We start from the raw sequence: 144,179 nt of genomic DNA on the forward strand, positions 1-144,179 counted from the left end.
AAATCTCTAGTTCTTCACCACAAGTGCTTTTGTACATTAATTCCTACACACACCCAAGCCCGGGCAGCACAGAATTTTGTGTGCTGCAGCAGGGTGGGAATTTGCCAGGATGGGTCCTTGCAGTGCTGGGCTGGAAGGAGCATGACTGCAGAGCAGAGAACACACTTGAACGGTGAGCTCCAAGGAGATTGTAGAATGAGAGAATCTTGGAACTGTTTGAGTTGGAAGGGACCCTTAAAGGCCATCTGGTCCAACTCCCCTGCAGTGAATAGGGACACCTACAGACACATCAGGTTGCTCAGAGCACTGTCTGGCCTGGCCATGAGTGTCTCTAGGGGCAGAGCACCTACTGCCACTCTAGGCAACCTGTACCAGTGCCTCACATTCAGAGATGAGCCTCAATAATCTCCCAGAAAGGCTTCTGATATCATAGCTGACTCTTTGCAAATTATACCACTGAGTTTGTTTGAAAATAGTACCGAGTCATGCATTGCACCTGAAACGCCACATTGGTGTTCAGAGATGAGCAAAAGGGGCATCCCTGAGGCCTGACATGAATATTCATGATGATTCATTTGTCCTCTGTGTTTCCATAAGACAGTCCTTTGCAGTCCAGTTAAAACTGAGAGAACAATTAATTTGCTATCTTCGTGCTGCATTTATGTAAGGAGAGAGACTGCGTGCTGGGCAGGTAGGCCCTGATTGTTGCTGACACTCCTGCTAATACCTTCCTAAGCTGCACCTCACCCCACAGGTCAACATCCTGTAGAAATATTTTCCATTAAGATTGTTCAGTGCAGAACACGGTAAAGTTATTCAGGACTGAAATACAGCAGAAGTAATTGCAATAGTCTGGGTACGTCACATGCAGCTGCACGTATGAGGAACACTTCTAGGGGACTGTTAGGTGGCCCACGTGGCCCTCATCAGATGTCTGAGTGGGGCCACTGTGGAGGAATACAGCATGGCAGCAACTTTCTCAGTACATCGAGCAGAAGGAACATTGTGTGAGGAGTTCCACCACTTCTAGTTAGACCCAGAGGTCTTCTCCTTCCATGGCACAGGATGAGACTCTGACCTTGTAGTTGCTTCCTACTGTGGGACCAAGGCTGTGCCCACTTCACCTTTTCCAGCCATGTCCCAGGGGTCTGCAGTGGCCTCTTTTGGTGACCAGTTTCATTGCACACCATTCCAGTAAGATCCACGCGCTTGAATGGGTGAAGAAGCAGAAGGAAAACATTGCACAAGATCTGCAGTAAGGAAAAATAAAACATTCCCAAGTAGGGTAAAATATTAAGCTCTGACAGCGGGTGAAAACCTGCTTGCATCACTTACCATCAGTAATAAAATTCCCACTGACTTCAGTGAGATCAGAATTCTGTTTTCTCATGGTTTTCCCAGCACACAGCCATATTTTAATGTTTCCTCATGCCGCTGCAGGGAAAACCTGCAAGGTTTTTAACTTCTTCACCTCTTTTTCACTCTAGTGCATTTGGGAAAAAGAAGTCAACGCTGCAATATCATTAGAAAACAATAACAGCATTTTATATATATGTATATATATCATTTTATGGTTCTTGCCTGCTCCCTGCCTCCAGAATTCAGTACTGAAGCATATACTGACATTATGTTTAAGCTGATATCCTCCAAGACATGCAAGACATAAACAGAAAAAACAAGCTTTTGCCCAAACATAACACCATCATTTCCATGCATTCATACACCTCAGCTAAATTTGCGCTCCCAAGCCTTGTTTGCAGATCAACACTAATAAATAAGATGATGTTAATTTTCTCTCCCCTCAGCCCCCCAAAAGACCCCAACAAGATCTATAAGGAACAAAAGCCACATCCTCCCAAACTTCTTCATAAGTTAAGCCAAAGCACTCCTTTATCCCACTGCTAAAGCCACTCCAAAACGCTGCCAGTGTATTTTGAAATGCTGAGCGCTGAGAGTAGCAAAGCTTTTACAGTTCAGAATGGCAAGGCTAATTTCATAAAAGCATAATATACTTGAAAAGCAGGTCATTTATTAAAAGACCTTTTAAAAGCTTCATTTCTTACAAAGCAGAATCATCTGCCCACCCCCGCATCTCTTCATTAAGTATTTCATATATTTTAACTCCGCTGTTTCACAGTTTTCCCCCTTGCTCCTCATTTGGAAGATATCAATAAGAAGCGTTTCTTCACACCACGTCACCAGCTGCCTCTGCTTCCACGCACTGACGTGGCTGTGCCCACGAGGATGTGCCAATCCCCTTGTCCTGGATGTGGGGTTGAGGCATCAGAGCATCAGCCCAGGACTGCATTACACTGCAATATGCTGCTGCCCAAGGATTTTAGCTTGTAAGCCCTCTCTTACCATAAGTGGAATCGTCCTGGGCAAGGACAGACTTCTCTTCTGCATCCTCCACCCTCTTCTCTCTTTACAGCAGTCTTTTGAGGCAGCACTCTTCAGATGCAGCCTAGGAACAGAGTACAAGCGGTGTAGATTCCTCTGGTGTAACATGAAGATTCCATGTTACTAGATGGCAGGAGGTAAATTTATTGCAGGAGGTTGTGCCTCCTTTGAACACCACAATAGTTAAGCCAGCATTTTGTATGGAGCTAAAGAAGCAGTGAGAACCTATGGTGAGATACAGCAAGGAGAAATACAGCCGAATTGAGGCCAATAGGCTGGTATTGCAAGATATGTTCGGCATCTTGTTCTTCCTGAGTGCTTTCAGTCACTGTTCATTCATATGATATAACTACATGTGAGGATGTAACAGCTTGGAAATATGGGCTGTTGTGAATTTGGGGTCATTAAAAGACAGGAGATGTGGTGGAAAGGTTTCTGTGGGAGCTGGGAGTGTGAACTGAACAGAGAGATGATGAGGCTGGCTAACAAAGGATGCTAAGTGAGAAGGTGACCTTGGTCATGCACTTCAGGGAGCAGGAGAAAAGAGTGTGGCCAGCGGGTTGAGGGAGCTGGTCCTCCCTGTCTATTCTGCACTGGTGAAGCCATGAAGACTACTGTGTCTAGTTCTGGGCTCCCCAGTTCAAAAAAGACAGGTATCTCCTAGAAGGAGTCCACCATGGGGACACAAAGGTGATAAAGGGCCTGGAACATCTCCTGGATGAGGAAAGGCTGAGTAACCTGGGACTGTTCAGCCTGGGGAAAAGAGTGAGGGGAGATCTGATAGAAGCTTTATAAATACCTAAAGGGAGGTGGGAGGCAGATGGGTGAAGCCAGGCCATTCTTAGTGGTGAGCAGAGACAAAGAGTAATGGCTTAAAAGTTGAACACTGGAAGTTCTGTACTAACATGCAGAACACCTTCGCAGTAAGGGTGATGGAGCACTGGAACAGGCTGCCCAGAGAGGTTGTGGAGTCTCCTTCTGTGGAGATACCCAAGAGCCATGTGGACACCTACCTGTGCAACCTACTGTAGGGCTTTTGCTTTAGCAGGGGGGTGGACTCCATGATCTCTGGAGGTCCCTTCCAGCCCCTGTGATCCTGTGGCTCGGCAAAAAGCCAGGCAAGGCAATGAAGGAAGGTGCAGAAAGGGAGAATGGGAGCTGGGAATTCTGAAAAGGCGAAATGCCACGAAGGTGGAGAAGACTGGCAGTGTCAAAAGCAGGAAACAATAATAGCGCAGACACCAGCTCCCTCTTACTCTTCTCTTAAGACCATCATGAAAATTACTTTAAATTTAGAAGAACGACATTTAAGAGATTACGGTTTTTGTTACATAAATGATTGTTTTTCATGGAAAAGAAAAAAAAATAAAATACCAGCTCCCCACAGAACATGACTGAATTTCGACGGGCAGCCATATGCAAATTCTTAAATGATGAATACAAAGCGTGCTTGGAGGCTGCTTGTACGCAGCAGGGCGAGGCAGATGGCCCAGTGTAGGTGGCTCCACTTTGGGGTGTGCTGCCCTACAGATGGACCAAACACTTCAGCAGCCATCTATGACCGTAACAAACACCACGATGGAGATATTGATTGCCACTTGGGCTCACAGGGAATAAATAAAAGGTGCTCAAGGGTTAATACCCAAATTTGCTTCTTTAGAACTTCACTGAACAGATGCCATCATCGGGGGATAAAAAGTCCTTGTACCAAACAGACAGGTTAGATGCCTTTCCCCATTAAGCTATGGTATATATGGGTGATATATTTCCAAGGGCAGATTATTGGAGTTGTTCTGCTGACACCGATAAGCATCAGATGAACACAGAATATCGCTGAACATCTACACCTTGGTAAAAATAGAATAGATTTTAACTTGGAGTAATACTACAATTCAGGGCAAGACGCCTTGTTCAATTTATTCTCACAAAGGACCCCTGCAATATATCTGCATTTATGTTCATTGCCAAAATAGGCAATGGACCCTTACTATACAGGAGAACAAAGCTCCCAGATGCTCTTGCATTCTAAGCCTGATGTGCACAGCTACTGGTGTGGCACCATTAATCGTGGAGATTATGATCTATATAGCCTTGGAAAACTGTCACCTTCCACATTTATTCACATACTCTGTCTAATAAAAAGTTCTGCATGAACAAGTGAGCTGTGAATGTGACGTATTAAATGTTACCCCTCCCTATCAGTGGGTATCGGACGGGGTGTGTTTGGGTTTAGCTCCTCTCCTGCAGAAGGAAATCATTCAGCTCTTTACTGCAGAGCTCCATTAAGCACTTTGTTTTCACTGAATGACTCAAATCAAACGCGTATGGCCTCCACGGATGGATAAACTGCTGCAGAAAGAGAGAAGTCAGCAGCACTGATTGGCCCTGTTGTCTGAGCGTGTCTTTTGATTTTTGTCTTTCTGCCAAAGCATCCTCCTCCTGTGTTTACCCTTCAGAAGCCCTCCCTCATGCAGATGCTGCACGCGTTTGCAGCTCGGCCTTCTCTCCCGCAGAAACCAAACTCATCAGAAGGAAGAACTCAGATTTATGGAAGGTAATTTTGCAGCACGGATCCTGCATCTCCGATCTTTCACAGCCTTGTTACAACATGAAGTAATTAAAAGAGCAATTTTATGATGCTGCCTTTCCCTCAGATAAAAGGTTTATCTCCATGCGAAACCATAAAGATTCCAAAGTATACTTCGTCACAACGCCTTCCTCTTTCCCTCATTGCGAATTGAGATAACAGAACCACTCTAAGTCTCTGTGCTGCTGTGCTGTGCACACACATACGCATGGATTTACACTAAGCACTGGAAACACACAGTGCTTTTTCCCCACTTATGGGGCCAGGGCTGCCAGCACTGGGCCCAGTACCCACTTTCACAGGACACCACGTACCTGCACCTCCTTATGAGCTGCTCTTGCTGCAGGAGCTGCTGCGTAACCACTGCTGCTTGCTGTGCATTTTGCACCTGAGTGAATGCCTACTGAAGGCAATGGGAACATGACCAGAATGGGTCCCAGGTGAGGTGTTTGAGCTGGTTACAACCATCTGTAAACTCACTGTTTGGCACTTGGGAATCTCCCAAGGCGGACACAAAACAAGGGGCACTCTAGCAATATCTGAATTAGCAGCCTACGAAGTTGTTGTTCCCCTTTGAAACCAAGAACAGCTCAGACAGCACTGATGTGGCTTTTATACAAGCAAGTAAGACCGTAAGTAAACCCTCTCTGCATAAACTCTAAGAAAGCATCAAATGAAGGCAATTCTTATCAACTTCTTCAAAGCCTTGTGGACTTTTCACAGATGTCCTCTTGTGATTTCTAGCACTGCACCCTCACCAGTTGTAAGAACAGCTGACTCTGAAAGTCTTGGTCCCGTACAATCTTGCTCATTTTCTTAAGAGCAGGAACACTGGAGTTGGATCCCCACTGCGCTGTGTCAAAGGTTCTTCTTAAGCACCTGGGTGAGGAAATGCTCTTACTGACAGCTCACAAGCCTAAACCCCTCATGGTATTGAAAGGAAATGAATTTGGTTTCTCAGAGCCTGTGGCTTCAGAACAAACCCTGGGAAACAAGTTTAGAATATCAGCACATGCTTCAATCCATTTTCTAGTTACAAAGGCTTCTTTATTAATGCTTTTGGCTGACAACAGTTGAGATAAGTGTTTTAGGAATGATGATAAACACACTAAGAGAGAACAATGCGAGTTCACTTCTATTTCGGTTTTAACTTCTTTCATTGCTGTACAGCTGCATTACACTTGGCTTTAATCCTTTAAGCTTTATTTTCCCTGGCAAAGTAGCCACTGATCTGAGTAGAACTTACTACTGGAAAAATACGCTTGAAAAACCAGCATGATGCCAATGCCAACCAAAATCCATGGAGCTTAAACTGTCACAAATGTGCCCGCAGCTGTAATATGCATCTCCTCACTAGGAATGCTGCAGTCGTAGGTTGTGAAGCCAACTGCAGAAAGCATGGAGTAGCTTCCTGCAACTGAACGCGTGCCTTGTCCTCTCACTGAATAATCATTTGGAAAACAATTGTATAAAATGATGCAGGGTAATTCCTAGAATGGCTTATGTGGGAAGGGACCATACAGCTCACCCAGTTCCAACTCCTTGCCATGGGCAGGGCTGCCTCCCATCAGCTCCGGCTGCTCAGGGCCCCGTCCAATCTGGCCTTGGGATGGGTCACCCACAGCTTCTCCGGGCAGCCGTGCCAGGGCCTCACCACTGTACCATAGGCATTCAAATGACCACAGTGCTCTACTTTCAGTTTTACCTGCATTAACTACCTATGGCTATGGGTCAAGAAGCTGAGCTACGGGCTTCTTAAGGGAAATATAGATCCCAACTGTATAAAACAACTTTAATACTGAAATATATAAATAATCATTACTGAGGAATAACACAGAAGACCGTGGTGATTCATTACGAATAGATGCTATAAATGGGACCAGGCACACTGCTAGGTAAGGAGGAAGGAAGCTATTTTAGGAGTCCTGAAAATTTCTTCCGGTTCTGTGTAGGGATCATGCTGCTACAGTTTACTTTCCAGGAAACTGTGCTCTGAAAAGCACTTTTGGGAAGAAACCTTTCATGGGAACCATTATTTAATGCAGACCTCCAATGGACCTAAAACACAGTTCCTGATAGCTTAAGAATGGGAGGAGTTTAAAAACGAACAAAGCCCACCATACCTGCACCAGGAGCTATTTATTAGCATAACACTCTTCCTTTTAAAGATTTCGTAACAACTGAAGTATATACAAAGTCTTACAGCATTTACACAATAAAAAAAGTTTCCTATTAGCTGATGAAGTATAAGGTAGTGCTGCGGCTTATTTCAAAGCATGTATACAGGAATAATGAAGCAGACCACTGTACTTTTCAACTCCTCTGCTACCTCACCACAGCTGTCAGTTGAAATGACAGTTCATTACACCACTGGGAGGGTACAGATTGTTGTAGGATTTGCAACAGGTTCACCTGCAGCACTAACCATCAGAAGGAGGAAAGAAAATAAAGCTACATACTGTCATGTTTCTACACTTTCTAGAGCTGTAACAAACTTTCACAGCCTTAGATATAACATATGCAAGACAACATAATCACAATTTTTCAGATATAGTTCAGCTACTGAGTGTATTTACTTCTGAATAGGAGGCGTTATATTGATATGGCTGTGTGTTTCCATTTTTGTTCATTAACTGTTCAAATAGGTCTACAAAAAAATAAAATAAAATTAAAAGACAGCACGGACTTTGTAGTCATGATGTGTTTGACTAATAAAGGCATTCAATATCAGCTATAGGATCTAATCATTCCTGTCAAAAGTTTAAGACCAGGAATCTTAAGAGTAAAAAAAACCGAAACCCACAAAATCCCGCCCCTATGATGCTTTTGTGTGTCGACTCCAACCTTCTTTAAGCTTTTTCCAACAGGGTAATACAAAATCATTAAAATGCTTACACCAAACCAAATGCCATACTCATTTAGTTTACAAGTGGTCAAGCAGACTCATTACACCACCACAGCTGTGAGACTGAGGGTGCTTATCTAGAAACAGAAACCTAAACAGTCCCTTACTACAGGTAGGGATACATTATTTTAGCAAAGAATAGTGCATTCCTTGCCTTTCAAAACAGCTTTAGAGGTGCCAATAATCCACCTTCTACAAGAGTTAAGGTTGCTTTGTCTACTGTTGTATGTCTAAACCTCTTATAGTGGCCAATTTTCCTCCACACCTCCCCCTCCCGCTCTCCCCCCCAAACGGGATTCCATTTCAACTTAGAAACTAGAAACGTCAGTTGACGATATCCGTATTAAGACAAAAAGTGACATATAAAACCCACAAGGAACCACATAAATACCAAAGAAGTCATATAACCTTTCCATGTAAACACTTTGATTATACTAAAGCCCTAATTAGATTCTTGTCTTAAACTTTTGGCAGATGTGTATGCTTAGCCAGGCTTTGCAGTTGGTTATTGTTCAAGTGGAAGCCAGGTCAGTTCACATGTTGACAGGCATGCAACTTGGAAACATTGCACAACAAGCAACACAAAGAGATTTGAGAAGTGTACAAGACTTCAAGTAGACTTCACAACCCTTCACAACTGAATATTCACAGACAAAGATACAGTCCTTGCTTTTCCTACTGTGGATTTTCTCACACGTGGGACACTTTCTGTGACTCTCTAGCTTGCTTGATGCTATATAACCACTTGATGATTCTGGCATTCCTTTCAATAGCAGAAATGCCGTATGGCACACGGTCATTGGCACTGTCATCGTTTCTAAGGTCACTGTTGCTGTCCTGAGACTGTTCACAGTCTGAGCTAATCATGCTTGCACTGCGAAAGTTGAGGGATATAATATCAGAGTTAGCCCTTGCAAAATTTTCCATCCCAAGGTTTTCAAGCTCTTCAGGATCCAGTCCACAGTAGTTAAAGAATCGTTCAACATCTGCGTCGACACGAAAGTATCTGTCACTTAAGTCAGATTTCGATCGCTGTAGGGAGGGTCTTCTACTAACTCCGCATCCAGACTCAACTGCCTCAATCTCTGGGGACTTCAGGGTGGCAATGGCAGCAATTTTGGGTTTTGGAGGCAGAGGTGGGGCTGAACTACTGCAAGGTATTGCTTTTAAGGGCTTTGCGCTAGTTACTTTCCTAATGTCTGAGGAGCTGTGAGAGACATGCAAGAAAGTCTCTGCCGACTGGTCTAGGAGCCTTCTACTGACATTGGAGCTGCTCTCCTGGGGGCTGCTACGGCCCTGTGTGGGGTAAACCTTCAAGGACTCAGCAAACGAATGTCGGTTCAGTTCCGTCGAATCGGCTCTGTGGGGTGGCCAGTTTCGGGGACCGTGCTTGTGCCCTGAACCCGAGCTGGAGCCTTCAGAGCTATTGATGATGTTCTTCAGAATCTCTAGCTTCAGATTTTCTCTCTGGACACCACTCTCGGTCTTTGCATTGTTGCTGAAGACCTTCAAGGTGGGGCTGCCCAGTGCCCGCTTGGCCGCAGGACAGACCGGAGGCTTCGCCAGCACTGCTGGCTTCACGGGCTCCTGCTTGGCATTGATGACCTCCTGGCTTTTGACGTATTTCGCCTTGTCGGCTTCCAGCCTCTCCACCGCGCTCAGTCTTTTTGGGTTAGGCTCCGCCTGCCTGCGAAAATAGTCAGGTCCTTTGTTCAGGATGCGGAGAGGGACGGCAGATGTGAAAGTCACGGCAGGGCTGACCGGCTTCACCATGCTACCTGTCGGTAGTGTTTCTGTAGGCATGTTTGGTGGTCTTTCCCCCGCAGCCGTTTTGGATTCTTCTCTGGGATCTCCTAAACGCACGGTGTAGAAACATGTACATTAAGCACAATGAATAGCCGATGAATCCAGGGATCTGAGCGTTAGCAGCAGCGCCTCATCTCACAGCTCATTAAATAACGCTGCGCTTCTCTTTTAAAGGCAGCCTTTGTACTGCAAGGCCACCAGACACAAGTCCGTATTAGTCTGCTCCACTGCCTCCTTTCTTCTCGCTGAAAGATGTGGGAGTCTCGTCGCTTCCTTTGTGCAATCTGAAAGGCAGAAGAGCCAACCACATGTTAGCGGCAGCGCCTGACATCAGAGCGATAGCAACAGCAGCCCAGCCCTCCTCTCCTCTCCTGTGGCGGCGCTGGGTGCCCCTCGGCAGTGCCCGGCCCCAGCACCACCCAGCAGGATTATGCCAAAAGGAAAGGGGAAGGACACGGGGCCCCCCGCTGGGATGCAGCCCCTCGTGTCTGGGGGCAGGTAGGGGACAGGGATACCGAATGGGATGGGTCATTGGGTTAGACCCACATGCCTCCAGACGATGAATGAAAGCGCACTTTCAAACACTGCCTGTGACTTTGTCTGGTTGATTTCTCAACATACTTTATCTCTCAACCCCCAAAGTTTTTCTCCTTACTGGCAACGTATAATTCTAACAAACTCAAGAGTATTTTCCTATTTTACCAAATGCTCCGGAAAATAAGCCAGTCTAAAAATCAGGAAGAAAACAGAGATAATGTAGTGTTTTAAACTGCAAGGCATACACTTCATCGTTAAGCTAATAGAAAAACAAGCAACCAAATAGAGATACTGCTGAAACCCCATACTGCGGCTTCAAGGCTGTTTGAACACGAGTCCCCACAGCATGGGTGCTCCAGCAGCAAAACAAGGATTTCCAAGTTCATAAGGGAGGGCAAATTAACTGTAACAAGAAAACCCTAAACCTAATGAGAATAAACAAACATTCTTTTAATGGTGGATTCTGGAAGCACGTAAAACATTCTGACTTGGAATGAAAAAAGAGAACTTGTCTTTGCATTTAGATACAATTCTTCAAGCTTTCTAGAAAGCACAATGTCCAAAACAACATTTACCTTTATCTGAATTGCTTTACGATTCCTTCACTTCTGGCTGCCACAACACCACACACAACCTAAAATGCAACACTGCAGATAACACGGCAAGTGCTGTAGCCATTTCTCCCACATGAGGCACTGAAGAGCGCTTACCAAAGAATCTAGTTTTAAAGCAGTGATTGTAGCTAATGGGTCTCATTTGTTTTATTACCGCCCCCATTAATCTACACTGTCCTCTTTAATATCCCATTTCTGCTATCATCATGTTCTTCAGGGAGAGCAGGAATAGCTGCTGCTGCTTCTTCACTCATCCAAATGTGCTCAAAGCAGCATCTTTCCCAGTGCTGACCTGTTTTTGCCTGCACTGCCATGTCCATCTATCCAAACTACTAACCATTGGGTATTTAACCATCAGTATGTTGTATGGACCCACAAAAAAACCTCCTCTAAATCCCACAGAAAAACCTGTAATTCCAGCTAAATATACCTTAAGAGACAAAGAAAGCAGCCTCAACACACGATACATACACTGAATATTTTCTGTAAACCACTCAAGGTCAAAGCAAGGAAACCAAATGTATAAATGCTATAATGAGATTATAGGAAAAAGCTGAGCTTTCTCCTGAAGGCTCACTGTCACAAGCATTCTTCAAATACAAACTAACATATTTAGGTGGGTGATAAACCAGACATGCATTCAGTGCAATTGAAAGGGTAGTGAAATGTTAATTAAGCTTTCCTTTCAGTGTTGTTTTATAAATCCTGGTGACTTCCTGAATTTTAACTAAGTCTTCCTGAAAGAGAAAAAGCTCTTTTTCCTCATTTGAATCAACATATTTATTGGGACTATTTTAAAATTAAGCACTGCGTTCAGCATATTTGGAAAGTCAAGTTTAGCAGGCATCTGCACATACACATTTCTGTTCCATCTACACAAATCAAACCCGTCCACACTGCCAGCACAGAGCTTGTAGGAATACCTGATTGCTGTGTGCATTTAGCGCTTACATGCAGAAACTGAATGTAGGCAAGGACAGGAGACTTGTCAGGAGAAAACAAAAATGAAGAAGAAGAAGAAGAAGAAGAAAAAAAAACCACACTCCAAAAAACCAACCCTTCAATTCTATGTACTAAACCAACCCTGTCACCCAACTGAGTTAATACCACTTGAATAAGCAAGAGCACAGCTCTGTGCTTCTCCTCAGCCATTGTCAATGAAGGCCGTGGTTCTGCCCAGAGGAACTCCTGCCAGCTCTGCTCCCAGAGAGCTGCTCTGAGCACACTGCAGATTACTGGGGCTGTGGGAACCAAGGCTTTTGGAAGTCCTTCCCCAGCATTTAGTAACTTCCTTACTCAGGACAGCCCTGCTTGATGCCAGCAAGCACTGCTTAGGAGGTTTGCTTCAAAGGAAGAAAGAAGAAAAAAAATCCCCACTGTGCATGCATGTTCACCCAACGGAACAAGAGCTCTTGTTTGCAAGCACACATGGGGCCAAATGCCCTGAAGTCAATGGAAATACGCTGTGACTGGCAATGAGCTCCAGGCATGCCTTCAAAGAAAAGCAAAGGGCTGGGGGGAGCCACAGCAGAGATGCTGTCTGGAGCTAGCATGGGCCAGGTGGTTATGTGGCCAGACTGGGAGCTCTGTCCTTGTGTTGCTGGTAAAAACTGAGGTAGACAATAGAACTTTCTACAACAGAAAGTGTGCTGTGTTCCTGAGGTACTGTATTTAAATACCATGGGGAAGTTTATTCAGTACTCTCACCTCAGAGAGCTAGAAATTGCTAATCAGACTGCGCTAGAACAGTAATTGGGGTGGAAGACCGGTGGATGCAGGTACTACTGAAACAACCTCTCCTGCCTGTGCTCTGATGGCTGCAGCCTAATTCTGCTGCTAGCTGGGACACCTAGTGCAATTCTTATCAGTGCTTCTGTTGTCCTCAGGCACCTGAAACATGACTGTGATGCTACAGAGTTACTTACTAATTTCAGCACTAATGAAAAAGGCTGAGCAGCAGCAGCACAGCGTAGTCACAGGAAGACAAAACTGTGCCACTTTGTTTCCAGTTGTGCAAACTATAATTGCAGCAACAAGGGTGGAAATGGCTTTCTGGTGGACTAAGTGGTGAAGAAAGTCATAGCTTAGCCATTGAACTGCCTGTTGTGGATGGCTCCAGTACTGGCTTTGCACTGTAGAAATTCAAAGGCAACATTTCCACTCCCAGGAAATGAATGGAATATACTCAGAGACCTGGAATATACTCAGGGACCTAAGAAACATTTTACTCTTGTTCACATCCAGATGTCAATTCTGTAAATGTAATTCTTCCCAGGGACTGGAATTATATTTTTCAGACTCCCGTTATTTCACTCCATTAGAAGAAGATCACTAGGCTTAAGAGATCATTTAGAGAGAGACAAAACTGTAAACTTATGCACACATTCAAGCATGCTTCACTTTAATAACACGCATACACCAATAAAAGCTTTCCTGAAGTTTGTACCACTGAACTCTTCTAACATCAGTGACTGTTGCAGAACTGTCTAAACATCTGAACTGTTGCAGAATGCAAAACATACAAAGGAGTGAAGGGGCTTAAGGTTTTTAAAGCTCTATTTTCAACCAGGCACTTTGATTCAAGATTCCTTTGTGGCAGAGGGAGAGATCCAAAGCACTTACTCATTCTAGGCATCTCTCATCACCCCGAGACTGCAATGCATTTGTTAGATATTCACATTTAGGTAACAGGCTCAGCAGCTGTATGATCTGGGACAGCATGGTGCAGCCGACAGCAGCAATAGCTATACAACTAACAGTAACTAGAAACAAATTCTCTATGAAATATTATTCTGTGTTGCCTTGTAGCTCCTATACCTTGATCAAGTTTAATTCAGCCTTTGCCTGAATGTCTACTCTGAAACCACTACATATTTTAGCAATAATCAAGTTGCAGCACAGCAGCAAAAGCCAACAGTGAAAATATGGCTTAAATGATAACATAGGAATTTTTACTGTAGATTTCAGTGAGGATGCAGCTTCATCCAGCAACACTGTGCTGAAGCTGATGCTCTTACTTCATCCTTCTGGGACAGAGGACAAGTGATGGACAGGAGGAGGAACAGAGGGCTGGAGAATGAAGCACAGTGGGTAAACATAACGAAGGCTGACAGCCTTTCCTCTGCTTTCCTTGGTATTTAAAGGCCTGTGTCAATATAATTTTCCTGTTGGTAAAGTATGACTACACAGCTTCAAGATGCACCACAAACATCATCAATCTAAATATAAATGATCTCAACAGGGCTCAGAGAAATCTCAAAACAAATTTAGCACAGGACCACAGCACACAGATGAAAAATCACAGGCTCAGCTAATGGGTAGGTGCACGTTAGAGCTGATGGTCCCACTGTGAAGCTGCTGCTTTGTTAAGAGTCTCTATAAAACCAATGAATGAGGACTTCAGCGAGAATAACGTGCTACAAGGCTATGTGCTAGGATATAGTATCGTGTACGCCTCAGATCCATACAGGTTCTTAGGACAACCATCAGCATAAACCTTATATGTACTTCGTGTTAATAAGTTTTAAAATGCGAACAAAAAAACAAATTAGGATTACATTGGCACTGAATAATCCACATCCAGAATGGCAGCAAGATGACATTTTGGAAATCAACTACAGATAAACACATACACGGGTGCAGGCTTGGCTTCATATTACATTCATATTACATTACACTACAATATTACATTGAGATAGAAAGCATGAGGAGATGGAACACCTTTCAGATCTACCATGAACCAGAATACAAATCAAAGTGCTTCCCTTTGGGGATATGAAACAGTGACCAATAAATGAAGGGCAGTATCTGCTCAGGGAGGAGGTTGAGCCTCCAGAAGGTCACAGAACATAATATATAGTGACCTAAAGCCAGGAGTGGCACAGGGATGTAGAGGTGGAAAATTTCCACCAGCTGGGAAAGTTGGTGATCAAGGCAGTTGCTTTGAACTGCTTGTGTATTATGTATTTAGGCCGATTCTGATTTGCTCTGGCTTTACACTCAACAACATCCACTGATGTTAAATATCAGTCTGAGGTACAGTAAGGTAACAAGTTTGCACAACAAAACCTTCTAAGATAAAACTTTATCAAGAGTGTCATTGTCACTTGACAGTTCCTATTTCACTTTGCAGTTAAAACTGAGGTTAAACCAGGATGCTGACGTAACTAGAAACGCTCGCACTGTTATGAGGAAATAGCTTTTGGAGAATCCATGGTGGTGCAAATGTTGGGGATGCACAACCATGGCTGCACTTGCATTCTGCCTCCATATTGCAAGCTGAGTCGCTTACAACATACCACAGTCTTTGGAATAATTTCAGCCTCTCATTTAAAAATACATAAAAAGAGAGGACCTAAAAAGTATAAAGGAATGTGATGTAACCTCTTGTTACATTTGTAGCTCTGGCTTTTTGTGAATACTTCTATTTTAATGTGTATTTTGCCTGAATATTTCTTCAAAACACTTTGCAAAACTTTATTTAACACTTTTTAGGCAAACCTTGGGCTGCAATCCAGCCACTCGCTCTTCAGCCAGTCTCAATGGTCTTAAGTTCAAAGCTCATCCGTTCTTCTTATTCTGCCTCTCTCCATAGGCACCACACTTAAACATATGCTCCACAAGCTCCACACAACCCTTCATTCTGGTCTCTTGGGCCTACAGTTTCCCTAGGATTTCCTGCACTTTCAGAAATCAAATCAAATGTCTTCATCAGAAGATGCTTGGCCCCACTGCTCCATAACAACACTTGAGTGCTCATCAGAATCACAGAACTTTTAGGGCTGGAACAGACCTCTAGAGATCATCTATCTATTGCTATCTATTGCTCTTCTTCTCTCTTCTCCCCTGCCAGTAGGAAAAGCCAGCATCTTGGGTCTCCTTGCCCCCATCTGCTGACCTTCCCAGCCCTGCTTGCATTTGGCATCCTGGTAAACTATTTTCCAAGAGGCCACATTTTCAGTGCGTAGTAACATTAATTAATTGGCCAGCCTTGCCTGTCATCACTGCTTACTGGGAGGAAACAGAGGGAGGCTGAACAACAAAACATTTTTAATTAAGATGCTGAAAAGAAAACATTGTAAACAGAACACTTCAGATTAATTTGCACCTCAGATCCATGGAAATTCCTGACAAGTCCATTTTAAGAGCAAGCTGTATATGAAGCTACTCAAACTATAGTAGTTTCCATACATAACTGGTTCAGTACAAATCACATGTGTTAGTAAAGAAGAAAATCAACATCTTATATCTGCAAAAATACTTAAGATACACCCAGAGCACCCTCAGTCCAATGTTCACACAGGGACATGTCTCACAGGCAACAGTCACCCAACCAGCAATCAGGCAGCTCAGAAACAGCTCGGGAACTTAAGTATCCCTTCTCCCAGAACCGATCCTCATTAATGGAGCACTGCTCCTTTGACAGCAATTTCTGCTTAAAGCAAAACTGAGAATCACTTTGGAACTCTCCTGGCTCCGGCTACACCCTAAACACCAAACACATTAAAATCTAGACATTGTCCCCACCTCCCACAGCTAACTCCCATGGAAAGGAGCTGGGAGAAGTGACAAGAAACACGCAGGAGCAGAGGGATGCTCAAGGCATGCCCCGCACACAGCTGCTGCTCAGCATGGGAGCAGCCCTGTTACTGACATTAATGGGCACGCACATGGCTAACTAAGCCTGATGGCTAATTCCCAAGCTCTAGACAAACCGTGGATTTTCCTGCCTGTCCTTGCCCATTAACACTACTTAACCCAGCATGTGCCCTCTGAGCATGCTGCAGGCCCCCGAAATGCAGCCGGGGCTAACAAGGATATCACAGAATACACTTCTGCCTCTGCTTCATTTGGAATGCCAACTGCAAGACAACCTCCACAGCAAATGCTGAAACTCCTATAAAGTGCATGTAAGGACTGACTCTTCTCCAGCACTTTTAAAAGACTCCCACTAAAACCAAATATTTTTAAGTTACAGAAAGAGTAAGTGATCCCATGTAGGGTTCTTGGAGTGAAAAGTAGCGCGTAATCAATTGCTAGGAGGTAGGATGGCTTCCAGATGAAACAGGAAGAGCCGCCCAAGAATACCACCCAATAATCTTCCCTGGGAGCTGGGGAACTTGCCCCAGTCTGGAGGCTGAGTAATTGGTGCAGCTTCCCATTTCTCAGTAGATGAAGTACCTCTGATCTCATGTACTCAAATGGACAGCAGCCGCTACTGCCAACTCATTTCTGTGGGGCGGAAAAAGTTCACCAGACTCTGTCATATGAGGTCAAACCCTCTGAAATCTCAAGTTGCCATGTTTAGACTATGTTTATTGAGAATGTTTTCTGAAACTGTTTGCAATGCAAAATATATCGACGGAACATCATATCAGAGCTATAAACGGCTTTTATTTAAAAAGCCATAAACCCACAATGAAAATAGCTGCAGTTAGACATTCCCTTGCACTCTGTAAGCCTGCAAAGCTCCAGCACATGAAGATCCAGAGTCAACAAAATACAGCCTGGAAGAGAAACAAAACCCCAACAATTCATGCTGTGAAAAAACAAGATACCACGAAAAGCTACTATAAATGGGGAAGATATTTCAGATTTAAAACTTCTTTTCCTTTAGGAATCAGAGCTTTAATTGGTAAGGAAAACTTTTAAACCACTTACTCTCAGAGTTTCAGAACTGGCATCTTTCCGATGTTTCTCACACTTTATGAAGATACATTTGAAAGGAATGGTGTATAAGTATGGAGTAGTTCTTGTAATACACATTTTTACAAATAAGGACACAAAGTTGCATTGAATATACTGATTTTTAGCCTTTAACAGCTTGTTGGCATCTTATTATATGGAGATTTTTTTTATTATTTATTTATTTTAAATAAACTACATTCACAAACAAAAAACTGCTTCACCCTAATATTAAAACACAACAAATGAATATATTTTACCGATACTACAAAGGCAATAAGGCAGGCACAATTACAAACTGGTTATGGCTGAACGCAATAAGATGAGACAAATGGCAACGTTCACCTTGTGGAATACAACAGAGTGGCCCCATTCTGACAACAGGGGACTTTCAGTCACTCTTCTGATTAGCTGTGGGGTGTTGTTTGTCAAGTCTCTGCACTAAATATCCTTTTCTATAACATGACATAATGCTGCAGTAAGGTCAGCATGGCTACTTAATTTCAGCCCCAGAATTGTTCTGGGCTAACCATTTATAAACAGTAAAACTTCAAATACATGAAATAGTGAACATTACTTTTTTTCTAAAATAAGCTAGAGAATTAAAATGTTTTGATGATGTATAAACAAATCAACTGGTTCCACTCCCCCTTTCTCCCCCCCTTTCTTTTTAATCATATCTTTTATTTTAGACTGGTACAGCTATGTTTTTCTCTAGATAAGAAAACATTTTCCCATATCACAGAATATTCCATTCCTCTTTCCTCCAGCCTCAGTTCTAAAGATACACACTGCTGGAAGTCAAGACAGAAAGTCAGAGGAATGCATACCACTGCATCTGTATATTTAAGACTTCTTTAAGTACATGGTCAGAAATACCGGTCTTGTTGCAATCAGAGTACAATAAAGCTGAATAACCCAAATTCTATATTGCACATTCATGGTGTGATTGCACACTTGTGTGGATGTATTTACTACGGTTGTTGAAATGTTAGCTGTTAGAATATATTAAGTCTGTTTCCTATTAGTGACATTTAACGTAATGACACTTCACTAGAAGTGTCTTTAATAAGCAGCACTTGCAAAGTCAGAATTGCCCAGGCTCTTCTTACTAAATGGTTTTCTGTGTATCTGAGGACCCTAATGAAGTTATGACAGAAATTCTTGACGGCCACATCTTCTGCAACATCATAACAGTCTCAGCGCCTTAAAGAAAAGCTGTGTTGAGTCATGACCACTGCACTGGTGTGTTTAATCAAGTGGAGATGGAAGCAGCAGATGGAGGGCTGAGGAATCACAGCTCCAACAAAAACCAGCAAACAAACAACCCCCAGTAACTGGGACTATGGGGACAGGCACAAGAAGTAGAAAACTGTAAGACATAGAAGGTTAGAGGAGCAATGCAGTTACTTGGAAAAAAGCAGAGAAGAAGTGAGGGGAATAGAGATGGTGGCAGCAAACAGTGGGCTGGGAAGCAGAAAAAGATTACAAGGATAGAGAAGGATTAAAGGAAAAAGGAATACACCTCAAGTGCTTTTCCTCCTAGTCTCTATCACAACTCTTATACCCCACACGCCTCTCCCCGTTTCTGAAGCCTCCATGCCTAGGACAGCTTGCCCACAGAGCCTGGTGGGCTGGCAAGGAGGAACTAGCCCCAGGGGCCTGGCAAGAGAAGTCTGAAGAAGGAAATCAGCCTTCGAAGCTGTCATGGTTGTAATTTTGCTATTGGTATTCCACATCATAACATCATGTGGAGCACAGAGAACTACCCGTCCCAGAGGACCTCACGGTAGGAGAGGGAAACCCGTCACGGAAGTGATGCTGGCTTGCTCTCTCTCTCACCGCCCGGCAGTGGGTGTGGGTGTGCTTCCAAGCCGCGCGCCTTCAGTTTCAAAGCAGGCTTCTCTGTCTTCGAAAAACTCTCTCTTATTTTATTTGATTTATTAGCCTCAATTTCAATCAGATTGTATGATATTGTGTTATCTTGCATTCCAACTTCATAGTTTCCTCCTTAGATCACTGCCGCTGCTCTGTTTGTTTCCTTGAGCCCAGTTCCCATCTCCCTACCCTTTCCCCTTTTCCCTTCCCATTTTTGGGGACAGGGGGCCCACAGGCCTACTGCCCCCGTCACAGACATAGATTGATCTAGGTAACTCCGTGACAGAAGCTCTCATATTTTCAAGAAGACTACAAACAGTGGAGGAAACCCAGTCAATCAGAAGCACTTGCCAGTCAGCCAACAAAATGCAGAGGTTTGATGCAGATTCTCCAAAGCCAGTTCTTCCTTTTAGCATTACTTCAGCTACCCTTAATGTGCCAGCAGCTGCTGCAGTACCGACACCTGCAACAGGCTTGACCTGGGAGAGTTCTGAAGCTAAGATCACCACTGACCCTCTCCTAAGAAATGCCTTGGACTGTTTAGATAGACTGGTTTATTTCTCTGCACATATCTCCCCCACGTTACTTTACCATTATCCATCTTCCTCTCATATATAATACACAGCAAGGTTAGTAGCTCACCTCTCTCTGGTAAATAAAATAAATTTGATTCCAGCCTAGAAATCAGACATAAGTCTCCTGAACTCAAAGCCATGGCTTGACCCTCATGAATTCCTATGTATTTAGAAAGGAGTATCAGAGCAAGCAGGTGAATATGAAGAAATTTCATAATCACAAAACCAAGTTCTCTAAGACAGAAAAATCATAAGATGCTGTAAACAAGGAAATGAACCTCAGGAGAGGAGATGTGGTGTCAGTTCTTTCATGTGCCCATGCTTCGCATGCAAAGGTAACCTCTTCTGGTCAGCCTACCACCCCCATCACTGTCAGGGAGCCAAGCCCCTATAAGTGACAAGCAACACCCCTCACTTGCTAGTGCCAGCCTGTCACTGATCTGGGGAACCAGAAAGTGCATTCCACCTCAGTCATCCTATGATTCTGATCTGCTCTGGTCTCCATGCATCCTCTAAAAAGACAACATTCAGGAGTGCTGGCTGTGTCACCACATCCAGGGCTGAATGCTGTCAATATCATAAATCATGGGCTCCATCTTTCATACTTGTGGAATACACAGTATATCCCCCAGACAACTACAGACCTCCTGGAGCATCTTGATGAACATCAAACATCAAGTTCATTCACTAAGATGGAAACAAATCCCATACGAAGCATCACTAGCACTAGGTAAAACACATGAAATGTGGTTGTGGTATTAGAGTAGGTCGACTTCCGACTACAAAAACTGAATGATTACAAAGCTTTGAACGTTCCCAGTGTGAGCCCTTGAAGCACAGCTTTGATGACCTTCAATTTTGGACCACAGCATACATGGAACTTTACATTCTGAATCTCCTCAACTGACAAATTGGTTTTGAGGTTATTTCAACATTTTACCCCTAAATTTGCCACGCGTACTCTTAAGACTTAGAGTTTTTGTTTCAAATAAACACAGCAGTGATAATCATTAAGTTAAGACCCCACGCGATGCATATTTACATTCTGGAGCTGAATCTGTTGATAAGAAACAGATGAATACAAAATGCCTTACACAGAGAGAAATTAAAAACAAGTATTAGTGAAGCGTGACGTTCATTTGACAGATGATGCATCAGATATTGATTATTGATTTTTACTTTGCCTCAAATAAATGCTGCAAGTGCTCTAGTAACTTTTAGAGAATTTTATGATCACTGGTACAAACTGCCATACTCATACAACTCCTGACTGCCTGGGTTTCAAATGATTTCCTTGTACAAACTGAGAACAAAGCTACTGAATATAAGACATGCACTATATTCTTCCTGATACTGGATTTCCCCCCTTTTGCTTAGAAGCTTTAAAGACAAGTAAAAGATTCTAAGCTTTAATGTTCACCTCCTCCTCCAACTTTGAAATCAGGCTTAGAGCACTGTGAATGGACTTAGAGATGTTTAAGCTTTCCTCTGCTTTTGAGCGCATTGGTAATAGTAACCATTAATAGCAGAAATCTCTTGAGCACTAGGGTTAGAACTGTGCACTTGTGCTGCAAGTCAGAAAATATTGGAATCTACTGAATTGAAAGACTGTAACCAAAGTGTACGCTGGGAATAAAAAAGGAAAGAACACCAGGAACTACTCGAATTATTTTGCCATGTTGACATGCCCACTGCAGTGTGACTGAGGGCAGCAAAAGGAAGCCTCAGTCTTTCTTAAACTGTACAAATGAATCCCCCAACCCAATCAATTAGTAAAGACCAAGAAAAAAGGTTCACTATGAGAACAAACCACAAGGACAGAAGAAGAGAACAAGGAAAAGATCCTCTGGAGATGCCCTCTTTCTATTAACCCTTGGATGAGAAAGTGTATTTAAATCAGGATACCTGAAAATGCGCAGTGCCGAACTCTTGTCTAGGCTCTGAACGGTGGACTGCAAAGCTCCAGTGGAGGCTGAAAGAAAGGAAAAAAATACATACATATGAAAAAGCAATTCAAAAAAAGAGGGGGAAAAAAAGGCAGAAATATGACAGCCCTGTATAAATTATTTGGAGGATGTGGAAACCAAACACCAAGGCTTGGTCCACAGCACTAGAAGGGAAGACAGCTACACATCACCAGAGCAACTACAATTCAAGACCAAAGACGTGATGAAATCAACATTGTTGCACACTGGAAAAGCTACTAGCTGTGTAATAAAAACTAATTAAAAAGACATTTGGGATGTCTCAGATCATAAGCTCTCATTTGCCACAGTGTTCTGAGGTCCAAGACTGAGACTCAGCCATGCTGTGAATAAAATGCAAAATAGTCCAAATTTCAAAGTGACATTTGTAATGTAAATTAAGGCTAACATATAATGTCGTATTTTAGGTTCCTATTATAGATAAACAAAGACTTCTGGTTTGCTTTTCCTCATTTTGAAATGAAGAAGAGAGAATATAACGTTATAAAGAGCAGAAAACAGAAAATAGCACTTCCGTGCAATAGCTTTAGCAGGGTGTAGAATCAGTGTCAGCTACCCTGGGGATATTTGTTTGAGGGAAAATATCAGTATGTAAATGCTAATGCTACTTCGTGGAATCTGCTTGCTGATTTAGACTTAAAAACGTGAAATTCTGGAAATACGAAATCCACGGTAAAGACTTATTTTTAGGTGACCTCCTGTATTCACAGCTAAGCTCAAAGAATAAAACTTTGTATGCTTCAGAACACCCACGCATCCTCCCTGCTGGGAAGCAGAGATAGCTGACAGGATATTTTCCAAATCACCAACTCCAATTAAAAACCACTAAGTTTTTATACAGCTATTAGAAACTGGTCATTTCTTTCCAACATCTACATGAAGTGATTATTCATGGGACAACCATGACTTTCAAGTGGCGATACAAGCCCATGGAAAAGTAGAAATTTCTGTTAATGCAAGAGAGGACTATTCTATTTTTTAATTAAAACAAATTAATATATTACCATTTTTGTTATTTTGTGAGGATTTGGGGCAGTAGTGTTTTTGCAAAACATTCCTCCTGGTCTATCTAATCCTCTAGCTCTTTCTCTTCCTACCGAGTATCTTTGTTTTCTCTCCGACATTGATACGTACTATTTTGAATTTATCTCAGTCACTAAAAAATTCAAACCTTTCTATTTTGCAACACTCACTAAACATCTGTAAATATCTGTAATATACGTGGCAGATGTAAGATGCCATAATTAAACATTTTGAGATTGTATTTCTGTGATTACTTTTATAAACAACCATTCAGAGAGAAATAAATCTGTGTATTACTTATGGCAGGGAAGCAGCTCTGCAGCACAACACAGCCCTTCTCCTCAGCAGAAAGATGCTGGTTTGTGTTTAGCTGGGTTTGCAGTAACTTGCCAGCCCTAGTTTCCTGCTTCCTATATCAACACATAAGCACTCTTCTTTCTTTCTTTCTTTTATTAAGTTATTGACACAAATATACGGACATAAGCATTCACAAATACATGCCTTACTATAACGCCGGCAGTACAAACTGACTTGAGAACTATTTGAGAGATAATAGCTACATACAAGAATAAAGCCCTTCAAAATATTGGCAAGACTAGAACGCGCTCTATCATTTCCTTAGAAAATATAACACTTATTTGAGATTGTTATTTCAAACAGCAACAAGGATCAACACATTTATGATGGGACTGACAGTGTGAGCTATGCAGTGGGATATATTTAGTGAACGCTAGTGTATACAGTATATACAATTTCAAAAACGCGTGGCTTATTGCGTTTCCTAAGCGCTAGAAAGAGGTCATGATAATAAAAAGTGTCAGTATTAATACTGGAGAAGCTCTTGTACAGAGGATTGTCACAATTCCCCGCTTCCACAATAAACATCCTCCTCCACGTCTCAAGGGTTTTCTCGAGAGGACATACATTAAACTGTGAAATTACCCGGAAGGGACACACCACACAAGCTTCAATGAACTTGGATTTGGACCCAGGATAACAATGAAAGAGATAGATGTACAAACAGAAACAAACAGATTCACATTCTGTGGGGTTTTTAGGCACGTCACTGGTATCAATGTGTATCAACTGATATCAGCTGGTATGGAACAAAACACCAACTAACTCAGTTCAACAGTCACAAAAAAAAACCAACAACCAAAAACAGTGAAAAAAAATTTAATAGGTAGAAAAAGAATAAGTCAGACTAGTTTACAAAGCAGACAAAAGGCATAAAAATCAAGTAAGTGGTTTATACAAAGCACATTTCTAGTGGCTTATACACACACATTACGTACATTATCAGTATTAAACCACGCAAAAAATAGCACTGCATTGCCACAAAGGCTCTTTTTGCCATTCCCAGTCAGAAGGTGTATTTCCACATACAAACCTAAATATTATGCAAGTTCTTTAAACACCAGGACATCAAAATACTTCTCAGTCTACACGTGCCACCCACAAATGGGACCAACCACGAAGCTCTATAATGCACAAACATCTGGTGAAGCCTGGGGGCATCTACCTCTGTCTGCTTCCTTACCTGGTAGGAGAACAAATCACAGGCAGGAAAGTGCCAGGGGATTTTGTAGGTGTAAGAATGAACAGCCCACGGCGAAACTATACCTTGAATTTGCTGCTTTAAGCGGATGGTAACTGATATCCTCCAGCACTCTCAATCCAACACAGTGCAATGTAATTCTGATGTCTTTAGAAAATCTCATCCCTTCCTGTACGCACTGTTAGATTCTTCTGGCAAACTTTTTGTTCCCCTGCCTAGCTGCACAGCCCAGCCACAGTGCAGAACAACTCAGAAAGATCACTGAATAACCAATGCCTGCCTTCCCTGCGAGGTGGAAGGAAGGCCAAGAAGACGTTCCACACCTGCTGAAAACTAGCAGTACAATATGCAGCTGACCTTGGCTCTGAAGAAATCACGTACTTGTGACTAAAGCATTACCAAATGACTGGCCTCTAAGAAGGAACAGAGCTTATTACTGCTGACAACTAACATCACTGATTCTTTCATTCCCTTTAATTCTTGCTTGGATTTATTCTTGGACCTGGAGGTGCAGGATTTCATTTCCCTTACAGATGTATGATTCAGATAAAGATATAGCCAGGCAAGCTGAAATACAGTTTTTACACTGGACAGACAATACAGTGTTAAAATATTTGCTAGCATATACAAATATTGAGAGTTCAGTGCTTCTTTTTGGTGGTGCACAAGTCTGCTCTTTGCAGACAGGGTGCATCAGGGCACCTGCCTCAGCAAGTCTGCAATAGCATGCAATGCCAGTTTTGCAAGTTTACCACTCCACATATTGCTCATTTTGATTTTTTTTCCTCATTAAGTAATCTAACACCATCAATGATAGAAGATTCATATCATCTCTGCAGAAAACACTGGTGTCCACAATACTTACTTGGTCTGTGCAAAGAACCAACTGAGAGCTACTAGATGCGTGCATGGAATATAGCTTAACTCTGGCCCCAAGGTAAATCATTAAAGCAACAATCCTCATCTTTCCAAATCTCAAGTTTTAGAGAATGAAAAAGAGAAAGAATGAGAAAAATGAAAATAAAGACAAGTCAGATCAAAATCACACAGGGAAAGTGACGTCAAGACTTAGGAAAACACAAAAGTTAACTGGAAGGTTTGACATTATTTATAAGGGCAGAAAACACACCTAGGCAGGAAGTACAAAAAACTGAACTGGAATCATAGTAGGAAATGTTAACCTCTAATGTATTTTTCAAGTCGACAACTTATACAGGTTTGAACTATCATTTCCCTCTGAACTCACGTTTATCTATTGCTCTGCTTGCTGTAGAATCCCACAGCCTCATTCATATTTCTCTCAAAGAATATTCTTTTGGAATGCCTATAAAAACACTCCACATCAGCCAGGCAGCCGGCATAATGCAACTGCTTGTTTTCCTAATTTTAAAAGCTCCTCACATCTACTGGTAAAATCAAGGTCAAGTGAAAAACATTAAAAACAACTATCTGGAGATTTTATAAGTTTATTTATAGCTAAATAAATTCTGGACGTTTCTACTGTTTTCACATTTCTATTTAAGTCGTTTAACAAATGAAATAATACAATAATTGTTAAGGAAGGAACATGAAGAAACAAAAATAAATCCTTCGATTTCCAGCTTGCATCCCTGATGTCCATACAACTACCCCAAAACCAAACCCTATGTCTGAGAGCATTATCTAGACACTCCCTGAACTCCAGCAGCTCGGGGCCATGCCCACATGCCCTGGGCAGCTTGTTCCATGTCCTCTGGTGCAGACCCTGTCCCTGACCCCCAGCTGCCCCTCCCCTGACACAGCTTCATGCTGTTCCCTCAGGCCCTGTTACTGTCCCCAGAGAGCAGAGCTCAGCACTGCCCCTCTGCTCCCTGTGAGGAGCTGCAGCTGCCATCAACTTCATGAGGTTGGTGACTGCCCTGTCCTCCAATTCATCAAGACCTCTCAGGAAAGCCTTAGTATCCTCAAGGGATTCAGCAGCTCCCCCCAGTCGAGTATTGTCACAAACTCAGTATACCATTAAGTACAGAAAAACTCTACACTATATGCAAAAAATACAGAGGGTCCCAGATTAGCGATCATTGTGATGGATATTGTATACTTGAAATGTCAAGATCTGAAAGAATGGTCAGCTGTCTGCCATAAAAGCAAGATCCCAGTGTGGACTTTAAAAAGAGTAAAGAAAAAATCTGGATTTCCTATTTGACACGCAACTGAAGAATGAAAAAACATCTGGCCACACATATCACAAACAGAGGGACACAGGTCATAACCAGTTCTCAAAGACACTGGCAAGGATACATTTTCTTCAGTAGTTCTTCAAGAGCACGGTTAGCCCCACTCCTGGAGTAAATATACAAATCATCACTAATAAGATTCACGTTCAAATAAGATTCAAACTCTTCCTATTTATACTTGATGAAATCAGAATGTACGGTGAGTGAGAACCTTGCTTTTTCTTCAGACATCTACACTCTTTTTTGTTCCCTTTTATTGAAGAAAAATGAAGCAAAAGAAAAGACGTAAACTTGCAATAAAACAAATTTCAAGTATTTTCTTAGGCAACATCACGCCAGCTTACTGTTTATAGTCACCTATCTTTATGCAGTGCTAAAATATTTATACCTTAAATATACTTGCCATAGCTGTTCTGCTCCTTGACTTCCAGGTTTAGCATCCCTGAACAGTAAAGCCACTGAACTGATACAATAGGAGAAGTTAAAACCATACATACATCTTTATTTCAATGACCTGGAGAGCAACAAATCTTAACTGGAGCACCAATGAGCAACAGAGAGCAAGCTCTGGGCACTGAGTGCACAAGTTGGGCATGATGTAAATGAACAGAGAAGATACTCAAATCTGCAGCCCATGCTCTACAGAGGAGCACACCACACTTTTAGTTTGGCAGGTGGTTGGAAAGCACAGGCACAAGTTAGATGACATATAACAACTTACAACGTAACTTTCCTATGATTGAAAGCAAAAATTGGAAATTGTGCAAAAGAATGCTGTAACAGAGGAAAATAAACAGGCAAACAAACGGAGCCACGAAAGCTGAACGAAAAATGTTAAAAGAATGAACTTTAACTAAGTGACCTTTTTGCCTGCACAAATCATGGCGTAATTTTGGCTGACTTGGCCACTACTGGCAACGGAAGACTTAAAATACACGATGGTTTATGTGAAATATTCACATCTGGATGTGTCACATTCCTATCTCACTCCAAAGGCATGCTTGGTGTGTTCCCATGATCGAATCCCCTGCTCGTCTATACTCATCATTAAAAAATAAAAGTCTTGCAATGACTACGATCAACAAACAACTGTAGGTAGCCTTTTGTTCTGAGTGTTAACAATGAACAGGTGTAATTGTACTCTGCTTTGCTTAATGCACCACAGAAGAAAATGAATTTTTGAAACGAATAAGCACAGCTGGAACAGTGTGTTTGGAGTCCATTTTAAGTATATATTACCTTTCCCAATAGTTACTTCATATAATAGATATAAAATATTTTTAGAAACTGTCATGCATATTTTTTTGTTTTTGTTAAAAAAAATGTAAACTCAGTTACTGTAAAGCTGGACCTGCATTTTTCATGTAAATGGTTAATTAAGCCTTAAATCAGAGAATTCTTCCATGAGGTACTTAACATCTGCAAGTTGAGGTGCGATTGCAGAGAATTTGGAGCTTGGTGTCTCAAAGTCAGGTGCAGCAGTTCAAACTAGAGTGTACCAATTTAAAGGCTACCTTTAAGAAAAGGTGACCTCATGTACCACTGCAACGCAAAGTAAGGATCTTGCAAAATGTTAAGAAACACATTCTTCCCAATCCCTGCTCCAACATCATTCCTGACAGCAGATCATACGCATCTGTTACTAACACCTAATAATGAAGAGGTGGAGATTAAAACAGGACTCAGCTGCATGTGTGCTGTAGTACCAAAAGGGGATTCTTCCTTCCTCTCTGACACACACAAAAAAAAAGAAAACCAAGAACACACCTCTTGATTTTTATGCAGTTACATAGTTAAATTTCCCCATGTGTTTTTAAACTTTCCAATGTCTTGTTTAGTCCAAAATCCTAACAGCACACACCCCTTTCATTAAGGGACACCAGACCAAATCTTAAGACAAGGTTTGCCATATGTAAAACATACACAGCTCCCCTTTAGTTATTTCTGCTGCTCAACAAGGGAGAAAAGATCACACACAAAACTCCTGACTAGGTCACAAACACCACCTTTCTAATGGTTTATTCATAATGCGTAGCTCTGAGCTCATGATATGAGCCACAACTCTTCAGGAATCGATCAATACTGTATATTATCGTGTTTCAGAGCAAGAGAGACTCATCCAGTGATTTCAATTGTCGCTCTGTTGATGTATTACTTGTTTTAGCCCACGGTAGACAGTTTCTTGATAAGTCTGTGAATTATTCCAGATGAATTCTCAAGAATATCTATAAGAAGAAAATGTATTGTCCACAGTCCAAAATTCTTCCTATAGAATTCATACATGCATTAGGCAACAACACAATCCGCATACCAAAAAAAAACTTGCAAGATACCGCTTCAAATGATGTACTTTGAAAACAATAATACTTCTGGAATTATATACACAGAATAACCGCATGTGAATTTTTGGCTGGAAGACGATGGTTAACTTACAGAATCAAATTTGAATTAATCAGGTATCCCAGCTCTTGGGTCATCTAGCTGGATGTTTACAATACACCTGATCCTGTTTCTTAGAGTCTTTTCTAACTGATAACTTACTTCAGATCGGTACTCATATAAAGATTTCACTGAGATTCAAGATCCTATCTTAAATTTCTTTCCATTTCCCACCTCCTCTCTCAAATTGAAAATGTTGGCTATTCCCCCACCTACACCACACTCAAAACTGCTGAGAAAGAGAAGGACCTTTGCAGAGGTTAAAAGCAGACTCTGGGCGCTAAGCCAGTCTCCTACTGCGCTGTGCCCTGTTAAACCATGTTTGGATTTGCTGCAAGAGCATACAAAATCTGCATAAAAGCTCTTGAAATGCCAGAGGCAATCTAATCTGAACAAAATCTGGAAGCAGCAGACACTGTTTAAGACCCTTTTTTCCTCTTAAGTCATTAAGGGCATAAGATTTACACCCAAACTGTGGATCTGCAGTAGCACGCACTTGTCTTTTTCTCCTGGCTGTTTGCTTTGGCAGATGCAGTGTTTTTGATTTAATATTAGCCAGCACGTGTTAAGCTCTTCAAGAAAAGAAATCGGGATCAAGGCTCTCTGAATAAGGATAGTTGTAAGAACGGACTCTGTCAAGGAAACAATGAACTGAGCTAAGAAATAATGAATGTTTTTTCTATTATTGTAAGTAACATTTGGTGCCTCGGCATATTACATGTAATTGTCTGATAAAAGCTTTCAGTTCTTTTTATACCTTTTACTTTAATCGGAGATGCTGCACAGAAAGTTAGAAAAAAGAAAAAGATTAGGACCAAATGAAAAAGGGAACTATTCTCTGGAATACATCATGCACACAACAAAAGGAAAAGATCCTGTCCTTTGGACATGCTGCTTGGAATGATGCTGGCTGCCCAGTGTCAGCCCAACACCTGGAGAGTTAGGGGGTTGGAGCACATACCATCGGAGGGGAGGCAGAGAGCACTGTGGTTCTTCAGTCCTGTTAAGAAAGGTCTACAGGGGGACCTAACTGTGGTCTGTGGGTACCTAACATGACAGGGGCAAAGGTGTGTGGGAAATTCTGGCTTTGAACAAAGAAAAAAATCTCTTTATCCCAAAGGAAGTCAGACACTGGAACGAGAGATCAGAGAGGCTGTGGGACCTCCATCCTTGGAGATCCTTAGAACTGTCCTTGGTACCTCCCTGAGCAACGTGATCCTGAGCAACCTGCCTTGGCCAGCAGGTGCCCTCCAGCAGCACCTTCCAACCTGCGCAGTCCCTCTCACCTTATTATCTCTTTCAGTCATGACAATCAGTGACACTATGTGTCATCCTATCCTCAACAGCAAGTGACCCAAACGTGAGTGACATGGTAAGAAATATTACACTGTACACGATGAAATTCATCACCATAAATAATCATTTCAATCTACTGCTCCTCTTTCCATTTTCAAAAAAATTCTGCTTCTCAATATGCATGGAGTGTTTCCTCTGCACTTCTGCTTTTTGCATCTCTCAACGACTCAGTTGTCAACTGCACACAAAACAGGATGACTTGAGGAAATCAAGGAAACACAAAGAGATAAAACAAGGCCTACCTAGACAAAAACGTACAATCTCTCCTTTTCAATAGAAGGCATTCATAACACTCACCGAGGCAGACAGCTAACAGGCACTGCTATGCAGCATTTGGGAATGAGCTCAGGAGAGGACTGAGTGGGACATGAAGCTGCTGAGGTTGGTGTTACAGCAGAGTCTAAATAAATGGCTAATGTGTTGTGTCATTCTGCACAAGCTGTGGTCACGGTGTAATATTCAATATGGCACAATTACCCCAAATACTGGTGATACAGATGTGCAGGATATGTTGGGAAAAACCTAAGTGGTGGGCATCAAAATCTTGCTATTTAGAAATGGTCTAATCAAAGGAGATTCTTTTGATGCCAGGAAACAAGCGCCAGGTAGGGAAATTACTGAGGATCCCATGAAAAGTTCTACAGTATGTGTCACATCTACTGAACTAGCCAATCTAACGGTAGCAATGTGATCTGCTCCTCTGCTCATGGCAGATCATATTTAGGCAGAAACGTGCAACAATTCTGCCAGAAGAAGACAGCAGATACACAGACAACCTTTATTAATCTGACTGTTCAGTTCTCCCCCAACGTTTCTGCCCACAGCGCAGTTAGGAACATACAAATATTTACAGCAATACAATTCTGAGGCAGTACCCCTAGCAGACTTTGAGCAACAAAATCACCAAACTAATTTTTTTCTATGTAGTGGAAATAAATAATAGCCCTATAAGAAACTGACAGAGAACAAACAAAAGCAACTAAGCAAACCCACACAGAAATCTGCTAATTAAATAAAGTCCATTTTTCACAGCACGGATGTCTGGAATCTCAAGACTGCAAAACATGCAGCTCTCTTCCCTCATTCTATTTGCCTTAAGTCAGCTCTTTTTCTGTAGCATTCCAATCAAAAGCAAGCTACATTTTAAAAACATCCATCTTAAGAAGTGAGCACTGCTTAATAATGAAGCTGCTGAAATCAAAGCAGGAGCCTCGTTACTCTGTCGGGCAGCTCCTACTGAACACTGCAGGAAAGAGGCAGTCATTACAGAAACAGGACCCTCTGAGCAGCAAGGTGTCTTGAAGATGTTCAGTGCAAAGTTCTGGAGTCTGGACTCACAGTTATACTCCCTGCTAATTACTAATGGATATGAAACAAAGTTTGCAATGCTCATTAATGACCCTCCAAATAGCTTTATGCTGGGATTACTTTTTGCACTGCATGCTATTACAGGAACGGTTTAAGGCTGGTGAGGTTTCTAAACAGCGTCTCTGCGCTAACAATTTCTTATTCAGTTTTATCTTCCCTATTCCAGAATAACCCAATGTGGTTATTAAAACAGCATATGAGGAATCCGCTGGAAAGGAATATTTTTGAGCGTGAAACTGTTCTACATTAGTACTTCCTAAGAAAGAATAAATGTATGTGGTTCACATCACTGCACCTTTGTCGGCAGGTTCCAAGTCTTTTGATAAGGAAGTTATTATTTATGTTTGCACAACAAGAGCTGATGCTAAGAATTAATAACATCTGTGCAATGTTTATTAATTTTGTACTGACAACTTATTTGCATTTGTAGGTTATACTTCAGCTGCAAAGACAGCACAGCTACCCTCTATTAGCCACCGCTGCAGGCAATCCCCCACCAAATCTTACTGCACAAACAAAGCCATGCAAAACCTTTTGTTTCTGGACCTCTGCTTTGAAAGTTACAGGAACGGTACAGCATCCACAACAGGAGAATAGCAAACCACTAACTACTGAGGTCTCTTCCAGCAACTTGCCCTTTTGGTGTGCCCAAACAGCACCACAGCAATGGTAAAGGTTGGCCTTAAGCACTGTGTATGCTCCCAGAGGTTTTGCTCCCCCCTAAACAGGGCAGCAGTCACACAGTGCTGACAGGACAGGACAACGTTACCACAGCTCTCAGCACAGCTGAGCACTGGCTTTGCAAATGTGTTCACCCCACACTGAAAGCTAGTTGAGCTGCAGGAGCAGAAGCAGGCCAAGGGGCCAGCTCCTGCTCCCAGTACTGACAATGGCACATTTCTTAGTCACTTCCCAGTTCTGGGCACTGAGAATTGCTATGTGAAATTATAATGTTGTTTTAATGCTACCATTATCAGCATTGTCTTCAGACAATAAAATGTTCCGCTGTAGTCACTGCAGGATGACAGCAGTGAATACACACTGAGTCACTCCACATTTTAAATAGCACAACTGTGTGAACACATGTTCTTCAGTTAAGTCCACACACACAAGTAAAAGTAATCAAATCTCCAAGGAAGAACTCACTTTCTACACAATGCAACACCAATCCTCCTCGTTGTACTGCTATTACGTGAATAAATATGAGCCAGAACGCTTACTGAACCACTACTGTTCTCTGATCCAGTAGAAGGCACACAAAGCCACCCTCAGAAAGTTACATCAGTAAAAACGTATGTGCTTAAACCTGCCTTTATTTGGTGACCTCCACAACAGATGCAGAAACGGTGCCTGCAGGCTGAGCATCGTGACAGTGACACGGTGTATTTTCGGGTTGCCCTCCTCCCCCTTAAATGTGAATCTTGTTCCTCAAGGGAAAAACAAACCAAAATGGCACTCGAATGTTTTCTCACCCTACATAGCGGCATACCCCAGTTAGTGCATCACATTCAGAGTGGGAGACATTCAGAAGATTTGCAGCTGAGGCACAGAGGATGCCTACTGCCCCAATGCTTGTTCTTATCACAGGACTTGCTGTGCAGCCAGCTCATCACACAGTGCTGATACCAAAGAAGCCAACGACCGCTTTGCATTCAGACTTCTTTGTGTTTGTGGTCCATAATGAAACCACCACCAGGAATAGGAATCAGCCAAAGCACTCCATAAATGAAAACACAGAACAATTGAAGTGAGCACATGCTTCTTATTACTAATGCCCATCAACAGCTGTCGTCACACCAGAGCTTCACAGCTGCCTAAAGGGATGTTATTTCATGCTTCCTAAATCAAAACTTCCTACATCTAACATGCAACTGCATTTATTCATATCAGGTGCTGTCATTATAGAAGGTTCTTGGCATACTCTCCACACTGGGCATTTGAAGACCTGCCCTGTCTGATAAGGGATGATAGTAGTTCAAAGAGGGGTCATAACATGTAGCTGAGGCCAAGAGAGCACTCATACCACCAGATATTCCTCTAGAAGGAGCTCAGGTACGTTCACCTTGAGCACAGGTACCTGTCTGGCTTCCTGTGGAAACTTCTGTTTCTCTTCAGTACCTCTTCACACTCTTAAGCTGGGGAAACAAGTTACTTGGCTGCTCAGTAGTTTTAAGCTCACACTACACAAGTGAACAACATGGCATGAAAAAGAGGCAGCAGTTATCCACCTTACCAGGGATCAAGGCAAGAGGAAATATCTTTGTTACTGCTTAGGAGCAATCTATGTACCACTGTGCTGCTGCCCAAGATGCTGCATGTTCTTCAGGCTTTGGAAGTGCTGGTGCTCCCTGTGGCATGGCATGGGCAATGGAAAGAGGTAACAGCTTGACTGCCTCTCTCCTCTGCCCCACAGCAACCCTGCAGTGCACCCTCCCAAGCTGCACACCAAAATACCCAGGACCAGAAACAGAGATGCTCAGGAATCAAGCCTGGTAACGAAGGCCAGCATGCAACGTCATGAAAACTAGTTGATTTCATATTATCCATGACTAGGGAAAGTGACACTATCTACAAAGCCTGCATGGGAAGGAATATTGTGGAGAGAAAGTTGTAGGTTCTCAGCTTTGAGGTCCATCCTAACCTTATGTTTACCATTCTTAAGCTTCTTTCTTCCCTCATTCATGCCCTGACTCCAAGTCACAGGCAGGTTGGCTGGCAGCTTGATGTGGCATCCTGGGACTCTCAGATTAGACAGCTGAGCCAGAAAGTGCTCTTCTAACAAGGATCAAAACCAGTGTAAATTACAAAAGAAAGCAATATGGGAACAGAGATGATTGTAATATTGTGTTTTGGAGCTCAAGTTTTTAATTGGTCCTGCATCACTACCACAAATTGCAGGGTACAGAGTTTCTGAGCAGCCTAGTTATGACAGCCCTTCATATTCTTGCATCAAAATCAATTAAATGACACAGCACCACACACTGACTAATGGTTATCACACAGAGTTACTCACAGCCGCTTACACGTAATCAAAATGTGTCTAATCATACTCTGTAGCTGTTAGCATTTGCAGTTCATGCCCTCAAGGGGATGAATGCTTCAAATGATACCTAAGCAATATAGAAACAATGTAAAAACTCAACATTTCAGGTCAGACAATGAAGCCTTTCCTGTCCTGCTCCACAGAAGACTGTTTAAGACTGGCAGCCTTCAGAAAAGTTAACTTTTGGTGACTTTACAGTTTATCCTCTATAGCTCATGGAGAGGCTTGTGCTTCAACTTGGCAACAAGGAAAGTTATTCAGCATCTGAGATTTACATCCTTTTCTCCAGCACCGTAACTCCTGTTGAAGCATTATATTTTACTGCACAGACACAAGCCTTGCATTTCTGGCTTGTCCCCCGCAAACAACAAGGTAAGCTTTGAGATGTATTCCAAAAGAGAAGAACAATCAAACGTTGGTAAAACAAAACAAAACCCAACAAACTAAAACCAACCACAATCTAAGATGGCAAAATGCCTAGAGCATTACAATATACTAAAAATACCGCTTTTTTATTTCACACATTCAGTCCTGGAATGATTTGCAGTAGCTTTCAGAACATTCAAGCCTTGTAAAGTCAGATTGACATCAGAAAATGAAACAGCCCCAGCTATAGCCTGTGAAATACTGTTATAACACAAACTTTAAGTGTCAAACTTCAGCGAATTATGAAATTTAGTACGTCCTCTATTTTCTACCTGTAATCCCTTATATGGAAAACAGTTATCACAAGAACTATCTGCCCTTGTGCTGTAAAGACCGACTCAGTTATTTACAGCGATTCCTATGAAATCAGAAGTGAAAACCAACCATTAAATCACTGACTTTGTGAAACTTTCAAGGAGCTGGACTGTCATTCCAATACTTGTAGAGTGTGTATAAACAGGAGGGGGGATGACTGTTTATGAGAGTGGATAGTGACAGGACAAGGGGGAATGGCTTTAAACTGAGACAGGGGAGGTTCAGGTTAGATATTAGGAGGAAGTTTTTCACTCAGAGGGTGGTGACGCACTGGAACAGGTTGCCCAAGGAGGTTGTGGATGCCCCATCCCTGGAGGCATTCAAGGCCAGGCTGGATGTGGCTCTGGGCAGCCTGGTCTGGTGGCTGGCAACCCTGCACATAGCAGGGGGGTTGAAACCAGATGATCATTGTGGTCCTTTTCAACCCAGGCCACTCTATGATTCTGTATGATCATTACGAATTCTGGACTACAATTTGTAGATAAAAGCAGGAGGGATGAGATAAAACAGGTACAAATACATTAAAAAAATAAATCATGTTTTAAAATTCCACATTTTGAAACACATAGGAGGCAAAAGGAGAACTATGTCAATAACACATATTTAGACAGCAATGATATGAAATGTGAAAGTTTCCTTTACACTTTTTACATAACTGTTTACTTATTTTGTTTTTTATTCCTTCTTCCTGGTACTCTTAGATCTCTGTATTCACTAGAGGATTTCAGCACAAACACATTGTATTCTTGTTTTGGGGCATCACTTTTGAGTAAACCTATTCATTTTCTTCTCAGCAGATAAAAATAATATCTATCAGGTCTGAATTTCTACCTGTTTTCCACGGCGCATGAAGACAAAACAGCTACAGGTAATTTTTTTTCCCCCATTTTAATGTTACTTACACATAGATATATAACGTGTTTATGGTACTTATGTACATACTTTACACTGAACTCCAGAAAAATGGCTTCTTTTCTTTCCAGCATACCTCCCACTTCCTGCAAAGGAGATCCTAAGTCATTGTTTATGATGCAGTAGATTGTATGGAGAATATGCACAATTCACCATATGGGCAGAGGAAGATGAGAATAAATGAGAAGTGCCAGAAATACTGCAAGGGATGGAGACTGAATCCAGGTCATTAATGAACACAGTTATTTAGTTCCTTGGTTAAGATACCAAAGAATGAAACTAATAAAGGATTGACAACCCCACCGGTGGCTAGGGCTTGGAGGATTCAGAACCAAACAATTCTAGACTGCCTCAAATTTGAGGATACTGAATTTAACCAAATTTGATACAACTTTGCAACATTTATTTCCAAGAAGTCAATTTTTCCCCTCCAACTACCTTCTCTTCTTTTCTTTTAAGGGCATTTCTGGACACACTCCAGTGGAATGCAGAAGCAGAGATGAGCTAAACCAAGAAACTGAACTTAATAAATCCACTGCAAGACTGGATGCCTATGGAAATAAGCTCTCCTATTCCTAAGCAGACAGACTGGATTCATCAGAATGTTTCCCCATCTCTGCTACAAAAACCCTGGGTCAGCAAAACCCTGTGTAAGTTCTTATAAGCCCTTGTGAGAATGCTTTTTATTTACTCATTGTTCAACCAGTCCAATCACCAAGTAACTTCTGATAACTAAGGACAAAAATAAGTACCCACTCCAAATCCTCACTTCTTTAGTGCTAAACTTAACCAGAAAGACCAAAACGTTTTTTCTTATTGGTAAAACAGAACTTGCAAAAAACATTCCTGAACCAACACCACTAACCCCAGGTTTGTCTCTTGTTCAACAGATGATTGCAGCATCCATTTTGTGGGACGTCAGTGATATCAATGGGGCAGAAAAAGAGGAAGCAGGGAGCATTTCATGGCCTGGAAGTGAATCAAAACAAAGAAGCCTGCTTATCTGTTGAATCTGCTTTTATCAGCAAAAGTAAAATAACACACTCTTCTATGAGCTGCATCTTACAGTGCCTTAAGAAAACCTGCTTGGCACTTTCTGCTGTGTTTTTCTGCTAGCAGGCAGCACGACCGGCATGTGCGGGGGCTGCTGTCAAGTGCTCCCAAACCTCACCCTCCTACACCTTGCACGTGTTTGCCTGTGTTCATGCATGCATAAAAAATCAGTGGCAAACTGTGGCAATCGCAACGCAGAGAAGGGCTTAGCACCACCAATCTCAGGCTGAATTGATAGAATGCAGATGGCTGAAGTGCCCTCCTGCAGCAGTGTGCAACAGCAAAATACAACAAAAAAGCAGCTCTTTCTATCAACAGAAAAAAATAGTTTTGCTTTCAGACAGGTCCTTGTTGCTCCTCCCATCTGGAAAAGCTTACGTGTTGTTTCTGTAACCTATCATCCACATACACAAGTATAGCAATTTCATGCTTGTTCTAGGAGTGAACAATGTGAACTGCTGAAACAGACTCTGTTGTACAATCAAAATGCAAGCTATTGTGTTTTGATCAGGCTTCTCAAGTATTACTTTTTTCTACATTTCTTTCCCTGGCTTTCTTCATCTCCCTCCATTTTGTTCCCGAGTTACAAACATCAGTTACATTAATCTGACACAGAACTTCTCCTGCATAGACACATTTCGCACTCTGCAGCTGCACAGCCAGGCAGCAGCCCAGGGATGCCAGGTCAACCACAGTGCACAGAATGTGGCAAATTTAGGTCACCTCTTTCAGTGTCACTCCAGTCACCGGCAACCACACTTGGCTGTTTTCCTGCCAACCTGCCTATCAAATGAGATCACTGAAGAGCAAAATCAGCACAGAAAATGCTTATTGCTGAAGATTTTGGGAGTGGGCCAAGACAACCATAAAGGATTAACTCTCCCCAACTTTTCTATTGCTGATGGAACTGAGAGCTGCATTTGCCAGAGGCCAAGCAAACATTAAAACTACAGTAATGTGCATCCTTTGACTAAGGTGTTGCCTGTATGGTTGGGACATAAAGACTGATCTGAAGATAAGCAGACATCATCACCACTTGAGGATGAGAAGAGCTGTGCCAGCAACACATATTATAGAGACTCCTTGGTGGCCTGACAGGGACCACAGTTCAGCCTGACAAATGCACAGGCTGCCAAGCAGATGCCAGGTCCAACTAGAAATATACAGTGGTGCTCAAATGGGCTGCAACAGCAGCCAGCTGCACTTCAAAGCAGGGAAACCAACACTCAGAGTGGGCTGGCACTGCCCAAGGCCTGCTCCAGTCAGCACCCAGCCTCACCAAGCTGGTGAAGCCACTCCAGAGCAATGCAGCAGCATGAGCTCTGGCAGCAACTCCGTGTCTATACCTACTCCAACCACTTCCAGTTGTTGGAATTGACCTTTGGATCTCCTCTTCCATTATGGTTCTTTTAAAAAAAAAAAACAAAATAAGGTAATCCACCCTCAGCAACACATCAACTAATATATTTTTACAGAAGAACAGTTCCTACACACCTGAGCTGTTCAACTGCACAGGAACTGAGAAGGAAAATCTTTAATAGGGAATAACACAAGGCATTATAGATTGCTTCTTAATTCTTGACTGCAAAAGATGAACGGAGGGATCAGCATAGAAGGTGCACCTACTGAATGTTCACTGCAAGAACAGCAACCTAACTGGTCATAGGGCACTACAAATGAATCACAAAGGAGAATAACAGTGTAGATGGGTCATGGCATTACTAGAAACTTTGTTTTAAAGAGTTTTAGATAAATCCACAGGTGAGTAAATAACTTTACCCAGAGGACGAATTTCAGTTTTAGAAAAGGAAGGAAGGAGATGCAGCAAAATAAATCCAACTTCAGAGGGGAAATAAAAAGTGAAGGAAAACAACTTTATATAAATGAAGATAGGTTACATGAGATCAGAATGAAGTTGAGAACAGAAGAAAACTCAGTATCACCACTGTATCAGGACAACAGAAAACAGATCCATCATAATAGTAACTGAACAGTTTTTGAAAGAAACAAAGTTCATTTATGGGATGGCTTTTTTTTTTCCTCTGATGAGAGACTTGCAGGATCAGTAAGACAGGGAGTTAACTTCCAGACATACAAAAGGCTAAGCAATTAGGAATTACAGATGTGAACAGTTGATCCCTTTTCCGGCTCATTACCTCACCAACTGAAGATTATTTTTTACTGTCTCTTAGCTAATGACTTAGACAAGTGCTAAAGCCTTTTTCCTATTTCTCTTAGAGGTCATTTCCTGGGTTCATACACCTGCAAGGTGAGTATTAAGGAATCTGTGCTTTTCTCTGTTAATGCTTGACTCTTGTTTTATCACCTGTACTGACAGCTCCTTTTGTCTTTCTACTTTGCCCTCAATTCTGTTTCTTGTATTTGTGCTTCTCTATCCTGACATCCATCCACTGTTGTCAATCTCTTCCCAGGAACAGGACGTCTACAACTGACTGCACGTTCAAAGTATCAAGACAAGCTTGCTGCAAAGCCAACTAACATCAGTAGGGATCCATCAACACCTTCAGTGGGGTCAAGACCAAACCTCCAGATTCACTCCCACCCCCTTGTACTACGCTCTGCTGGACATCTTTATACAGACAGTAGCTGCACTGCTCCCCTACATTATGTATTTCAGACCCTTACTAGTATTATTCCCCTTTTTCCCCCTAGCATTATCCTTTTTATAGTCTCTCTGCTGCATGCAACGGTTTCTAGGGGGGATTATCTTTTGTAAAGCTAAACTGTAAAGTTTAAACTATAGTTAGTTTTGTATTTCCTCTTTATGAGCTTATCAGTTTAGATGCTTTTGAATTTTAAGTATTTGTCTAGATTCATATTTTCAGTTTCTTCCTTATTTGAAACTGGGTAGTACAGCAATTGAATCCTCCTTATATCACCAGATAAGGTTAGAGAGCACAGAGTTAAAATCTTTCAGAGAGGCTAAGCAGAACAAAACTCTGGAAGAGATGCAAGAATGAAATCTTGTTCTGTATCATTCCCCATTAGACTACTTATGTTGAAGCAATTTTGTCTTAAAATACTAAAATACTGCCACAAATGAAATAAAACATTTTGCAGAAGAAAAAGAAAGAAATTATATAAGTTTAGACTGATCTCTTTAGTAAAGCAATGGGAAATGGCAAACTGAGGAGAAACAAGAGAAAACATAAAAAGCATATCCATGGATCATGCACTATTTTCTCTATATTCAAGAAAAACAATCTACTGGTAACACTCAGTTACATTGCTGCTTTAAAATGTGAGAAGTAGCAAAAAACGATGAATCTACAGAAAGAGCTGCAGTTAGATCAGCTTTAGAACCTGAAGAATTAGGTCTTTTTTTATTTGCCAGCTTAAGAACAAGACTGCTCCTGTACATACACAGGAGAAACCTGAAGAAGCAAACAAAAACTACTTGCGCTTAAGATCTGAGTTTGAAAATAAAGGACTGTTTCTGATGATTTTTCCCAAGTAAATGATTCTACGAGACAAAGGTGATGTAGACAGCATATGGTATGTTAATTCTAGCCCTGACAACAGCTCTGCTTTCCGTCTATTCCTTCGCTAGACTGTGAGAAAACAAGCAACTTGTGTCACCACCACGAAAGCAAAACTCACAGGACTCAAGTCTTCTGCTCAGTCTCACCAGGCATAATGAGTATTAACACGCTGGTATATAGAAGCACGTGATGCAAAGAATGAAATTTCCGACTGAGAATCTCTCCTAATGAGAATGGCTGGTATCACAATAACTTATATGGTGGAGGAGAAATCAGACAGAAAAATACTCTAGCACAGGGGATGCACACTGCCTTTGCAGAACAAAACACAAGTAAAAAAATAGCCAAATAACTTGATTTTCAAAGAAGCCTGGTCCATTCTGATTAAAAGCCCAACCACTCTGGCCAGTACCAGTGCTCAGTATTAAACCTTCAACGCTCATTTGGACAGCACCATAGGGCCTTGGGTAAAGGCCTGTCTGCTCTGTGGGAAGGAATGGTCCCAGCACCTCAGTGTTGCTGCTGCAGGAAGGCAACTCTGTGCTGCAGCAATAAATGACTTGACTCTTCCTTCTGAATTGTTTGCAGTACAGCCGTGAAGTGGCCTGGCTAGGTACCAACAACTAGTAGGGTAAAAATCAACATCAGCTTGCTGGAAAAAAGGAAGACTTTCCTGGAGGGACAGAGGGAGGGAGGGAGCTGTTTGAGGGAGAGGGGCTGTCTGTTCAGTCAGATGTGATGCTTCATATACCCCATTGTACCTTTGATAAAGGGACGGAGAAGGTGGTAGGGAACAATCACAACTGAAGAGCACTGAACTAAGCATCAAAGTCTTTCTGGAAGGCAATGGGATGGGGATAGGTGAGGGCAGACCCTCTCCTGCCTGCACTCCACAGCCTGTCCAGAAGCAGACAGAGGCAGAAGAGGGCTGCAATTGGCCACAGCCTGGCTTATGGTAGGAAAGAACAAAACCGGCCTCAGTATTTGTATGCTGCATGACACTTCAGAGGCAGACCTTGATGTTTTCTTTATGCCTTTATATCACAATGCATTTTATGCTGGTCAAAGTAGATTGTTACATTTTATTTTTTTTAAACCTCTAAATAACATTAGAATGCCTATCTTGCTGTTACTGTGAGGACCGCGTTATGTGGAAAGACAGAATTGTTCTTGCTAAATAAAGTAATTCAAGTTCTAAATATTCCTTACTTTTCAGGGGGAAGGAAGTGGTAGGTGGCAGGAGGGATCCACTGAAGCTCAGCTGGGATAACTCAGCAGCGTGTCATGAACGCAGTTCCCCTGCACCATTTGTAGCCTACTCAATCCTGGGTGTGTTTTACTGCGTGAAACTTGGATTCTTTTCTTGTAGGCTTGGTCAACTTAGCAAAGATTTATTTATATGAACTGTTTTATTCAACACAGCTATCTGCCTCCTGCACGTGTTGCTTACAGTGCTGCTTATACCTAACAACCTTCAGACATGGGCCGCAGCCATCCTGCTTCAAAGGGTATGCTCCCTGCAATACCAACATCCTTTAGTTCTGTGGCAACTCCAGCAGGTTTCACAGCCATTCTTACAAACAGAAGAACCAGAAATGCCTTTTTTCCTTCATTAAAAGCTCAGAATCTAGAATCTCAGTTTTGCCCAAGCTGCTGTTGACAAAGTTAAATTCTAAACCCAGTTCCACAAGCCACGGTTCTCACTGACTTCAGCAAGAATCCAGGGCTTGCAGCAGCCTCACAGGATGTTACAAGAACAGGTACAAGTAGTTCAGGTACTGTAAAGGAAGTTACCCACAGCAGGGAGCCTAACAGCTCATCTTTTTCAGTAAAATAATGGAAATGATAGATGAAGTGATGCAGACAGACCTCATAAAGCATGCATTGGTGCTCTCAGTGAATATCAGCATTTCCCCCTGTCTACTGAAGGGGATTCTAACTCTCAACTAATATAATAAAGCAAAAAGAAAAAGTAGATTACTAGCTGCACAGCATTTGAATAGTAAATATCAATCACTAGCTTTTGTGGTTGTTGTTTTTTCCCAAATATGCAGAAAAGAATTGGTAGTAGGACTCCCCCCACTATAAGCACAGCTGGGAAAAAATCAGTACCATTAGAAAGAATTTGCAATCACATGCTAATAAAAAATGAGGCAGAATTTGTTCATATCCAGAACTTGGAAAATGATATACAGTCACTGACAAACAAAATATGTACTATTTCCATCGAAGTCCCAGAATGAGTCAAACTGCCCTCGAAACACATTCCGTTTATTGGGAGCATAAAGCATGTATCTGTTATAGCAGCTTCACAAGAGAGGCCCAAAGGTCTGACTCCAAGAAGGAAACAAATTAATAAGAAAAATGTGTCAGCCAGTATGGTAAATGAATAATAACTTTTCTGGTCTTTTTAAATAATGAAATGATTCCTTGACATACTGATAGAAAATGAGAGGGAAAAAATCCACAATTATCTGCAGGGTTCATCTTAAACATTTAGCAGCTACCTCAACAGTAAGTCCTTTCATGTTTTGGTACACAAGTGCAATGTTAGTGTTCTCCAAACTAGCCCGAAGGGTTTCTAAATTAGTAAGTCTATGTTACCATGGTAACATAATGCACTACTAAAATGGACCGCTTTTTACATCCACTATAATCAAGTTAGTGACCAAGTAAGTTATAAAAATTCTTGCCTTTTTTGTTGAGTTTGTTCTTTTTTTTTTTTTTTTTGAACAACTCCTACAGCTTTAAAAAGTATCTATTTTTAAAACCACAGAGAAATCACTTTGTTTGTCAGGCAAGAAGAGATCCAGGAAAAGAAAGAAATCACCACCACCTGCAACAAAAAACAAGATTTGCTCTTAAGTTTCCTGGCTTCCACTTAGCAGACACAGAAAGCTTTAATGCCCCACGTCTGGTTTAATTTTTTTGTCACAAGCAGATGACTCCCTTTCCTTGCAAAACACACTGAGGCCTCAGTCGAGTTGCTTCTTACACTCCTTCCTGTCATGCTGCCTCATGTACCCTGGGGCATGTTAAATGGCACTAATGCCCTAAAAGTCAACCTGCCATCCTTGATCAGACGATATTCAAGCTGAGAATATTCAAGTTAAAAACAGTCTCATATAAAGTTCAGTGCTCAAAAGACATCATCTTCACAGCCACACAGACCAGAAAATCTGTCCTACATTCACACAGATTAGATAAAAATGTGAATTTCTTTCTATCAGAGAAAAAAAGTAATAAAAAAATCATTGACCTGATGAGAAACATCCTTGCTACACCCAACCCTCCTCAGCCAGTCTCACCATGCAGCACCTTCATACAAAGGGCTGCTGCAAGATCCTATGAGGACAAGGAGCCTTGTCTGACCCAGAAGCTTTTTTCCACAATTGGCTTTATTCAAATAGCATCAAGTATTTGCAGTCAAAATCTTGAAGACTTATATTTGGATATTTTCTTTTAAGAGATAGTATCTCATTGTATATAAATATTTTTTTGTCATAAGCCTGCTGTAACCTCCTCGGGGTATTGCTGTGGACTCACTGTTCATAAAAATCTCTTAATATTATTGAGACTATAAACATGAACTTTTTCTGACTCATGCTGCATTGAAATTTAAGGGGAAAATGTCACCAGTTTACAGTTGTGTCAACAAGAGCTAGATGTATTGGCTTGTAATATTGCTTGCCAGTAGTGTTAGCATACTAAGCCTGGTGCTGAATTCAATGCTTTGTGAAATTAGAGATATTTTTTAAAAAGGAAGTTACTGTGATATTTTATTCATTTTTATTGCTGGGAGATTATATCAAATAACCCAGCTTCTTCAATTTTGACCTAACTGGATTTTATCATTTTTGATGACGATTATTTTAGATGACTTATAGTTGGGAGTTAATGCCAAAGCATTTTTGATTAATTTGGTGAAATAATTCACTATAATTTATACTCCTTTCAGAAAGCTGGAGGGAAAAGAAGAAACAAGAGTCCAAAAACACTATGCAAACCCCTCCCAAATGACTTACATAAGCACAAGATTGTTTGATGCCTTCCTTTACAACATCAAGTTGTAGCAATTGAGCCAAAACTGGGATTCTCTCCACCTCCCGCTTTCCAGAAAAAAAAACACATCCAGAGAATATAAAGGAATGGTTATGCAACTATAACTCCCAATCTGAATGCACTTATTCAGGTATTAGTGACCTTTCGCTGCGCTGTTTTTGTCATCATGTTGGGGGTGAGAAAAAAGTTCTTTATAATCTCAAACAAACATATTCATGAATGGGATACCATAGTGAAATTACATGTAAAACTCAAATCTAGCGTTGACCACCTACAGAATGAATGACCTCCTGCCTTTAAGTGGCTGTTTTAGCAATGATTTTCATCTGTGGCTGTCACTCCATCTTCTTGCTGTTTCTAGGTTATAACAAAAGAACAATTGGTGGCTCAGGGATTTTCACATGCAGCAGTGATCATCTAACTGAGCAAGGAGTTTAAAACTGGACAAACTTACCCTTCCAATAACAAGAAAGAAGTCTTGTGACACTCAACAAGTCACAGGGAAACTAAGTTCAAAGGCATTATCCAACACGTATCCTCTTAAGTACGTTACAAAATACGTACTGTGGAGAAGTCCTTTATCGTAACCTTCCCTGAATTGTTAGCTCTATGCAATTTACAAAACAAAACCAAACCACCAGATCGTTTTATGTATACTGTGAGAAAAAACACGTTCTGATGTAACTCCAACTAAACCTTGGGCTATCAGTCTGCCTGTTTTGAAGGACACATCCTTATTTCTGGATTATCCTAATCATATCGTAAGGTAAAAAAAAAAAAACACCCAATCTTCTGGAAATCTGAACATCCGTGTATTAACTAGCAGGAAAAACATAAGAAAACCAACAGTTGTTGATGAAAGTTAATGGCTCTGGATCACACAGCCCCACATAGCTGCATTTCTATACACAAGTTGCAAAACAAAAGTGCTGGAAAATAAATCAAATACTAAATTACTGCCAACAAGAGCATTGCAATTCAATGATAAAAATTCATGTGACACCAACCGATTTTAAGCTGCAACCATTTGAACGTAACCCTTACATGTAAATCGTTATTTATGGGAAATAATTTGAAATACTGACAGTAGAATTGATATCTTAATAGTCAGCATACTGACAGCTAAAATGGTTCACACATCTGGCTGGTTTTATACTATGCAAACTGCTGGGACGGTACAGAAAATGGTTATGCTTGTTTGATGATCCTCAGGAACACGCTCCTCCTCCAAGGGAAGGGAACTGGGCAGTGGTAGTGAAGTTCTCATTTTGAGTCCCTTTGCTACATGTTGGATCGCTTGTCCTAGGATAGAAAAGTTTTTACTGGAGAATTCCACTATACGTCAGAGGAGTGCTTAAAAGAGCATCCTCTTGTTCAAGGATAACACTTATATACATTAGAAAAATAAAGCAAAAATGGAACTGCTGTGACAGTCTAAGTGAGTTTTGGATTAATGAGGGTAGCTCACTGACAAAGTCAAGACACCACTCCATCGCCTTGGAAATGACACTTGGAAAAATGGCTGATGCCTGGCTGACAGGCAGCCCCAGCTCCTCCTGCTCCAAGGACAGACCCAGGGTAAGACGGAGAATATAATTTTGAAGTGTTTTACTGTGAATCTGACACATACATCTCTAAAACCATAGACACAAGAGGCGTAATCACCCTTTTGGATGTCTCAACCTGGATCCTCCAGACACCAATGCCTGTGTGCATCTCCTCACCCTCCCAACTTGCCACTTGATCTCCTACCCCGAAACGCCAAGATCCAAAGTTAGGCAGAACAACGCACCTGCTTCTAATGAAATTAATCTTAATTGTAACCTGGCTGGCTCCACCCTTCCCTCAGTTACCAAAGCACCACTGCCTGATGTAGTGTTTGAAGAAGCAATCAAGACTGAGAAGCTGCCCCCAGACCTTCTGTGGTAGATACTGGTTTCTAAAGGCATGCAAAGCTGCCTGCTTTTCTGAGCCACGCAGTGCACAGCAGTGACCATCACATGCAATTCTCATGCCTGTTATCAGTATCAGTGGGAAGTGATGGCAAAATTGCACAATGACCACATACCATGTGGCTGCTGTTTCCAGACTTTCAAAACTTGGTACCCACATGTATGTGTAAAAATTTGCATTTAAAAAGAACAAACACTATCCTACAGCTCTTCTATAAGTGTCTGGTATCCATAATTTATTTAAACTCCAAGAGATGATACAAGGAAGCTATATTTTAAAATGAGTCTTTTCTGCTATAGATGTTTAACCCTACAGAAGAGTCCATACAGAAAGCACACCCAGGCTATGATAGTGCAACAAGCTCTGAACCACATACTCCTATTGAAGTGGAAGGACACAGCCAGAGCTGGGAATCAGCCCAGCCCTTATGCACTTTCTGAGTCTGTTCCGTTTGTGTTTCTCTCACATGCTACCTTTACACTGTACTTGTTTCCTATGCTTAATTCCACCTTTAAAACAGAAAGCCCCTTCATTTCATTCTTCCTCCCTCGCCATGAGTTAGCACCCAGTACCTTTTCAGAACAAGCTTTCTGCTCCAAGCCATCACCACAGAGCGTTGTTATTTGTGACAGTACTATGGAAGCAGGCAGAGCTCTGTAAGTATCTAAGAAACATCTCCATCTCAGGATCTCCATAGGCCCTGCTGCACTCCTTATTTACTGAGAAGAAATAACCCTCTTAAGTAGGTAATCCACTGTTTGCAGTCCTCTTCTAAATAAGGAATGGCATTTAACATTCAGCAATTTTTTTAATTAGTTTTAAAAATAATTGGGAAATTGCTAACAGCTATGCAATCTAACATGTTTTTGTGTGAACGCTGAAAATACAGGTAGAAGTCTCAGTATGGAAGATGATTATTTTACTGATTACTTTTAAATGCCGTGACCACACAGTCGCATTGACAACTGCCTTCTCCGGGAGCTCGCGAATGTTAGCACAGTTTTGAATAATCTGGCAAACAAAACCAGACTTGAGACTTTCAGGCATCTATTAAAATCAACACAAAAACACCAAGGACAACAACAAAAAACCTTGGCTTTCCAGAACAGCACTGAAGAGAGTTAATTAATGCTTGGAGCCACTCTGTGGGTTGGACCAGTCATTCCCATTTTGTACATGAAGAAAAGCACTTGGTCAGTAGAACAGAAGTGCCATTATTATTGCAATTTCTGGTCCCTGAAGCAAGGCATCTTCGTCTCTTATTAGGCCACAAAGCAGTGCTTCAAGTCTGCCAAAATGACACTGTTACCTCTGCTCCCACAGTCTAAATATAGGTACCTGCACAAATTATTTTAGAAAGCACTAGAAAATACATACTGGTTTTCAGACTTTCATTTCCAAACAGAACCATTAAAAGTTGTATGTTATTTCATCATTCTTCATGCTTTTATCTATGGACTTTACTCTTCCTTTTTCCTCACAGGACAATTTGCTTTTCTAACTGATGATAGTTCTCATGGCATGCAAACGCACTCATCTAGAAATACCACTAGACCAGACCTGTTCTCTCTAATCAGTGAAGACACTTCAAGTTTCTGTTGTGTTATGAGCTTTTGCCTAACATCTGCACAGAAGAGCCTTCCCGGCAGACAGGATTCTTGAAATATGTTGCTACAAGTGCAAGAAAACCTTTTTCTACTTCTTAATTGAAAAGTTGATACTCATTTTGTGAGACTGTTTGGTGATATAAGGTAAATTAAAAGACCATCATCCTGGAGCACATTGACTTGATTTAACAACATTAGCTCTTCCCAGGTTGAAAGGATGCGAAACAAAGCAAAAATGCAACTTAGAAAGCATAACAGCAAGGCAACTAAAGATGGAACTATGGAGACGGAAAAACAGCATTCGGATAACAGATGAGAGATGATAGATAATGCTAGGGTATCATATTGAGAGTTTTAGTACTGGCTACAACAAAGAATGAACCAGCAAGAAGATGTAAAGAGAAACGATATGATCAAAGTGCACAGGCTTCAGAAATGCTCCCTTCATGCAATATTCAGAATTGATGTAAATGGGACAAGACTGCTTTCATCCAGGCTATAAGAGTGACTGTGAGCTACTTCTGTAGTAAGATGAGACATATGGATGGGCAAATGGGAAGACTGCATCTTGGGCATGCAGTACCAGGAGAACTTCAAGATACCGACTGCACCTGGCTGCAAGATCCTCGAGAGAAATAAAGCAGGGGTAAGACATACCAACCAGGTTTTGCTCCACTAATAACAACTGCTTTTTTTAATACAGTCATTTTTCATTACTGTGCTAAAAGATTAACAGGTATAAAGCAGAAAGAGAAATATACTTTCTGATTCATGCGGACTGCAGGACTTTGACCTCAGAGAGAAATTTAGGAAGCCAATTTAAGAGCTCACTTTGTCTGAAAAGTTCATCACAAGGGCTCCTTAAGACATACGGCCCTCAGTAGATTAACTTAATAGCAACTGCATTTGCTACCTAAGGAAGTGACCTTTATTGATAAGAAATACTAGGACACTTCAGGGGTTTAAAAGAACCTACAAAGAAATTAGAGATATCAGCTGAGCAGAGGATAACTTAGAAGAGATTATTTTATATTAACTCTGCTTATATATACTTACAATATGTACAGAAAAAAATTACAACTACACAGTAATAAAGATTGTAATCAAACCATATTAAAGGTAATTCAACCATTCAGAACTAATGCAAATTATTTATGGACTCCATGCTTTCAAAGAAATGCAAACCACTTCAGATGACAGCTCATGTGAAATGGGGATATTAAAGAAATCTCCCTGGACTTGAAAACTATGCTGAAATCATGCTAGATACAACAGGGACTAAAAGAGAATTAAACCTAGCATGGTTTTGCTCTTTGCAAGGAAAAAAAATCAGTTATTTCTTAAAGGATGTATGAGTTCTGCATTTGTAACTGGGCCATCTGATTTCTCTCACAAGTAAGAAAAACTGTATCAAACAATAGTAAAAATAAGCCCCAGCTTGTTTTTCAGCATTAACAGCTTATTTTCTTAATACAACACGTGCAATTCTGTTTTGAAGCGAAATGCAAATGAGGATCCCCTAAGACTCACTGTCCCTGGATTTCCGTCCTCTGAAAAATACCCTGAACTTCATAAGTTGTCCATGGCAAAATAAAGGCCCTGATGGCACAGAACAAGGTGAGAAGCTGCGCTTTCACTGGTATTTCTGACCCAAAGAATCCAAACACTGCAATAATCTCAAGCTATGGTAATAATCTCTATAGATCAGTTCTCTATACAAGAGTCCTTCCCAAGAGGATCTGATGAGGACCTGCTTTCGTACAACTTGTGATTATCTTTACTGTTTTAAACGCACTTGTGCTTGGCATTTTGGGGTTCCTAACAGGCAGGTTTCATTAAGAAAAAAAAAAAAAAAAGTCTGATACAGCATCCTTGTGCTTAATGGTAACTCCTTTCCAGCTGTGAGGAAAAGAAAGCAGTTCTCACCCTGTTGCACATCACTCTCAGAGGTAGCAAACTGCTACAATCACAGTGAAGAGCTGAGAATCAAACCCCCGGCTCTAACAAATACTTCCTTGCCTTATTTACACAGAACTCCCCAAGTAACTGAACCCTTTCTGCCATGGCTGTCACCTCTGCCCTGCAGAGCTGGGAAGGGCAGAACCAGGCTTGAATGCAGCGGTCACAGTTGTAATAACCCTGTTCTTGCTGCCAACATCAGGCGGGCCGTTACTGACTTGCACAATAGCCTTATTTAAGGGCAGATCCCAATTTATTGAGGGATTTCACATCAAATATTTGTGACTTCTTTAGTTGCATCATATACGGGGAATGAGAAGCAAGTTTTATAGTTTACAAAATTGAACAAGACTTTTTCTTCTAGCTCCAGACAGCCAAACAGTCTTTGAAATGGAAGAGGCTGGTAGGCAGAGAGGAAGGCATGGCTCTAAAATGTATGCATGGGAAGAAGAAATAAGAGCAGGGAAAGGAGACTCAACCTGCCAGGACGAACTCATCCCTTTTTCATGCATGTTTGTGACGCCCACAGGATACATCCTCCTCCCTATTTCAGATTACCCCAAAGGATTTTCAAAGGACAGTTGTAAGGACCAAGGAAAATAATCTCATCGTGTGTAAAAGGCCTAAAAACTAAACTGAAATGAAACAAATGGAAAAAAAAACACAACAAACCCACAAACAAGCAACCTGTACAGTTCATAAAGATTAAGAGGATTTATCTGATTAGGTTTTGAAAATTCAACAAAAAATGAAATTTAAAATTCCCTACTGGCTGTGATTGAAGCTGATGTGTTAAGCAAGGAGCTGAGGAAGCTCTCATAAATAGAGATTGGTTTCTTTCATCTTCAAAACAGAATGATTTTTTTTTTCTAAGTGCTTCCACTGCAAGAAATGTCTAAGTACAACTTCTAAGATGTTATGTCAGAACCTGTAAATAAGCAGGAAAAAATAAATCCCACAATGTATTTTAACGCAGAACATCAAAACAGAAAAGGTGGCATTGTGATGTACTGAAACAGTAAAAATCCAAACATATGTCAGAACAAAGATAATGTTTCTACTACTTCAAATATAAAACCTCAGATCTGCACTCATTGCCACTTGTCTTGGCCAAGATGTAAACAACCTCTCAACCCCAATGTTAATACTAACAATGGTGACCAACTAAACAAGGAGAAAACTGCTGTAGTGGGGGCTGAAAAGGAGATAGGAACATTATTAATATCATAAGGCAAACGTCCTGGCTTTGAAGGATGAAGAGCTTTGCCAGTATCCCTTTTCCTCCTCCGGTTACCCAAACTCATGCAGCCACGCTAGAAAGGATGCCCTGACACCTGTCAGCTTCCTCCAGCACCGCCTCGAGGGTCATCTGCTACTTTACTCATACACTCCCAAGGAGTGAATACAATTTCAGTAGTCAGTTTTTGTCCAACCTTCTAGTTCTCAGCAGTGATGTCAGGCCCACAGACTGACTGCAGAAACCAGGCTGAGTACGAGCAGAGCCCTAATTACCTGCACTTAGGACTCCAGAAAGTATTTGCATAACAACAAAGTGTCTGTGGTGTGTTCTCAAAGCAGGCCAGTTTCCCCACGTTTGCTGTTTAATTCAGAGCTGCATTACGCTGGAGGGGAGACCAGCTGAGGGGCCACCTCCTTCTGGCCCACAGCCTTTTATTCTCCTTTCTCTCATGCAGATTTCCTTCTGTGCACTTTCTGCCCACTTAAGTTTAACGTGGTCCTTAACAAAGACGTAATTCTGTATAAGTGGTGCCCAACAGAAACCATCTAAGAAAGTTAAGGCCTTCTCTGAGGCAATTTTAAATAATGTTTTTGAATACAGTGACAACATATCACTGTGGAAGGGAAATTATTTAAGATTTACAACGTCTGCATAAAGCACAGTAAGTACGGCCTGCATGAAACAGATTTTTAAAAAAATATTATTACTTCCTTAATATTATTACTTCCTTATTATTACTTCCTTCCTTTTCCATTTATTTTTTCCATTTTGTCCTGGTCTCCAGTTATGTTAATATACCAGCTAGCAATAGGTAGATGTACACAGATCTCTATGCATGCACACACTCGTACATAAGGATAGATGGAAACACAACGTAATTTTGGATACCATAATTAATATAGAAAAAGTAATTTCCCTAGAACTGAGTGGCCTTGCTTGGTCAGTTGTGTGGGGATATCCAAAGCCAGAACTGAGAAACAGATGAGCCTGAAAGCACCTCTGGATCCACTGGGCCCAATCACTGCCCAAGCAGGGAAAACCAGGCCCACATCCAGGCAGCTGTTGAAGGTCTCCAGGATTGGAGACTCCATGACATCTCTGGGAAACTCATGCCAACATTTGATCATTTTCACAGTTAAAAATAAATCATTATGCTTGCACCAGATGTGTTTCAGTTTGTGCCCATTGATTGCCTCTTGTGCTGTCATGGGATATCAAATGAAAGGAGCCTGGCTCCATCTTCCTTTATTCCTCACCAAGAGTTATTTATATACTTTGATGATTTCCTGCATGATTTTTGGCAAGCAAAAGAAGAAAGGCTCTGTGTACAATCCTATTGCCTCAACAGGTTGTTCCGCAAAGCTAGAACTGCAGATATATCTATTTCTTGGACATGAGGGAAGTATCAGTCAAGTTTTATCAAGTCTGCAGGAAAAAAAAAAAGTAATCAATACTAACTAAACACCAAATGGATTCAGTATTTGTACAGCTCTTCTATGAATGAATTTAAGACTTAGTTGCAGACATGCTTTTGATGCATGTCTTCAGTCATGCTAAAGTTAAATAAGAAAGCATAAATTGCTTTGTAGGAGGAAAGAAAATACTTGCAGAAACTGCTCTTTAGGAGCTGATAGTAACATCCCAGCTTTTCAAAATGTAGTGCAGGAAGAATTCCTTATCAAGACGAAGAACCAAAACCCTATGTACTTCAGTATGAGTGGCTGGTGACCCTGCACATAGAAGGGGGTTTGAAACCAGATGATGACTATGGTCCTTTTCAACCCAGGCCATTCTGTGATTCTATGAGATGGTTGCACCATCTGCTCGGCTGTCACTCAGTGAAGATTTAACTAAGGTAACCATGAAAGTGCCAGACCCTTTAGGCAGCCAGTGCAGTAAATTCACCAAGCAGTCAGCACTAAAAAGCAAAATCAACACAACTCTAAGCCAGCAAGCACCCACACAGTTCGCAGTCCTGTAGGCAGCAGCAAAGCTGTCATGATTTGGGTCAGCATCATGCCACTGTTGCCTGACACCTGCAAAGAGCAGAGGGTTGGTAAGGGCAGCCCCTCAGGTTGCCACCCTACAGCGCAGCGGATGTGGGGCACTTGTGTGCAGACACAATTGAGAGGGGCCTTGTTTTCAAAATGCAGCAAGCAAAGCTCATGAATCACTTTGGAAAGCCCTGAGGTAGAGATGACAAGAGGATGACAGGAAGATGAAGAGGGACGCTCGCTTTCAGTAAAGAGGTAAGAGAAGAAAAGCAGATATGTCAGACTTGGAAAGGTCAGGGGTAAGATTTGTGTTTATCAAAACGAGCTTTCTGTGCACAAAACCAAGGACAACTTCCATCAGTAAAAAAAGAAAAAGTTAAAACAACAAAAAAGAAAACCCTCTTTGGTAAGAGAACTTAAATTCTTCTCCTGCAAGCCAAACCTGGCCACCTCTACTTGCAAGTTATTTTTGGACATTCCTCACTGAAAATGGAGTGGTGGCTGCAAAGATGCCACAGCATATAGGGCTGGATGGCAGGTAGAAGTTGAAAGGCACAGAAGGCTTGACTGAAGAAAGTGAGTAACAGAAAGAAGATAGGTCTGAATGGGAAAATGGGACAGACAAATTTAGAACTGAGGTGGCAGCAAGAGAAGAACAACTGTGAGGAAAAGAGAAATGATACACCAAAACACTGACAGACAAGGAGGCCATCTATTACTTCACAGCCCTGTTCTGTTCCAGCCACCATGCTCTGCCTTCCACTACAACTAATAGCAAGTGCTCTGTATGTGCTGGGCTTCACCCAGCCCTGGGGCACAAGGGCCAAAGCAGCAACGTGCATTCCACAGGACATCAAAGAGACATGAGGTGGGGAAAGCCTGGGTTGCAATAGGTTTGACAGAGCAGTGATGGAAGAGAACGGGATACAAATTTTCAATATCTCATACATCTATCTTCTGGTTAGACTGTTGTTGGAATGTCACAGTGAGAGACAAAGCTGCACACTCAGTTCTGGATGACTGCAATGCCCAAAATACCCAGGGCCAATTACGACACTGAAGAAAACTGTCCCTACCCTGGGAGGTTTGTACTGTTAGTGCTAACATAGGCAGGAGCAGTTACACTGATTCTTTTTTTGCCCTCTTTAAAGACATTTGCAATGATGGTTTATGACCATAAAATATGGACTGTTCAGCTTACCTTAAAAGCTCACAGCCTGTGGTCACATAAAAGATGCTTCAATCTTTGATATTTTTCCCCCCTTTCCCTCTAGCCTTTTTCTGCCCAGATAACACAGGCAGGCAATGCTTTAGGACAGAGGCTGATTCATACTGTTGTCCGATAATGCAAACACATGCCTCCCCATATCAATAACTCTCCTTTGTTATCACTATTTCATTATCGCTACCTACTAAAACAGGACCCAGAGCTCGTTATAACCATGGATCCTAAACAGAAGTGTCAAATATTCCCACACTTCTAAAAAGGTCTGTACCCACACAGACCTGCATGTTCAAATTTCTCTCAGTTTAAGTGGCCCTACAAACCCGTACAAGTTGTACCACAAGCAGCATGATGTGAATGTGTTTGTACAGACTTCCTAACCAGAGAGCAGATCAGCCTGATCTTTGGGCTAGTCTAGCAGCTTCCAAAATGTTAAGCACATTAAATTATTACCTTTCCTTTAGATATCATTCTTTTTTAGTACTAGAGATTTTGTAGTATACACATCAATACTAGGAACAGATACAGTAAAACCATTCTATAGAGCCCAACAGATAAACAGTCAATAAAATAGATAGCCATACAAGCAGCAGCAGCACAAATAACGTTCAGTTAATAAACCCATATGCCTCAGAAGTATCGGGCACAACAAGAAATGTCTGTTATGGATAGGAATGGATGATTCATGTTTAACAAAACAAAACACATTTATTTACAAAGTGAGAATTTGGGTTGAAAACTTCAACTGCTCTGTGGACAGACTGCAGCAAGCAGCGGTACCCACAGGTGGCTGAAGCACATCCATGAGAGACAATGAGAAACAGAGATGGGAATCCTGTTACTAGGACAAGTCAGACAACAGCATCCAGGATAATGATTTGTCGGTTGCATCCTGCACTAAATCCATCAATTCACCTGGCTTAATACCTCAGGTAATAGATTTAAGAATGATTAAAATTAATTGTAACAAAGGATTAAATGTGAAAAAATAAAAACTATCTCCATTTTTACTTTCAACCTCCATTCCCAAGTACACAGCTGGAGGAAAATACTGCAGTTGCAAGACCCAAAAGGGGAAGATATTGCTGCTTCTGTTACCCTGCTCAATAAAACATGTTCTTCCTCAGTGTACTGCATCTGACAGATAGGTGCCTAGAGCTACGCGTACTTCATCCTCTTTTCAAGACTCCCACTCCACACAGTTAGCCCACTGAACAAATCATGGCAGATGAGTGAAAGTCATGGGACAGGAAGAGCAGACCCACAGGAAACACTGCCCCAGCCTATCAGCCACTTAACAATGAAGGGAGCCTTCTTCCCAGTGCCCATCCTGCCCAGCCATCTCCACATGGAGAAGGACATCATGGTTCTGATCTCACTTTGCTACTGCTGCTAAGGCAATGAGACCTTCCTTATTTTCAGAGTGTCCCTCACTTCCTCAGCCAGGCTCATCTCACTCAGCCCAGTTTCAAAGTTTGGAGATTTGAAGGATGTAAAAGACTTTTACTCCCAAAGAAAATCAAAGGGAACAGGCTAGTGATCTCCCATGAACAATGTGCAGTGAGCAGCAACTACAGATACCGTATTGAACTTCTTGTCCATTTAAAAAAGACTAATGTTCCATCAAGGTAATAACTAGAGGTGGTTCCAAAAACAAACGAAATGGTAAAAGGTACTTTAGAGCACAAAGTCACTTTCCTCATTTTAATGCAAACCTGTACAAATATATCACTTACTTCTACTCAACTTCAGAAACAGCAAGGCCTGTAAGTACAAATCCTGCAAAATAAGCTCTTTGGTAATACCTTATATCCCTGTGACTATTTTCCGAAGTCTCTCATTGCTAATAGACTAACTTCAAGCATCGTTTTTCTCTTTCAGATTTGGTATGGTTTTACCTAATGTGAAATGCACTAACACATCAAATGATAAAAAAGACCCAATACCTTAATAAAGCAGAGCTGGTCTAACACTGTTTATTATTGGCACTCAGGTTACTGCATATATCCATCTCCAGCTAGCAGTCAAAGCCTGCGCTTCTGAAAGCACTACTCTTCAAGGAATATAAATATTTCCATAGGGCTATAATGAGATTATGGGTACCACACTGACAGCATTAACAACATATTCATTTCTACACAAACATACCTTAGGCATACACGATCAAAATCACTATTTTCCAGTTATATACATATGAAACATTCCAGCAGATGAGGCACTGATTTTTCTAACATATTCTGCTCTTACCATCCCATAGACCCACTGCACTCTAGAATCACAAAACAGCTTTGATTGGAAGGGACCTTAAAGCCCACCCAGTTCCAACCCTCTGCCGAGTGCAGCACTGTCTCCCACCAGCTCAGGCTGCCCAGGGCCACATCCAATCTGACCTTGAAGACCTCCATGGATGAGGCACCCACAGCTTTTCTGGGCATCTGTCCTCTTAACATCTAATCTGGATCACCCCTTCTTAGTTTTGACCCATTCTCCCTTGCTCTATCACTATCAGAACACAATTCTTGGTTGGAAAAGAAAAGTTTCTCTTTCACTTAATGAATGATGTAGAGATTTAATTACGGAGCAACAGAGCAGAGATGAGGACAGCTCAGAGGCACGGAGCAGATGCACAATGCAGGCATCTCCTTTCAAACAGCAACTATAAACTTTTTAAGTCAAGAAACTTTCTGGCAAATATGAACGTAAAATCTCAAGAACAATCCGAAGTGTGCTGGATTTCCTGCAGCAATTGGCTTGTTAAGGTTAAAATGTTTATAGCAGGAAAGATGACAATTGTTTTTAGACAGCGCTCCATAAATGTTGCTTCAATTTGTTGTCTTTGTTTACCAAGAAAAAAAAAGAAAAAAAAAAAAGAAAAAAAAAAAAAAAAAAAAGAGATGGTTTGGAAAGAAAGGAAAGGAAAAAAGACAAAGTAGCTTATTCCTTTTTGTTAAAGGATTTTAAGTTTAAATTATCACCAGTTCTAGCTTCATGAGTGTCTTTTTTTTTCTGGAGATGCTTGTATAGACCATCACAGCTCTTTTAGAAGGTAAGAAGATGCACACGTTAATAGCTATGGGGTGCAGTATCTCAGTTTCTCTGGGAGCAGGTGATATATTCACCACCAAAGACATGCTGTCACAACATTTCTTTCTTGTTATGTCTTACATTGTTTACAAATAATGACAAATAAACACCTGAAGCAGAAAGTAAGTATATCAGTCCCTTGAAGCTGAGCTGCCTGCCTATAGCAAGCACGTTATTCGGCTAGGGAATTTCTACATTTCTTTAGCTATAACTAACCATTACTCACTCCCTCATGTCACAGAGGTCATGAAGATAGAGATAATTACTTCACGAAAGCCTCTTTAAGAAGGCAGAAGGCATAAATTAACTGAACACCTCTTTAAGAGGCTTCTGGTTGGTCTTCTGAAGCAAAGAGAAATACACGGCACCCTGAGCAACCAGCCTCCACAGCCAGGTCCTCCTGGTCCAAACTGAACTGCTGGGAAACAGCTTTTTTGCATCACAGCTCTACATCAGGAGAAGCAGCTTCAGAAACAAAATCCTGGTGAATGTTTACAAAGCGTTATTCCAGTCAGTAGCAAACATTCAAAGAAACCGGTGCCTGCCAGCTGTGATTTAAACATCCCAAATACTTTTCCTTTTGAATACACTGTTACAAATAACAAAGCATGCATACCTGCTGTGCCATATAAAGTTTGTTAATACATAAATACCCTGGTTTTAAAGAGTATCTACTCCGGAAGTTAATGAGCCAGACAGTTAGAGAACAAACAACTTGATTTTGCATTGGTCTGGGCAGTCAGGAAGGCATCCTCATAGGGAGATGCAGAGAAAAGAGTGAAAAGCTGACACCAAAATAGCTCCTGTTCTCAACACCTTCCTGACACTGCTGAGACAACCTCATCCCTCCGACGCATGGTGGCAGCCAGCCAGAGGGCTGGTGACTTCATGCACAAGTTTATCTGGGCTCCGGAGTCTGACACAGACAAGGGCACCAACTTTAAACTCTCAACAGTCAGCTTCAGTATTCCAATGTCATCACATGAAGAGCTACGTTAAGAGTTTTTTTTGTGTGTTTCTGTTTCTAAATACTTTATGCTTGCTTCCCCATCTTCCAAACAGCTTTAACTGTAAAATGTGCTCATTTAATATGCATGCCTTTTATAGGAAAAGTTGTCATCAATGGATGTGCAGGTCAAGAATGATGAGAACTTAAACGAGTGCGGTGGTAAATACAGTGAAAGTCTCAGAACCACAGGGGAAAAACTGGCATGCCCATCTTGTTTCATTCTACTGCTGAAGGCAGTTCTGACGATAAACAAGGCTCTGGGCCAAAATTTAGCCTTTGATAACAATACAAACATATATATCTATATGTGTGTGTGTGTGTGTGTGTGCAAGGAAAGGATATACTGCAGTCTACAAGGCAGGGTGGCTTTAGTTTCATTTTGAAAGCCACTGAAAATAAAACCCGTGATTGAAACAAAGAATCCACCCAGACATGAAGGCTACAGCATCTCTGCCGTAAGAACAATAGCATATACTCCTCATCTCTTTCCCTTTCCATGAGAGAAGCACCAGGATAGTCATTACTCTGATCAAATTAAAGAACGCTTGGCAAAATTATCCTTTAAACTAATCACCGTTAGGAGATTTCCCTTCGTGTACCAATAGGCATAAATGCTCTAATTCAATTGCTAGCAGAACGCATTCCAATAAAAGAAATATCTACCAGCATTACAAAAGGCTACAGGAAAATTACTCACATGCACAGGCTCGAGATTTCAAACGAAAGAAATATTTCTGCATAAACACACCCTATCTTTCTACTAAATCCACTCTAACGATGTGTTCGATACTCTGACGGCTCTCCCACCCACAGGACACACGATATTAATGAAAGTAAGATCAAATTAAACAGATGACATGATTAACAGTATTCATTTCATGCACGACTGTGTTTTACCGGAGAGATAAAGACTTGAAAGTAATTACCACGAAGTCAAACTCCTCCACCGACCCTCTCTGCTGGCGGCTAGCAGTCCTCAAGTACTGATGTTTGGTAACAAAGAGCAATGCCTTTCATCTGCGGGCTCTCACGCTACGAGCTGAGCACCTCCAGCGCTCCGTGAGCGCAGTACCTCTGTATCTATGTCTGTAATGCAGCACGCAGATTACTGGGGAAACCTATCAAACCGGCAGGCAGCAGTTCAGCCTGCCAATAAGAGCCGGGCACATGCAGGATCCGGCACATGCTCGCTGCGGCTCCCACCCTGTCACCGCTGCTTAGCGGCTGCTCAGCTAATTATAGCTGCCTGCCGGAGCGCCCAGCCACCGCGGGCACGTCACACCTCCCAGCCAAAGGATCGGCACCTGGGGCTGGGAACGGGCTGGATGCGGGAAGGAAAAATGCCTGTTTTTGTTGCTTTGGCTCCAGGAAAATGATCAGCCTATGAGGAGTGGGGGGTCTCAGCCTCTGAAAAAAGGATGCTTTTAGGAGAGCGCTTGCAGAGCTGACCACCTGCCGGCTGCTGGGTCTATCAGGGTGAGACAACATAACCTAGCAGTTTACTTTGTCAGTGAGAATTCTTGTTTTGAACGTACACACTTGCAGTGCAATTACTGCTAGCCCACGGATTTATTTACAGTAGTTCACAACTCACAACGCAGACCTCTGAGGCACTCAGTGCACGCGTTCAGCACACAGCAGCCCCACAGACATTAACAGGACCACCTCTCTCCTGCACATCTTCATTCATGCAAACACTCAGCTACCCTGAGGGCTTCTGTGTGCACTAGCACATGACATCCTAAGCTTTCACAAGGTGGTGGTGGAAATGCCAATGACATTTTTACCATTAGACAAAACAAATGGACTCATTTGGAAAATGCTTTCCACGAGCAAACACTCCTTAGAAATATGGGGAACTTAAGGAGATGTTTATAAGATGAAAGTAAGGTCTAAATGCACAAAACTAAGGGACACTGCGATCTAAGAGACCACAGTATACTAGAAAGATGCTGACAGGTCCTATAGAGTAACAGCTAAATAATAACAAACAAACAAGCATTGTAATGTGTTGCTCCTGAACAGCGTATAGTTCAATGAATCTCCCCTCCAACTAACACAAAACAAAATTCTGAAGCCTCCTATTGCCATACGGTTCCCATACTCATGTATTCCACAGCAGCCATACGGTTGCCAAAAGTGACTGGCAAGATGGACAGTCCAAAACAAGGTGTATGTAACCTTACAATATGCTGTTAAGATGTTACACATACCCATAAACATAGTTTCTATGTGTTCATGCTAGCATTTCTTCCACTTCTTTACTCTTATCACCAGAACCACACAGCATCGGGCACTAAGTACATGATATTAAATGTTGTTCATGAACACTTATCTATCATATTTACTTCAGTACTAAAATTATGTTTGCTACTACATAAAACGTTACCAACTGAATAAGGCTCCCATGTGTTAGCAGCACAAGGCCACATTTATTGATAATATGCAAATAGCTTTCTTAATCTGCCAGTGGAAATTGCTCATAAAAAGTCACTCCGTGCTAGAAGCAGACTTCATTTCTATAAGAAAAGCATTCTCAAAGCTCTATATGGATAGAAATAAAAATGAAATGCAGGAAGAGTGACATTTCGCCCCTTGAGTCAACTTTCAGTCAACATTAAGTTTCGTACTGCAATAAACTAAGGGGGTTATTTTATTAAGTCTTCCTTTTCAGATTACATTATCTAAGGAGCTCATCAATTTTTACACACCACTTCTTTAAAACTCAGTAGAATATTCCAAGTTTCTCAGCAGTGTGATTTGAATCTAGACAACTGTGTATTTCATAAATAAGAGCGAGGATGCTTACAGACAGGTTAAAAACAGAAAGAGAACTGAAGAGAGAGAATCCTGGTGAAGAAGATTCTCATTTCTTTGATGATCAGATACTTTTAACCAACATTTTGCCAAAGGCTGGAGCAGGAATAAAGCCAATAGACTTGACCCTGGTGCTCTGATCCAGCTGTTGGAAATACTCATGTTTGGTAAGCACAGAGGGACAGACACAAAGACTAAGACCTTCTTTTCATCTAATCCACATTCACAGACCCCCAAGACACCAATAGCAAGTGACAAAGAGATCTCCTTAATTTTAGATAGTCTGCAGGGAAAAGAAGCTGTGGATAAGAGCACCGTGGGTCTGACGTTTGGGAGCTGGTGGCAGCTTGCAAGGCATCCTGCTAAAATCCCAGCTGGGCACAAGGCAGAGCTTTGCCAGCCTCCTCTCTGCCTGTGATGACCACACACAAGAGTCTGGATCAGGCACAGGACCTGGGAAAGGGTTTGGCTGCATCTACACATGCCAACAACAGAGACTGGGAAAGGTTTCCTGAGGATAGAGGAGCTTCTCAGCCCAAGCACATCTCTGCTGGAAGTGAACAAGTTGTGAAAGGTAGGCGAGTTGGCCAATATTCGGCAGACTTTCATAGAAAGCATAAGCCTGTCCCTGGCACAGGGGATCCATCTGGGCTGAACTTCGAGTTCCTGTTCCTTCACATGAAAACAGAAGGGCTCCACAACGTTTTTAGAAATGAAAAGTAAGGTAGGCTTTTCTTCTAGCCATGATCTTGACAGAACTGTTTCAATCAACATTTTCCACAACCATATGGTTCGAGGCAGATGCCCATCACAGAGGGGAAGAAAAACAGAAAACCTATGGCTATGATGACTTCATGTGAAACTGAAAACAAATCCTATTCTGAAAATTGCCTAGCTATCGTGTTAATACATCTTACACTTCATTTAAGCACATCTAAATGAGTTAACAAACAGATGGCTATTGGAGGAACAAATAACTTTTTCCTATATTACTTTTATAAGTACTTACATATCCTATGGTTTTAATTCAAAAATATTAAAAAATCAATAGACTTCTGATATGTCTTACAACTAAACAGGTTTCACACTGGCTAGCAGTTGATGTTTGACTTGAAAAAACATCAAATATTGTTTAGAAACTGCTACAGCATTTACTTAAATAGGTTTTGCAAAAATATAGCAAACATATGGAAAGAAAAATGAGTTGAATAAAAGGGCTGTTGAAGCAGCATGCTGCATTTCTAAAGGCAATAGCACATACATTTCCAAGCTGTAGTCTTAAGAGGTTGAACTGAACCAATTACTCTAATGAATATTTTACTTGGCTCAATGCATTCATTTGACTTTCAGAAGAAAGCAAGATAAACTATCCCATGGCTTTGTATACAAAACAGGAAAAGAAGAAAAAAAAACAAACCGTTGAGATTGATGTAGGTTTGGTACTTTTCCCATTTACTCAGATTAAATATGAAGGGGCAATTTTTCACAATTTTTTCTATATTTCAATTTTGCTTCCCCTGAAGATTTATCTAGTGCTATTTTCATTTCCTTGTGAAAACTGCCTTTAACTTCCCAGCAGTTATTGGGTGTGCTCTCTCCCTGCCCAGCAAGTGCTTGGTGAACTCCTGGAAGTCTGTAAATTGGTGGTCAATGTAACACAAGCCCATCATCATTCATGGAGGGAAATAAAACACACTCCTTAGCGTTTACCAAGCCAACCTTCTCAGGAAGTCACAACTGCCAGGCTTCAAGGTTGGCACTCAGCACAGTAAAAGAAACAACAGAACTTCTATCCATTTTATAGAGCACGGGCATTTCTCGAAGTGATGCTAGTTTGAGTATGCCAAGAAAACAGTTACCTGTACATGCATGTACACATGAATGTTACTGATCGCATTTCAAAATGAGTAAGTTAACATCCAAATTTAGGATTCATTTCAAATATACTAATTACAAGCATATATGTTCCAGACACTGCTCCTCCTGGTACTTAACAGGCAGAGAAGTCTCAATATTAAAGCCAGAGAATCTCTGCAGGACATCACTAAGACAGTTCTAAGCCCAAATTTTATTATTAAATACCATTCATATTTTATTTTCTTTCCCTGTGTTTTAAGAAAAATTGAACAAGAAATCCCCACACTCCATTGTCATTACTTGTTCCTGCAGGCATACACATCGGCAGACTTTTCACTGAGAAGCCAAGTGACCAAAAGAAAGACATCAATCTGCCATTACCACCTTCAAGAACCAGGAGAGTAGCAGTCAAGCTGCCAGTAAGATGTGTTTAATTCCACCCACAATGGATCCTTCAAGTAAACACAGCAAAGAAGGATCCAAAGCCTGTTGGAGATTCACTACTCTGAGTACTTATACTTTGCTCACAAAGAAAGATATTGCACAGCTGTTAGCATCATTCTGGTTGCATCCTAAAAGAGCACAGCCATGTCAAATTTAAATGACGGGTTACTTTGAAGACTTCATATCACCCCAAAATATGTTCTCTGTCACATACACCATTCTGACATCTCCATCCCAATAGCAAAACTTTCACTTCTACCCAAGTTCTCACTCTTCCTTCACTGCAATGTTTTCTTGTATGATGATACAAGATATCATGTATGATGACGATACACAGAAAAGGACCACACTGCTCAACAGTAACATGGTAAGCAAGAAAACAGCCCTAAGCATTGGATCCAGGTTCTGAGCAACCTACAATATGCACATGACTTACATAAACCATTGATTGTGACCCCAGTGATCAAGACCTCAGTGAGTCAAAGCTGGTAAAAATATATTAGTGAAAGCAGAGGTTGCTTCTCTTAACAGTCAGGTGAGGGGAGATACATTTGCATACCATAACAAACAGGTTTAAAAAAATAGATAAATTTGATGGACGGAAGATTCTCAGGCCATAACATGAGGAATAAGGGTAGCAAAAGTCAACTGCTCACAAGGACATGGGAAGTTAAATATACATTGGAACAGGCCACAAGGGGGCTTCGTAAGTGGAGATGCATTTTTTGTACTTAATGTAGTGGAAAATAGGGATCCCAAGAGCATCGCTAAAGTCAGAAAGCTGACAGACAAGTACAGGCCTGTTCCTGAATTTTCCTCAGTGGAACAGCAGATAAAGAAAAAGAGAGGAAAAAAAAAAAAGCTTGCACTATGGCAAGTACACTTCCAGTACCTCCACATCATTAATCTTCATCACCACTGCTGGCACTTCCTTCCCCTTTTCTATTTACGTCTTTTTCCCTAGGACCACCTTACTGCAATCTGTGATAAAACCTTATGCTGCTTATATCTAACCAAGACATCTATATTGGCCCAGGACAACTCTAAATGCAAGCTTCCCATTAGAGGACAGGTGTAATTTTTCAAAAATGCTCTGCTGCAAACAGTGCAATAGCTGAAGAACGAGACGTAGCATTCCTTGCTTTGAAGGAAAAACTGTCAGACTTGCTCACTTCTGTAATTAAGAACGTTGTTTCCAATTCTGGTTAGAAAGTGCAGCTCTGTGGCTTTCTTTGATCTTCTCTGATGACAATGAAGACCTAGTAGGCTCTCCAAAGCCCTTTTCATTAAATTTGTTTCATTCTTCAAAGAATGTTTTCCACTCTCTCACATCTCTTTACACGAGAAGGTGTTTATGTCGAGCTGCAAGACACAACTAGAAAGCAAGTCAAGGTGCAACTGTCAGAACACGAAATGGTTCTTTGCAGATGCTAACGCATGCAGGCTTGAAAACCGCCCAGAAATGGCAAAGCTTGGAGACTTCAAGTCTCCAGCCCACACCCATAATCGCAAGCCTCAGAGCAACTCTCTGATCTCATTACTGTACGCAAGGGCTGAAGACATTCAGCACAATTAATCCCAGAAGAAAACTTGCTTTGCATGCAATGACTTCGGTTATCATTTCAAAGGTAACAAGTTTGAAGACGGGTTACTAAACTTCAAGACTTTTTACCTAAGTGTAAAATAAATTTAGATTTTAATCTTAGAAATAGTGTTAAATTAATGACTAGAAATTGTATGCACATACAGCCAGCAACTATGACTCGCTGTACCAGAACCCAGTCTCACAATCTTCTTACAAGAAACCAGAAGCATTTTGCTGGCATGGATGAAATGCTTCTCCAGGAAGAGAGGCTTAATTATTTAATGGAGCAAGCCAAAAGCCCTTGAATGAATAACTCTTCAGGACTTATTCCTTAACAAGAGTGTACTTAACACCTTGGGCAGCTTGTAGACCTGGCAGCTGACATTTGTGGGGCAGATAAGATACCAGACCCTGCTTCCAGGACTGCTTGTGGCTTTTAGCCAATGCTCCAATGTAAAACAAGCAATGAACTCACATAGCCAGGGTCATGTAAAATCAGTATAAATGCAGATTAGTTCTCAACCCTTAAGTCCAGAGACTCACACCCCTTGTTCTCTCCCTGATCACTTGAAGCATGGTGCTTCCCCTAAAACAAGAGGGAAGTGAAGACCCTACTACAACTAACAGGGAAGCCAGGGAGTAGCAAATGCACATCAGAGGACCCGTGCCACATCCCAAGGACAAATCACTTACTGGCCTTCTTTCTCCAATGCTTCCTGGCCAGAACAGCAGGCCTTTTCTTTACCTTCCCCTCCTAGGCCTTAGGAGCAAAAAACTGTTGCTCAGTTTCCCTGTAGTATATGTCAATATGGAATAAAGTGACCAGCTGTAATATTACTGCTGTCAATAACCAGGAAAACAAAACAAAAACACCATGACAGTACACAATCCTTGTGTCAGTGGCACTGCAACTTATCAGTGATGACTTCACATTGTTTTAGTGGGCACTGAATTTCTGTCAACATACGACCAGGAATAATGCAGTTTAACACTCACAGGTCTGAACCTAGTTTTCATGAAACAAGTATGTTGCATCTTTTCCAATACTATACGTTGTGAAGGATTACACTGGTTTAACTTGATGGTTCTTTTTCCTGCATCCTCAAGCAGATGATATCTCAGGGTTGAATTTAAGGGTCCCAAATATGCCAGAGGTGGAAAGGGAAGTCCCTCAATAACAAGAAATACTGGTGATAGGTGGATGGTTAGACTGGGTGATTTTGGAGGTCTTTTCCAACTTTGGTGATTTTAAGATTCCGTGTTACTAATTGATGACTTTTTTATTTTATTTTTTGTAACTACACATAATCCCTGTAGAAATTTGGTACAAAACCTTCAGAAAGTAAGGCCAAAAGGTAAGCAGTTAAAATTAAGTGAAGTGAGAACCAGAGCTTTCAGTCATTCTCAAACATGCATCTCCTACTACAGCCAGTCTTCTGCTATACAAACAAGAAAGTCTCTCCTTGCTCTCCAAACATCCCTTTTAATCAGGGTGTAAGAAAGAAACTGCTTCAAAGCTAATCAGCAAATTAAACAGACATTGATATTTTCAAAACAAATTCCAGCTGTATGTAGTCAAAACATAAGCAACATAACCACAGTAAAAGGGCTGCCAGAGAAGGAAAACATTAGGAAATTTCAAAGTTGCATAAGTGTTTAACATTTACTTCACTGTACACGATGTTCACACTTTATAACAGAAACTGATGTATGACACAAAAAGAAACCCCTAATTTCTAAACTCAGCTGCATTGCCACATGCACTCCCCCCATACACCATACACTAGCATAAATATTCATGGTCAGCAGGACCAAAAGGAAGCAATGTAAATAACCCTGTGCACAGGACTGAATTTTCACACTGATCAGCCCAGCACATGTCATAGTGCAAAATCTTAACCATTTGTCTCATTTAAAGTGTTCAAGTTATTCTGAGTACTTACAACCACACCATTTATATAATTCGTTTTTAATGAAGCAGATACGGAATTGAAATAGCTCTGAAATATTGATGCAGAGAAGAATTTAGATGGCTCATTTTCTCTTTGGGTACTTAGAATATAGTCATCTTGAGGTAAATTAGTGTAGTACTTCAGCAAACAGTAGCTTCTACTACTATTGCTTTGTATCTCATCAGTACAGTGTGATGAAACAACCACATCAGATCTATGAATATATATATATTTCTAAATCTATTTTGCAATTTAGGGCTGAAAAGCACCTGGATTCAGATGCCTCTCTTCTCATTCAGACTGTGTGATTTAAATTAACTTTTACAGATCTGAGCATGCATGAAGGGGAGGCCTTAAGATTATCTTTCACTTCTAGCAGTAATGAGATTTTTTTGGCTCTGTATACACACTTCAGCACCTAAGACTATCAGAAGAGAACTCTTGGAATAAGATCAGAGACACCTTCAAGTCTTCCCAATGATATCATATATTAGGGTATCTCTTGTCAAATAAATAAAATACAAGAGCAGAAAGTATCAAACCATGCTATGTGGGGACACATAAGATGAACTGGTGTTTAAAAAATAAATAAATAAAAAAGCCTAAGATCTGTAGAAACTGCTGGTGGTGATGCATGGATGCACTTGAGAAGTTTGTTGTGTCTGAAAAGCCCAGAACAACAAAACAAAAGGAAAATGATAAAAGCATACGCCTAGAAGAAGAGAGCAACTAAATCCACACCTAAGAGGTATCAGGAGACAGAACTATAGAAAACAAAGCATGCCTTCTAGCTGGCAGTGCCTCTTTACTCACTTCATCAGCTTGTAAAGCCTGTGGAAGCAGATCTGCAGAGCTTGTGAGGAAAAACAAAATACATTATTTGCACGTTGCTACTACAGCTCTCAGGAGAACTTACCCACGACTACTTTACCAACACAATTATCCATACAAGATCCTTCCCAGAAGCAGCAAAAGCACCAGCTCATATTTAATCTGCAAGCCAGCACTTCCATCTGTTAAGTTAAAAAGGCAGGCACCCCAACCCATAGTTAAGGACTGCGACTGCTGTCTGTGACATACAACGCTTCCACAGCAAAGGAGGAAAGTAATTTGGATGTTTTTGATCTCTGCTTTACAGACTAAAACCATGTTAATAAATTAACTGGTCCCCATTTTCTCTGGGAGCTTCACGCCATTGTGCATTTCTTAAGGCTTACAGAGTGCAATTCAAACACGGGACCAACATCTCATGCCTCAGCAATGGCCTACCAGCAGAATGAAGGTACTCCTGGAGCTGGTCCATATCAGGGACACTGCTAGCAGGACAGAAACCTTAGCAGAGGAAAGATACCACTCTCTAATGAAGATATTACGTCTAACTTAACCTCATCTTTCATCAGGTAACACTAAGTATTTTATGTTTGAAGGTACTGCGAAAGAAGTTTAAGAACCCATTCTCTACATCCCTTGACTATCAGCAGAAATGGGAGGAGCCTTTGAAGAGCCTGCAGTGGCTATACTCATGAGAACACTTAGGAATGCTTCCCAGGTTGTTTGGGGTTTTTGTTTTTCTAAACATTAACGAAACTTACTGTAGCTTCCAACTGAGAAAACAAAGATAGAAACAAGGATAAGAAGCTAGAACAAAGCTAAATATAGGTATAGTTACCTGATGCTTCAGATAACTGGTGAGTCATTCGATTACTTGCACTGGAATTAAAGCATTTGAAAATTAAAAGGTGCACTATCTATCTATGAGTGGAAGACTACATCACATGCACATCCAGCCTTCACCTTACAGATCATAATGCTTCCCAAGATTACCCATATTTTATGTTACAAGATGAATTCATTTTGTACTTTATACGAAGTTCTTTAACACTAGGAATACATCAAAACATTAAGCTAAAGAGATGTGAAGCAATCACCATTCAGGCCACTCCATAAACACTTTTTTCTGCTTCCCTTAACACTGAAATTTAAAACCCTGCCTATGACTACAATAGGTGAGTAAGAGCACTAACTTGGCAAGGACCACAAGCAATCATTCAAGAAAAATGTGATCTAATACTTGTAATTTTAAACTATCTTGTAATCTGTCTTACAAAATAAAGAAAGAATTTATTTACATGAGTTGATATTCTCATTACAGGCTGCCTATCACAGCAAAAACTCAAGTGAATGAGCATTGCAGAAGAATGTGCTGTTATAGAAGCGCTATCAAGATGTAACTGAAAGAGTCACAAAGAGTGGTATATATACATTTATTTGGACTTATCTATTCTTACTAATATAGCACACAAAGAAGGAAGAGACAATTCAGATATCAAAAAGCTCTACAGAGGACTAAATCCTACCAGAGTACTCCACAGGTAACGAAGCTTCATCTAGAATTGATGCAAAGACACGGAGCTTAGCTATCAGAATAACCAAGTTTCAGTGCCAAGCAATTCTGGGTAGAGATAACTTAAATCACACTGATGTGACTGAATAGTTTTTGGCTGAGGTCACATACCTAAGGCTTGCTGTCTGCTTGAACAGTTCACCACAGAGCCTTTCTTATCACATACTGTTTGTGTGACACATGAGAAAATACTTTCACTCCTCTGAAAGCTTACAGCTCCTAATCTAATTTAGAAATTGTGGCTGCAGCAGGCAGCAGCATTAAGAGCCATTTTGTATTTTTAAACACTATTAAACAGATCTATGTATAAATTTGTCTCTTCTGTGGAAATACTTTATAGATCAGAAAATTATTTTCAAGATGTTGGCATGTACAAATCAGGAAAGGCTGATTTAGGCAGCAGATTATGAATTTATTTAGCATAAGCATTTATGCTTATTAAATCCATTAAGAACCCTGTTATTAAGGAGTTTATTAACTGCTGCGATAACAAGCTCTTTTAACTCAGGGACGATGGTGTAAAATAAAGTCAACCACCAATGAATTCAATGAAAAAATGATTTTCTATTCTTTGTACACCTCAGAATTCATATAAATCGGAGAGCCCAGCACTACTATCTTGGGAAAATAATTAATTCTTTTCATTCAATGCTCTGCATGCAACTCAAAAAACTTCCAAATAAACAAACTGAGATGAAGCAAACTATTTCAACAGGCACGAGTGGAAATATTTTTATCATGCAGCAGGTAATTCTGGATGACTTACCATAATAACCACCATGACATCAGCAACCCTATGGAAGGATCAAGCCAATCTCAAGAAGCCTGTTTGGTGGAACAACAGTACTTCTGGCTAACTGGGTGTTCAGGCTCACAGGACACATAAAAGGAACTTCCTTTCATCACAGGGAGCTCTTTTCAGGCCAGAGAGCAAGAAACCACAGTTCTCTGAATGACTCAACACCCCACACTGCTACAAGTCAGCACTGACCAGGGCTAAGTGTAAAATCCATGGCAGGCATTTAATGCTTGAGATTAGCAGTCAATCAATAAACGTGATCTACTGGCCCCATTGTTACTTCATTATTTATTTTTACATCATGTCCTTCATGCAACTGAATCTTTGTTCACAATTTTAAGTTGAAATTTTTTAAGTTTTAAAAATTTCAGAGTTCAGAATTTCATTTCTTTTATGGCTCTTTCAGGGAAGTAATAAAATGATACTCCTAGTAATTTAATAGTGTATTTCTGCAATTAGTGTACCTGACAAGTTCAGCATCTCTGAAAATGTGTCCACTAAAGAAACAGAAGGAACTTCTTGTTTGTTCATTTATTAGGGAAATGCAGAAAATCAGTGCCTCTCCTGGAACAATAAATTTTACAACACTAAGGCTGAGGAAGGGGAATAACAATAAAAAAGCAGTTGTAGTTCATCCTGAGTCATCTCCACATATTGACACTGACTAGCAGCTGGGTGTCCATCCAACTACTGATTTTGTACTAGTTTTTATGAAGAGTTCAACTTATGAAAACCAACAAAGAAGAGGCAACCCACACACCCCAGAGGACTAGTGAAGGGTGGGACATGACTTTTTTTTTTCTCCTACTTTTTATCTCCTTCCCTAACAAGGTCAGGGCTCTAACATACCCAGCTAGAAAAGGCTAAGAACACAAAGTGATTCTCCTAGCACTGCCAGACACCTTAAGGTTTAAAGGCCATGTACAACACAGGCAAAACACTGCTAGAAAACTAAGGTCATTTTTCTTTTTGCACTTGATGATCTTCACATCAGAACTTCTCTGAGTAAATAAGAAGCACTGAATATGGGAACTCCAGCAAGAACCTAACCAAAGCCCAAAAATATCTTAAAGAAGTGAGAAATAATGGATTGATGTTATGCAATATGAACAGACTTAGGCTGTACAGAGTTCCCTGATTATAACTTAATAGCACTTCTCGTAGTTTTAGAACTTTGATGATATAACAGATATATAGCCATACTATGTCTTCCTGCTATTTGCTGATCTTCCTCAGTATGCCCTGTTGCTGAAGGTGTTTAAGGCCATGCTGGATGGGGCCCATGGCAACCTGGTCTAGTATTAGATATGGAGGTTGGTGGCCCTGTCTGTAGCAGGGGGTCTGGAGCTTGGTGATCCTTGAGGTCCCTTCCAACCCAAGCAATTCTATGATTCTATGATCACAGTGAGCTTTATACTCTTTCCATTTTAAGTCTTGGGCCATCTTAGAGTTGACCCATATCACCATAATACGTCTGGGTCTGAAATCCTCCAAGGGTAAATAGGCAGACAACAAACAAACAAAAAGCTGAACAACATCATTCTAGCTGTAAAAGAAAGATTAATCTCATAACATTCCTCCCTTCTCTCTGTTTCTTGTGTCCTTCCATGTCTTTGTATGCTGGCCCACATACTGCCAGAAAGGTCAGCCAATTTTGCCTCATTCTTTACCTACCAGGAATGCCCAGCCAGGCTCCAATTCTTCTCACAAGCCCTTCATGGCCTTATTTCCCTCCTTTGTTCAATACTAACCATACAGCAGAGTCTCAGCCCAACTGAGTAAATCCTCTCTTTCAAATGTTCAACTTCTACATGTTGTCCAAGCTGGCCCTTCTCTAGTTATGTCTCCCCACCACTCTCCCCAGTGCTTTCTCGAGCATGCTCTGGCATCCCTCCTTCCTTCCCATGACACCACTTACTCATGTTGCCCTCTGCTCACTCCCCCTCCTGCCCATGCCTCTTTCTCCTCTACCAATGCTCTCCTTGCCCTGAGGCACCAAATGACCGACATGCCCCAGACTCCCACTCATTTGAATGCCTTTATACCAAGACAGTTTTCAAACATGGTTCAGCAACCTCAACCTCAGAACAAAGATAAAAAAAGATTCATCAAAACTGCAAAGATGGACTGCAACATATGCCTGCAAAAAGCGCATTGTGCTTGACTCGTTTATAGTCATTCCTAAGCACTGTTTTTTGTGGGCAATGGCAGTGCAGTATGTTTACCTCTATACTAGTACGACATTTCATTGGATGCCACATGGGAAATTATCACTTCAGCTAGAGATGATGCCTACAGAAGTAGGAGAAAGAGCAGAGAAGCAATTCATAAATGCAACCAAAAATAATGCTAGACAGGAGACGTCGAGAAATTATTTTAAAAGTCTTGCATCAGGAGAATTATGCTGCTTTGAGTCCTTTTTTCTATTTCTATAGGAGGCCTTGCTGTAAGCTAGGAGAGTGAACAGGTGTGACTTTCTGATGGCACCAAGCTCCAAGAAATCAAGAAGGTGGAGGAGAACTGAAGTGTCACACAAGAAGAATCAGGTGAATTTCTGAGTTATAGAAGCAGAATGCAAGCAATCGCAGCAGCATGAAGTGCAATGTCAGGCACTCGCTTTCACAACAGTCATCAAAAACTCTGCTAAAAATGGTATTCACCAGCTGGAAACATGAAAGGAATAAAAAGCATGCACATGACAGTCTCAGATGACTGTAAAGCCACAGTTACTACAATACCATCTGTGATGGAGGTCTTGGGCAAAGGCTATTCCAGGAGAAAAAGAATATAAGCCATCAACTTTTGTTAAGCTAGAAATATGCAGTCCTTCCCCTTCCCTTTCCCCCCCCAACTCAGAAACAGAGTTAAAAGAACAGCAAAGGCACTTAAACCGGGAATAGCTGAAAATAGAAAACATCACAATTTTTTAAGCTAACTACTCCAATATCACCCACAGAGATATTTCAGCAGAGAACCAATATGACAGCTTGCACCTTTCAGAAGTGCACCCTGAATGAACATCATCAAAGAAAATGTGGTTTATTCACCAGCAGCTCCCCTTTCAACTATCAGTGATACAACCATTCAAAACACGGACTGCAGCAAGCAAACGCCCATTCTATAGAACAGGATTTTTTCTGCTCACAGAAAACAGACATCCAGCCAGACTTGATCACGCAGCATTACTGGTTATACTGCAGGTAGCAGGTTAAGGTGAGCGCATACCAATAAAGCAATGCCTCAATATTCTTCTGCATAGAAGAACTCTCATTATTTGTATCATGTAGCACAGCTCCAGCACAGCGCAAGAAAAGCTTGTGCCAGTAGAGGGAGGCAGCTGTTCTCCAGGACAGGCGTCCTCACATTCCCCAGAGCACAGTAGGAAGCCAACGAGTTTGTCTTTATGGAAGTGAACTCACCCCTCAGCCATTGTTTAAACGCGGCTTTAAATCAGGCTGTAATTAGATTTTGCCGCATCTCTTTTGTCGCTCCCCTTTTCCAACATTAGACAGGAAATAAATGCATTCGTGAAGGAAAAAAAGGGAAAGAGTTTATGGCTCGTCCCTGAGTACAGTCTGGCACACATGAAAAACTAAGAGAACGCACAACAGTAAACTTAACGGGACACTCAGTCTTCACATTACACACAGACACACAAAGACCCCTCACAGTGGTCCGCTCTTAAATGTTAAGCCTCCTTTTATCATTATTCTCCTTCATCACGTTAACCTCCTAAAAAAAAATACCAGCAGTCCAACATTTGGAGCCTAGCTTTTCTTCGTGAATTTCATTTACTTGGCAGAAAACATAAGTGCTAAAACTCAGGCACAATAAGACTGCCACGTATTCATTTTCGGATGGAACTTTGCTTCCCTTTTTATTTTTTAACTATTTTGGTCACAGTACTCCTGTTCTTAACCAGTTTTATTTCCATCAGTCTTCCTAGAGACCGATACCTCTAAAATTTAACTACTTTAAATCAAATCCATATTACTGCAATGCACATTGCACAAGCTAATTTTATTCCGTTGGTTGGAGTTCTTTATAGTCTCAATTGCATATTTCCACTGCAGTTTAAGTAACTGCATAGCAAATGAAATAAGAGTTTGCTCTGAATAACGAACGGTTTTGACAACCATCTCCAAAGCTCGCGAAGGAGTTTACGGTGGTGGCAGCAGTGGATACAATGGGGAACTGGTGTGAGGAAGCCAAGAGGACATGCCCAAGGCCATGGAGCAAGTTAGTTGCTGATCTAAGAACAAAACGTTTCTCCTCTTAATCTAGACTTGAAGTACCCAGGAATACTTCTTTTCCAACTGAGTCAAAACCTTCAGATAACTATATGGTCTTCCCAAGGTTTCAGATTCCTCAGTAGAAAAGAAAATAGACCAAATAGTAGTCACTTAATTCTATGCGTACAACCATTGCTTAAGATTTACTTACAGAAGTTAATCAATTTTAGGAGAGATACAAAAGTGTGTTTGTAATACCCTAATTCTCTACAAATCTTCTATTATGCTGCACGTTTTAAGAAAGCTAAGGCTGGCTCAGAGAAATCAAATAACTTCATTCTGAAGTCAGAAATTCTCCCCTTGCATCTTACTCTGAAAAACACTGTGGGCAGAGCATCACAATAGTTTTCCTGTCTAAATAAAATGAGGCTTGGAGAAAGCACTTAAAATGATTAAGGGTACGGAGATAACATGACAAGAGTATAAAAATACAAGGGACAAGGGAAAAAAAAACTGTATTTGATTATTAAACGTACACATTTGCATTTAAATCTGCATGAATATGCTTCAAAGCAACCTACAAACTAATCGTGGAATCCTATGTTGGTAAAGCCAAGATCTTGGCACGACTCAAAAAAGTAGGTTTTCATACAGCAGTTACAATACTGAATGCAAAAGATTATAGAACAAATTAAACTGAAGTGTAATCTCAAAATGGAAAAGACTGAGGTAAATATTAGAAGTAGATTATCTTCCCACACCTGAAGGAAAACTCTTACATTTGTTTCCAAAATACTTGACAATAGCTCTTTTAGAAGGCAAGATTATAAAGTTTGATTCAGTCTCCATCCAAACTTACAATTCAAACAAAGTCTATTCAATGCACAGTAATTCTTCTGAAGCTTCAAATGAGCTGAGCAAAATACCACAAGTACTTAAGATACTAATCCTTGATTTATTTCTACTTATATAAAGCATTTCAAAATGAAACATGCCACATTAATGAAACTAAGTTTGCCATTACCAAAAGACTAGGTAGACACATTTTCCACCTTCTCTGACCCATAAAAACCAAAGAGTCTTTTTTTCCCCTGGAAGTCTGAAAATTGGCACAATAGGGCAATAATCCACAACTGCATGAAACATTACTAATATTAATGTCTACCAAGCCAACAGTTCAGAAAAAAAAAACCTGGGGAGAAATCCAATAAGGCACCTAGCCAGTAGTATGGGGCCATAACAAGGAAAGGCAAGTTTCCATACTAACTCCTAAAGTGGAAGCATTCAATAGGATTAGTCTTATCTTATTTAAGTTTCCTAACAAGTCTGCATCCTCCAGACAGTGTTCTGTTTCCAGTAGGACTCAAAACTCCACTCTTTAAGTGAAGCAGTAATAGCTATGCTTGGCAGAGTTAGAAGCATGAGAACATCAACAGGCATAATGGTTGAATCAGGTTTGACTTAAAGAAAAATAAAATTTCAGGCTAGATAAAAATAAGACAATATACTCAAAGCAGCTTAAAGACTACCATTTTTTGGTCATGCCTTGTACGTTTGCCTGCTTTTCAATTCATATGTAGGAAGGTAAGATTATAAAGCGACTTCCAACATGGCATTTCAATTCAGATTATTCTCCACATAATAATTACTGTCTTTCTTCTCTATGCTTACATACTGTTTTGCTAGTCTGAGAATGTTTTTTGTGTTTATCCATTTCTGAGAAGGTTTTTTAATCCCTTCCAAGTACAAAAGTCCTAAATAGAGCTAATCTCATGCTCCGTGAACTTTAGTGCAAATGCTGCAAGCATTTCTGTTTTTCTTAACAACTTCATTTTAGTGTTTATATGGGAATCCAGCGCTACTACTGTAACCAAGCAAAGCAAATATGCTGCAGTAAATGTAAACTTTATTCAAAGTGCAGCTTTAAGAGCACTGTGGCATATTTCAGCCTAGACTGCCAGTGACAGACCTTTCACGTCAACAAGAATTTTAGAACAGTCAGACCAGAACCCACTGGCAGTACGTTTTGTCCATAAAGTGTCAACCTGTTTGCTGAAGCCAACTGAGTTTCAGTTCCAGATAGAAACCATCTGAGTAGAAATAGGAATATACTGGGAAAATCAAACCCTACCCAAACAAAGAGGCAGGATGGCTTATTGGAATTAATCCTCACCCTTCTAAAGATTCATGTATTGCTCCTTATAGCTCTACCTTTTAGAGAGGAGCAGTAGGTAGCACCTCTGATGATTTGGTATTCTTTAACATGAGACAAAACACGCAAAAAGATGTCAAGGAGAACTTCATGACTGTACAAACATCAAAGACCCAACCTCATCACTGAGCACAAATGAAGCTCATATTGAAACATTTTGTTTACCTAATGAAAGCATTTCAGAAAACAACTTAGGCTGTTCAAAATTTTTTAGTAATACTTGATATCCAAAAAGCTCTTTATTATGTCTACATAAGTAGATAGTAGATGTAAACTGTCCTTACGTTTATTCAAAACATAATAGCCACACTGTCTCAGCACACTCATCCACACTACTACCAAAGAAGCACTGTCATAGCAAAAGATACATTTAACATATCTTAAAAATTCAGTATTTACATCAGAATTACTTTTATCCCCCCCAAAAGATGTAGATTTTTTAAAATAGTACTTCAAATTGTACTCAAATTCAGGACTGTAGATCTGATACATTCATCTTGATAAGTAAAATCATCAGAAATTATTTGGATTCATGTACTTCTATATCAAATCTCAAATGGTCGCCTTTGCAAAGAAAAAAAAACCAACAATCAGCAACATTACTGCCCATCTTAATTGCATTCATCATCATCTCCTCTCATCTTCTCCTTCATCTCAATTAAAACTCTCAACTCCAACCTAAGACTCTCAAAGAACTCACAACTCCATCTTCCTCTTTGCTAGCATGCACGCAGCAAGAAGGACCTCAAGCCTACCTGTCATCTTTGACTGCTCTAGGGAAGGTCTACATGAGAACCAGGTTTGAGTCCTCTGCAACATCTTCTCATGCCATTTACTCATGATGAAATTGTTAGGTATATGGGAGCAAAAAATGGTTAGAGATGAAAAACCTGGATCAGTTATTACAGAAATGTGATTAGAAATAAGAAAAAAAAAAGGTTAGAAAACAAGTATCTAGTTCTGATTTTCCTTCTGGCAATCAACGTGACTACATGGACCACCACTAAAGGACTCCATAGGTAATACAGACAACACTTGGAGAAAGCAGCATCAGAAACCCTGTTATAAGTGCTATTTTAGAAGAGAACTGCTTAAGGAAGGAATGCTTAAGGAAGACTGAAACTCCATTATGGAGGAAAATAAGAGGCTGCTGATGTTTCTTCCCTTTTTACAGTACAGGGTTTCAGTAGCAAAAGCAGACTTACTGAGGGCAGAGAGGAACAGGAAAGGAAACAAACGCATGAAAGTTAACTACTATGAAACTCTGCGCTGTTTGTTTCACTTCTTTAGGAAAAAAAAATAATTCTATTGTAAGAACATTTTTAGACTGAGCAAAAGCAACACTCTCATTTTGTCTCTTCTAACAGTAAGAAGTAAATACAAACAAAAAAAAAAAAAGGAAGGGCATTCAATGAGCTTCATCTGTAGAACGCAGAAAATTATGCAAGCCCTTAACCCTCAGTTTGAATGGACAGCTGTGCTGTGCTTCTGGGGAGAAAGATCCCACTAAAAGTCATGCATAGCATGTACACAGAGATGTACTTTAACTCAGGAAATGCAAAAAACCAAACCAACCCTAAACAATTTGAAAAAAAAATCATAAGCAGATTGCTATTTTGAAACTCCAATCTAGTATTAATGGCAGTAGAGAAAAAGCTATGAATAAAACCCAATGCCATAATATCTCAGATATAGCTATGCCTGGATAAATCAAAATCATCAGCTTGGGTTTGTGGTGCAGAAGTTTATAGTTGAACACAGCTGGATCACAGTCAGCTTGCCAGCTCCCAGAACAGCACCTCCAAGCTGTATTGATTTCTGCAGGAGAAAAGGCCCCATAAATCTGCTTGAACAGCATTGCGTCATCCTTCTGGTTGGCTTCAAGAAGCAAATTAAATGTTTTCCATTAGTACAGTAAAGAAGCTATACAATTTTGTTTTTATTTCGAATACAGGCTCAAGTTACGGAACACTTGAGCTAACTCTGTGGCCAGGACTACATGTTTTGCATTTGTAAAGCCAACAATTCATGCTTATGGGAAACCAGATGTGTACACTGAACAGTTCCCAGGACCACGGATTATTTTGAAACATGTTGTTGTTGATTAAAAAAGAAGAGCCCACTTCTCACTAAGCCACGGAATACAGGAAGAAGGAAAAACAACATGCTCCAACAGGAGAGGTGGAGAACAAAGGGGTGGGAACAAAAAACCAAGGAAAAACTAGCTGTGCTGTAGTGTAACGAACAGTAATGGTTCTAAGAAGCAATAAGCAGAGTATTACTTGAGGCAACAAGAACTCCTTGATCAATTATTCATATCATTGACACCAATTGTTACAGCTGCATCAACAACAACAAAAAAAAATCTGGGGCAAATAGAAAACCTTCACAGCTAGAAAGTGCCCTTGATTTTCACCAGAGCATTTGGCTGCCTCCTGTCATATGTTTCTGGTTAGCAACACAGCCCTCCAACAAAGGGAAAAAAGAGGCAGAAAGATGCAGAACAAACTGATTTGCTGGAAGTAGTAACAGCGTTCAAGGCTACATTTCAATCCATGCACTGTGCACCACCAAAAGCTTAGGGCACCTTGCACTTCTGTACATGAATCACCACCACCACCACCCCATTTAAAGGCATCAGATACCTCCTGTGAAGTCCTTACACTCTCACTGTGTACAACTGCACTTCTTATGCAACATTCAAAAGAAATACTGCATTATTTTTCTCATGGCTATCTCAGTTTGTGTTGTTTTATGCAGTCCTAAGGTAACTGTAACAAAGGGAAACATTAAAGAGATAAGTACTACAGGATTTTCGCTCTCCCATTCAGAATCACTGCACAGTTGTCAGTTTTGTCTGCTCTGCCAAGGTTTCAATACAGTATCCTCAGTTGTTCAAGATGACCTTGTTGGCTCACAGAAGAAATTCAGTGAAATTGAATTTAACGATGTGAGAAGCAGAGAGAAAGGGAATGGCATACAGAAGGGGCTCTGTAGGCCTCCCGTGCTCGGTGGTCTAACTTCCAAGCACATACAGCAGATCTTGGGAGGGAAGGTTATGGGGTGAAATGCTGATTGAACAGATGGGAAAACTCAAACTGATTTTGATTTTACTCCACTAATGTTAGGACGATGAACTTTGGTCTAGTTCAGAGCCCTGCTTTCAAAGAAAGATCAATGAAGGACTAACAAGAAAAATCTTCTATTCTTCTTGGACAAATTAAGGAATACTTATTTACAGAACCTTCACTCTTTAAAGTTAACACCTTGCAAAAGCTGTTTTAAAATTGCCTAAGTTAGAAGACCTTCAGAAGGACCTAAGTGTAATCTTAAATTGTAGAAAATACTGTTTCCATTACTAGATTTTTTTTTTTCCCCCCAAACCAGCCATCTACACAAAGTTCAATTAATCTCCTTGGTATAAAGAACAGAGGGCATACACCATCACTACATTCAAATCATCATATACCAAAATTCCAAACTAACACTGACAAGTTTAACAAAGTTCTTGGGGTCATAGTTTGTCTTCATTTACCAGTACACTGATGAACACAGTGAAAACTTTACTACTGGTAAAGAAAAATTCAGCATACACAAACTTCACTCTCCTCTTGTTGCTGCAGACATCCAAGAGTGTCTCCATAACTTGGGGCCAGTCTAAATTTTTCAAGGCAGAAATTAAAAGGGAGCTTATTTCTGAAAACACAACACACTGTTGAGCTCTCAAAGTGTGTTTCCTTGTCAACACAGAATCACAAACATCTTCCTACCAATATTATAAGGAATAACTTCTGGCTGTAACCTACAGTGCACTATGTTGCTGTTTCTGCAATTCACATATGAATGAAAACTCTCAGACAATCATTGGGTGGGGGGAAGAGGATGGTAATTCTTATCTTGCAAACTGCATCAGTCACTTCAGTTTGCTAGAAAAATAATCTCTTTACCTTGATGTAAAACTTCTGAGCTCCTGCTGAGTCTGCTTGACTTGCTTGAAGGTCTTCAGCAGTAGCAAAGATCTCCAAAGGGGGGGCAGGTCTCCTCTCCCTGGAACTCCCAGAGGCTCCTTGCAGCACTGCCTGGAGACAAAGCAACAGGGAAGGCATTTAGCTTTGTGATCATGTGTTATGACATATGTCATCAAAGTCAGTTTGCAGGGCCTGAGAAGAGGTGACTAGTGCTAGTGGATGAGCATTCAGTCGGCTGTAGTTATCCTGTATCACTTATGAGTCCCAAGAGTAGTGTCTTGAAGCTCTGCAATTTAACAGGAAACCTATGGTTATAAATCCTTGGTTTCTCAAGCCATCATTTTTCTGCACTGAAAATGCTCAGCAACATGCTTTAGGAATGCTTCACAGCAACAGACCCAAGCTGAAAGACATCTTCAAGGCAGTCACTGAGTGCTGTATCACAGCAGGCAAAGAATCCAGCCCAGCCCTTATCTTCTTGACCAGGGCCTCCTCCCAGCTAACAGAACAGCCCTTATTAAATATATGCTACACAGCACTGTTTCACACAGAAAAAAATAAAAATGACGAAGTCCTTCAACTTCACCATTAGAAGGTAAGAGTAACAAAAAGACCGGCTTCTTCAAATGAAGATCTACTAAAAGCTTTTTCTTATGTGCAAAACAGCCATACACAATTTACAGAGATATGGTCTAAATCTCTGTTAAAGCTGATGTATATTTTCCTCAACATGTCACTTGAGGTGAGATCAACTCTAACCATAATGTAGTAAAAGAGGAGTCCTAAAACATCTGAGTTTCCTGGGGTTTGGTTGTACTTCAGTTATGTGCACAAGGCCTTCTTTTAATCAAGCATTTCAGAACAACTTGAAACGATATTAATTTTCCCATCATTGTTACTAATTCAAGAAACAGGCTACAGACACGGTGAAACACAGAATTCCCTCCCTAAAAGTCTCAAAACTACTGAAGCACAAGTTGAAGGAAACAGCCGCCTAACATAGTCAATACACAGGAAAAACAACAATACTTGCAAGATATCAAAGGTTTCCAAAGGCCAACTTTAGGGAAATCTGCCTGAGTCTGGATCTCAATGTTCTTAAACCTAAGATGAGAAGTTCATTTGCATATTCATATGATACATATGTGTTGGGCAGGTGGACCAAAACCAGCTTGCCCTGAATATCTGCTGCCATTGAAACAGCGATACAACAGAATCCAGTAGAAACAGAGGAGATTGAGGGACAGATGGGCACCTTCCTGCAAGTCTGTTCCAGTCACATTCCTTGACCGACAGCTCACGCAAGCTCCTATACACGTTTTTGTCTCCAAGTTGAGTGGCAATTATTAGACTTATCAATTGGTCTTGGCAGGATGTAAGACACCTCCAAAATCCCTAGAAATCACTGCTTAAAAAAGAACAGTGACAAAATCCTAAAGGAAAAAAGTCTGCCTTACTTTGAAAACACTCAGCTTCACAGATGAATTCCCCCGTTTCTGCTCTGCTGGAATCGGGGCTCCTTGCTTTCTGCTTCTCTGGCAAGTCACTGTGTTACAAACCCGCAAGAAACACGGGTTTTAGCTCCCAGATGTACATCTAAAGCTAGCAATGCTACAGCCTCCTACAGGACATACATGTCTGAGCTCAATACATTCATTCTTAAAGAAAGCATGGTATGAGTGCACACATGCATAAACAAACACATATAAAGTATCTGCGCAGTTATCAGTCAGCAGCCTCTGAGATGCTCAGAATTTCACTCAGGGATATTTTTATGAATATTTATGTGTTTTATATATAGACTACATCTCAAGTTTCAGCCTTTAGCCAACAAGCTGGAGCCTTTCATGACACATGCTGTTTCCTGCTTCACTGTCCAATGTAAACAAGTCATTGGACTTCCTTTTCAAAAAGAGTTTTTGTCCTCATTTGCTATGTTCTTCTCTTCTTTCATTCTCTTCTAAGCGTGTGGAAATCAAAGTTTCAGTGCTTACAAAAATACACGTCTCAAGGAAGGGAAGCCAAACCTAAATCAGAAGGATTCGTGAACGAATGAATGGACCTCTTATTTTAACAATCCCAAAGGCACCTACTTAAACCTTCAAACCTCACTTGAGTCTACCCTGAGGTTTCTATAATCCAAAGTAAAGTCTTTAAAAATGTAGGTTTTCTTGACAAAAAAAGCAAGCTGATCTGGGAACTCAGCAGCAGGTGATTAAGCATTTGATAACTCAACGCTTTGATTAGGTGTTACCTTAATCGCTGTCACTAGGGAGAAACTGAAGTCAGAAAACCAAATCTAGATGGCTGGAAGGATCTTGCTACTCACATGAATAGGATTCACTTTATACAGCAGAAGAGATAAGAGCGCTTTCTGCACCCAAACAGAACACAGATCCTTGAGAGAATAACATTACTCAACAATGTAGACAAGGTAAAGGAAACCTCATCTGCACATGTAGCGAGAAAGAAGGAAATATTTGCCAGTAGGCATTATGCCAAGAAGATTTAGTCTGTTTAAAATATACCCTAAATTTTCGCAGGCAGGAGAGCTGAGTCACCATTCTTCTTATCTCTAGAGATTTAGGGAAAAAAAGCTCAGTTCAGACATAATTTAGGAGTTGTAGCCAATTTAGAGAACATAATTTTCAGAAGCATTCGTTAGTGGAGTCTAGTTAGGAAATGGCCATATCCGCTAATTCTAGTTTTTTTCTACAAATGTGTGCTTTTATTTATTTATTTATTTTAAATGAAAATGCAATAAAACAAATTTAATTCACTCACCTACTTGGCACTAAACTATTGAGAAGATGGAGAAATCTAACTAAAGAAACCCCAAACAATCAGAAGCCATCTTTCCCACAAGCAATGTTAACACGTTCTTATTTCACATAGCACTATAGTATTACTTTAGACTAACTATGCTGAACACACAGAGAACTGACTTAAACATAGAAGCTTTTGCTTCTGAGCTGGGGACCTTGACTTTTATATTTTCTGACGTCATACACAGCTAGAAACAATTTACCTCAAATGACACCCATGAACACTGAGCTTCATCCCAAAGAAAGACAGCAGCAAGAAGCAAAGAGCTTTACTGTCCATATGAAGTCTGATGAAATTACTCCTAATGCTCTGAAGCAAGAGTTGCATCAACTGGAAGACAGCAACTACTTCACAAGCCTAAAGAGCTTCACCATCAATACGCTGGTAGCTGCAAGCACTTCATCACAAGGCTACAAACGAGTGCAGCTATACAGCCACACCATAGTGTCAGGGAAAGTCACAGTACAGATGATTTGTATTTATATATATATATAATTATCACATATAAGCACAGAAGAGGCAAAAAACAGAGTTTAGTTTAAACCGTGTTAATTTCCTACCCACGTTCTCAGATACTCTATTTCCTAGTCTCCAAGAGGGTTTCATTTAGGACCTGAAGTTACAGATTAAGCATTCTTTGTCCACGGAAATACATCAGGTGCAGACAAGCTGTCATTTTATGAGATGCACCATTTATCACGGAAGGGATCAGAACAGAGTCCTTAATACAATCATACAGCTGCTTATAAAATTACAGCTTCTGACCTTCCAGACTTCCTCTCTGGACTTCTTTTAACATTAACTTCTTATAAAGGATAAAAGACACATTTATTCTAAGAACCTTTTAATGAAAGTCTAGCATTTTCCTGGAGTGAACGACAAACAGTCATGAAAATCTAATAGAAGAGAAAAGCATACAGAAAAACAGGTTTGCTGACCAATGCATTAGCCAGCTCCACAGGGTGGGGGTTTTTCCCCCACCTGGAATTAAAAATGAATGAAAGTAAGTACACACATTATAAAAGAAGTAATTAGGGTTCTTAATTATCAGTGGGCAGCCCAGTAAAACAGCCCTACCCTCCCAAAAAATGTGTAGAAAGAGATGTGGTATCCTTTGTGAAAGAAATTGCTTTGGACAGAAATGGAAGAAGATGGCAGAGAACATTACTCACAGGAGGATACAACACTGGAGCCAAGCATCCACACAGAGGACTGGGCTGCAGGGCTCTTTTCAATTTGAATATTCACCTCTAGTCAAGAGGCTCACAAGAAGAAAGTGTGTGTATTTGTAAATGCATCTGGGTTTGATGACAGTAGGCGAGCTGGAAGCACAATAGAACAGTGTGAAGTAGTAAGGAAACATAAGTGCATATTAAATGCACTTTTAATATGTAAATATATATATATATATATATATATATATATAATTAAACATATAATTATATATATATATATATAAAATTAAATGAGGAACAAGTATATTGGCAATTTAAGTCACAACAGAAGATAGGCTTAAGTAGTGGACTCGTATACCAAATACCAGGAAATTCATTCAGAGCAATTGATTTCTTACTTCTTCCTTGTGAAAGGAAACAAGAACATCACACTGCCTTATTACTATAAATGTTACTGAAAACCATAAAATGCAAAAAAACAGAAGTTGAAATTAAGGCAAAAGAAGACTCTCGAGTTTCTACTGATTTCTCCATAGTTTTAGTTATAGGCTCCCAAAAAGGGTAAGACAGATGCAGCAAAGTAATTAAGAGTGACTCATTCACGGATCCTAACATGCACACCAATGAGATTCCTGATTTGAGGAGTCTTGAAAATAGCTTGAGACTTGGACACGGCCACCACAGTTGCTGTTTTTAAGAAACAGTGCACTCTCTGAATCTACTGAGGGCTCTGGGGATCACACATCACCTTAAAAGAGTTAGGTCCAAAATAGAGAAGTTTCCAAATTACAGTTTGTGTATAATATCTGAAATAAACCTGATTTTGAATGATTTTAAATTTTATCCAAGTAGAAAAATGGGAAGGGTGAGCTGTATTTCACTGACTTTGCTGGATGCTTAGCAGAGCATGGCACACATTTTTTTGTGTGAAGTATTTTTTTTTTCTCCTTTTCTTTTTTAGGCTTGCAATTTAGCTTAATTCATTTTTGATAGTCCTTATGAAAGCAAAACCAATGTACAGCTCATGAGATGCAAGCAAAGTAATTGGTTTGACTTTAGGACAAACATTAGAGGCAGCCATATGCCATTACCATCTTTGCCTCTTACTTGGGAGAAATCTTAAGACAAGACATTCATGAAAATATACATGAGAGTAATTACATGCAGCGGAAGAGGGAATCAGGTTCATTACACTACTCTGTCTGCATTCTCACAAGAAACTTTTCAACAATTTGTAGCACTTACAAGTAAAGCTGGAACTCTACTATGCAAAAAAGAAGCATACAACTAAAATCATGATCTGAGCATGAGAAGGTTTTTAGATGTTACACCATAACACTTCTTTTCAAGCTTTCAGTAGCATCATCACTACGACGTTAAAGCAAATACTCTGGAATGGATGGACACTTTCAGAAGTCTTTGCTACAACCAAGTCCAGTAAACGTCAAGCACCTTCAACACATTTGGACTCATGACATTGCTTACTGCAAACCCAACCATACTTGGGGTAGTGGGAATTTCAAGCAAATCCAGAACAAATCAGCTCTTCCCCACTTTGCTATGCCCACATAAAATAAACCGTGCACTGAGGGGAAAAAAAATAACAACCCAAAACAGTTGTGTATTTTGGAAGAAATAAGAAAACTGACAAGAGAGTTGGTCATCAATTTATTTCTTCGTTAAGCATGACTGAAATTTAGATAGATGTCATAGCCAATAAAGGCAAATTTTCTTCTGGCCTGACAGACACTCATGCTTCCAGTTAAAGAATTTTCATCAACATGCTATGAAAACCCAAGGGAAGGCAAGAATATAGTTTGATACATACGCCCTTGAGGACAGCCACTTACTTAACCTGCATTACACCAAAACTACCCATCTTCCTTGCAGAACATCACAACCCAGTAAAGCCCACATAAGCTTTAAACCTGGTTAATCAACTGCAGTTTTTCTTGGTAGGATGTTTTACAGTTGCAGAAGAAGAGGATATAGACAGATGAATTCTGGTTTGGACATCATGTAAGCTAACTTACAAAATGTTAGTATATTAGAAGACATGAAGCAGTTCTACTGACCATGATAGAAACACTGACCCTACAGATGGGCTTCAAAAAAATCCACATTCCACCTTGTCAGAAACAAGAACATGCAAAGTTTTGACTTTGGGTCAGGCCACAGGACCAAGCAATCCCCATACCATGCCCAGCAACCCATTTTCTTGGGACATCTTACCAAAAGCCTTTCTCACTGGGCCTCAGGGGCAGAGACCAGCCTCAGGCTACGTGCCCCATCCTAAGGAAGATCTAGTAGATGTTCATGCAGGCAGGACTTAAGCAGAAGCTGTCAGCTCTGCAGTCAAACTTCTTCAGAAGCATTTAATAGCAATCTTTTCATACTGTACATCACAGTTTTCAAAAGCAGAGTAGGAAAAAACTTGATATACAGATATAATCCTAGCTTCAAAATGAGCCATTTGAGTCAATGCTGTTTCTACAAGAAAAAAAATATGTTGGATCTCATGATTGCTTTCTTTAAAATTAGTTATCAAAACCTGATTGCTGGTTAAAAGGTATTTCAATTAAAATACAAGTTGTTGCTACCCAAAAATTTAGTGCAGTAGTACAGTACTTCCACACGTGAGAGGAAATGGATCCAAGCAACTGCTCTGCTCTAAGCAACGGGAAGTTGGCAAATATGGGCCAGGGGCAAGCAGCCAAACCAACCACTAACGCTCAGAGCAGTATAAATCAACATTCTGAATCAGGTTTTACACTTCCTTTCTAAAGTCTTAAGCTCTAACTGCTTCTTTTATAAAGATTTATCAGCCTTCCATCAGATCACTAGAGAAAGACACGGAGGAGGCAATAATAGCACAATACTTCCACTTGACCTTGGCTTTGCGCCACTTTTTTTGTCAAGTGTCAAATCAAGAATGAAGCTTAAGAGACTTCTATTGTCACATAATTTGTTAACTCATTAGCATAAGCTTCCGACATTTTATACCTTACATATGAAAGTATCGACCTTTATTTTCCTCCACTGTCCCGTCATACCACCAGATGCAGTGTGAAAAAGCCACAGATGGCCAATAGGGCTTTCCTATGGGGTGCCACATGCATCGTTTCCCACTGACAACTCTTAATAACATTTAACAGCACGTGGGTTATGGACAAATGAAGGAACATGCAATATTTTTTACAAGTGTTTAAAACAGAACCAAATTCATCAATCACTAAGAAGTAGGACCAGTACAGATGCAATAGTTCACAAGACCTCTGCTCAGAGATTTCACAGCAGTGGACGCAAAGGAGGAAGAAGGATGTATGGGAAGATGCTGCGCAACAGCCCATAAGGTGAGGTCTCTCTTGCCATGAAGAGAAAGGGCAACGGAGAGCCCATTTCACACTGTCACACACTCGACAATTACCCAGTTACTCCTTTCTAAATAATAAAGATAGACTACGAAGGTTCACTCCAATCACTGCACTGGTTAGTCTTATTTCAGATGATTATATGACTGAGAAAATAATGCTGATCATTTGGGCTATAAAAAAATCTCCAAAAATACACAACATTTTTGTACAGTAAAATATGTATTTTTTGACAAAGACAACAATTCCTAACAATGGGAACAGCTGTAGATTGATGACTTCAAGCTGACAATACATGTTTTGATGATTCCACCAGACTAACAAAACGTCAGGATGGCACTCGCCCCATAAAGCTCAATAACAGTTACTGTAATAGATATACAGATAGTACTGCAGAAAACTCTCCATAACTTAAATACAAAGACAGGCAAGCAAGCATTCAACCCTAAACGCTGGATCTGAACATTCTGAATTACAAACTCAAAGATACAAAGCTTCTAAGAAGGAGTTTACACAAAATACAGGATTAGTACCAAAAGCACTAAGGACAAAAGGAACAGCCATTTGTTTTTTTTTTTAACAAACAAAATAAACCCAACAAAATATCATCCGAGTTCTGCCTTGACCATTTACTGCAATGTTATCATTTCTACTGCTACATTTCCATGTTGCTAAAATGATGCATTTAAAAATCCAGTTATGTTTGTATTTATGTGCTGGGAATAAAAGGGGGTAAGTTTTCAGATGTGTGCCTCCTCAGATCTTACAGAAGGATTCTGCATGTAATTCAAGAGAGAGCTTTTCAATAAATAGGGAGTGAATATTTTTTCTTTTAAAGCTTCTAAAATAGTAGTATGCAGAAAGTAACCAATCACTAACTATAAAAGTTACAGTAAAATATACAACATATGAGCAGAATTTGATAAATACTTAAAATACATTTGAGATTTTTCTCTCCTGTGTTTCCAGTTTTTAACAGCCTTGAAGTTTGCTCATTCTACATCAAGGAAATGCTACGCAAAATTAACATTTTAATGCAAGAAGTTTCAAGCAATGTTCAACATATGAAGAGTTGTTGGGAACAAGCTTTCCTTGCACTGACGCTACTTCAGCACTTAAACTGCATAGCAATTTATTTGGGATGTTATAATTTAGCCCTGCATGGGTGTCAATCAACTTGCTTCAAAGTTTGCTTCACATCTACAGCAGTTAATCAAGACGAGGCAATTTTATTAGTTATATGGGCTGTCTAGTATCTAAGGCTTTTACACATCTCATGTTGGGAAGTATGGACCTGCATTTGAAGATTTGAAAATCCCCTGAAAGTGATGGATGTGCTTCTTGTCTTCTGTCCGCACAAAACCAAGTATTATGGGGCACAAACACATCACTGACATCTCCTGAGGAAGCAGATGGACAGACTCCGTGACCTCCTCCCACATCCACACCGCCTTGGGAAAAAACAAAAAGGAGAGCAGTACAGTGCAACAAGAATTTTGTGCACCAACTTTCTAACTTAAAACGGGATTTCCTCTCTTAAAATTGTGCTCCTTGATACCATACCACAAATAGACACACTGGTCGTCTCCAGCCCTGCCATCTTTACTGACGGGTGCCAAAACAGGCCAATAATGGAGGAAACCCATCTACCTTCAGCTCTGGAGCATTAGGGAAAAAGCATACACCTGGTGAGCTCTCACAGTGATTATCAAAAATGCATCACAGGGAGGTAAACATTTTAGAACAGCAATGGATATGAAAGGCTCCCCGCCGGTCTTTTTGGGCAGCAGATCCTCCCCCACTATTGCTTCTCACGTCAGGAAGCTTCCTAGCCACAGAGGATGATTTTTGTTGAACAGAGCCTTAACTTATTAATAAGAATGAAATCTCTTGACCTAGATTTTCTCCTAGCTTAAATAAATAAATAAATAAAATCTGTGTATATACACACAGCCTTCCCCTACAAACACCAACATATTATACTCATCTTATGCCAAAGCACTTCAAAACAGATATTTCACAATGAAAACAAAAAAGGCTTTTCTCTCTCTCTCTCACACACACACACAAACCCTTAACTCAGCTTTGCATACGAACATGAATACAGATATGATATTTGATTAAAACAGAAACTCGAACCCCAGGTTGAATGTATTTACTCTTCAAAAGCGTTTTACAATTTGATTTCTTCTTGCCTGCTGTGATAATTGATGAAAACTACACAGGGATTAAAATGAGCACAGGTGCGTGTCTCTGTGGTTCAAAGAGATCTGATCTCAAATGAAAATAATAAAAACAGAAAAGCTCCACTATTTTTAATAATGGGTCTAACGTGCCTAACCAAATAAGTCTAGATTCAAAGTAAGATTTTACAGTCCAGGCTTTACATAACCAAAATTCAAAACTCGTTTCATATAGTGTATCAGAAACTTTTGTGAGCATTATCTGATTGAAGTATTAACAGCCCTCAGTACTGTGAGGGACTGAAGCTGGAGTGTGTGTGTGGGGGGGGGGGGGGAGGGGAGGGAGAGAAGAGGAAAGAACTAAACAACAAAATAAACCTCTAAAAGCAATAAAGAGCACTAAAACACAACCCAGCAGGTACAACAACAGATACTTGGTGCTAAATCAACATTGTTTTTAAATTTGAGAAGTGAAAGGAAAGCCGGGGGAGCTTAGGATATTTTACTGCCAATATTAAAGATCTGCACAAAACCCATGATTATTTACTCTGCCAAATTGATACTGCTACAGCTGGATCACAACTTCCTCATAACCATGAGGTCAGGAACTGTTTAAAATGAAATATATGATACAGCTGAAGCTTCGTGCCAACTAATCATACCTAATGCAAAAACAAAAAGGTGAATTCCCCCTATTTTCTGTACCAGCCTCCTTCAGCAAAGCTAACTAGTATGTCGCTAATCCCAAATTTGCTGCACTACTTTGTTAAACAGATTTAAAAGCCAAATACACACAAATCGCACAGGATAAAGCATTGATTCTGTGTTCAAGGCTTATCACTGAGCTTCTGTGAGAATTGAAAGAGGGAAAAAAAAAAAAAAAAAGCAGTATTCACTTGTGTGGAAAACAAATTAATTTGTCTTCAGTGCATGCCAATGAACAACTCATCACTAATGTAGGGACTTTTATACAACAACTACTTTCTTGAATATGCTGGCTCTGACACAGCTCGTGCAATAACGTACATTCGATCTCCTTTTTGAAGCAGAATCCAGTATACTTTCAGGCCTTCAAATAATAACAGTAGGAGACTACACACCGGTGGAACAGAGACTCTTTTCCCTCCTCCTCCAAGCAGGAGCAGCCCATGGCTCCCTCAATGTGAGACACAGAAGCTAATTAGCACTGCTTCCAAACCAGCTCCATTTTAACTTGAATATTGACAGCACAAAACCATGACAGCATCTCTTCTTTCAGTGGTGAGAATGAGGCAAACAGTGGCCATGGCTTTGAGAAGTACATCAGTGAAGCTGCCAACATCCAAATTTTTCCAAGCAACATTTTAACTTCAAGTTACAATGGATACGTATCTCTGTAGCGTCCACCACGGTGCTTTTAAACACAGGTATCATTATCTTAATAAAGGAACCACATATATTTACCCGGGAATTAAAAATGCAACAAGAAGTGACTAATCAAGCATTTATTGAAGAAAAAGAGATTTCAGATAGTTAGAAACAACCTAAATCCAAAACTGCTATCATTTTGTTTAAATTAAAATATATGAATGTTCACAGAGCATGTCTAGTTATTAGTCAGTGAGGAGTGTGTGTGCATGTGTGGGGAAGGAGACATAAGACTTAAAATAGCTCATCAATACAATAAACATCAAGCTACCATTTAAACTTCACACAGTCCCATTCAAATTTACTGAGTTTATTTGTTTTTTTGAGAGGAAGTATACATAAAAGCATGTTCTTTCACACACAGGCAGCTGAACTGGAGTAAGACTAAACCAAATCTGCACAGGAAACCCAGGATTAGGGCTGAAACTCTGCTCTAATCCTCCTGTCCACAGAGGGAGCGATCAGCAGCCAGCACGTGGTACGGGCTCTGCACCTGCAATACCCAGGCAGGATTCAAAATGCTTACAAAAAGATCAAGCTTCATCTGACAAGTTTCCTTTAGGCTTAAGAAGTGCAGTATCTGCCTTCCTCAAAAACAAACCAAAACCACATGCTCCAAGCCTTGTCCGCAATTTTGTTAGAAGGATACCTGCACTGGATAGATGTATGCTCAACCCCATGACTTCTGGGAATGGTTCTGATGGTGAGAAAACAAGGCATGATAAATCAGAAACACTGCGGTTGGGTACCCACGAAACAACACAAGTTGGCACTGTCATATCACATCAGTATATCATCTTTACATCACTTTTCTGCAAATTCCTTACTTAACTGATGAAGTCTTAGCAGCTGTTAAACCACTTCGCAATGGAACAACAGAATTCCCATAACAATAAAATAACATTGAAATATAGTTCTATTTATCTGACGTTGCAAAACGCCTAGCAAAAGAGGAAGAAAGAAAAAGGTTTATCTTTAAATACCACCTCCTACTGCCACATGCAATCATTTCTGGTATTTTTATACCATAATAAGAAGTGAAGGTGCAGGAAATAGCCAGCCAGGTTTTTGGACTTTAGAAATGACTGCAGTCCCCAAACAGGGGCTTTTCTGTCACACCTTTACCAAATGAACACAGACTGCCTGTCTTACAGAACTAGTCTGGGGTCACTGCCATGAAGCGTGTGGAGACAGGACAAGGGGACATGGACAGAAACTGGAACATAGGAAGTTCTGCACAAATGTGCGCAAGAACTTCTTTACAGTGAGGGTGACAGAGCACTGGAACAGGCTGCCCAGGGGGGTTGTGGAGTCACCTTCTCTGGAGATATTCAAGACCCGCCTGGACACCTACCTGTGCGACCTGGTGTAGGGAACCTGCTTTGGCAGGGGGGTTGGACTCGATCTCAAGAGGTCCCTTCCAACCCCTACGATTCTGTGATTCTGTGAAGCGCACTGGGTAAATTAGGGGTAAATCTAAACCCTGCGACTACTGCTTGACTATAGACCACAATTAAAAGCAAACAAAAAACCACAGAAAACAAAATCTTTTGCAGCACAGCAGCTTCGAGAAGCCACCATTTTCTATTGGGACAAAATAGAATTTAAGTTCTATGCCATGCTGCCATGAAAGTTTCCAATACTGAAGCACCAAAAGGTCTTCTGCTTACTTTTGGTATTGCTTCTTTTAACAGACTGTAAAACTTCAGTTTGCAAGACTTACCCACACACTGAGTTCAAATGCAGCCAACGCTGACAATAAAACCACAATTAAGCACCAGGAATTGGAAAAATGTGCCAGCTATTTTCTCACCCATCTTTTCAAATGGGCAATGCAAGCTGATTGTCATTTGGACTGCTTTAATACCTCTTCATGTTTTACCAGTAAGCACGTTTCTTGCCTGGAGGGTCAACTACAGTCCACAAGCAGGTACTGAGAATCAAGGAGTTACTTTCTTATTTGTGAATACATGCATTTGTGTGTGTTTGTTATGAAGCTACAACAGCATCTGTATGCCCAAGTTACTAAGTATATAAACAACTTTATGGCGTTCATTACTATTTTAAAGCAAACATCAGCTGCCATATTTGAGCAATGAACAAGGTAAGTTAACAAGTCCCTAAACCTGGTCCCCACTACATGGGTGCTAGAAGACTGGAGAAATACAATAGCACATCAGCTTCCAAACTGAAGACTCATACATTCTTAAGATACGCTTTTCTGATTCCTCTTAATTGCAAAAGCTCATTATGGAATAACTAGAAATCCTTAACAGCGCAGCTACAAACTTCATCCGCAACTGTTTTCCTATTTATAAAGCCACATTTTCAGCTCAGTAGGAGGAAAGGCTCAGACTTATTTGTATCAGCTAACTTTTCAATATTATAGCGTGTTGTTGCTGACAACCAGGTATTAATGCTAATGCTTATCTGAAAGTTCATAATTATATAACTTATCCTTTTTAAACAATTTACTGCGTTAAACGCTTAACAGTTTTATCCTGAATAAAAATCCTGCCAAAAACGCAATGAGCATCTTCAGTACAATTCTCAGCCTTTTCTTTGAAAGGCAAACAAACTCATTATGTTCCATAAGGAGAATAAAGTCTCTACAAGAAGACTAAAATCTTCTCAAAGGCAGGATTACATTAAAAAAGATTTTATTCTTGGCTCAAATATGAACATTTGGGAGTCACCACTTTCAAGCAAGCACTCACCCACTTAAAGGCTGAAGCATTTATTTTGAAAAGCAGTGTGAAATTTCAGAGGAAAAGAAAAAAAAAAAGAAAAAAAAAAAAACTATTTTGCACTTCCCTGCTTTTGGTAATTCTCCAGATATGACAAAAAATAATCTCGAAATAGCCTCTTCCCTATATAACCATTTTCTCATAGACACTGCCAAGTTATCTTACACCACCAGTGAGAATTTCTACAAGACGTAATGACTTCCAGGCAAAGCAACACTGAGTACAGAAATCAAGTGAAAATTAAAAGCATTTGAGGTATTTTCGAAGACACCTGAGAAAAAGGCCTGGGGAATTCATCCCACTGGATGTCTACCATATACTGCCCTGCCACCAGCCTGCTCAATACCACTAGAAAGGATGGAAGGCAACAGCAGAGGGCTAAGTGCCATATCCTCAATGCCCAGGGCAGATGAGTTTCAGTCAGCCCCACCACGAAGGACTACATTCCTACTGCAGCTAACAGTCCTCAGAAGAGCAACGCTTCACTGTTGGATGCAAACCAGGTACCGTAAATGTTTTCCCAGATCCAGCCCAAATCAGCTGCAGAAAGGAAAAGCTCATCTAGAAAACTGGATCAGGTCCATATAGGGCTTTTGAACGAAGAGTATTACTTGTCTGTGTATGCATATGGACAACATTGTGTTATGGCAGAAATACCAAAGGATAGAAAGGAGGATTCAGTCTCCTTTCTCCAGGATGACATAAGCCTACCTGGAGACATCCACACACATAATGTGCATTGGGACTTTGAACGTGATCTAGGGGGAAATGTCCATGCCTATAGCAGGGGGGATGGAATAAGATAGTCTTATGGGTTCCTTCCAACCCAAATCGATCTGTGATTCTGTGGATACTGACGTGTGCTCCTGGTGCCAGAAGTGGAGCCATCAGTTTTCTGGTTGACGCTTTTTCCCTACCTCATGCATGCACATATTTGTGGGAATGTTGTTTTGGCCATTCTCCTCGTGTTTTACATGAAAGCACTGCTACTTTCTCTTATCTGCAAAGCAAGATCTTGTCTGTGACCTGAAAAAGCTCTGTAAGCTGCATTTACTGCAGTAATGGAAAACTAGGCCCAAGAAGCTGAATATTTTGTGACTACATTCATTTCATGCATGCCAGTCTCCAACTAAAATTACAGCATCAAGCAGCAGCTCACCTTTCTTTCTTTTCATTTAAATACCTACACCCAGAAATGTACATAGGAGTAAATTAAGGCATTTTACTATATAGGCCAAGTCCTGACCTGTACATCTACATAAGTTAGCATAAAGGTAGAAGTACTAAAGACATCAAAAACAAAACATTAATGACTCATTTAAATACTCATTGTAGAGATTACTAGGAGAAAATATATATCTATGTCTAAGAAAAAAAAAAACACCAAAAAAACTGAAAAGTAATAAACAAAACCAGAGACTGTATATAATTATATATATAGATGTATAAAGAAGATTTTTCCTTGTGTGAAATTTCTTGTATTTTACAAGAAGACAACACACTAAACTAAGCATCTTCATTTTCCGTCACTTTGCATTTTGTATGTATTTAGGTTGAAGACTAACTACATAACTCAAGATAATTCAAATCTGTTCTGAAACATGCTTTTAATTACCTGAAAAAAAAGCTGTAGAGTTCTCTGTGCAGAACACATCTTTTTTTTCCCCAGGAAGAACACATCTGTCTTCTTCCCAAGTCAGAACAGAATTGGTTAAAACAAAAACTATCACGCAATGGAAAACAATTAGATATTTGCGTTCTGTAATTTCTCAACAGGGGAAAGCAGTTCTTCTATAATTCAAGCTGCCAAAGGCTGCGAAGCTGTGATCAAAGACATTATAATGTCAAAAAGAAAAGAGACAGACACTGGACAGCAACCCAAGGGCACGCTCCCTGCTTTCTCAGGAGCTTTCAGAGCTACAAAGCCCAGCAGCCAGAAGGAATCCAGCCATATTCCAGCACCATAACCGCCTCCTCCATGTACTTACCAACCCACTCCTGCAGAACACTCACTGCAAATCCCAGTGAATTTTGTAAGGTTGTGACCACAAAGTTCCTTACGTTCTCATTTATACTTTTATTTTACTTTACCCACCCAAAATTAAGTGTTCTGTATACTGCCTAATAAAAGAAGGGTGTTATGAAAATGGTGATGAACCCACCATTACAACACCAAAATTGTAATGTAAAAAGAACTATTTACAACAAAGGATAAAACTATCTTATTACTTCCTCCAGCTCAATATACTATGGTACCAAGTTGCATTTAATTGAAGGAAGACTTCACTGGGCATCACTCTGGTTCAACACTGAAAACAGCAGGCTTTATTTTCAAATAGTAGGCAGCTTTCACAATTTGCACCAAGCTGAATGAAGTACTCCACAAAAGCAAGTCACACCAATTAAGGAACAGGTTTTGTTTCCCATTAGAAATTCAACTTTAAATTAGTAGAAGTTTGAAGCATGGGAAAGAGGTAGCAGAAAGTCTGGAGCCTCACATCAGCTACTGTTGCATTATGACAGGATCTCTATCACTACTGCCACAACACTAGTGTTCCTCACTTAAGAATGCCCTTCTATAATTACTACACTTGCTAAATAGCTCTGAAATTAATAGAATGGTGTATTTATACACTTCAATCATGTGACTAACAATAGAAAACACCAGACAGACAATTCAAAACAGACAGAATTCACGTCAACATGCAGTTTTGTCTCCCTGCCTTCCTGTTTCACCTGGACAGTGGCTCCTTTGTTCAGAGCACAGCAGTGGGCACCACACAGCTGTCTCACAGCTCTGCAATGCCACTCCAGAATGACACTGTGATATCTGGCTGCAAAGTAAGCTTACTGCCATTAGTAGCACTTGGTTAGTAAGGATCACAGTAATATATAGGATGCAATGAAGTGTACACTGGAGGTGGACCACATGCATCTGATTTCAAGCAGAGACTGGGCACCTTATACCAAGCGCTTTCAGTAACAGTGATGCAGAAGTAATATGGAAAACATCCGAGTTGATTCCAACACTTGGAAAAGCATCATTTAATACCTTCATAGCATTTACAGATAATGAAAGCTCAGAGAAAAAACCTCTTCTTAAGCCCAGAGTTGATGGGGAACAAGGCTTTTCCTGGTGCATCCAGCCTCTTGCATTTTAGGCCAAGCACTGATACTGCTGCTTAGCCAGCTAAGCAGGAGTTAATTCAGTTTTTACATCCCTAGAGCCTCTCATTCTCTAGTCTAATCTTTAGGAAGATCACTTAGAAATGGATCAAACACTAGATGAGCATTCGCTGCATATATTTCTTCCCAAGTGGCATGGATACTACTCCAAAACGCCCCAGGGCCACACAGTTCCCTTGCTGGGAACCAGAAAGATGAGCAGAGGTACCTGCAGGGTCAGGACATGAAAATAAGCCTGGGAAGCAGGACGTGCCTTCGCCATCATGCTACAGACAAGCCAACTGTCAACTGCCTGAGATGCAAGGAGATGCTAGGTGAGGTACGTTTCAGAAGCCACCACACTCCACATTCTCTATACACTTACAATGGTGCCCCCTGGGCCATGGGGCTCAGTCCAGTGTCTAATTTCCTACTTTATAGAAAACAGACCATTACCTCCTCACCTCAAGCGAGAGCTCCTTAATTTTTCATGCGCATTCATAACCTAGTCACACTACTTCCCCTTATCTTGGATCCCTTCAGATCCCTGCAACAAGACAGGTGGTTGAGAAGAGTAAGCCACTGGCAGAATTTTGCATTTTTATTACATTTGGGGGAAGGCATGCTGCAATAATCTTGTTCCATCTCATCAGCATTCCTGTTCTTTAGCATATTTTCTGAATAAAGCCTATGCAGGCAAATTAGCACGGTGATATTTCACATAGTTCTTGGTCTTTATGGTTCATTCTCTCACTTGCTAATGCTTCCTGTCAGTTGCCAGGCTCCTAGATCAGTAAAGGGTAATTTGCACATCTGCCTACTGTAGCAGCTGTCTTTTGAAAATTAGGATGGATGGCTTCACAACCTCAGCCACAGCATCAGAACAGCCTGAAGATGTCAAACCAAGAGGATTTTAGGACAAAGTGGCTTCCAAACATTCAAAAGTCCAAAAGAGTACTTTTATCTTGTGGAGCTTTGAAATATCACTTTTAAAGTCGTCGTCCCTCAGCCATCCCCCTCCCCCCACTAGTGACAGACGAAAGAAGCTCCAAGAAAGGCCTGCAGCATATTTTCACCCCAAGTCCTCCTAATTTTACAATTGCTGAGTGAAAGATGCGTTGTCTGTATATGTGCATTTCTGCAATTGCACTTATTCAATCATTTTATGATGAAAAATAAATTACTGTATACAATCTGTTACTACTCAGATAGCAAAACACTTATGTCTGGTAGCAGGCTTGCTGTTTTTGGCTTTAGGAGGTTCCCCCCCCACCCCCCTCTTCCTGTGAGAGGAAAGATTTTCCCAAAGGATTTAAGTGATTTCATAAAACAAATGTAAAAACAAAGACACTTTTGTCTAAAGACTGCAAGTTTTGTTTTAAAGGGAAGGGACAGAGAGGGAAGGAAGAGAGAAATGACACTGATCATCTTCCAATTAAAGAGGAAAAAAAAGCAGACCTCATTCCAAAAATAGAAACTTTTTGATAGCACAAGCTTTCTATAGTAAGGAGGTTATTAAAATAAATAAATAAATACATCAAATTAAGATTTGTTTCTAAATATACACATCTTGCTTAACACAGTCACCAGTGAACACCTCAAACCATTATAGCAAAGATCAGAGGAAAACATTTTCTCTCCAAATTCAACTGCTTACACTGTGCATTCCCATTTGCTCTGCTTCATTAGAGTTAGTTTCTTTCCCCTACAGTCTACCAAACAGAAGGAGGAAGAAAAAAAGATGGAGATGCGTGGTTTTAAATATACAAAGATTTGTGGGATTCACTTCAGCTACAACTGCTGAAGCTTAACCGAATATGTGCAATTTCATTTACACAATTAGGACTCAATACTACAGTGGAAATAACCCCCTGAACTTGAGCAGCAAACATGTCAAGACCAAAACAATAGTAGCAATAAATAAAGGAAGAACTAATTAAACCATCAGCGAAGCCTTCAGCAAAGCTTGTGTTATGGTCTTGCAAGAAAAATCTAAGTGTGCAGACCTTCACATCTACAGATGTTCCCCATGCATTTACACAAACACACTGCAGAAATATCACGTCTTACAGAACTGGGACTCCAGTTTCTCACTAGTGGATATTAGTTAAAAATAATACGTGTGCATATTGAATGAAAGCATTCCATAAATTCCCATTCACGCTGCCCACCACTTGAATTAATTCAGTATAGTCACTCACTGCAGTTGTCGCTCAACACATAGAAGTAACTCACTGGAGCTCAGCAGCAATACACTTCAGCACTATCACAGCTCAGAATGGCAAAACAACATAGATAATAGGGATCTTGCAATTAAGTTGAACATAGAAGTGAAATCCAGCGCATTTTAACTACTCACATCTATATGACTGACTTAGGAATGCTGGTATTAAACTTGACTTTTTTTCTAAACGTAGTTTCACAGAGGTATATGTGTACCTAAAAAGTAGCAAGGTGCTCTTCTTTGAGAGAGGAAAACAGGTCCAAACTACTGAGGGTGGACAGAAAAAATAACAGTGGCAAATGGATCACAAAATGGATCACAAAAGCATTATACATGTATGCATGTGCATATATATATATATATATATATATATATGCAGATATACACTTACAAAATGCATGTTATCATCCCAAGGCCTGCTCACCCAACCATTACTCCAAACAATTCTACAGCATAGTTTAAGCTGCACATACATACATGCGCCAGCACGCACAAGAGACACAGCTTCACTTCCAATAGCCCACTGACCTCCCTGGGTAGTACACACTGATTAAGCTGTCAAGTAGAAAAGGACAACAACATACAAAGGTCATTCTGAATCCAAAGGTCTGAGTCCATTCATGAATTTGATAGCTATTTACGACAGACTTGCCTAATGCTGTGTAGAGGTACTGGAGAAAGAACAATGCTGCTACCGGTGGCCCTTTCACAAGGAAAGGATGCTTCTTCAGCTCCTGTTTGCACAAGGAAAAAAGAAAGATAAACACCAGGTCAAAATCAGAAAGAAAGGTGCCAGTGAGAACTGGAAGGCTGTGGAACAGCCTTTCTTTCCCCTTTCTTCCTCCTACAGCTCTCCTTTCCTTTGCTTGTTTGTGAACTACACAAAATGCCGTGTAAAGGGCAGATGCTCACACCTAAAAGGTTCTCCTGCAGTTTGCTGCAAGGCTCTGCTTTGTTCCTTCCCCACTGAACCCTCTCTTCATTCAGAGGAGTTCTAAATAGCGCAACCCCAACCAGCTAATAGCTATCCCACAGTTACATCACAGTGATGAATAAAACATGAGCTTTCCAATTTAATTCGAACACGCATTAATACGCATACTGAGTTCAAGTGCATCACAAGCAATTCTGTCATTTCCCTTTTCACCGGTTTGCTCATTCAGTCTTTCCCTAACTTTCGGATTGTCAATCACATCTCTCTTGTATTCTTCCACTTGTGCATGCTCCAGGTTTTACCTCCATCTCCTTAAACTGTTCCCCTCTTGCTCCAGTCCACTTCCCTGTGTCCCAGTCTGATCATGCTTGCCATGAACACAGAAAGGAACAAGGATGTTCCTTTCCACTTGCTCGAGCTGCAGACAATACTGGATGTGGCTGTTATCTTCCCTGACCAATAAAGTCTTCAAACATTTCCTCCCATTTCTTAATGCAGACTTTTCCAAGAGCTCAAATTTGTAACAGGAAATTATTGGAGCGATTGTGTTTTAAAGAACTCAACAAAGCATCAGGAGATGTGTGCTCAGCTCTGATTTGCTGGAGGCCGTTCAAATTTAGGCCGACTCTCTCCTTTATAAACCTGGAATAATAACTCATCCACCTCATCCATTAGCATTTGTAACTTCAAAGCTGTCAAACAAAAGACGCTACACAAACACGAAGCATAGCTCTGGTCTCATCTTTTTTAATCGCTCGCATAGAAGAGCAACAGGAGCAAGTGGAAAAAAAAAGAATTCACAATAAGTGAATAGCATAATACATGCTAAAAGCTACCAAGACAATAAATTCAATTTTCCCTGGGATTGTTAAATTATTCTTTTGATGGCTCAACACAATCTTTTCACGTTTATTTCCTATGGGGGATGCTAACACACCGAGTTCATTACACAGCTCCACTTGAGAAGGGGGAATGGAAAGAAAAAAGGAAAAAACACATGTATTTAAAGCAAACATTAAAAACTTGAACTATTAAATCTTAAGTCAACTACAGTGGAAAGGAGTTTGCAGCTGGATTATTTCTAAGGAAGTCAGACACCTGCCTTATAAATTCAAAACAAACAGACATAAAACAGTATCAAGACACTGATCTTGCTTTGATGTACAAACGTTCTCAAAGCATCTTACTTTTTTAAAATGATTCTTCTAAAGATGCATCCGCACCAATGACATACATTCTTCCTCCTTTTGAAAGAGTACTCTTGAAGCTTCCAGAAGACAGATTGTGTCTACAAAGCCCAGCCACAGGAGAGCTTACAAATGGGCAGGCCCCAATGCTCTAGAGGAGATCAAAGTCAACACGGTGGGGCCCTCAAATCACATACACCATCATTAAGCTTTCTGCACGGCACACGCCTTCTGTTCATACCAGACAAGCCTTCAGCTGAAGGGGAACCCGGAACAAAGTGTCTGAGCTGCCATGCCTTATGCTTCAGGGCATTCCAGTTGACTTGGGCCTCCCTGGCCTTCCTGTGGCTCAGCACAGCAAATGGATATAAGCACCCACTCAACAGGAGAGCATGGTCCTTACTTACATGTTCATCAGCCACCCCGACCTCCAGCCTGCTTTTCCATTTTCTATCCCATGCATAATAATTTGTGGTTATCTTTAATATTTTATGACTTATACTTGATTCCTTGTACACTAAAACAAAACAAAAATAGAAAAAGCAGCAGCTACTAATGGCACTGACAGGAATTTTACTTGCTAAAAATTCCATTCACCATCATGTGACTGGACTACACTTACTTTCATCTCCAAAAAATTTAAAAACAAGAACAGCCTATCTGCTCATGATACTTCCATCACGGAAGCATCTTCTATATCCATTGATTTGCACCAAGGATTGAAGCATCACGCTTAAAGTAGCCTGAGTTACCTGAACAGGTTCCTCAGCAGTCACACAAAAACTTAAGCACAAACTGTAACTTAACAGACAAGCAGGTGGGAGGGTACCCAAAATCTGATAGCTGAGAAACTCATTTCAATTTTCAACATACACGTTTTCTAACATTTATTCAACAAGTCATCCAGTCATCCTCCTGTACAACAAGCTTTTAATCAACAATTACAGATCAACTTCAGTTTATGACCTCTCCTCTTCTCTAAGAATCCACCCCAGGGCATTTCTTAGCAGTTGCTACCCTCCTGTCTGCTCTAAGAGATAGAAGCCAACATAGCTTCAGTTTTAGTCTCCATCTAAATCCAGACTGTTTGTTCACATCATTTTTGTAGCCTGGATGACCCTCTGCATGTTCTACTGGAATTTTATCTTCTCTGTAAACAAGTAACCAGAACTGCATACAATATTCTATATGAAACCTCCCCAGTGCCTTGTATAATAACTTGCCTGTCTCCACTGAAGAGATCTCGACAACCACCACATTTGCCTTTGTTTTGTGTCCAGCATCAGTCATCCCTGTTTGACTACAGCATGTAAGCCTTTCTCTGCAGACCTGTTTTAAGGGATGACCTCCCAGCTGATAGCAGATGCGCTGCTAACAATCACTAGCAGACAATCGCACTTTCAGAGCTATTTAACTTCCTCTCATTCCTATTGCTTCAGTCATCCTGGACATTCAAGTCTTTCTGTGCAACAATCCAACCTTCCTCAATGCTGACTGTGCTCCCTGACTTCACCTCATCAGCAATCACCCTTCAAACAGATTCATCTCAGCTGGTATGAAGGAAAGAAGACCAGCTCCACAGCAGTACCTACCCCAAGCAGCAACTCTGTCCACACAACCAGAGTCACGATTTGTGTCTCCTTAAGTTACCCCACCATTTTTTAGCCAATCCTCCTATTTCCAATTTAGTTATTTTCAGCGTGGCACTGCTGAACTGCAGTCTTCTACTCCTTTTGTCTACAACACTCAGTACTTATCCAGCACTAATACATCTTTAGTCTTCCATGACCTAATTGTGGCAAATCCATGATGCATTTTATCCTGTTTTCCACTTATCTTTGTGTATTTAATTACTTTTTCCATTCCAAATTTGTTCTAAATCCCTGAATATTATTAAGACCGAAGCAAGAAGTGTGAATAGATTTCATTCTTCTCTCCTTAGAAAATAAACACAAGTGTAATTATTTTGCTGTACTGCTATCACAGCCACTACACCCAATTTGACAGACAACAAACAACTCATTTTTTTTTTACCTGGCTCCAACATTCTGTGCCAACCCTTTCGGAGTCCTACAGCAAAGACTCTTTGCTTCCTTTGCTTGACAGCATTAAAGCTTGAAACAAGCATAAGACTTGTTACTTGTCACGCTGTCTTTCTCCCACATTCAAATCCTCATTTCTATAGGAAAGTGGCCATAACTGGCTAACTTTGGAGTTGTTAAAGTCACATATTCTTCAACTACAGCCTGGTCCTCATAGTATCAAACCCAACTTCTCTTCCTCCCACCGCTTTTATTAAAAGAAAAACAAAGCAAAAAACCCTCTGTTCATGTTAAATTGCTTCACAATCCAGGATTTAGAAATACATATTATTCCCACAGTTTCAGCCCACTGACAGTCAGTCTCCTCCTTCACTTCAGTCCTTAAAGGTTTTCTGGTAACTTGTGGTATCTTTTTCAAGGTACTTACTCTTGTAGCAAGGTTCGCAGACCCCTTGGAAAACTTTTCCTCCTGCTTAAAATGCAGATTCTGAGCAGATGTCGTACCTTTCATTTAAGGCAATCCAGCATATTTTTCCCCTCCTCCAAATTCGTAGGTCTTTAGCTTAGCAGACTTCACAAACCAGTTCTTTTAACTTCTCACAGCTTGTCCTTCTGAAATAAAAGTACTTTGCAGTTGATCTATTTATCCCTCATTTCAATTCACAATGATTAACTTGTGGCTATAATCAACACAGGCACCTTGTGGAACAGAGCTGTAAACTAGTGATGGAAAGCAAGATCCAGCGTCAGTCACAGAGAGACCAGAAACATTCCAGAACCAGAGTTTAAAGATATGAAATCCAGCTCCGAGCAGGGTGTACATACAAGTTCACTGCCCATTCCATTACAGTTAATGGGCAAAAGACATCCCAGGATAATTAGATTGGATATCAATCAGTAGACTGAGATATGTGACCACTTTTAGTAGCATACTTACAAAAGGAAGACTTTTGTGCACGATGCTTTTTCACGTTAGCACCATATCTCAAATAGGTTCTGTAGCTCTGAGAAACCAAAACATGATTGCAGGGCCATGTTTCATAACTTCACACACTTCTGCCTCATTAAATGCAAGTCACTCCTCCTGGTTTTGGAGTATAATATAGATTTTAAGTAGAAACCAACATCACACCCACTGTAAAACCACACCTGTACAGAGCCCCTCCAGGAACAACCTCAAGTGCCTCCATCCCCAAGATGCTGGGAAGAGTGGGCTCAGATGGCCATGCTCTGCAGCAGGACATAGCAAGACCCTCTCCCAGCAAAGCAATGGCAGATGGGCTCTATATTTGCCTGTAAAACACCATTCCCCTCTTAGCTTTGACTCATGATGTGATTTCTCTCATTATCTGCAGAGATGTCCTGGCACAAGGGCAGCTCAGGGCTATCAGCTCCATCAAGGCAATACATCACCCAAAAAGTATATTTGTGGTATACCTACGCTGCAGAGCTGAGGAGAGCACAGGCATCTGCTTGTTACCTCCTGCCCACTGAGGCTGTGCCCACAGATTCAATACTGCATCATGAAATACCAAACATCATAGTTAATTATGGACCTCTATAAAATGGGATACCTGTCAGAGCCAGCATACAGCTCTAAGAGCACCAAAGCACACCATGGCAAACAACAGCCCCATCCCCACAGAAACTACCAGTGATCCTTCACCTCCCTCTCTCTCTCAGCCTCCATCACCAGAAATGGTCTCTCCAGCTCATAGGGAAGCTTCACAAAAGCAGGGCACTTGCCCACTCTCACAACAGAGCAGCTTTCAAGAACGGTAATCTCTTCATCCCACCCCAGTGAACAGGGTGCCATATTTCACCCCCCCCCCCCCACACACACACCCTCCAGAAGTGCTCAGAAGGGTTTTGTTAACTCTAAGCCAGTTGTGTGCTGGGGTGGTATGGATTACACTGACCTTTTTAGAGCTCTCAACTTTTTTAAATAAGTAGGGCACAACGTGAGACACAAGGCACACTGTATACACCCACATCGTGCCATGCACTAAGAACCAGCATGCTCTACGGGCAGGACCAACAACAGGCTGTCCTATAAAGCGTGGCTCTTATGGTACATAAATATGGATGTGAAATGAAAGCACTAGCTCTAACCCAGTACCATATTTAATCAAGAGACACATTTCAAAGAGGAGTGAAGCCGAATTGTAAAGTGACCTCCACAAAGCCACTCGGCAAATCAGTAGCAGATTTAAAAACAGGGCATTTACAGCCATGTGATAAAAGGTCTACGTTAAAGATAAAAAGCCCGTTCTGCAGATAAAAGTCGTCTTCCTGCTTAAAAACACAATAGCAGTGTCATTTTAAGCACAAAGGATGTTCCACCCCTAAGTATCTGAACACAAGAACCGCAGATTTTAAACACAAGAACGGATCGGCATGCAAATCACCCTAAACAAGGTCTGAGTGAATTAACACCGTGATGGCAAGGGAGAAGTCGACCTGCCCACGCCAAAACCTTTGAAAGTTTTAACCTCCTCCATTGTATACGGTGCCATACACGTTGGACCATAGGAAACAGCTCCACTTCTTGCCCTAGCTGAGAGAGATGCATCACTGGAGGAGTACGGGCCGTGCAAGCCTGTTACCTCCGGACAAGCCTCCTCGCCGGCCCGAAGTTTTCCACGGCTCAGCTCAGCGCCGGGAGCCGCCGGCCGACCCGCCCGGGCAGCACGGTGACAGAGGAGCAGCAACACCATGTGCTCGGCCCCATCCCCGCGCAGGGGAGTCCAAGGGAGGAAGTTCACGCTCCTCACCGACCCGGGAAGATAACTCGGAGCAGCTAACCGGTCAGTCCTCCCAGCTGCTTTCTCCCGGGCCATATGTTGTCCCCTGATATTAGCGAGGAATTTCAAAACGCTTCGCCTGCCTCGCCACAGACCCGCTCTGCCGCTGGATCCCGAGCGAACGGGCAGCGAACCGGCTCCGCTTCCCCGCGGCACCCGCCCGGCGGGTCCGCCCGCCCTCTCCCCACCGAGCAAGGCAGAACAGAGCAGGGCAGGGCGGCTCCCACCACACCGCAGCGCCCGGTGGGATGAGCCCCCCGCCCGCCCTCCACCGCGGGGGATCCGCAGCAAGAGGGGGAGCGGCTGCGGGGCGGCGGCGCGGCGCTCAGCCCAGGGCCCCAGCGCGCCCGTCGAACCCAGAGCCGCGGCCCGGCCCGGCGCCGCGCCCTGCTGCCCTTACCGTCTTCGCCGGCACGACGCGGAGCCTCCCGCTGAGGAGCGAGGCGAAGCCGCGGGGAAGAGCGGGGGAGCCGGGGCCGAGAAAGCCGCCGCCGCCGCCAGCGGGAGGAGGAGGGGGCGGAGGATCGACTGCGAAGGGGAGGAGACGGGGGGCGGGCGAGCCGAGGGGCCGGCGGCCGCGCGGCCGGCGCTTCCTCCCGACACGCCGCGGAGTGGGGCCGGGCCGAACGTGGGGGCCGGGGCGCGGGGCCCTCCCAACGCTGCCGAGCCCGGCTCTGTGTGGGTTGGCCCCTCGCCGCGCTCTCACCGCACGGAGCTGCCCCGCCGCCACCGTCGCCTTTGTTCGGCCGAGGCGCGGCCGGGGGTGGGGGCGGCGGGCCGGCCTCTGAGCCCCGCCCGGGGTTGCTCCTTCGGCCGCGGACGGCAAGGTATTACCGGTGTTAATTTGGGGCTGCGATGAAAGCCCCGCTTACCTGTGCCAAGCGCTGCTCGGCATCCAGCGTTGAAGTCAGCCCACGCGCAGCGCCTCGGCTGCCTGTTTATGCCTGGGGAGCTGACTGGCGACTGCTCTGTTAAATTAACTTGTGGGGGTTTTTCCCTTCTCTCTCTCGCACTCTTTTTTTTTCTTCCCTCAATTGCAGAGGGTAAAAGAAGCAGTGAAGACTGTTTTCTTAGCATTCTTTTCTTGGCAGCTACCAAGAAATACAAAACTGGTTTCAGATACACCTCTATCCTGTTGTCAGTGTGCATGGGTTTTCTTTCAAACATCACTGATGCTCGGACAGTCAGCAGAGAAGGGATCATCCTGCTCTGTTCTGCGCTGGTGTGGCCTCACTTCGAGCATGGGGGGCAGGTTTGGGCTGCAGAGAGAAGGACGAGGAAAGCATCCAAAGGAGGACTGCAAAGATGGGGAAGGATCTGGAAGGCAAGATGTGTGATGAGCGGCTGATGTCCCTAGGTTTGCCCAGCCCAGAGCAGAGGGGAGTCATGGCAGCTGCAGCTCCTCACAGGGAGCCGAAGGGCAGCGCTGAGCTCTGCTCTGTGTGACAGCAACAGGGCCTGAGGGAACGGCATGGAGCTGTGCCAGAGAATGGGCAAGTTGGATATCAGAAGAGGTTTTTCACTAGAGGGTGGTGGTCCTGGTCCCAAGCTGCTGGAGGTCAAGGTGCATTTGGACAACACTCAGACATAGGATTTGAATGGTGATTTTGCATGGAGGCAGGATTTGGAATCAATGATCCTTCCAAGTTGGGATATTCCATGGCTCTATGATTTGCCCATTGATGCACATGCCCAGTTGCTTACTGCGCTCTAAGCACCTTGTGAAAGCAAACCTTTCACACCTCTTCATTGCTTGTTCTATGACACCACTCCAACATTTCTGCTCCTGATTTCCACTCCTCAGTTTGAATTACGGAGCTACAGGGCTCTTTCTTACAGTACTGACCAGTAACATTTTCACACCCATTCAACACATGATGGATGGCTTTATTAAATTATCCCACACTGCAGCTGCTGCCTCTGGGAAGAAGTATGGAATAATACAATTAATATCTCACCCTTTAATTTTAATATAGCTATTAAAATATTCATTCTCACCATCAAGATCAGTGACAACCTCTGTCTCAGACAGATGACCATCCCATAAAAGCACTGCCTGAAGTTCCCCACCTGCAAGGCAAGCCGTCGACCCAAGTTAATCATGAGCACCCAGGGACTTCATCATGTTCCAGGTCATTTTAATGAAACCAGCACTCTGAACCCAGGATGACATTTGAGGGCACTGTAAGTGATTATCCTTGCACACAGAGATTAGTATTTCAGGATACCATAGCCTCTACATACAGTGGTATCCAAGGCAAAGACTAATTCTATAAACATGTACCCCATTAAGCTCATTTAATTCCGTAAGGAGTAAAATAAAACATGCCTAAGAAATTGAGTTGTCTGTAACTAAGTTAGGAACCTTTGGAGGTGGACAGAAGATTATCCAGTTCCAGACTTATTTCTTCACACATACCTAAGAACAGATGATTACAAAATGAGTTTATCTTGTTGGTCCATTAAAGTGCTTCACAATCTACAAAAAGGTTTTGAGATATGGGGTTTCAAAAATCCAGCTACTGATCAAAATTGTCTTCCTAGGCCCAAATTCTTATAAGGCTGAGAATAAAGCATTTGTCAGTCTGATCAGCAGGTTTACTTGGAAACAGCTGACACTGCATAAACTAAAATTGCGTTAATTAACACAGGTTCTCAAGGTCGTGTTTTAACAGCGCAACCCACAGGGCAGGCAAGCTCTGTCCACCCAACCATGGGTTGCTTTTATTCGTGCTCCTTCAACCTGCCATCAGCAGCAAGTCTGCATCTCACCGCTGCTTCTGAACCTTCAGCCTGCTTGTGTTCAAAGGGAATTTTGGTTGCACTTGGGCTTACTTGTGTCGTTTGCAAAGCAGCGAGCAGAGGGAGGAAGCAGTCACCTGCTGTAAGGATAGCCAGGGTTAAATGAGCTCATTTCCCTCTGGTTAGCTCTCTGGGCCTGACTGCGGGATGTTTGGGTTTTGGATATGGTCTGCTTGTGTAAACACAAGCATAGTGATCAAAATACATTTCAACATGCAGACTGCTGCCTGGATTACTGCCTCAATTAGCTCTGGCAGTTTAAGTGCTGCACAGTGCAGCTCTCCTCCATGCACCCTGTGCCTATAGGATGTGTTCACTCTGTATCCGTCCAGACCACAGATGAGGAGGGGTGATCTGAAATCAGAGGCATCCTGCAGCGGCTGCGCCAACTTGTTTTTTAGTGTACTTGTCCTGGGTTCAATCCATGAATGAAGCATGTACGTGCTGTCTGATCCCAGCCTGTTCCACCTCCACTGCTCATGCAGTTCCCTCAGCTGCACCTGCTGAGGTGGGGTGTGGATGGCTGAAAAAATCACAGCTTCAGCTATCACAGCTTGCACATCACCGAGCTGTACATGCACACTGAACAACCATGTTGTGGCTGCGTCCAGACATGGCCAGCAGGACGATGGAAATGATCCTGCCCCTTTATGCTGATTAGACCTTGGAGTACTAGCTCCAGATGCAGAATCCTCCTTACAGGAGGGGTATGGACCTGTTGGAGCACATCCAGAGGAGAGTCAGAAAAATGATCCAAGGGATGGAACATTTTCCCTATGAGGACAGGCTGAGAGAGCTGGGGATGGAGAAGAGAAGGCTCTAGAGACCTGAAACCAGCCTTTCTGTAGCTAATGGGGGCTGTAAGAAGGAGGGGGACAGAGTCCTTATCAGGGTCTGTTGTAATAGGACAAAGGGAAATGGCTTCAGACTAAAAAGAGACGAGATTCAGATTGCTTATAAGGAAAAAGTTATTTTTACATTAAAGGTGGTGAGGCACTGGAATGGATTGCCCAGACAAGTGGTGGATGCATTGTCCTTGGAGACACTCAAGGTCAGACTGAATCAGGCTCTGAGTAACCTGATGTAGCTGCAGATGTCCTTGTTCACTACAGGAGAGTTGAACTAGATGGTCTTTAAAGGTCCCTTCCAACTCAGATGATTCTATGATTCTAAATCCCACTGACTAGTGTGTCATAAAACAGACAATTCTCTATGTCCAATCTCCAAAACACACAGCTGCTCACACTAACAAGGTGGCATATGACCCTATAGTCCTGTATTTGAGCAGTGGGGACTTTCCTTTAATAAACTCTGTAGAAAATATTTGCATTCCATGATCAACATGCTATTGGGGCCTTATTTGAAATGGAAGAAATGGTAAAGAAGAGGCGTGAGTCACATTCACCCATTCTCTTGGTGTTCAAAAGCCATTGTGTTAAGCAAGAAGCAAGGCCAAAAGCCCTTCCCAGCTCCCTGACGCTCAGCACTACACAGGAGGACTCACTGTTGTTTTGTCTCAGTCACTGCATTCTCCCCATCATCTTGAGCATGGCTATATTTAGGATCCAGCACAAGGCATTCATTTTGTTCTCAGTTTTCTCTGCACTCACCTTGGGCATTACTTACAATGCTGTTACAGCTGTGTTTACTCTTCATTTTCAGGAGGTGTGTGGAGGCAACACCAGCCAAAACGGAGGTGCCAGAAAGTGTGAGGACATGACTGCATCACTTGACACATTGCCTCAACCCATGCAAGCAAGAAAATAAAGATGTGGCTGCTCCTTCTCCCTCCGTATATAGGGCCATTAAAGCTGAGCCAGACAGATATCAGTTCCTTAATTAGGCTTGTCCTTTGCAATGCCCCAGGAAAAATGTTACAAGAAATACCATACGATTGCCCAAGAACAAATGAGATATGATTTTAAACACCCTTTATTACTAACATTGCATAAGCATTCTAACAATCAAATCTAACAGTTTGTTATCATACACACAATCCTTTTGGCAAGATGAATAGTATGTCATATCTGTTCTCAGCAAATAGCTGCTTGCCTTTGTAAATAAAACTGTCAGGACCCATTCTCCATACACATTTGCAAATTGCATCCATTGGCTATGTATCTTGCAGCTTGTTTAATATGCTGGCAGAGGAATGTTACCCACGTATTCTTGTCACTGCCAAGGAGCAAGCACCTTGGGAGCTATGGCTTGTATCCACCCATGCTTCATATAGATCCCTGCTGAGGAGCCTGCTCATTGTCTAGTTTTCAAACATTCCAACCTAGCACTCCAGGAGTGTTTGCTTTGATTACTCCATTAAACAAGGATCACATAACCTCAGAGGAAGTGATTACGTACTTAGGCTAGTCCTAAACCTGTAATGGAGAGTATGAAACTCTAATCAACGTCTCTGAACATCCTTCATCTCTGAACATCCTTCTTGCTTTCTATATGTGTACCTGTCATTGCTTTGCACTGTTGAAGGGTATTTTGCTACTCTGTAGTAGGGGGAAGTTATGTGACACTTTGCCAGTCAGCCTGCTGTGCAGAGCAAAGCCTTACCTCCTCATCCCCAGTGTCAGCATCCCGCAGGAGTTCACTTTAACTCTTTGTCTCATTTTAACTGTGTGATACGGTAACAATATTGCTTACTTCCCAGAGAAAGAGAGTAAACTAGTTCAGGTGTGCCCTATTGCACTAGGAATGCAGAGTAAGCGATGAGCCCTGTGTTATTTCAGGGGGCTTCCTTTGGCATTTCATGCTTTTTGAAGTTTATTTATTCTGCATAATACCTGAAGAGGACAACATTTATCATCAACGGCATTTTTAAAAGTAAGAATTACCTTTTTATAACTTTTATATTGCAGAAGTGTCTGCATCTCTTTAATAGTCTTTAATAATCTGAAGAAGAGAATTTCTTCTGTAGAAAGGAGGTTCAGGGGAGATCTTATCACTCTCTGCTTCTTGAAAGGAGGTTGTAGCAAGGTGGGAATTGTCCTCTTCTCCCAAGTAACAGCAACAGGACAAGAAGTAATGGTCTAAGGTTGCACCAGGGGAGGCTTAGTTTGGATATTAGGAAAAGTTCTTCTCAGGAAGTGCTGAGGTATAGGAGCAGGCTGCCCAGGGAGGTGGCAGAGTCACCATCTCTGGCGGTGTTCAAGAAATATGGAGATGTGACACTGAGGAACGTGGTTAGTGGGCACGGTGGGGATGGGTTGAAGGTTGGACTGGATGATCTTAGTGCTCTTTTCCAACCTTTATGATTCTATGGTCTTAAAATGCTAATATGTGAAGTACTGCAATTTTGTTTATATCTCTTGCAAAGTAGACCCACTTTTTCATATGAAATCATATATCATGCTAATTTTGACATTTTTCATTAGTGATATGTAATAAACTAATGTCATTTCAACAGAGAGTTCTAATTAGTTGCCAGTATCACAGCATAGTCCTTTGTAATTAAAAATTCTGTGTGTGACGAGAACTGCCTTGTTCTCATTACAGGGCCTAAAGCCACAGAGCATCACATTTCTTGTTATTCTACCAGAAGAATGTATGAGCACAGTAATGACTGCATTAGGGAACGGCACATAACAACAGAATCAATAACAGATATAAAAGGTGATGACGCTAAACTGCAAAGAAAAATTTGTCCATAGAAAAGCCTCTCTCCTGCCTGTATTATTAACTCCACAGTGCAACTCTCTGACAACGACACAGCTTTTGAGCACCCGGACAAGCATCTCATCTAATGACCGTGATGGGGAGTGGTGGCATCAAGGGAGGGCTGGATCAGAACAGGAGATGAGAAAGATCCAGCAGTTGTAAAACAGCAGGCCATAAACACCATGGGAGAGGCTCTACAGGAGTCACTTATCACCTGTTGTGTGGCTTTCTCCTTTAATTACCAGAAGCTTTAACATCCAAGATGAGCAGAGGTTGGACAGTATTTTGAAGTGTGACTGGGCAGCGCAGATGCCAAAGAATGAATAAAACCAGAAACTGCGAGTTCTGATTTCAGGTTCTCATCAATGCTAAAGCAGATCTGGATTTATTTTACATCTTGAGGTGAAGCTCTGAAGCAGCATGGGAAATAGCACAGAGCACACCTCAGGGGTCAAACATGTTTTGGATTGATAAAACATTGATACAGGTAGCACTGTTTGCTTTTCTGGGAAATATATATATATGTGTTATGAATATATCTATATTCTTGTTCTAGCCCTTTCTAGATATGTCATTTTTTATTTCAGAAAATATCACAAGTGGTTAGGGAAAATGAAGAGCTATTAAAGCACGAGTGTGAAATGAGTTACATGTAGAAATTAATAAATTACTATTTAAAAAACTATGTTATACCAGAATAAAGAAAAAAATTAATTCTAATGTTTATTTCATGGTATCTTTTGTATTTGTACAATTTTATGAGAACAGGATAATTGTATTGAAGTGCTTGCAATCAAAGCAGCACTCTAATGGGGTGAGCAAAAATCTCGATCACAGGCTGAGGAGTAGGATGAGACACATGAAACCTCATAGTGCTTTTGTAGCTATCTGTATACAAGCTTTTTCTTTTTAAAACAGTGTCAGGAAAGAGCAGATGCCTCTTTCTCAGGAACTTCATCTGTGAGAATTCTTGCCCTGAGCGGCCTTTTTCCAAATCATTTTCCCAGTCTATAGGAAGAGGGGGTAGAAAGCTGATGGATTTTAGTTACACACAAGGTCTGATTTCCCTGCACCCCAGCTGGTGCCTAGTCTTAATAGGATGCCAAGTGAACTGCGCTGTCTCTCTGAAGTGAGAATATCACAGAGAGGCTATTTAAACACGAATATGAAACTATCCCACCTCCAATAGTTTACATTTTTCTTCTCACTTGGGTTCTCTGCTGGGAGCAGCTCAGTATAAGATGCCCTTATTAACTCTAACACACATGTGCCATGCCTCTGCCCAAGCACTCACCCTCAGTGTTCCTCCAGCGCAGCTCCCAGGCACCATTTCGTCCCCCAGCCCATTCTCAGCAGTGTAGAAATCACCTTGGCAGGGGCAAATATAAAAAATATCCTCCCATGTTGCTGCATTGGAGCTGCTCAGAGGGGCTTGCCACCTCCTGCTGCATGGCCCACGCTTATATAGTGCATGTGGGTGGCGACTGTGTCCCTGCCTGTGCTGGCTCATCTGGGAGCTTCTTTTGACAGCTCACACATGAAAAGGTTTTGTTATTTTTTGAAATGTAGTGCTAGAGATGTTACACTTTGGGCCAGAATGTCAGCAGAGGCTCTGCAGGGATGCGAGCATTGGAAGTGACAAGCAGTGAATAACTGATATCAGGCATAACTAATAGTTGTGCTCTGACTTTGGCATGTTATTCTTAAAAAAAATCCAGTCTGTAAATACAGTCTACATTTGTTAGAGTGAAAGGAGGGAAAGGGGATACAGAAATACTACAGAGAGAGAAATGAACAACCAAAAGGTAGAAAAAGCAAGCAGGAGAAAGTGAATAGCGAATAGGAGATGGCAAATTAGGAGAGATGTAAGCATACAAATGGATCAAAACTGGTACAGAATTGTAAGAAGAGAACTGAGGATGAAAATAATCACATCGTTACAGAGGAGGAAAAAACTAAGAAGAAAGTATTTGCAAATTTTGGATTATTGTATGCAGCCAATAACTCCAGAAGCCCAGGCAATAAGGACACAGCACTGTAAAACAAGTGTATGCTGAAGTCCTAAGGGCTGTGAGACATTCTATTTTGAAAGTTAACAAGAAATCTATGCAGGGACTTAAAATACAGAGCAGGTGTGGGTGGGGCGGTGGGTACTTGCAGCTTAGACGCAATTTGGATGGTGATGAAGTCGTGCTGTAAGACAAATATTATCTTTAACCACCATGGGAACAATGCAGTTATTTCAGCAATAGAAGAGTTATGCAAGGGAAGACATATGAATGAACTCGTGGGCCTCTTTTAGTGGTTGCAGTGAAGCTGATGACTGTATTTTCATTCAGACTCGTTGCTTTTCTTTGTTAATATTGGTAGAACGGAAATGGTGATGAGAGCAATAAACTGTAAGGTGGTGTGTTACATCAGAAAACCAGAAGAGAGATGAGGGGCTCCCAGGACAGGTCAATGGATGAAGTAGAGTATCAGCTTTCAAGGTGTGTTCTCATCCCTCTTATGTGACACTTTGACATACAAGAGTCGTTGCATAAATCTCCACATCAGCCTGCACACTTCTTTGACACACTGAACACTGTATCAGGAGAGGTATATGCATCATGTTTAAGCAGCACAAAACTTCTAAAAAAATAGAAGAACCACATTGTCCATCCACCAGAAAAAATAATAATAATAATAATAATAATACAGGATTTTAACGTTGTATTATGGAACTGGCACATCAACCATTGTGCCTGTTGTACGAGTCTTACTCAGTTATACCAGCAAAAGACATATGTTAGGTTTTTGGAAGGGATGGAGCTGAGGCTGGGAGCCATGGGGTGGTGGCTGCCTTCAGCTCCAGTTTCCAAGCAGCCACAGGTGCTAGGCAGCTTCTAAAAAACAGATGCTGGTGTTTTCACAGCTGTAAGTGAAGACACTACCTCTGAAGGAAAAGGATCTCTGTGCTGCTCTTCCTGGTGTTTAATAAATACTTGCTATTTCCTCTATTCATGGGACCTCTGCAAAAATGATGTGATCAAGTTTAGAAATAGAAGGGAGATCTTGGGTAGAAGGCACCATACATTGCCAGGTACTTAGCACAAGTATTGTACGGTAGATTAACCAAGGGGTAATATGGTGCTTATCTAGATGTCATGTGAAGCAATGAAAGTCTTCATTTCACACCAGATAGGTTAATTGTAGATACTTGGAAGAAATGGCAATGTTTTGTAGAATTATATTTTAAAATGTGTGCAGAAGGGAGGTTTTCACAAAGAAAACACTTCTAAAGGCACGGTGTACAGTTATAGTAATATGATAGAAACTGAAAGTGTAACTTGCAAACAAAGTATAACTTGCAACAAACTCTTAGCCATAAGAAAGTTATTTCTTCTTTCTTTTCTGAAATTCCTGGAAATACTCCTAAAGTACTTCCCAGCTTTCCAAGTGGGAATATTTTATTAAAATTCCCATATTCTGGGATATATTCTATCTAACTTGCCATACGTTTTCCATTAGCAGTGAGGAGGTTTTGTTTGAATAAAATGATGGGAACTACTGGTGCATGTGAAGAGAGTGTCTTTTTTTTTCTTATTTTCTTACTGTTGTACACCCTGTTGCAAAAGCCTTAATACAATTCACAGCTGCACCAAAACCACTGTGCAATATTTAATGGCATATTGCTATTGAGCATGCATAGAACTTTACTGACAATCAGAATTCCTCATTTTACAGTGTTTATTACAGATACCAAGCACAGCCTCAGTGCAGAACAGCTTCCCTTTTCAGAAATGCCTCAGACTTAATTAATTTTTAGTTCATGCTTTCAGCGATAGGCTTCCACCACCGCCCAAGCATTTTCCCGAGTTCTTACCAGGTGCATGTAATATTCATAATTAAAAATACAGACAGAGCACTTTCAGCCTTTTGGGAATGATTTGTTTGTCTTTAAAGCTGCAGATTTAAATGTAAGCATATGTTCAAGAGCCACACACACGTCTTTAAATAGGTTCAGTGCTTCAGCAAGGAAAGTTTCTTCAGACATATGGAAAATTGTTAAGAAGGCTGCATATTGCTGATTCCGAGGAGAGAAATAAACAAGTATCTGTTAAAGCTGCTGACTTTTATTTATTATATGTCTTTGTGTATTAAACTCTACCTTATTTAATTTTACAAAGCTGTTATTAATACGTTTTGTTCATGAAAGGAAGTGACAAAACTATGTTGCTAGATTCTCCTGACTCAATTACAAATCACTGCTTGTTTGCTGTTTTGCAATACATATTTTCAATAACACTTGGGGTTACTTAGGTAATAAAAATCTCCATATTAAGAAAAAATGGTCAAAAGGTATCTCAAATCTTTCCAACATCCCTATCACTTCGATAATTTTGGGGGATTTCCCATGTGGATGCCAGCTGTCCTTTGCACCATGGACTGCAGGATAGGGTCCCCTTGCCAGAACAGGACAGCTCAGGTTTGTGCAGGCTGGGGGAAGGATGCTGGGAACAACATGCTCTGTCCTTTGCCTTTCCATTACACTGGAAGTTGATGTGTAGCAGCATTGACTTTGTTTCGCTAGAATATATTTAAATATACTGGATAGGAAACATTGGTACAGCTGTCGAGGGTATTGCATTTAGTCCCTAGTGGGGTTTGGAGAAACACAAAGCATATAGTATGAGATTGTATAATATACAGGCGCCAAACAGTTGTTGGTGCTTTACCAAGTCCCATTCTTGAGTGAAAATGAATTAACATTCCACTGTTTTGTGCCTTCATGTGCCTGGCTTGATACCCTGATAAAAGAAAGTGAAACAAAACTGTTCTGTCAAGATATGGATCTGATTTACAAAGAGCAGGTTCCAAACTCATTATGAATCAGAGCGACCTCTGGCCAATCAGAAAAGGGAGCAAAAGCTGTAAGTCATAACAAATTCTGAAAAATAAATAAATAAATAAATAAATAAATAAATAAAAGGATTATTGGTCAATATCTTTTTGTTTCTGTTACATTATCATAAAGCTGAATTGGCTTCTTTTAAAGAAATGTTACAACAATGTTACTGATATTTTGATCTATCTGCATGTTTATAGATCTCTCTTTTTATTATAAATAATGGTATCTATATGTCTTCAGTATTTCCCTGCGACCTCTTAGCCCAGAGAAAGGTGCTGCAAGCAGAATGAGGTCTCACAGCCAGCCAGAGCGCTGGCCAGATTAAAATTCACAGTGGTCTTATAGAATAATAGAGCTTCTGTTGTCTTCACCCTTTGCTTTGTGTCTTCTGCACTTTTGCTCTGGAGATACTGGATATGGGTTTCTTCAAGTAAATCCCTGGCAGAAAGAAGGGATTTACAAGTGCCAAAAATATTTCTACTTCCCTGCTAAGGGGGACTCCCATCCTTGAGGGATTTCTTGCCACTACATTACTCCGCCAGTGTTGCCATCCAGGACAATGGCATGTCACAGGTAGTGATTTGTCCTGTTATTGTAGCAATGGTTAAGAATAAAAACATTAAAATCAGCCATTGACTTCAGCACAGTCCTTCTTTTCCATGACGCCTTGTCCCATTTTTTGAGTAGGCTGTTTGAGAGAAAACAGTCTTAGGATTTATAACAATTTGTCACTGAGTCCTGCCCTATTTTATGTTACAGTTTACTACCTTCATAAGAAATCCTGTATTATAAGCAACTATTCTCCTAGACCTAATGTGGCCTTATAGGAAAGCATCTATTCCCTCTTTGTATTCACTCAACCTTCTTGCCAGCTGGCAAACCTGACATTTTGAAGGGACCCCTTCTTTCAGACTTCAAAGTATTTTGCACCACTGGCTGTGCATAGCATGGTTTGCTAACTTTACATAATCCATATTTCTAATGTTAAGTCTTTACCATTATGTGTACCACTCACTGGAAGAATGGTGTCACTCTCTACCTAAACTCAATATATAATTATAGAAAAGTCATTAAATACAAAACTGTTTGAAACACAATATATTCAATGAAAATGAAATGCCATTAATTTTGACACAAGTTTGTACTACTTTTATGTTAGTTTTTCCTACCCAGTCTCATTTGACCAAAATGGAGCATGGAGTATATTTGACTGCTTGAGGAATGCGGGGCTGCCTTGGGGTATCACCCAAGTTTTTTGTTTTTCAAAAGAAAGAATAGAAATCAGTCTCTGAGGACACAGACATATAAAGTGACTCTGGCATCAGTAACTACCAGTAAGATTTCTAGTGATGCAACGACTTTTCAGACCAGACTGTTGGCCTCCTGTATTTCACCCATGGCAATACTCTGAATATGACAGTACCAACTTCTTCAGCCCTGCTCTCTCGAAATCCTGTCAATACTTATTTCCGACACAAGTTATAATATATCTGGTTTGTAAGTAAACAAAAACGAGGCATATACATATGATGAGTCACACCTGCAGATAGCTTAAAAGATAATAAATTGAATGTGCTAATAATGCACAAAAATATTCACCAACAGGAATTATTTTTTTCTCATTTGTAGAGTAAGCGTATAGTGTATTGATCATCATTAAATGTCCATTGCTCGATAGTGTGAAGAAAGAAAAATCAGCAGATCGAAATGAAACCATTCTTGCATGCTTCATTGAAGGCTCCCGCTTCAATAGTCTAGCTCTGGGAGTTAATGAATATACTTTCTTCTTATCTGAAACATTAATCTGATACTTGTTTTAGAAGTATGTGGAGGGAAATAACTCCATAATAATAAAGCTGTTGCTAGGAGGCCTGAAGAAACCTAAACCAATTTGGTTTGGAGAAATGGATAATCAGTATCCTTAGCGCTTTCTTTCTAATATGCCCCTCGTGGTTTTCAGTGAGAGCAGGAAATCACTGAGATGAGAATAAATCTACATTCTGATTGTTTACAGAGCATAATGAGGGCCTCAAGAAAAGAACTGCATCAATTGCTTTATACCTGTGGCTGAACCGCAACACATCCCCTTAAATACACACTAAATAATACCATTCAAGAGGTGTAGCAAAAAGCCTTAATTTTTTATGAATATCGCCTTACCCTATTATTATTTGCAGGGAAGTTTAAAACTATCTATTCTGGAGAGTGTTTCTGGTTTTTGGGTTTTTTTTATGTTGTATCATGGGAGCCTCAGATTTCAGATTGCTCGTTTTCTTCCTCAATCTCCTGCGTGACTCATTCCGATCCAGATGTAACTTGCTGCATTTATTTCTCTTGGCTCCCACCTCCTCCGAGTCTTTACCTTTTTCTCCTTGTTTTGGAGATACTTTGATAGCACTCCCCACCAGGAATGTGGTCACTTTGGTCACTCAATTTGTATGTTCTTAGAAGCAGCCTCTCTGGGTCTCTGACGGCTCCAGATTCCTGCTCCATACTGCTGTCTGCTCTTTTCCTATGGTGAATTCCCATTCTCTTTCTCACCTCAGTGAGAAAATCCCAAACCTATTTTGCCTCTGAATGTCCTCTCTCTACATCTTCTACACTCCTTTTTCTTGGATGTCCTATTATGTCTCAAAAAGAGAGGGTCTGTAGTGTAGCTTCTTGCATTTCCTCCTGATTTGTCTTCCCTCCCCCATTTGTCTATCACCAGTTTTCTCTGCTACACTGAAGCTCAGTGTTAAGTTTAATCTTTTCCACTTATTCTCCTTTCACTATTTTTTTCTCACTTATTCTGGAACATTCAAAATAACAACTCTTTTTTTGTAGGTATGCAATGGAAAAAGATACTGAATATTGATCATCTCATGACTGGCATTAAATACTTCCTTTTGTTCTCCTTAACTGTTCTGTTCTTTTTCTTTGGCCTATATAATGTACACTGTCTTAAATGATGTGTATGAACACTTGGGTTCACACACCAGAGTTCATATATAATTTCTCTTATAAATTTCAATCTCACTAATCCTCACTCTTAAGACTCTTGGAAACTTTTATCTGACAGTATCTCAACTGTAGTTTCTCTCTGTTCCACTCATCTCTCTCCAGATATTGCTAAGATTTAACTTCATCTCTCTCTTTCCTGGCAATCTCCATCCCTCTTCAGAAAAGTTTATTTTTCCTTCCCCTTTTTATTTGTAATCAACGTTCTCTTTTCACCTTGACCTTTAAAACACAAACATTTACTTTCTATTGGACTCAACTATTAAGAAATACAAAACAAAACAAAATATAAAAATGGTCAAATTTATGTCTTTGACTTCTGATTGGTACATACAGTGCAAGAGGAGGAGGAGGGAGCAGTTGATTAGATTTCAAGACGAGAAGAAAACACACTGCTGTTTGTCTGTTTTTGTACAAGGTGCCACAAAGCATTTCTGCCAGTGGTGTTACCCATGCTAAATCTGCTACAGTAGAGATCTATCAACTAGACTTTAATTTCTCCTATGCTACACTAATTTTCTTTAAATCTTGATCCGGCAGCAAAGTATTTAAACATATGCTTTTGCACAGACTTCGAGTGACCTTGCAGAAGATACCCAAATTATACACCTCATAGACTTACAATTAAACACAAGACTAATTATTCTACCAAATCAGTGCTTTAAGCTAGCTGAGTGGTTTATTACATCCATTTTGCATTCAGGCCATAAAGAAAATCATTTCAAGAAACACAGTTTGCCATTTAATCAGAACTTTCAGCTTTCAAAAGATTGTTAGCAGAGACATTAGTTAGCCGTCTTTTGCAGAAGGTCTCAGGTAAAATAGAGTATATAGGGGGAAAAAAGTGAAAGAATCTCTGTGATATCTCCTTGTACTAACACCGGAAGATTAAAGTGATTTCAGTTTCTACCCTACCTCACAGAAAGAATGCTTTATCATAATGACACATTTTAAAATGCATTTCTGTTAAAGTATACTGGCTTCCACAGAAGTAATGGTAATGATAAATGAGTATGTAAATGTAAAAACATATGCCACAATGTACTTATTGCAGGAAAAATAGGCTATGTGTTCTTTCTCAGATGCTGCTCGCAAGTTATTATAGCATTAATAACAGTGGAAATACGGCAGACTGTAATTGTTATGTGTCTGAAGCCTAACCAAAGAAGGCCAAATACATACAGAAAAGGAGATAAAAAGACATAATATTTATCCAATACTAAAAATTGATATCTCCTTAAAATATCATGCAGCATAGGAGCAGTACTTGGAAAATGGAGTAGAATTCATATACACATAACAAATATTCAACCTGCAAAGGAGAGAAACTTTTTCAGTATAGATTAAAGCAACCCTTTTCCACTCTTTCAAACATTTACAAATGGGGATTTCCAATAGTAACGAATAAAGCCTCACAGCTTTAGTGTGATGTGAAATGCTTACCTCTTCCTCGGGGAAGGGAAGTTTCATAACTTGATCAGACAGTAACTGTTCAGCAGGCTCACAGAGCAGCCATGAATACAGCTTAAACAACTTGGCTCAGACTTTTGGATTTTTACCAGTTTTTTTCTTCCCAGAAATTCACGGTTTTGGATAAGTGCCTCCGACAAATGCCACCTTTACATATCTTCGCTACTCCTTCCACATACCATATTCCAGAAAGTACTGCATTAAAATCTCACAATCTCCATCTCTTTATATGCCACTGAGAACAATAGCTCTTGAAGGTCGCTTCCACTTCTCTGAATCTTTTCTATTGATTAGCATTAAAAATAGGTTCCTGTGAGATGTCTGTCTGGTGAATACCACTTAGACTATTTGTAGCAGTCCCCGAGGATTTAATTCATTTTATACAACAGCACATGTATAAATGTAGATCTTTTTCCACCAGGTAGCCCATTTAAATATTAGATAACAAATGGGCTAGGGGGAAAGCTGGGGATTTTCTCACACGGTATGCTGTTTAATTGGAGCACAAAAAGCTGAGCTCTGCAATGCTCTGCATGTTATCCAGAATTCAGCACAGCTCCATGCAACTGAGATGGCCTTTTTGACCTAAGTGATAAGAAGTTCAGCCTCGTTGCCTATCACACCACTGTTAGATTTACAGCAGGAAATGTTGGGTCTCAATCTGTTCTTGCTGCCAGGTCAGGAGCAATTTTGGGTACTGGCAGGGCCCAGTGTAAACATATTGATTCCTCTCACACATGGGGAGAGGTGCTGGTGTGTGAATTTGCCCTGTGCAGGAGATGCTGTGGGGTTATTCTGTGAGATCAGTCTTCCATGAGTGGACTCCCTGGCCAAATCCCATCTACCTAGCGATGCTTACATCCCCAAACTGTTATGAAACAGTGTGCTTCCTTGCTGTGGTGGTGGAAGCATTGTTAAGCTTGACATTTCTATAGTTTAGTTGGGAGCAGGCATTTCTGTGGCATCACTTTACTCAGTCTGTGTAGGGTGTGATATTTCCAGGGAGAAGCCATATGGAATTCCAAAGATCTACTCTTTTTCTATGAAACAAAAAAAGAATCTGCCTTGAGTTTGCTTTGCAGTGCAAGGGTTAAAAGCTGTAAACTGCATTTTCTGAGCTGGGGCCACATTTCCATTCAGTACAAATGCAAGTGACAATTGTGCCTGCACATCTCACTTAATTGAGGACTGAGTCATTCCCTCCTACATTCAAACCCGTGTTCCCAACAGCTGCCTCACAGTGTCCTTCATAGCTCTTCTTTTATTTTATTTTTTTTTAAACTGGTATTTTCTTGCGTATACTACATATAGTATATTTTCTTGCTAAATCACTAACACAGTTCTCCATGATTCTGATATTCCCAGTTTGTTCTGATGGGTCACCCATGGCTGTTCTTCCATTTGTCAGTTCTGCTACTATTACTCTCATAAAGATGTTTCTGAGAGTTTGGACAGGTTTGATTCCTTCATGAAAAGATACCAGCTTTAGCCTTGTTCCCATGGCTACCAACTCCTCAGTCACTCCTCAGCGGAGAGTTTTCAGCTGCTCTCATTCAAAAAGGAAAAAAACAAAAACTACCATATCTGTGGACACCTCAACTTGAATTTCAGCTTCCTTCTGTTATTCTCATTGAGAAGCCCTAAAGTAATGCCTTTAAGAAACACAGGAGTGTGAAGACTCACTTGGATGGTTCTTTATGAGGCCACTGCTGTCACAAGTGCATCATACAATCCCAGGTGTAAATCTGTCAAGTTCCATCATAAATTGATTCTTTCTTGTTTGGTTTTTGCACTCTCATTTTTTCCAGTTAGAAGCTTGAGAATAATCCATGGTTTGGTTTATTTCCTTAAGTTCGGTTAAATTTTTGACTCCATTAAGTCAAATTAGTACAAGGAGCACTTCGAGCATTTTTGTTTCCTTCTTTCACAATAAAGAAGAAGACACAACAAAATTATAACTTCTCATTTTCAATCAGGGCAACTTGAACAAGTGCATGTCGTAGAATATATAGGTATCTGTGAGTGTAACTCACAGAATAAAGCAAACAGTTTCGTCTCTGTTTCTTTTTCCTCAGGCAAGATAAAGCCCACTTTTTTGCCTGAGCAAGAGGTTCTTGACTTACTCCAGCACGTCTTAAAGGATCACACAAAACCTAATTTTGTTGGTCTTACTGTTTTTATTCACATACCCCATTGTTACAGTGCTCTCCTGAAGTGTTCTTATAGCAGGAAAAAACAGGCAGTTCAAGCATTTCAGATCTGGAAAGTGTGTCCCAGACTAAGGCTGGTCAACAAGAATTCCTTGAACTCTTATTTCTAAGTCTAGCGATACAGAGGTATTTCAACTAGACACATTGGCAAAAATCATATAAGCCTATGGTCAGTTTTAAGATGAATCTTACATATCTTTAATTGAACAACTTGGTTTTAAGTTCTACTCTTCTGGTGGTTAACCAAAAGAGCATGTAGAATTTCAGGGACTTTATTAATATTATGCAATTATACACTGGTATGTCATACAACACTTAATGGTGCAAAATAGCTTATGTATGCTTGGATATAATGTAAACAGGAACAATTACACAGTGTCAGGGAGTCTCATGCTGACTTGCTGCTGTATATATCTTCCAAACTGCACAGAACTGCAGAAAACAGAAGATTTTTGGTGACATAATGTCAGCACCAGCTGGCTGAAAGATGGGGAGAAATTATCGTCTTGAACAATAAAAACAGTGCTTCTTTTGAGCTATAAAGTTAGAATAGTAGCACTGTATATAATATTTAGTGCTTTTGATTGTTTTTTCTCGGAACTGATGCAAAATATTAGCTTAACCGAAGAATAGCAGCCAGATTTAGAGTTCTAAAAATTGATTAGCTGACAGAGAATAAATGTAAGTTCAATAATAATGGCAAATCTTTTAAAGTACAAGATTATTTTTGGACAAATATGAGATGAAATTTCCCTCTCATACAGGATTCCAACATGACTTTCTAGCCTGCCCTTCGTTAGGATTATTAAGCTCTCAAAGCATTTTTCCTGCAATGACACAGCCATCTGCAACTCTGCTACACCAAGTGTCTGCCGTCATGGTAGTTTAGCTCACTGATCCCTCTGAAGAATTGCTGTTCTCATAACAGTAATGTTAGGGCTAACTAATGTCTGGGTTTCCCCACATAAGTCCCGTTGGCTCTCCGGAAGAGCTGTATGATGGAATTTGAGGAATGTGTATTTTTGCCTGGGATTTATGGATAATAAAAAAACAATCCGGAATAGTTGGTTCATCACAGGCTTCATGTTATGTGCAGATCAACTTTTCAGCAAGCGTGAGATCATTCTGATGTTTCTAGAAGGCATCAGAACTCCTGCACACATTCTGTACAAGTGGTCTCTGTGCACAGTGAATGTGACCCAGCGGGGGTTGCTATGGACCATCTGTGCAGCACACGTGGTGAAGCTGATGCTTTCCTGTCATCATCAAACAAAATACTCATACACTGCTCAGCAGAGGCTTAAATGATGGTCAAGGCAACTAAAACAAATAAAGCCAAGCCACAGCCAACCACTCTTCTTCCACACTGAGCTTCTCTTCAGGAATCTCTTCTCAAAACTGAGAGAAAAGGTGGCTTTCATTCCGTCAAAGCACAAATTCTTCTGACTAGGAATGTGCACTTCTGGGCAAGAAAGGCCGTGTGGACTGTTATCTATTGGTGTCTATTTCTCCCTCTTCACAACAAATACAGCACAAAATGAAAACCTCAGTTCGCCTGATAAAGGCCATTACAACTGGATGAGAAGCATTGCACTAAAACGCTCTCTCTCTGTTTAGGGCTCCATGCCATTTGTCCCCCCTTCAATTGCTCACCATTTGCAAGAGGGCCTTTAGGAGAGCTCCTGCAAAAAAATGTAAATGTACGGATAAAGCATATCCATTTGTAATGCTACTCTGTGCTCCAAATTAAAAATGAATGTGTTTGATGGGGCCATTATGGCCTACTAAGAAACAGATCTGAACATTAGTCTGAATGTGAAAATTTTTCCAGTTGATCTTACACTGACATTTAAACAGGAAGAATTGGAAGTGGAGTTGAAAGTCTACATAAACACTCAGCGAGTGTCAAAGAATGTCAGTGGGTGCTATTTTTTCTTCTTGGAGGAATTCAGTGACACACCTTTGCTTTATCTGCATTTCCATGTCAAATGCCATTTTGTCAGGCTGCCCCTCTGCTGCCATCTGTCACACAGCAACAACATGTAATGGAATACTGGTGGGAAGGTTCAGCCTCTACTGCCATACTGCCAACATCTGCTTCTATGAACTCTGTGGGTCTCGTCCAAGTTGGGATATTCTATGCTTCTGTTATTAGGTGAAATTTCTCATAAGCCAAGTGTGCATTAATATTTAACTGAAAACTTAATTGGTCTATCAAAATTAACATTTACATGTTTCCAGTCATTAACATCAGCTTTGAAACCAACTGCAGCAAACATTTTTCTTAGAACTCTCATTACTCTAACATGCAACTCGAAGGAAAACTGCTCATAATTTGGGGTAGATTAATGAACTCCATTTTATGGTGGTCTGTCTAAGAAAGTAACTTTGTTGAGTACATCTGGGAAAAAAAAAAAAAAAAAAGATCCTTAATTCTCCAGAATCAGACCTTTCAAAATCTTGCATGTGCTGCAAGTTAGTGAATATCAGCAATGGAGTGACGGAGACCTTCTCCCTGCTATGTTTGTGAAATGATACCTAATCCATTTTATGTTGCAAGCATGTTAACTGAAGTTTGTTAGGGCTATTACATGCAGTCTAATCCGTGTTCAATGAGTACGGAAATTTTCATTGATCTCTGGGGTACAAGAAGTGCTAAGAAATAACTCAGCAGAAGAAATATCCAGTACATTTTTCAAGCATATTTTGCTATCAAATATATGTATAGCATAGTCTGTTAAATCTGGAAAGAACTTACCTCCTTTATAATTGTCCCCTCAAGAATCATTGTTTTCTCGCACAATCTGTTAATAAAAATGATATACCAATAAAAGAAATGAATAAGTAAGATAAAATGTTTATTTATAAGATTCTCTCTCTTTAGTAAGCAGTTCTGACACACTCCATTCTCTAAAGACCTCATGATTTAGTGATTAATGAGGCCTTATTTTAGGAATTCCTTCTGCACTGATAATTTCTTCATGAACTTAACTGTGAGGAAACTGTGCTCAGAAACAGGCAGAAATAAACAAACTCAAAAAGATTTTTCACTCCGAGGGAAAAAATCTGTCCGTTCAATGTGTTTGGGGTCACTGCCAAGCAATGTGTCAAGGCTGTCCTCTGTTGTGATCAGCCAAGCTAAATGTCTGTGCATGAAAAAAAAAGAGCCTAAAGGCTCTCTCCTAAAGGGGAGATGGCTTTCCATGATCTTCAGTGCCTCCAGATTCCCTAGGAGGCACTTTGCATCTTCTAGCAACTTTTCCTGGGTGATGAGCTCATTCACAAAATCCTATTCACCTGCCTTATCTGAAGGCCTTGGCTGACGTGGTATGGCTATAAACACTTGTTTGTTGCTCAAATATTTTTCTAGTCCTGGTCTATTCCTCTATAATAACATAAGAATACACACAAATATTCAGAAACCAGTTAGCAGGTCTGCAGTTCTAGTCTTCTGAGGCCAATTGAACTATATAGTTGAGTGTAATGCTACTTTGGGGAAGTCAATTATTATTATTATTATTTTTTCCCTAATTTTTTCTTTGTAAAGCTGGCTATGTAAGCTTTATATCACATGTTAATCTGAGAGCAGCACTGTACCTTAATATTTTGCTGTATAAGAGAATTGATACAAAGTCATGGAGCATCCCCAGTGCCTCTGGGCTGGAAATATCAGAATTCTTGGGGCTTCTTTGATATAATGTCCTCCTCTCTCTTTTCCACTGGATGGAGCGTGAATGCTAAACATAGAATGGCCTAGATTGGAAGGGATCTTAAAGATCAGTGAGTTTCAACCCCCTGCCTTGGGTAGGGGTGCTTCCCACAAGATCAGGCTGCCCAGGGCCCCATCTAACCTGGCCTTGAATGCCTTCAGGGCTGAAACATCCACAGCTTTTCTGGGGAACCTGTTACAGAACCTCATCAGATGCCTTGACTAATCACCTAATCATGAGTGTGAGTCTGGGAGGGAATGAGACTGGTCTAGAGATTAGGAGATGACAAGTATCACTTTCAGAATCGAGCTCATGCTGCTTGTTACCACCTCCATACAACCACAGCATTGCTCTGCAGGCATTCATAATTTTTACGCCTTTCTTTTTTTTGTCCACCATGCTTCCATCCTTGTGCTTACTTGTTTATTGGCTTATTTATTCCATGAAAAACATCATATATTTCAAAAGTGAAAGCTTCTATGTGAACTACACTTGTTTTGCTCAAAGTCTCCCTGGCTCCAGACAAGAGGTGATGGATGCCATTAAGGTCATGGTGAGAAAGGCATTTGCGTCTCTAATGTCTTGAAACTTGGGATGCTTTTTACTTTTAATTAGGATGCAAGTATTGTAAAAATTTGTTGAAGAAGCTATTTTCTACCTACTACCTTTTTGCTCCGATCCTACCTTTTGCTGCATAAAAACCTATTAGTAGACACTGAAAAGCATAAATGGGGCATAAACTAATGTAACATTAACTAAGCAGTCACAATTGCCCAAGAGATCCCATCATATATGCCCTTCTTGGCTCACTGACACAGTTTCAGGAGGGTATGATGCTGATGTTTGGCCTCCATTTCATTGGAGAGAGGGAACTGCTGACAGATGTTGACCTTACAGGCTTGTGAGTCTGCAGTGCTTCCCCGTCCTTCTCTCAGAATAGCTTTGATTAGCTCATTTCCAGAATATGCTTCAGTGCCCATTTGTTTTTCCTGGTTCTTCACAAAACACGGTACTAGGCAATGTGTTGGGAAAATAAAAAGTATTCGCTTTTCTGCTAATTGGCAAATGATTGTTCACTGAAGACTTATGTAGTATATCAGAACAAGCAAAGCAAGTACATGACATTTTATTAAAATATGTTCCTCGTAATAAAGTTACTTTAAGAATATTCTGCATGTTTAATCAGCTTTGAAACTGAGGGTCTTTTGTTCAGTGATAGCACTAATTTGGATTTATTTTGGACATAGTAATGAATGAAAATGGTGTGTAAATTCTATTCCCAGACCATCCAGATTAACAACTGTAAAACCCTCCAACCCTCTAGTTGGCAAGTGATTTATTGACATGACATTCAAATGTGTTTTGCTTCAGCATTAATGACAGGAGCTCCAGAGTTTCTGTCACTGAGGTGATAAATGGATCCTTACACATACTGCAGTGAAAAGCTGGGAACGGTGCCATTTTCCCCCTCATTTCATTGAAAAGCACATCCCTTTACACTTACAGGAAGTAGCAACTTCTTTTTCTTGCTGTGATTATAATACATCACCGTTTTGTTTATGAATGGTTAATCTCTTTATTTGACCTGTTGATACAAGGAGGGTGTAGGTTAGCATACAGGAAAAATACACTGAAAACTGCTGTTTTTTGACCTTTAAAAGGGTAACTGGAAGGAATAAACTAGCCTGATCAAATGCAATAGTAGCATAGCTAGTATGGTCGTGAAACACGTTGGCTACACATTTCCTACTGTGTCTGGTTTAAACAAATCTATAGAAGCTTATAAAAAAATGATTCTCAAGGACACATTCCTAAAGTGACTTGAAACCACTGAAACTATAGCAATTGCGAAGACATTTATGCAAATGAAAAATAACAAATTTAATCCTGATGAAAATCTCTCTGATATTTGCCAAAGAATATTCCAGATTGGACAAACTGGGAAAGAGAAAATTGTGGGTTTTTTGTTTTTTTTTTTTTAAATCAGAATTCTTAGAAGAGTCAAATGTGTCTGTGAAAAAGGACTAATTTTAATCAGTTTATTGTTCAAGATTTGATTCTATAGAAGCAGTCAAACAAAACGAAATATTTTAGCAAATCCCATTCTTTCCTATAATTCGTGATGTCAAATTTGAGAAAATTTTCTGTTTTGACTGATTGATGTGGTTTGGGAGTGCATATTGAATATGAAATTCTCACCAGTTTCCCAGAACAGGAAAACCATTCTCCGTTCTTCTGTCTTAATGAAATATCATAGTAAGGTCAATCTGTCAGGGTGGGTCATTTGGCATTTTGAAAAGATTCTGTGTTCAGATGTCCCTGATGAGCTCCTACCTAATTGCCACAAAATGCTGCATCAAGTCAGTGTTTCACAACTCAATCACAGCACCGCTATTAATGCATGCTGAAAGGGCCCTGGGGTAAGCTTGCAAAGGCAGGATAAAGCAGGAGTGAGAATCGGCACTGGCTGCCCTAAACTCTCCTTACAGCCAGAACCATGCCAGCCCCCTTACTTCACTATTTTAGGGTGTTCAAGTGGAACAGTGGTTACTCAGATGAAGATTAAGACTGCTATGTCGAAGAAAGTAGGATTAAACTCACTGTGATTCAGTCAGTTGCTCTGACCTGAAACTCAGTAGAAAACACTACCCAGACCAGCAATAAGTTCTGCATCTGCAGTGCAGACGATTCATTACAAACCCAAACAGACCAGAAGTTAACAAGACAGTATCAATATATTTTTTTAACATATCTGGAGTTCTTCACAACACTACTGTGAAAAATTGGACTGAAATTCCTGGGAGAACAGCTTTCCTTCCTCCAGTTAAACTACAGACATTCACACAGCCTTCCTCCAGCATATTCATGCATCTGGAAGAGGGATAGTGTAATCGGGTTATCTAGATTTATCCGTGATAGAGGCTGCTGCCCCTAGAAGGGGAGAAATGAACAAAAACAACGGCAGCAATCTAAGGAAAGAAATTATTTTACTAAATACGAGACACAATATGATACAATATAACTACAACTACTATATCAAACAAGGCAGAGAAAAAGAAAGAGAGAAAAAGAGTCCCGGAGAACCGGGGGCCTACTGCAATCTCTAGGCGACAGGCTGGAACGTTGCTGATAGAGCGAGACAGCAGGGATGGAGCGCTCCAAAGCGAAAGACAGGGCGAAAAGAGGGACGTTCCAGCCTGGGAGCAAGATTATATGTGTGTCCTCCTCCTCTGGTGATTCATCTCTGGCCGCGTTGTCCCCTGGGATATGTAGTTTCCTCCAGGGCTGAGTACTCGGGATGCTGCCATTCCACAGATCTGGAGCATGAACCTTCCACACTTCCGCATACCCTCTGTTACACTTCCACATACCCTCTATTACACTTCCACATACCCTCTGTTACACTTCCACATACCCTTTGTTACACTTCCACATACTCTCTGTTACACTTCCACATACCCTCTGTTACACTTCCACATACCCTCTGTTACACTTTCTTATACCACCAAAACAGTTCATACCGCACATGATGTCATGATGTAGAATATTGACAGCACAAAACCATGACAGATAGGAAGAACGCAGAATGTGCCTTTGTATGGATAAAGCTTGAAAGCAAGAGGAAGTGAATGGAACCTTGGTATAGCGCAAAAAGGTTTAATACATTTTTGTCTGTTTAAATGCATTTAAACACTTTTTTGTTAAGCTTTCTTCCCATTCTTCAGAACAATAGCACAGCAACTGCTTTGTTAGCTACTTTCCTATAAAGATTTATCTTCAACTTGGACAAACTCATCACAATAATTTCTTCTATATTACTGAATGTTTATTTGCTCAGGAAAATGAGGGTGGTTCCTCAGGTAATTAGACTTCCACGTAAAACTCTCTGCTGTGAATCCTGGGAGCGCTGTTCCATGTGAAAGATTAGACGTAGTTTTCCCGAGTTTATGTAGGTTTTACAGGTTTTATAGGAAACACTCCTACTGTTCAATAGTGCAGAATGCAATTTAAGTGTAAGATCAGCACTAGTCAAAGGGAAATATCAGCTGTTTTACACATGAGCAAAAACCACAGGCCTTACAAAATGCTGGTAAAGTTTCAGTGCTGTGAGAAAAATGATGATGCATTTTTATTGTTATGAAATGCCTGATAAAGACTGAAATACAGTCACAGATGTTTCAGTGAAGTTCCTATTGCACTGCCTCCTGGCATTTTATCAGATCAGATAGATGTGGGCAACATATACTATTACCAGCCTCAATCTCCCATTCAAACCCTGCAGAGGATCTGAGTGGATCTGTGGGAGTACATGGCTGTGAAGGGCTGGTAGCTCCGCATGGTCCCCAGTAAAGCAGCTGGTACACAGTGTTTTGTAGCCTCTGGAGCAGGTAGAGAAGTTGTCACAAAGAGAGTGGTTAAGATTAGGACATGAAATATCAGCTTCTTTCGGTATACAGTGTTGATTTCATATCTATGTATACACGTCTTGGAAAGAGAGTTAATCATTAGGAAAAATATTAATTGAAGTAACTTAAGAAAATCTAAAAGATGAGGAGGAATTCAGACCTCAAATATTCAAGTGAATGATGGCAAGTGAATTAGGGTGTTAAGCAATGTAAAATCATGCCTGTTAAAGAGAAAAGTATGAGCTACCTAGACATTAGAGAATTCTCAATTAACCTTATCAGCCCAGAAAAGAGGCCAGATTCTTACTACAGAACCATTAAGGCTCTGCTGAATGCAGTCAGTAAAAGACAGGATGTGCCACAGAGATAAGAATGGGACGATAAAGGCTTCAGATGTTATAACACTGTAAGTAAGTTTACAGCTCTCTATGTAACACAGTCAACAGTTCTAGGGAGAGAAAAAGAGCAAGTTCAGGAAAGAGAGGTGAATCAAGCAGCTTCAAGGTGGAACTCTCAGCAAAAAAATATGAAGAAATTTGGAATTTAAAAGGATTTGGATGTGATTATAAAGTCTGACAAGAGTTTCATGAAATAGCTAGAACCATTTAATGCATAAACTAATCTTTATTGCATCAGGAGGAGACATGACAATGATAGGCACCTACCCCGCATGCACTTACTGAGAAGTTCTTAAATCTTCCATTAAAACTTCTGCTGCTGGATAGTAACTGAGAGTACTGTGCTGCATTTCTAGTATAACAACACCATCATTCCCGTGTTTGTAGAAAACTGAGGAAGAGAGAATGGAACAGAGTCACTAAAGCTCATAACTTTACACCCTCAAACTCCTAAACATTATTTTTAAAAGCCCTTCCAGATTTCAATGGGAAGTTTCTGTGCATGTGCTTTCTTTGTGCCTGCTCAGCCATAAATCAAAAAAGAATCTTTCCTTCAAAAGACCAGCATGAGACTGACCTCTGAGCACTAAACTTAGGGAAGTAGTCTTGTGCTGCTTCTGTGAGAAGAGACTTCTGTGTCTCTTTTCTCAGTAAGCTGTTAACCCTCACCATCTTCTCAGTGCTAATTCAATAATTATTGCTATTTACCAGTTTCTCAGTTTTGTTCAAAATGTGTGGTTAGGTGGTGTCCTACCTTACGAAGGTTTTGAATGACTGCATATGCACAATAAAACTAAGGAGGCACAAATACATGGTAGTAAATAAGCCATAAATATCTATTTAATATAGGCCTTTTAAAACATGATGTTAACAAAATGTCAGGAAACATCTGATGTGTGAGAAGTTCTACATTCTACAGAAAACATGGTAAAATAATGATGGAGCACTGGGAAAGAAAGCTGTAATACATTTGTGCTCTGTGTGTACTTTAAAAGCTGAATTATCTGTCTAATTCTACTCCCACTGGAATAAAAACCCAAAATTTATCTGTTTCCCAAACTTTATCTGTTTCCAGTTAATCACTTTTTCATGGTAAAATGAGGCTTTTGGCACTGTATATCCCATGCAAAGTTTGGAAAGTGCTGATGTCTAGAACACCCTGCTTTTGAACTCGTGCTTAAGGGTCCAAAGAAGACATGTATGGATGAGCAGCACTTTCAACTCCTTTGTTTTAAAATCCCAGAGAGAGAGATTGACTTGGTTTTGAAAACAACATCTTGCTGTCAGGTTTTGAGCTATGAGTCCAGAGTAGCATCGTTTGCATCAAAAAATTGGGCCAAACAGCAGCAGAGTTAAGGAAACATCTCTCTCAGTGTTTCCCCTGAGCTAGTTGAGTTCTCTCCCTGCAGTGTGTGCTGCCTGTCCTGAATCGCACGTGTGGCACCCAGCACTTCTTATACCAGTAGGGTGAGAAGTGATGTCTCACCTGGAGCAGCAGAGTCTGCTGCAACACCCCTTTGAAGGTACAGATGTATTTCACCTTCCAGCAGAGCTGGTGAAAACCTGAGGAGAGCCTGGCAACTGAGAACCCTGTATATGAGAAACCTCTTAATGAATAACAGAAGCAGAACAAAAAAAATCAACATAGCATCACATGCATTTTTTACTAAACGGAGTTATAAAGATCATAAACAGACTGACAGACCAGAGCAAAATATGAAAATTATGTAGCCTGACGTTCAGCACAATATACATCAGTGAAAAACCTGTGTGAGTTCTGCATAGAGACCAAAACTACTGTTTGGATAGAGGAGAACAGCTTCAGCCTTCATTTCAGGACTTGCCGACTCTACCACACTCAGAGGCAAACAGTTCCAATGAATAATTATCCAACCTGGCTACTAGGAACGTGCTATTTCTGTTTTGATTTTGTTTAGTTTCTGCTTCTGTTTCATTCTCTTTTTCACTTTTTCCCTTCCTTCTGTTTTCTTTTCTCTTTGTCAAAATAAAGAGCCAGCCACAGTCACTAATCATTTTCCTCGTTTAGGCACTGAGATGGTGACTGAATTACTGCTTACCCAACTTAAGGCTGAACACCTTGGATTTCAGTATCTTAATCAGACTTTCCAGAGCACAGTTTATTCTTGTTGCTTGTTCTAAACCTCTTTTTATTTGCTTTTTTATCAGAGACACCATAATTAGACAGTTCCAACAGTGGATTTTGTTGCACCGTACATGAGGCAGTACTCCTACTCTGGCATAGCTGCCTATTAACTCAAAGACCCCTCTTGTCAGGAACAGTTTCTCTTTAGCCTATGTTGAGTTTCATGAAGTGTTGCCACCTCTTAAAGAGAGAGAAGGTTAGGAGTTTGTTTAGGGAGTACAGAGCAAAAAGGTGCTGCTCCATCTGAAATGGTGTTTGGGATAAGAGTCTTTTTACATGGCACAAGTCTTTTGCTCCATCTCTGGAAGTGTTCAAGGCCACATTGGGTGGGGTTGTAGGCAGCCAGGTCTCATGGAAAGTGGCCCTGGTCATAACAAAGGGGATGGAACTAGATGGTCTTAAATGTCCCTTCCAAGCCATTCTATGGGATTTCTTGGCTGTGAAAGCCTGGGGAAGGAGAGTGGGACATCAGGGCAGCTTTTGGTAGTGTGAGCTCTAAGGATGGGGTGTATATAACACTGGACCCACCAGGCTCTCCTTGTGGTCAAGGATGTAACTGGAAAGGAGCCTCCTCCTCAGAAACATTTCATATTAATAATCCAATGTTATCTCTCACTTGCTTCCATCATTTTACTCTCTCGTTTTCCTGGCTCCTTGTTGTCACAGCACAGCCATGCAATGCACAGTTGTCAGTCCTCTGACTGCTGCAGCTCTTCTGTCCCAGGATGTGCAAGCTGAAGTTGTTATACTGACACTGGAGTAAGCCAGCTTTTTTTTCTGGACAAATATCTTTAAACTCCATCAGCTCTGCTGCACTGTGAATTTCAGTGTTGCAAAACTCCTTTCGGATGTGCAGTGATGGGATACGTGAACCTTTCGTATTTGCTTTTTAATAGGAGATAACGTTTAAAATACTTAGCAGTTACTTGCCCCTAAGTCTGTCAGAACTGGGAGATGTTTTACAAACAGAATCCTTTCTCTTTCTGCATATTTCTTCTGTTTTCTCAAACAAGATTATTCAAGATTGTTCAGTGTTTCCTTCACGTGTATTTCAACCTACTGCTTACCTAGAAGAGAAATGAAACACGTGTTGTTGCTTATCTTCGGGTTACCCAAATCAACTACTATTACTCCTATTCCAGGATTGGATGAATCACATTTTTATAAATGGAAATATATCCAAAAGATTTCTAGATAGTCTCTGAGGTCATTAGGACTAAGTAGCTGGTCTCATTAGTAATTTTGATGTGTGTAATCTGCATCTTTGGGCTTTGAATCATCTCGCACTTGGGTTGTATGTGCCTAAGCCAATTTTGAAAAAGGAAATTAGGTTCCTAATTTTGAAAGTTGAATGACATCAGTGTGAATTAGGCTCTAAAATCTGGCTTGGCTCTGTTCTTTATTTATGCCATGACTGCAGGGCAATCAAAGGCAGCCGTGCCTCCTCAAGAAGTTGTAATTTCTTCTTTAACATTGGTGAAGTTCTAAATATGCAATATATTCAGCCTTGAAATGTACTGATGTATTCATATGCTGTTGTTGCTAATATGGACACTCTTAATTAATAAGTCACAATGTCCTTTTATGTCCTACTCACTAAGTGGCATGCGACTCAGCTAAAAGGAAATCGCCAGGCAAAGCTCTAGTGAGTGCTTTAGAAATACTGTAATGGCCGCACTGCAATTAATGAAGTGTTAGAGATAATCCACCACCATCTGTCTTTATTTTGCTAAGCCACTCAAGTAGAGACCATATTTGAGGGGAGAAAAGAAAATCCAGGACTGGCAGAATGCTACAAATGAGTACTGGCAAACGTTTGTTCCCCTTCTGTCCAGCTGTTCAGCGTGATCGTGTTCATACCTCCCTTTTTTCCCTATTCATGGTCTTTCTCACAGACAGGGTTATTCTTTGTACAAATGTCTCATTGCGAAGGAACATGTTTTTATTCAGAATGCTTTTTTCTCTCAGCCAGGGACCCAGACCAGACCATACGCCTTCCCCTATGGACAGCTTGTGGCTCAGAGCGACCTGTCAGCAGGTCTGAGGTGAGCCTCGCACAAAGGGCTTCTGCACAGAAAGGCCCAGGACTTGCTGCATCTGATCCCCAAGTAAAAGACAGAATATATGCCAAAAGGACTGAGACTGGCAGGCAAACAGCTCACAAAACCTCTCCACTGGCTACTTCCTCAGATCCCAGCTGGACTATCCATGGACATCCCAGCATGTACAGGCTGGTTTGAAGGTGGGATGCTCTTTCCTTTATCTTCCTTTTACCAGCGAGATGCAGTGAGGTCAGTGATCTTTTCAAATGGCCACACGCATATACGTGAGTGAATATTTATATGAACATTTATGAGGGCGCAAATGGAGCTGCCCTGTATTGGGCATCCCAGAATTCTAAAATTACCTCTCCCCCCCCCCCCCTCCCCATTTTTTCTTCCCATTATGCTTTCTACCCTTCACTGGGGAAGTTCAGAGGGGGATTACCTCTCTGTTCTATCTACCCATCCATGCTGTGTTCACCAAATGCAGGTGGAAATCAATCAAAAGTATGCTTGCAGCACTCTGACGTCACCCAGGACCTTTACAAAAAAACATTTCTTAGTCTTCTTCTGGGAGACTGAGCTACTGAGTCCTATTAACTTAAACAGAAAATAAATGCCAATACACAGTAAGTCCGCAACTGTTTCCAGACAGTGATTTTGATAACAAAGAAGACAAAAACAGTGGTAAAAACTGAAAATGGTCAGTGAACATCTGAAAAACAGTGTGGAAAGTATTGACCTTAATGAATGTTTGCTCCACTCAGTAAAATCGTCTAAATGAAATACTGACAGCTTTATTACCTAGTGTATTGTAATAAACTAAAATTCAATATTCCGGTTCTGTTACAGCTATTATTTTGGTGTGTCTTGAAAGATGATGCTCTCTATGTCCGGAAACATAAAATACAGTGATTCAAGATACGGTGTGCAGTTTGCCAAATAGATTTTGACAAAGGTGCTTCATCTATATTTTACTGAGAATGAGAAATGAACGTCCCTATTTTATTTATCCTCTCTGGATCCTGGCAACCTCTCGCTCCGCTCCAAGGGAAATATCAGTACTTTGAAATTATGAAGTCTTTCATGCAACCTTTGAAGAAAGCTTCAATACCATATTGCCATTATTATCATGATTTTTTTTACAGGAACTGTTCCACAAACTTATGTCTGGCATATTTCTGAGTAGCAATCATTGCAAAGCAGCACCCTGTCTGCATAGGTATTTGGTCCAGTAGAGAATTACTTTTTCCTTTTACCTTCATGTGTATGAATTTTGACAGCTCAGCCTGTCAGTAAAAATAAAGGCAATTTTTAAAGGGTAGGTATGCTTATGTACTACCTAGCTGAACAGGCTACAGAAGTCTATCAGTTTCACTGGGGAGAGGGATGCTTTGAATCTGTTTTCCTCTTTTCCTAAACTTTGGTTTATTATAACATTTTCTAGGTTGAAGTAATTTGAAGAGAGGAACAAGCTGTAAGGAATTAAGTCCTCTTCTTACCCGTTGATAACAAAATGCTCCCATCTGTAAATGGGAGTATTCATAACATTTTCCTCCATGGTTAGTTCCTTCAGGGGAAAGATCACAGAATCACAGAATCACAGGGGATGGAAGGGACCTCCAGGGATCATCGAGTCCAACCCACCTGCCAAAGTAGGTTCCCTACACCAGGCCGCACAGGTAGGCATCCAGGCGGGTCTTGAATATCTCCAGAGAAGGAGACTCCACAACCCCCCTGGGCAGCCTGTTCCAGTGCTCTGTCACCCTCATCATAAAGAAGTTCTTGCGCACATTCGTGAGGAACTTCCTATGCTCCAGTTTCCGTCCATTTCCCCTTGTCCTGTCTCCACACACTGTTGAAAAGAGTCTGGCCTCGCCACTCTGCCCCCCACACCTCAGATATTTATAGACTCGAATCAGGTCCCCTCTCAGTCTTCTCAAGACTAAACAGACCCAGTTCACTAAGCCTTTCTTCATAGGGGAGATGCTCCAGGCCCTTCACCATCTTTGTGGCCCTCCGTTGAACTCTCTCCAAGAGATCCCTGTCTTTTTTGTATTGGAGAGCCCAGAACTGGACACAGTATTCCAGATGAGGCCTTACCAGGGCAGAGTAGAGGGGGAGGATCACCTCCCTCAACCTGCTGGCCATGCCATGCGCATGTGATGGATGGGAAGACATGTGTCTGTCACAGAGTGTTCCAAAACTGTAATACAAGAGCTCCAAATGACTCTTCTCCTTTCACTGACAAGCTTAGAAAGAGGAGACATCTCATGTTTCTTGGAATTGAGGGTGCCTAAAGGAGGTAAGGTGGAAAATATCCACGGCATTGTGAAATGTGCCATTCTTTGGAAACATGGCCAAAAATGCCTGCCTACTAGATCAGTACTATGAAAGTGAAGGTCTTGCTTCTCTAACTACATGGATCTCTTGGAGGGGGAGACAATGGGGACAGATAACCACTCTCTCAGCTGTCACTTAGCCCTTGGCTATCAAGTGTTCTGTGTCAGTGCCATGCTTGCCAGCTAATGCTTATTGTAACATCTGAAGAAATTACAACATCTGTGATGGCAGGAAGTAGCTGGACTGAAAATCTTCCTTTATGGAGACCAGAACATATCCTTTGATTGTCCTTTGACTGTGAGTAATATGAATTCTAATGTTACCTCTATTATTTTGCATAAAAGTATGCTGTGCCATAAACCTCTGGAAAGAGTGAACAAAGTCGTGGCTCATCACTGGTCAAAAGCAGGTTGTGGTGGAATGGAGCTCTGCCCACATCCTCTTTTTTCATAGTATTTCTCTTTAAACCTTTTCTGAGAGTCAGCATGTTGGTCAGTGCAGCATTAAAAAGAATCCTCATTTATAAAATGTAAGTGATATAAAAGCTACCAGTACACTTGAAACATCTTGGATTATGGAGATTTTCTCAGAAGTTACAATCAAGGAGATGAGCTGACAGGGAGGTAGCTGATGTGGAAGTAAGCCATGATATAAATCTTTCAGAGGAAAGGGAATAGCTGGTTACCCAAAATGAAAGAGAATGTCAGATATTCAGCAAGCTGGATAAAAGCCTAGTTTGCAATGGACTTGCACATTCAGAATATCTACTTGTGGAAGACAGTACAAGTAAATCAGAACATCTGTTTTCCCAGCTTTCATGTTTCAGTAATGCTCTGGTCTGCCTTGACTGATTTGAAGAGGTTAGCAGTTCATTGCATCTGAATGCATATTCGACTCCAATGATCTTTAGAATCCTGTTTACTTGTTTACCTTAGTACTCAGATGTGGCTATGTCCCTGTGTACTCAGTGAAAACCAGTTGCTATGCATTTCAGTTTTGCAAGATGCAGTGTACTGCACAACCCTCTATCTGAGGGCATGGTTAAGCCCTTAGAACAGCTGAATTGTGTCTTTGTACAACGGGGAATTTGATAATTGGGCAGATGAAGCATGAAGGAATGAGACTAGAGAGCTGATGGCACAAATTCCAGTCTGAATCCAGCAAACTGCATCATGGGGCTTTTTGTGTTTTGTTTTGTTTTCCTTTAAAACTTCCTATAGCAGAGCTGTAATGGAGATAAAGTGCTGTTCACTGCTATGGTATCATTCAAGTGTCATTCTCTTAGCAGCACTCTGCATGACCTGTAAGCGGGCACAGGGAAATGGCAGAAGGAGACTTTGAGCTATGTGCATTTATAATTGTCCCTGCCAAGCAAAAACCTAAGGCTAAGCAGTGCTTGCATGACATGTAGCAGAGATATGCATGAAAAACACATCCTGTTATGCTTGGGGTGCAGTTAGAGGTAATCATTGGTTGGCTTATAGGTTTAATCAGAAATGATTAGAAGTGTCTATGCCAGATATGTAAAAAAAACAGCTGTAACATTTATATCAATGCTGCATCCAGATTTCTTACTCAGTTATACATGAGAAAAGAGTAGGGAAGTATTTTGAGACATGGCCAGCGCATGGTTATTAGGTTATTATTTTAATTGACTACATCAGCAAATGCACAGAAGTATCACTTACCAGACAAGTTTCTCTTGGTTAGTCTTTGATAGCGGACTTCAGTTCACATAAATGGAATTTCTAGAGCTTCCTAAGGAAAGAAATATTAGGAACAGACAGCCCATTTATCATCCTTAGGCCAGCGGGGATATTGAATATTTTAACTAAGTTTTGACAAATTGTGTGCAAGTCAGTGATCTAGGAATGAAGTTCTGGAAACCACTGGCTATACATTTGTAAAAACATGTAGGAAATTTAATATGTAAGGAGCCAGATGGACTGAGTGTGCCAGCATCATGCAGAGAGTAACTTACACTAGAGACAGAGAATAAACTGTAGTTGTAATTACGGAAAGAAATTTTGGCTGCACTGAAGGATATTTTGCCATTGGTTTCAGAGAGAGTAGGATTTCATCCAGACTATGTAGGAGTGAACCATGTTAACAGGATGTTAAGATCATATCTCTATGACAGACGCAGGTATAAACTAAAGGACAGATGCCCCAAAGTGAGGAGTAATAGGAGCCATAAATTTCCCTGAACAAGGCTTTTTGCAAAGACAGTTTTATGCTCCAAAGTGCAGTTTGTGAAACTATGTTTCCAATAAGTGTTTTGTTTCATCATTGTTCAAAATTTAGTGTGTCCAAGCTGGTTTACATATATGGAAGGAAGAATTCAATGTCTAGGTAAATACTTGTTTGCCATAGGAGAAATGGTTTCAGTATTGGCTGTAGTTGCACCAAGAGCCAGTTTCTGGCAAAAAAGTATTATATCAGCATAAAAACTGACAGGATGCTAACTTTGTACAGGGCTGTACAAAACTGACTTAAATTGGAAGAGCAGCCACAACATCCTTCTTTCCCACATGCCAGCAAGTCTTGAGGACACGTTTGTGGAAGGTGAGCGTACTTACGGCAGACATCTATAAAGGCATTACCTTCCTGGTCTGAAAACTCTAGTGCAATACAAAGATGTAGTACAAATCAATAGCAGCCTTTCAGTTTCTAGAGGGGAGATATAAGAGAGAAAGGGACAGACTCTTTAGTGGGGTCTATTGTCATAGGCCAAGGGGAAATGATTTCAAACTAAAAGAGGTGAGATTCAGATTGGATGTAAGGGTTGTGAGGCATTGAAACAGGTTGCCCAGAGAAGTGGTGGATGCCCCATCACTGGAGACACTCAAGGCCAGGCTGGATGGGGCTCTGAGCAGCCTGATGTAGCTGTAGGTTTCCCTGTTTATCACAATGGAGTTGGACTAGGTGACCTATGATTCTGTGAAATTGCTTTTTGACGGTATTTCTGCTTTAAAACCTGTAGGCATCGTTCTCATTTTACTCTTGTGTAAAGTTGTGTTGCAGAATGTAAAGCTGCAAGAGGAACTACGTAGACACAGACCATATTCTGCCAGCGGCGAAAATGACATTATGAAGTTGACTGACAGATAGAACTAAGCTGGTTTTTAATTGTATGGTTAAGTAGTAAGACTATATCCTAAAAATTCCAGACCAAACTGGAGCCCAAGGGCTCCACAGAGGTGCATGGACAATACTTCTGTGACATCAGAGCTTTGCCAAGGGCGGCACCTCAGAGAGGACATAATCTTAAATGGCCTTAATGCAATGCTGTTTTGTCACCTGGTAGCACTGTATGTTCTATTCACTTACCTGTGCAGTACTATAGCGTACATTGCTTTGCATGTGAAAGAATATTTGCATGTCTGTGTTGATATGGGTATACATCATCCTGAGATAACAAATATT

General features: G+C 40.9%; 1 protein-coding gene across 2 annotated transcripts; it reads right to left on the bottom strand.

The window, feature by feature from the left end:
• Positions 1-7,111: 7,111 nt before the first annotated feature.
• Positions 7,112-108,197, bottom strand: FAM110B (family with sequence similarity 110 member B). 2 transcript variants are annotated; one of them, XM_072329921.1, is made up of 4 exons: positions 108,052-108,197; positions 81,566-81,697; positions 21,892-21,958; positions 7,112-9,982 (listed from the first exon to the last, which is right to left on the bottom strand). In XM_072329921.1, the coding sequence occupies exon 4, from the start codon at positions 9,693-9,695 to the stop codon at positions 8,583-8,585; it is 1,113 nt and encodes a 370-aa protein (XP_072186022.1). In that variant the 5' UTR covers positions 9,696-9,982; positions 21,892-21,958; positions 81,566-81,697; positions 108,052-108,197; the 3' UTR covers positions 7,112-8,582. The 2 variants fall into 2 exon arrangements, with proteins under 2 accessions (XP_072186022.1, XP_072186023.1); XM_072329922.1 differs by lacking the exons at positions 81,566-81,697; positions 108,052-108,197 and adding an exon at positions 60,243-60,476.
• Positions 108,198-144,179: the final 35,982 nt, after the last annotated feature.

Source organism: Excalfactoria chinensis, chromosome 2, assembly GCF_039878825.1.
Source record: "Excalfactoria chinensis isolate bCotChi1 chromosome 2, bCotChi1.hap2, whole genome shotgun sequence".
Lineage (NCBI taxonomy): Eukaryota > Metazoa > Chordata > Aves > Galliformes > Phasianidae > Excalfactoria > Excalfactoria chinensis.

What these genes read in the sequence shown, in the direction of transcription:
- FAM110B (XM_072329921.1), bottom strand. Translation starts at nt 9,695, where the DNA reads ATGCCTACAGAAACACTACCGACAGGTAGCATGGTGAAGCCGGTCAGC.